General features: G+C 43.7%; 3 protein-coding genes across 6 annotated transcripts; all 3 read left to right on the forward strand.

Moving 5' to 3' along the window:
* The first annotated feature begins 256 nt into the window (after positions 1-256).
* On the forward strand, positions 257-63655 carry DENND5A (DENN domain containing 5A). 2 transcript variants are annotated; one of them, XM_056492876.1, is made up of 24 exons: positions 257-493; positions 18600-18665; positions 19261-19370; positions 19830-20490; positions 27030-27217; positions 35414-35731; positions 37027-37242; positions 38134-38368; positions 38814-38964; positions 39493-39586; positions 42582-42713; positions 44215-44367; positions 45183-45287; positions 47340-47424; positions 48711-48795; positions 49735-49863; positions 52095-52216; positions 54006-54151; positions 54684-54802; positions 55963-56144; positions 56951-57033; positions 58237-58360; positions 59171-59339; positions 59552-63655. In XM_056492876.1, exons 1-24 carry the CDS (start codon positions 388-390, stop codon positions 59733-59735), a joined length of 3963 nt encoding a protein of 1320 aa, XP_056348851.1. In that variant the 5' UTR covers positions 257-387; the 3' UTR covers positions 59736-63655. The 2 variants fall into 2 exon arrangements, with proteins under 2 accessions (XP_056348851.1, XP_056348852.1); XM_056492877.1 differs by lacking the exon at positions 45183-45287 and having other exon boundaries at positions 258-493.
* Positions 63656-67477: 3822 nt separating this feature from the next.
* Positions 67478-108036, forward strand: SCUBE2 (signal peptide, CUB domain and EGF like domain containing 2). Of its 2 annotated transcripts, XM_056493729.1 has the most exons (22): positions 67478-67634; positions 70041-70163; positions 70589-70714; positions 73455-73589; positions 78484-78609; positions 79561-79677; positions 80504-80593; positions 83141-83257; positions 84189-84311; positions 85840-85956; positions 88967-89089; positions 89571-89687; positions 90263-90349; positions 91023-91127; positions 92042-92197; positions 92480-92668; positions 99790-99957; positions 101141-101302; positions 101943-102140; positions 102711-102863; positions 103826-103905; positions 104552-108036. In XM_056493729.1, the coding sequence occupies exons 1-22, from the start codon at positions 67514-67516 to the stop codon at positions 104702-104704; spliced, it is 2886 nt and encodes a 961-aa protein (XP_056349704.1). In that variant the 5' UTR covers positions 67478-67513; the 3' UTR covers positions 104705-108036. The 2 variants fall into 2 exon arrangements, with proteins under 2 accessions (XP_056349704.1, XP_056349703.1); XM_056493728.1 differs by lacking the exons at positions 89571-89687; positions 90263-90349; positions 91023-91127; positions 92042-92197.
* A 13459-nt stretch (positions 108037-121495) lies between these two features.
* On the forward strand, positions 121496-136528 carry NRIP3 (nuclear receptor interacting protein 3). 2 transcript variants are annotated; one of them, XM_056492871.1, is made up of 7 exons: positions 121496-121808; positions 128001-128180; positions 128745-128827; positions 133038-133177; positions 133541-133593; positions 133694-133791; positions 134879-136528. In XM_056492871.1, the coding sequence occupies exons 1-7, from the start codon at positions 121635-121637 to the stop codon at positions 134892-134894; spliced, it is 744 nt and encodes a 247-aa protein (XP_056348846.1). In that variant the 5' UTR covers positions 121496-121634; the 3' UTR covers positions 134895-136528. The 2 variants fall into 2 exon arrangements, with proteins under 2 accessions (XP_056348846.1, XP_056348847.1); XM_056492872.1 differs by having other exon boundaries at positions 121528-121808; positions 134882-136528.
* The last annotated feature ends 5381 nt before the right edge of the window (positions 136529-141909 follow it).

The raw sequence follows: 141909 nt of genomic DNA on the forward strand, positions 1-141909 counted from the left end.
CAATGACGCTGTTTGAGCAGGGAGCTCGGCCCAAACGGCCCGCTGTGGGCTGTTCCAGCCTGCCCCGCTGGCTGACCCTGTGCCTGCGGCGGGAGCGGGGCACTCCCGGGTCACGGCCGTGCCCGCCCGCCACGGCCGCCCCCTCCCTCAGGCAGCCCTCGCCACAGCAGCATGACGTCACCCCGCGCGCAGGGCGCAGGCGCGGCGTTGCGGCGCGCGGCCGGGCAGCCCCCCCGAGAGCGGCGGGGGCCGTTCCCAGAATGCCGCGCGGCGCCGCCCGCCCCGCGCCGCCATGGAGGCGGCGGGCGCAGCCGGAGCTCCCGGCCCCGCTGCCGGCGCCGCCCGGCCCCGCTCCCGCTGAGCCCCGCGCGCCCCTCGCCCTGCAGCATGAGCGGCGGCGGCGGCGGCTCCTCGGCACCCGGCCGCTTCGCCGACTACTTCGTCATCTGCGGGCTAGACACCGAGACCGGGCTGGAGCCGGACGAGCTCTCCGGTGAGTGGCCGGCGGCGCTGGGCGCGGGGGCGGCGGGTCCGGCCGCGCTGCCGTGCCCCGGGCGCTGCCCGCCCGCTCCGCCGGGACCCCGGGCGCTGCCGTGCCCCGAGCGCTGCCGTGCCCCGCCGGGAGCCCCGGGCGCTGCGGGAGTGCCCGGCCGGGCTCGGAGCGGGTCGGTGCAGGTGCCCGAACTCGCCGAAAGGCCGGGCAGGCTGGCACAGCGCCGTGACACCGGCTGGGCACCGCGCTCCGGCCGGGCTGGGCCCCAGCGCGATGTCCTGCGCTCGCTCCGGAGCCGCCGTGCGTGTGTCAACTTCAGCCCGGCGTTCGAGACACACAGGCGCTCTTAAGGGAGCGGGTTTGGGAGAGACAGCGAGGACCATTTGCGTGTTCAGTGCTCCCTTTTCCCTGTAGGATAAGAATTCTGTTGCTGCAGTATCCGAAAAGAAATCGGATTAGGAAGTGATTGTTCTGCTGTTAGAATGTTCACACCAAATACTCAACTAAACCATATCAATCTAGACCACACCACTGTGTCAGACCAGTGTTTTTAAGGTTAAAAATCAGTTCTGTGTTTTATCAGCACTTCGTTTCAGCTTTAGTCTCATTGTACTGGCCTCAGTTAAATCAGAGAGTTGCTTAGCATCTTTAACTGTTCAGAAAGATGAAGGAATGTGATGGTGGTGAAAACCTGACCTAACATCAGTACTGATTTTGTGTATTTGAGCTCTGAACTTGACCAGTAATACATTCTCTCGTCGCCAACCTCCGTTTTTTTAAGTAGTTTGTTTTTATAAGGTGTCATGGCTTTTTTTACATCATTGCATTCAAGCTATCTCTCACTAAATAAACGCTTGTTCCTCATAGAGTGGAATTCATGTTATTAGAACTGACTTCTTGCATTTAGCTCTTCTAAACTTTGGCTTTTATGGAAACTCTTTTTTCATTTAGTGGCTTCAGACAAAATTTCTCATCTGTCCCTCATGCTGAGCATATCTTACCCTAAGAGAATTCATGTTTGTTTAATGTTTAAGTGACTGTAGGCTACAGTTTGAGACTACAGCATAACAGTCTGCTCTGTAATAGCACTGCAAATTACAGTATCAATTTAATTTAAGAAATCTAGGAGAACAAAATGAAATGCAATTTCATTGAGAGATATGTGAGGGTTTTTTTAAATAAAAGACAAATGAACAAAGTTTATAGATCAAAAGCAATTAACAAGATGTTCATTTTATTATTAATTTACTGTAAACCTATTTGTGTAATGTGTGAGGCACACTCAGGAATACTCCCTGTTCTTCATAGGCACATGAATAATTCTCCTTACATAATTCAGTTTAAAACCAGCAGTGGTTTTACTTTGGGCTAGCTATCTAATAGTAAACTGGAAGGCATCAGTGCCTTTAAAAAATGTTCTGTCAAGAGTGTGCAGGTCTGAAAGCTGGAGCATGATGTTCTGTCTGCATTTGCTTTCCTGGTCAAGGACTGCATCTGTAGTATGTAACTGTAGTGTGTGATGTGTCCTGGTCTCTGCTGTTCCACCACCGTTCTGGAATGGTGTTACTTGGGACAAGGTGTGGGGCTGGGGGGAGAAGAGGTTTTGGTATTTGTGGGGGACACAGATTTTTACGTGGGAGACAGATTTGAGAAAAGATTTTGAGAGAAGGTGGGGGGAAATTTCCGATAATGTCACAGCATAAGGGCTAGGTGGGATTCGTGTGCGTTTTCTTGAGTTTGTTGTGTTATTAATAATGCATGACAGTGTGGCTGATAATGCTTTCAAACTGTGTCTTGGGTTAGAGCCTCCTCCAGTGCCCACTGCTAAAAATGGAGAGCGCCTCTGTTGATTCCAATGGCTTTTGGATAAAGCTTGGAAACACTTTGTACTTCCTGCAAGCCTTTCTTGTTTGAATGAAAGGGTCATTGTGCGCTGTTTTTTCCCCCCCTCCTGCCTCTGGTTCTGAATCCTCGCCCCGTGGAGACAATCGGCTGAGCAGTGCGCATTGTGGGGAGCGGGGTGCGCTCCCGGCTCGGTCCCGCTCGGTCCCGCTCGGTGCCTGCGGGCTGTGCTGCGCCAGGATCAGCCCGGCATGATGTCATCGCCGCCCCTCCGCCGCAGCGTGGGGCTGCTGCCGCTCACTTTGTTCTCGCTGCCGCTCCGAGCCCTGCTTCGGCTGCTCGCCGCTCGCACCGCGCTCCGCACGGCGTGTTCTGCGCGCTGGGCAGCTCGGGGCTTGATGCTCGGTCTGGTTACTTTGTTTGAAACCTCTGATGGCGTTTTCTCTTTGTATGTAGGAAGCTTACGGAATGGCACAGCTGTAAAGCTTTTTGCTGAAAAAGTTGGCTGATTGATTGAAGAGGCACAGAATATGTATATATGTTTATTTTCTCTTAATGCACTGAGAAATCCTGTATTTAGGACTCCTAATTGCTAGGGCTTTTTTATCCCCAAATTCAATTCTGGACATAATTTCTTACTCTTATTCCCACCGGGTGACCTGTTAAAGGACATGGAAAATATTTGCTAGGTGGAAGTGAAACAAAACAAAAACCCCAACACTGGATGAAGCTTAAGCTCCAGTGTCAGCTGCTAAGCTGGGTGAGAGAGGAGCTGTGGTGTGTTTCCATGTGCCCAGATGGTGTTGATATGCCAGAAGTGATGACAGAAATTTTTCATTGCACTGCTGAGGTTGGTCACAGGTAGATTTCCTTCTCAGAATAAACCACAGAAGGGTTGAGGTTGGAAGGGACTTTTGGCAGTTGTCGGGTCCAACCCTGCTGCTGAAGCAGGGCCAGTCTAGGACACAGGACAATCCAGGTGATTTTGGGTGTCACCAAAAATGGGGACTGCACAACATCCCTGTGCAGCCTGTGCCAGTGCTCAGTTACCCTCACAGTGAAGAGGTGTGTTCAGATGGAACCTCTTGCACTTTGATTTGTGCCTGTTACCTCTGGTCCTGGCATGGGATACAGCCCATCTCCATCATCTTTGCACTTTGTTAGATATTTATATTCATTGGTAAGATTCTCCCCTGAGCTTTTCTGTTCTGCAGGCTAAACAGTCCCAGCTCTCTCAGCCTTTCCTCCTGTCCCTTACTCACGTTTGTGGCTCCTTGCTGCACTCTGCCATGTCCATGGACATGCTGAAGAGTACAGAACTGGGCTCAGCTCCAGCTGTGGCCCCTCCAGGGCAGGATCACCTCCTTCAGCCTTCTGGTAATGTTTTTGACTAGTGCACCCCAGGATACCATTGGCCTTCTTTGGAGCAAGGGCACATTGCTGACGATTTGGAAGTGATGAAATACATCACCAAAAATCTACTGTGTGTAATGTAACATATTGTAATGCTGTAACATTGGTAGGATTTCTTAATTTAGACTGTATGACTGTGCCCTGGAAATGTAATGAGAATGAAGTTGAGGCTCATCTCTCAGCTGGAGTCTTTTATCTGTTGAGTTGATCAGATGTGGTCTGAATGATGGTTGTAAACCTTGCACTATATGGAACTGTTGGGATTTTAGTGGAAAAGAGCATGGAACAAAAGGATTTTGTTTTCCTCTTCTTGTGATGTGTTAAGTTTTTAGCAATCACTTGTCAACAGAGTTTGTTTATTATGGAGTGGCAAAGCAAAGCTTCAACTTGCCATGCCTTACACTCATGTGAAATTGTGGTCTTGGGGCTGCTTTTACAAAATACACAACTCAGATCCAAATATCTGGAGCTCGTGTTCTAATTAATATCTTCTGTTAAACGTACCTTGGTGTTGGATGTTATATCAAAAAGATGATAATAGTTATTTCAGAAATAGCACTGTTACAAAGGAGAAATAGCGTAGAGAAAAAAAAAAGGCCTATGATATGTGAAGAAAAGATTGATGATTTAATAATAGATAGGATTGTTTTTAAAAAAAGAAGAGTAAAACCAATGACTAGTCTGTCACCCATACTTTTTTCCCTTCCTTTCTTCCCAGTTTGAGCTGTTTTTTTAAGGTTTGGTCCAAAAATTACTTTATTGAGTAGGTGGACCTGTGTTCCTTTGCTCAAGTCCTCATCATGGTGCTTTGAATTCTCTGATCATGAGCTTTGTTCTTAGAGGAGAATGAGGACAGTGTTGGATGAGGCCCATTGATCCAGGAACTATCTTTCCTGTGGAGACCCTTCATGAGCCTTTTCAGAGTTCATATTAAATCTGCTTTCATTCTCTTATATGATGATGTGATGCAATTTTAATGATTCTTCCTCTGTCGTAACCCTTTTTTTTATATTTTCTTTTTAATGGTGTTGAGGCAACATTTCTGTGCATGTAGATGAAGTAGCATAACATGACTGGCTATGAGTAAGGCATCTCTGCTGCCACAGGAGCCACTTGATTACTGCTGGTGTGTGAAAAGAAGATACCTGGTGTATAGTATTCACCTAGCTCCACTTAAAATTATTCTGACAATCTCATATCAGAGAAAGTGTTTCTCCTCACCAGGAAAACAGAAACGTTGTCTCACCTCATTTCTCTGTCTGTAATTGAAGTGTCATTATTTTTCTATTTTGTTGGCCTCAAATTTAAAATGACAGCTTGTCTTCATAGTTGTTAGAGGTTGTTTTAATGGAATTCTGTGTGGATAGAAACTTAAAAAAAGATATGTGTATCATGACATGATTGAAGGCACTGGCACATATGTAAGCCAATAAATTGCTTAGTGTTTTGGAATTAGTGTAGTGGTTCCATTCTGGTAGTCCATGAAGTAAGGCTCTTATCAGTACCTGTGTCCATTTCCAAGTTCAACACACTTAAATACTTGCAGGCTTTTATTTTGCTGCAAAGGTATTTGTAAGGGATAGCTAAAGGGAAAGAGGAGAAAAAAGAAAAGCAAACTTAATTTAAATCAGCAGATAAAATTTTCTGATTGACTTTTGACCTGTTTTGTAGTTTCTTCTCTTAGGCATTTAGTCTCAGAATTAAGACATCTGGGGTTGGAGTCAGCTGTGATTTTTGCAGTGGATCCCTTCTGCAATACTGTTTTGTCCTTGGGTAAAGAGCAAGTGAGTAAATTACTCTCTCTTTGCTGTGGTAGTAGTACCAACACTTGCTGCAGAAGTGAATTGCATTGGTGGGAACTATTGCTTGATTTTATTAAAGGCTGAGTTGTTCTGTGATTATGGGGTTTTGTTTTTGTTTTTTTTTTCCCCCCTCTTCCTCCCTTTGTCCATGTGGATGGTATCCATGCAAGCTTCCCACAGTTCCCAAGGGTGTGCCTCTTCCCTTGGGGGTTCATTGTGGGGCTGAAAGGGAGCTTTTGCAGTTCTTTGCTTCTTTGGGGCTGCTGACAAGGTGTTCACTGTATGGGAGGCCCCTGCAGTGGCCCCAAGGCTCTCAGCACACCTTGTTCCACGCAGGTCGCTCTGGACAGGCAGCAGATAGCAACAACTTTTGGCTGGGCTTACAGAGGCACATGTGAAAGGTTTTAATCCAGATAATAGCTTATTCCACTCTTCCCTACCCCCTCGATCTTTTCCCAAGAAGCTGGAGCTGTTTGCCATGTTTGAGTGCCAAAAAGGTCTTTTGTCTCTTTGGGAACTGAGGCAGACGTGCTAGGGTAGCTGATATGTAGAATAAAGAATGGCAGAGCTGATGTAAGGGGGAAGCAGCTGTACTTTGCTGAACTACATTTGAAGCCACAGTTTATTGGTGGTGTTTCTGTAATGCCAGTCTTGTCATTATCATATTTGTATTTTAGGTCAATTGAGCTGTGTTCTTTACAGAATAATCCCCTCAAAACCCACAAAACTCTTCAGTCTTCCACCCTTCTGAATTCAGTCATAAATTTGGTTTACTTGGAAGGCTCTTTGGCAATGCCTGGGGGAGGAGAAAGGTTACCAGTTCTTGATTTGAGAATAAATTTAAGATGCTAAAACAGTGTCTACAGAGCTAAAGTTTACAACTCTGTTTTTTAAGCCTTTTAAAAAAGCCATAGGAATTTCAACTAACTAAGGCAGGACATACAAAGATGGGTTCATTTGGCTTTTTGTCCATTAGAGATTTTCTTGTTGTTAGTTTGTTTTTTTCCTGTTGTTTTTGGGAATTTTTGCAGTTTATTTTGCAAGAGAGAGGCTACACAAAAAGCTCTTGAGTGGATTGTATGGGAAACACTGCCATTTGCAAATAATAACATTTTTCTCTATTCTTCAAATTACCGATTCTGAGGTTGCAAAACACCACAACTATTTTTTTATTTGCCTTTTGACTTAGGAAAGTCCTACTTGAGTGTTCTTGGTAATGACTTCTCCTACTTATCTTTTGGATTCCCACTAACCTGCAGGGCTCATGTGGCAGAAATGATGCACATGAAGTGACAGTGTCAGAAGCAATTACTTACTGATGCACGCTGTGCAGTAATTACTCTCTCAATTTCTTGACAACCATTTCAGATTTGTGGTTTGTAGTCAAGCTTGCAGCGAGCTGGAATGCTGTCCCTGTGAGGCTTAAAACATTATTGCACAGAGAAATTATCAAGCATTCCAGCACAAACTGATGAATGATGTAGAATTTACTTGGAGTGTTTCTGCTCAAGGCATGTTTCGTAGCCTTTCTAGGAAAATGCTCCTTCACTTATGGTTTGATGGGCAGGAGCCCATTGGTTTTAAACTTTGCTGTAGAAGTGTAGACTACTGACTTGATTTAAATTTTTTTGGATTTTTTACTGGTTGTGCTATCAGCCACAATCATGTACACATGTACACAATCATGTGTACATCTGTACTGAGTCATTTACATATGGACACTGAAGCATTTTGAGAAAGAAACTTTTATTTTATGGGTAAGCCATGTAGAGACAAATAACAATGGCAGGCAAAAGGAACCTTTTCAGAGAAAGGAACACTTCAGTGTCTGAGTGAGGAAAAAAGTTTGGTTTTACAGAAACAGATACTCTTTCACATAGCTTTAGGTGAGTTTAGAAAAGTATATTTTTGCAGTACAAACATAAACTTCTAGGAGCTTTTCTACTATTTGTGTATATACTTATTATTCCTTCTTAACTTGCTACTTTCAGCAATCTCTCTTGCCAATTGTTGTTTCCTAATTTTGGCCTCCAAGCCCAGCAATGTCCTACTGAGCATTAGAGTTGCATTGGGGAAAAGATAAGTCCCTAAAGTCAACAAGGTTGATGCCAGCATAAGGCTGTCATGTCCCTTTCTGTCTCTTTTGTGTGTGGGTTCTGGGAAATGTCAAGTAAACTCCTTTTAAAATTGAAATGTGAAGTAACTCCTTCAAAAGTTTTGCTGAAGACTGGTAAAAATTTGTGTTTACCAGTATCTGAGTAATTTCTCAGAATTATTTTGGCAGCAATTTCATGGCAATGCTACCCAATCCAAGTGTTGTGGTCTCTCTTTCCTGTCCTTGCTGAGGTCTTTGTTATGACCTTGACCACAGTGGTGACACACAGTTATGAGTGATTAATTTGGACCTGAGGCTTCTGTTTTCAGGTCTTGGTTCTTTTTGTTCTAATCAGATTTTCATGTTGAAAGCATGAGGGGGTTTTTAACCAAACATGAATCTTGCCTTGTGGACAAGAAAGGTGAGCTAGATAGCTTGATAGGCTTATATGTAAAAGGGAGAGAGCTTAGCAGGCACGGGTGGTGAGATGCTAAGGAAAGATACAGCCAGGGCAGAGATTACTTTGGAGTTTGTCATATCCGTTGTCCAAACTGTCAGCACATCTGATTCATTTTCTGGCATTAGAAATCACTCCTATCAAGCAACTTGACTTTTTTACAGGACTTTTTTGTTTTACTCAGAAGGGGAGCAGTTCTTATTAAGTCAGGTTACTGCAAAGGTTTTCAAAGGTTAGATAGTAAAGTGAAGCATACTGGCCAGGACTGGTATACAGAAATGACTGATACACTGAATATACTATACAGAATATATATATATATAGGATTATAATATACAGAAATGTATTGCTGATCTTTCTGTATTTTTCTGACCTCTCTATGTTACTGAAACCTGCTGAAAGACTTCATGTGTTCTTTAAAATATTTTCTTTATCTTTTTCAATGCAAAACCTCAGTGATATCCTGAAAATACTTGGCTGAAAGACTGGAGAAGTGCTTCAGTAAGATTTGATCCTTATGCTGTTACACAAATGTGTTTCCATCAAACCTCAGAGCCAGGGGGCTGTGGGAGCACAAAAAGTAGGGACATTTAACTGGATGGGATGTGTCACTGTGAAAGGAGACCATGGTTGTTGGGAAGAGTTGTTTGGAATGCTTTCCTGAAGAGTCCCACTGGATCTGCCTGTCTTAGGGGGGGCATGAGGAGAACAGCTGATTTCTATATTAAATATGCTTAAAATATGCTTGTCTCCACTTCTGTTTTGTATTTCTAGTGCATGTACAAGAATTGTGTTCTATTCTGAAGGTAAACCACCCTTTTCCTTTCTTAGTGTCTTCTGTTGCACATATTCCAGAACTGTTGTGTAATGGAAATAGTGTGTCCCCTGACCCCCGTGGCTGAGAACACGCCTTTCATTGAAATTCTCAGGCCTGCTTCTGTTGTTTAGTTGGAAACAGACCTAAATATCTTTCTGTAAGGCTTTTTACTTGGGCTAGAACAGAAGAGTGGTTTAGTAAAACAGTTCTGGTTTTAAGACCATGTCATTGAAAATTTCTGCTAGACAGGACAGTCTTGATTAAAATACATCGTATTTTGTATTGTCCATCTGCCTTCCTGTACTACGAACAAAGGAGTACTAAAAGGAAAACTATAGGAAAGAAACATGTTTAGGATGCTTTTAAAGCAGCAAGCTGAGGACTTTTTCTTGTTTATTTTTTTAAAAGCTGGTTTAGATTTTTGATGGTTTCTTCTGCCACTGCCCTGTCCTGCCACTTCCTTGTCCCACCTCTTCCCGCCTTCCTTGAAACAGCACCAGAACAATAAAAACAAAAGCTTTTGGTTTCCTGACCTTACAATCACAGAATGCAGATGGCCTCAGCTGTTTTTCTGTGCTGCTTGAAATTCATTGTTGCAGTGTTTGAAACTATTCCCGAGTGTGTGTGGCAATATATTTTGTTATCAACTAGATGCATGCTGGAACTTAAATGATGAATGGGTATCTATTAACTCCTAGATTGTGTTTACCATGAAGGGCTTGGAAGAATTTACCTATCAAAGGAATAAATGATTATTTGCATCAGGCACAGTTTACACTGAATATCCAGTTAGCAAAATGTCTTCTTTTTAAAATTTATTTCACTTCACCGTGAGTTTCTTATTGTTACAATTTTTGAAACATTACTATTCTTGAATTTTGGAAAGCAAAGGAAAATGGATAAACAACAGGACCTTTTACACTCAACAGATGAGAGTTAACTCTCTTTTTTTGTCTCTCTCATTTTTAAAGTCTGCATTTTATCATCAGTTGAATGCTGAAAGGTATATGTTCTCCTTGGATTGGGATAAGGGATTGTTACAAGCAACTATGGGTTCCCTAGATGACAAACAGGGGGGAAAAAAATCAGAGTCTTTTATGACTGGTTATTTTCTCTTTTCCCTACTTCCTCTAACACAAGTCCTTCAGCTTTCCCAGAGGAAGGATGACACTCCATGCACACAGAGATCCATACCTGTTCGTTTGTGTCTCATATTCACACCTTTGTTTTAGAAAGGCAGGCAGTGAAGTCGCTTTGCCTTTGCTTTTCTGTCAGGAAAAGTGGAACAGTAACTTCTCTAAGGAAGGTTTTAGAGAAGTCCCAGCTGTGAGAATCAGATGTGGTAGATGTGTTACAAATCCAGTGGGATGATGGCTGCTACAGACAGGGGCTGAAACACCTGATTCCAGTTCTTCACCAGCAGTGCTGCAGTGAAGTGAAAGTGACCCTGAAGGTTTTTCTCATGGACAATTTAACCTGCTTTAAAAAGTGTTCAAGTCCCAATTCCAGGAGCAAATGAAGTGGTCTAACCACCACTCCAGCCTGTGCTTTGCCAGGTGGTCTTGCCAACAGGGGAAGGGGGATAAGGAGTGTGGGACAGAGGGTTTGTGTGTGTCAGGATAAAAGGGAAGAATTCTTCTTTGTGTATATCCGAGCAAGAGGTTTGCTGGAGAAGGGAGTCCTCTCTAATGAGAAATACGTGCAGCTCTGTTTAAGGAGGAGGAACTGGAAGGAAGGAAGCAAGTCATAATCTGAAAGCATTTGTCTATTGATGGAGCGGCTCTTTGCTTACAGATTTGGCAGCTGCAGCTTTTCTTGAATCGTGGTTTTTATTCCAAGAATTCTTGTATAATGAATTTCTTACCTTAGTCTGCCAGACTTTTAATGTTTATTTCCTGCATTGTAGAGAGGTCCTTTTTTCCCTCCAGTTATATATGCTTTAATATTTGTTAAAGAAGGAATCAGAGAATTTTTCTGTTTTAAAAGTAAACCATGGTTAATGCTTACTGTATTAATAGCTCTCTGTGTATGTATTGAAAGGATTTTTCTTTAATATTATAATAGGTTGTCCTGAAAAATCAGAATGGTGATATTCTCCAGAAGGCTTGGCTAGGGTTTTTTTGTTTTGTTTTTTGTTTCTTGTATGTTTTGGAAAGGCTAGATTGAATCCACAGATTGCTGTCTCATTTCACATCTATTATCATTCAGGCCGTATAATTAAATTACTTGTTTGATTATCCCAGTTTTCTCTTGAAAATATAACATTAGCATTTTTGTTGGCAAAAAAATACAAGACGACTTATTTTTAACCAAACTTTTTGCCTTTAATTTTAAGAAACTGTTTTTTGGCTTGACTGTCTTTCCATCCCTTCGTGCACCTGTACTTGCTTTCACAGTGTAACCAGGCCAGCTGCTGTCATCTGTCAGTCTGACTAATCAAGAAGTCCTCAAATCTCTCAGTGTACATAGCATCTCTTTCCCCCAGTGCCTCCCTCTCCCCAAATTGCCTTTATTTGCTCCATACTTTCATCTCTTCTAGAGTGTGGATTCCAGAAGTGTGTGCACACTATCTGTTTTGCCAGTCAACTATTTTTATTTAGACTTGGACCATGAATTTTGGAGCTGAAGTGATTTTATGTTTGATAAACATAATTATTTACTGTAGTATCTGTAGCCTTATTTTGTGTACTGAGGATGTTTGCTGGCTGAACTGGGAATCCTATTGCTGGTTATTACATTAGCTGCTGGTTTTGGATTAACCTCATTCTAAGTGTTAGGTGTACCTTTGGAACTAAGGCAAATTGTATCTTTGGAAACCTTTTTATTTTAATTTGTGTTAGGCACTTTGACAGGCATGATTTTGCACTGGAGTTCTCACCCAAAACCCAAGAATGAGAGAGGACATTTTGAAAATAATCTATGATAGGTGTTTTCACTGAAGTATGGCTTTGTGTTATGTAGCATTTTTTAATTTGAAGCAGGATAGAATTAGGCTGCTCTGTGAATGGTGATTGTAGTTTAGGGGCTGTTCAAATCCTCTTCTTGTCTGACTTTTGCCTGGCAGCCCTCAGTTGTGAAAACTCTTTGATTGTAGTGATCAGCTTTGTTTCCAGTGCCCCACCCTGCAGGATTTGGGAGGGTTCCCACCATTATCAGATTCTTTGAACTGTAGTGCAGAAAGTGCAGAGGTAGAGGGTATGCTTGTAGGGTTTCTAGGGTCTTCTCAATGCTAAGTCCATTTTCTCTGGGTTCTCTATGCTGAGTAATACAGGAAAGCTGTCCTAAGTATATGGCTCATAGTTTCTATTGCTGGTACAAATTCTCATTGTTCTTATTCATTTGTTAATTACAGCAATATGACTGTTTCATGTTGAAGCTGTTTTATATTTAGTTCAAGACATTCATTTTAGTGACAGCAGAAATTGATACAGAGCCTCTGTATGCTAAAAGATTCCAGAAAGTGTTTTTATGTGGAAAATATAAAGTTAATGTTTTAATTGCATGCTAAGAATTTTTTATTTGAAGATGTCATGTATACAATAAATGTACACCAAGACAGAATGAATTGAATTAATAGCAGGCTGTGTCACAGGAATTTAAAGGAAGAAGCAGCCTGGCAGAGTGGAAGCAGCAAACCACTTAATCAGAACCAGTCAAGCTTTCTGGATCTTTGTTCTGTAATTATTTTGAGCAGATGAGTGGACCTGATGAACAAATGAAGGTGGCAGTATTAATGATGCCTTAAAATTACTCTTGCACCACCATTTGGTTTGTTAATGGGGCACTTTTCCTGGTAACTAGGGTAACCTTTTCTGACTTGCTCTCATAGAGGGAAAATTGAGCTGGCTTACATCTTAAAAGCTGCTCAAAGACTTCTTTTCTAGCTGGGATGCAGGGAGAAGTTCCTGTACAGATCTTAGTCTTGCATAATTTTTAGAGTTGCAGCACTTCAGTTGGTTTCTAAATATTAGTGCCAAATAGTGAATGGACAGTGTGTTCAAAAGGCCGTGATTCAGTTTTAAAAAGGTTTTGTTTCAAAATATCCTTAACTTTTTTTAAACAAGTTTTCCCTTTCTCATTAAGGACAACTTAAGCCACTGTTCTATTATGTAAATGGAAACTTTTCGTGGCAGTGCGGGATTTACAGAGAAGAATGATTGAGATATTGAAGACAAAAAAATCCAGGGTTAAAAACATTTTTACAAAGAAGCAAGCTAGTCAGCAGGGAAATTTGAATTGTTAGAATCATGTACAAGTGTTCTTGGAAATTTGCATTGGAAATTTGTGAGCAATGCATGTGGAAACATGTTACATCTATGCAAGGTCATAAGTAGGTGAATTTTTCTTATTACTGCATTGGGAAGACCCTTTTTCCCCCCTTTTCTTCTCCTGAAGAGGAGTACAGAAGGCGGTGAATCATATTTTTCTCTGGGTAAATCAGGAAAGAGCTAAAATTAGACCTTCAGAATTCATGCTTTTTATTCCCACTCAAAGCTGAGGAAGGCTTGGTAGATGGCATTTGCAGGTTTGAATTGAATATTTTAATTTTAGTTTCTGTAACTTTTCTTTTCCTTGTTATAATCTTATAAAAAAAGTCATATCCATTGATATGGATAGCTTCATGCAGATACTTCCAAAGCAGTGCTGTCCTGCATAGGTTGGAAACTCCATGAGTTTGTAAGTCCTAATTCTCATCAAGACAGTCTCCCCTGTCCACTGCTCACAGGTGGAGCAGCAACACAGGTAAGAAGAGGGAGCAGCATAGAAATGAGAGCCAGGGAGGTTTCCAGCATACACTACAAATGCTCAGTGCTAGTGACTCAGGAAAGGACTGATAAAATTAGGTGTACTTGTTAGTTCAGCGTAGGATACTCACAGTGCATGCATTAGCTGTTCTGATGTGCTGGTAATTACAGAGTCCAAATCACAGATATGTAGGCCAGCATAATTTCAGATGGTGTAAATGAAGTTAGAACTGAAAGCCCGTCGTGGTTTCATACATTGCAAATAGTATTAGGTGGCTCTTCTCACACAGCTGTGAGAAGGGGCTGGTTTGAGCTAGATCTTCCAAATAAATGCAACGTGTTTCAACTCTCTGGTCATCCTGAGCAGGTTTGTAGTTTGCTTTATGCACACAGTTCAGTCCATCAGGTTCAGTTCACTGAAAAGATGTGAGAGGCAGGTGTTACCTGGTGTTACCAGGAGGATTACCTGCCTCTGATGTGAGGTTTAGTCTGGTTGGTGCCAGGTGTTCCCCACCACAGTCTGAGACTGCTCTCAGCTGAGCTCTGCCTGCCCAGGAAAAGCCAGGCCAGGTCTGCAGTCTTGGACATCCCTCAGCCAAGGAGACTTCTCAGAGGTTGTGTCTAGCTGGTGACTTCCCTTTTGATAAGCAGTCTGACTCTAATAACTTAAGTCTTTTATGCATGTCTTCTTAAATTACACAGTGGTGTGTTTTAACTCAGCCTCACACAGCCTCTCACTCCCCTCCTGTGCAATGGGCCAGAGAATCAGAAGTGTGGAAGTGGGAGAACTCACAGGTCAGGGTAAAAACAGCTAAAGAGGTAAAGCAAAGCATCTTTAATGGGGAGGGTTGATAAAGCCTGCAGAATGGGAGAGGATGCAAAGGGCATTACAGAGCCAGGTGATGGTTGCTGGTGTTGAACAGTCTATTACCTGGCATGGCAGGAGCCAGCAGGTGGTGAGCTGGGCCTCAGGAGGAGGGCTGGCTTCAGGAGTTAGCAGCTGTTAAAACTCTAGTCCGTGTTTTCTCCAGATCACCAGTTTCACAGCCTCTGTGTCTGCTGTTTGCTTTTTGCTTCCCTCCTGTTTTGGGGGATCACCATGTGCTAATTAAGCTGTTTGTGTGGCTGAACTGGATTAGTGAAATGTTAATCTGTGTTAACCCTTTCTTTATTCTCCATTTGTTTTTTTTAATCCTTATTGTTTCACTGATCCTATTTTGAGTGGGATGCTACAGGGGGTGGTTTTTTCCTATGACAAAGAAATTCTGAGATGCTCTGTTATACTGTCATTCCCCTGCTGGATGCAGTGCCAGGTCAGGGCTGCACTAAACTGGCTTAGTGTTTTGACTGGTGAAATACTATTTCTCTGTGCTTCCATGACATTATTTACATTGCCAAATGCGATGGGATCCTTGCTGTTTTGAAGGTTTGATGTTGGCCTGAAACTTCCTGAAATACTGCTGGGTGTTTTATGAAGTTTGTATGTCATTTGACGTTTCCTGAAAAATAATCTTAAGTTGTAGCTGTGTGATCATTGATTCTGATCTAAGTCCAAGGTAATTGCAACTTTGCAGTCTGTGGGACAGTTTGCATCTTGATTTTTGTGGAGCTTTTCCTCTGATATAATAAACACCTGAGTGGTTAATGTTTATGTGAGAAAAATTGAAAGACCTCTTTAGTCTTCAGCAGGCAATACCATGTTTCATTAAAAAACCCCAAAGTTTCCCTTTTGCATGGAATTTGTATAAAACAAAGAAATTATTTATAGATAAATAATTTCTAAAGACCTCTTTACTGTAACTTGGATAAGGAAAGTATTTTCTAGCCATTACTTCTGTTAAGGGAAAGAAACCATGTGAAAAGCATGATATGAGGATAGCAGTCCTTTGATAACTGTTAAGTGTGGGGACTTGCTCTCAATGTAAAGTTATGACATGCATCATATTTTTATCAGTTTATATCCTTTTATGCCTTCATTTTCTCATTGTAGAATACAACTGTCCATTTCTGCTGGTGGGTTGGTCTCTTGCATTTGCTATAATTGCTCTTCACTGTTTTGATAAAAAACCATTTCGGTTATTCCTGAATTAATCAACTAACTGAAGGAAACCAAGATTAGCTCACTTGGTTAGGGAGCGGTGCTAATAACATGAAGGTTGTGGTGTGATCCCTGTATGGCCATTTACTTAAGAGTTGGACTCAATGATCCTTGTGGGCCCTTTCCAACTCAGAATATCCTTTTAATTCTGTGTCTGTAATTCACAGAGACAGATCTCTGAGTTATTTTTGCTGCTGGAGATGTGCTGCAGTTGGTGTTTTCCTGTAGCAGGGTGTCTGTTTTTGAGGCTGATTGTAAATTTAGAAATTTAGAGCTGATTGCTTTTTGCCTCTGGATGTAAGTAAATATTATTTGTGCATTTTCCCCCTCCCCACTCCTGATAGCTGTCCAGTGACTATCACTAGAGAGGAGAGAAGGGAATGGAAATACTGGTGCTCAGGTTCCCATTGCTTGCAATGGCAAGAAAACAGGATATCCAGTGTCCTGGAGTTGCACAGATCACCTGGGCTGAACTTTCCAATGTTGGTGAGGTGTCCCTTGACATTTCCTGCTTTGTTTAAATCAGCATGGAAGCCAGCATGGCCCAGGCTGAAGGTCCAGTGGTTTGTGGCATTGAGGTGTGAAGGCTCTCCCAAAAGAGCTGCCTGGAAATGGGAGCCTGTGCTGCTGTGGAAGGGAAGGAGCATCCTGCTGAGCTGGCAGCCAGCATTCCGGCAGGGCAGTGTGGAGGGAGAGAAGGATGCTGCAGGGGCACTCTGGCAGTGGCTGTGCAGCAGCTGAGTGCTTGATGGATGGCAGCAAGGTATGTGAGGGTTGCCTTCTGTTTCTGTCTGAATCAGGACTCAGTGGTTTCCAGAAATCAATTTTAGTCCTTTCATTAAATTATAGAAAGACTCCAGCTCTAAAAGATTTAAGTGTGTGTTGGCAAGAATGCCTCTTGGGAGATGGTGCAGGGCTTCTTTAAATAGATAAACATCCATTCAGTGTTTTATAGTGTTTGGGGGTTTTTCATCATGAGGGAACAGCAGCATCATGTATTTTGCAGTGTTAATAATTTTAATGAAAAGGTCTTCAAGTCACAGATTTATCTTTTTCATTTCAAAGCATGTGCAGCCTTGCACATAGATGAGCTCTGTGTGTTGTCCAAGTTCAGGAAAAATTTTGCCCTTCATGTTTTTTCTCTCCTCTACATATGTGGAAGATAAAAAAAAAAAAGAGCAAAAAACCAGCCAGGGAACAAAACAGCTTAGTACATGTCTGAGGTTTTTCCTCAATTATCTAAAAGTTGACATTACATCATCTGCACAGATGTAAATATAGAAGATAGTAGGTGTGTTAAATCTCCTGACATACTTTTAGAAGCTTTTTACAGAGGACTGACTTCACTTGAGTGTATGTTTGTGTCAGTAGAGATGTGGCATTGTGTCCATTTTTCTTTCTGGGAGATTGGAAGTTTCTTTAAATGTTTGTTTTCATCTTTTATTGTTGTTTTAGCTATGGAAATGCTGTTACCTTTTCTGTCTTTGGCTCTACTCTTTCTCAAGATGGTTATATTTCAGTGGAGTTGTATCCTGGTCTTTCCTAACTATTCGTTTCTTTATGTGTGTCAGATTTTCCCAAATATGCATTTTTTCTTTCTGAACAATATTATTGAATTATATTGTTGAACTGATTAATAAATAACGTAGTTATGTGGTTTTGTATGAAAATTAGCTGAGCTGTTGATTTTTTCAGACAAATAATAAAAGCAATGCCTCCTTCAATTTGAGTGCTAAACCCTAGAGAATTAGCAAAAAGATGTATTTTGGGTATTGCAAGACCTGTCCTAGGTCCTGATTCAGGGTAAGTTCCCTGTCTGAGGTAATACCTAAGACTTAAAGAAAATCCACAGTTACCAGTCTGCTCAGCTGTCAAAGGACTTGTTAAGCATTCACTGGAAATTCTGTTTGGTTTGGTGTAATGTGTTTGTTAAGTTCTGTATTGTACAGAGACAGTGCTGTAACCATCTCTGTCTGTGGCTACTTAGTGGAAGTAAGTGTTGTGCCAAATAAAGATTCTATCTTGGCTTTGAAATTGAACTTCAAATATTGCTCTAGAAGTACAAAACAAACCCAACCAATTCTGAAATCAATTTCTATTGCCATGTAATTGCTGCATGTAAGAAAACAAGAGAGGAGTTGGAGTGTGTTTTCTCTTTTGCAGGTGTTGCTGAAATAGTTCTGTTTATTTAGAGCGTATGATTTCATGCAATTGTGCCTGATTGTTAGTGCAGCTGTCAACAGCTGCATGCTCATTTAGCTAATTTCATTCTAGCAATGTAGCTAAGCTTATTTTAAGATACGCAGTTGTACGTTTTTGTTTTTTTAAAGCAACTGCTCACACTCTGAATATTTACTGCAGAAAGTTCTGTGCTATCACAATGAGCTGCTCTAGAGGAAATTTAAGGGCTTCTACAGGAGGCTTTCAGTCAATCTAGTGTATGGATAGCATCTGTGGAAGGTGGGACCATGCCACTTAAATTCATACAGTTCTAAAGGCCTTGAAATGGTGTTGTCCTTGGGATCAGTCTCATCATCTGCTCTTTGGGAATATTTTGTAGTTAGCATGTGAAACTTTAATTTCACAAACAGCTTATTCCTATTGCATCAGTATTCTGGTTGTGTGTACAGGAACATTGAGCTTCTCTTGCATACTGATCATCTCCTTCTAGAAATATATAAGTAAAATGAGAAATTTGTGTAAGTTGTATATGTGCAAACAGCATATTAGGAGAGTAGACTGTCGTGCATGCTAATTCTGGATATTTGTGTGGTTTTTACTGTTGCAGCCAACAGTATGAAATGTATAATGCAGTGTTGTTTTTATTTGTTATATAGCTTTATGCCAGTATATACAGGCCTCTAAAACCCGAGATGGTGGCAGCCGTTTCATTTCAACAGAAGGTAAAGGGAAAAGTGTGGGGAAAAAACTAAACACTTTGTTCATCTGATGCTCTATCTTCACGGACTTTCATGTGGTTCTTGATCTTCTAACCTTCTAGACTCTTCCTTCACAGCTAACTTCTTGCAGTAGATGGTGATTATCTTTTTTCCTGAGTCTAAAAAATGAAATTAAGAAATCTCATGATGTCACTTGTATGTCTATCTAAAAGTTGCATCATCTTTGCGTTTTGTCTGTTTGTGCTTTTCTTCAGTAACATCTTTGCACTGAAACTGAAGCTTTAGCTATGATTTAACAAGAATCTGAAGTATCTGAGGAGTGGCTTAGAGAATTGCTGTCATGACCACAATCTCAAGATTGCCACACTTAAGGAAAAGCACAGATACTTAACGGCACAGAAATGTTGCAAAGCTAATCCTTGCTAATATCTGCAGTCTGACTATATGCTAACGAACTGTCTTGCATTTTCTGTTTCTCTTAGAAGGAGTGTGTCCTTAATTCACTTATCCTCGCATCTGCCTGCTGATGTCCTGCTTTTTTGTTTGTGCTTAAAAAGGGAATGAAATATTTACTTCTGTATTTTTCTTTCATCTGCAGGGGAAAACTTTGAGCAGACTCCGTTAAGACGCACATTTAAATCCAAAGTTCTTGCTCGCTATCCTGAGAATGTTGAATGGAACCCTTTTGATCAGGATGCAGTGGGAATGGTCAGTATCACTTCATGGCTTTTGGGGTTTTTTGGTTGCATTTTAGAGAATTAGTAGAGAAATAAATTAGCCTGCAATTAATGAATCTTTTTTTTTTGTGCATGATTTTCCCATGGAATAGAATATTTTCTCTGTCAGGTTTCTAGTCTTGGTGACCAGGAAAATATTTTCCTTTATGTGGGCTTGAATTTTATTATTTTATCCATGTCAAGGCTGGTAACAAAATATTTATGATTTTCAATAGAAGTTGCATGCAGCCCTTTTGATAGATTCCTTTTGTTTTTCTGATGTAGACCTATATCACTGTGTTGTGCAGAAATGTAACGCTTAATAGAATTTAAAGTGAAATGCGATGGCAGTCTGTGGATTCTAAATCCCATTTTCACCAATGCTTCTGCAGACAGGGGGAGAGAAAAGCGTTTTTTAATGGATGTTGTCTCCCCTCCCCCTTTTTTGTAGCTGTGTATGCCTAAAGGGCTTGCTTTCAAGACACAAGCAGATTCCAGAGAACCTCAGTTCCACTCTTTTATTATTACTCGTGAAGATGGCTCGCGGACATTTGGATTTTCTCTCACGTTTTTTGAGGAAGTCACTAGCAAACAGATCTGCAGTGCAATGCAGACATTGTATCATATGCACAATGCTGAATATGACATTCTCCATACTCCACCCAGCAATGACAAGGAGAGCTGCAGCAGCACTGGGGACTGCAATGGCACCTCTGTCTCAAAGCTACAGCGATTTAACTCCTATGACATCAGCAGAGACACGCTCTATGTCTCAAAGTGCATTTGTCTGATTACGCCAATGTCTTTCATGAAAGCTTGTAAGAAAGTTCTAGAACAACTTCACCAAGCAGTGACTTCACCTCAGCCACCACCACTACCTTTAGAAAGCTACATCTACAATATTCTCTATGAGGTTCCTCTTCCTCCAGCAGGAAGGTCGTTGAAATTTTCAGGTGTTTATGGACCAATTATCTGCCAGAGGCCAAGCACCAGTGAACTGCCATTGTTTGATTTTCCAGTTAAAGAAGTTTTTGAATTGCTTGGAGTAGAAAATGTGGTTCAGCTCTTTACCTGTGCCCTTTTGGAGTTTCAGATACTGCTTTATTCACAGCGTGAGTACTTGGATTTTGTTTTCTTATCTTGTAGTTGTACTGGCACAAGGTCTTATTGTGTCTTGAATTCTAAAAACACCACAAACAACAGAATAGCTGCATTAAAGTGGCATGAACGTGCTATTGCAGTCTGGCTGATCTGTGTACAGGTCTTAAGATAAAGAATAGTACTGCAGTTGTAAGGAGAGTGTTGCATTGGCTTCCTGCTGTTAGACACCTCAGTTTAAAACTGGATTTTCACATAATCTCCTCTCTTCATGCTTTGGCTGACCCCTTTGTTGTTGGCTCTGGAACTGTGCTACTGGACAGAGCAGTTTGCATTCTTCATGTTCCTGTCTAGCTGCTCAGCTGAATTCCCTGCCATCTCTGCAGAGCTAGCCAAGCATTTTGAACAGATGCACAGATCATTATATTATTATATTATTGTCTGGTTCTGAAGAAGAGTTAATAATGCAAATAAAAAATTCTCTTTGAGTACCCAAAGACACATTTCAGTTGTTACTTTGAAAGATAAGTACCTGAAAAAAGTTTTGACTGAATTCAAATCCTAAGTCTCTGTGAAGGCCTTGGAGCCACATAGCTAAAGCTTGCTTTGAAGAGATTAGGCAGCAACTGAGCTGAAATAGCATGTTTATCAATTAGTGAGTAGTGTGGGAGTGGTATCTATTTTCTGTGTTGAAATTTGTGGGTACTGGCCTTCTCTACTCCACAGTCTGTTGCTCTGACACAGAGTATGTGGAATTCTGCCAAAAAATTCTGTCTTTTTTTTTTTTTTTTTTTTGGTCCCAAGCTGACTAGTATTAGCCCAGACTCACCCATTCAGAATGGTGTGGTTTAAACAGACAGTCTGCATTTTGAACACTACTTTATAGTAATGGTTAGGAAACCTATAAGACCCCAAGACAAAACCAGGCTAGTCCATGGTGTTACTAAATTTGCTTTCAGTGTTTATTTCCCTTGAGCTGTCACTGAAATACATAAAACACAAATGGTAGGTATTTGCAAAATATAACCTACATTTATCAGCAGTCTTCTCCAAGCATGAAGTACAGATTTTGTTTAAGTATGTTGAGGTCTGTGCATAGACTGAAGCCAAGGATGGATTTGTGTGTACAGTCAGGGTGATTAAAAGTCTGTAATGCCAGCAGGGTGTTACATCATAGTTATGTCATCATATTGACACTGTGAACTGCAAGAGAAAAACTGCACAGTAATTCAGATGCAGTAGAAAAAACTTACTGAACTCTTTAGTGGTTACTCTTGGATTTAAAACCAGATTGCTCTGCTTATTGTTCATAGCAAATCTAGAAATGCTTGTCCAACAGACCAGCCTTTTTTGTGATTTCTCCTAAAATGGATTAGGTGTTTCTGTGTTTGAGATTTAGGGAGAGTTTCTGTGGATACCTGTGTCCCACCAGTGGAGGATTCAAACATCAGCACTTCCATCTGAAGAAGGGTGTGGTTGTTCTGGCCTGTAGAGGTGTCTGAGAGTCCTGTTCTGGATTGGGGTGGGTTGGAAGCTCCACAGAAAAGCCACATGTGTTACAATGTGGGGACAGTGCTCCTGGAGCTCTTCCCAAGCCATCACCTTGTGAGTGCTCCTTGTTCCAGGCTGAGATCAGCTCACTTCTTGGCTACTCTACTGTATTCTGGCTTCTCTTTCCAAGTCCTTTTAATTGGTTCAGCTTTCTGTCTTGGGCCCTTTCCAGGTGTCTTATCAGTGGCTAATTAAAGAAGCTTAAAATAGCCCTGGAACACTTGAGTTTCTCGTTTGGAGTTCAGAGAGATGAGGGATCACTTAGGACAGTTTCTGTCACTGTTTCCCTGCCTCACCCTAAGCTCTGGCTCAGTTGGGCTATGTTGCACTTTATGGAGATGTCTCTCTGTCAAGTTCTCACCTTAGTTTTTGGCTGAGAAATCTTATTTTAGTAGTAAAAGATTTTTAGTTATTGGTTTGCTGACTTCTGACCCTCAGGTTTGGTGAACTGGCTTTAGCAGAGCCTTCTCAGTAATAGCAGCCAATGTTTTTTTGAAATATAACTTCTCTTCCTGAGGGATTTAATCCCTGTAATTTTTTCTTGTTTTATTTTTGTTTACTTCTGTTGTTCTTTTCAGCTGGAATATGCTCTTAATATATTCTGCTCTTTCCTCAGTATGGCTGAGTAACTTCTTTTTTTTGCTGTTTGTAAAGCAAGAAATATTGAATGGAGATACAGGTGACTGTATCAGTTCTAAGTGGAATCAAAAATTGCTTTATTTCTGTAAAGGCTTTTTCATCTTCTTGCATGCACACCAGTGTGAGGTCTAGGTTGTCCTTCAAGTGTATAAACACTGTCCTTTCTCATGTCCTTTGAGTTTGTTAAATCTCTTGATGCTCAAACCCATGGCAGCTGAGGTGACTGATATAACTTCTTGTTCTCCTAGGTCAGATGAGATTATGATACTCGTTGGGTGGACTTAGATTTAGAACAGTACATGTCAGGATCAGTGGATTTGTAAGATGTACTTGAAAGAATACCCCAGCAACAAACACACACAAAATAATGAAAGACCACCAAATTAAAAACAATAAAAAGCAAACCCCAAACCTCTTGGAGGTCTGGTGGAACTAGATGATCTTGAGGTGCCTTCCAACCCAAACCTTTTCATTATTCATATGTCTTTATGAATTTGTTGCCAAGTGCAATCCTTTTTGAAACATTATTTTAGTGTTTTAAGTTTCACTCCGTCCTTGGAGTAGGAGTAACTTCACTTGGCAGTGAAAGTGTTTTGGTTTAAGATTCCTTTGACAGTATTTCTGACTTGCTGCTGCTGGAAATTCTTCTTTTGTCCCACTATGTTGGCACAGCCTTGTGTATTTTGGAGTGCTGTAAGCCAAGTATAGGGAATGAGTGTCTCAGTTTGATTGTCCTGTTGAGAGACCTGTCTACCATTTGGAAAAATGTCAGAGGCCTGTAAGAGAGAAGAATTTGAGGATGCTGCTAGTGCTGAGCCAGTGCTGAGGAACTCTGGAAAGAGTCAGTGGTGCTGGAGGCCTGTGGGAAGTGCCCTTGCCAGATACTCTATGGGAGCTAGTTTGCATTCCTGCAATTTATATTGCTCTTGTAGCTATGAAATAGACTTATTCCTTATCTCAGAGAGCACCTAGAGCTCTTCTGAAAAGTGTGTACTGAGTTAAGACAGCTGTGAAATCTGCTTGGAGGTGATTTTCTAAAAACAAAAAAAAAAAGGAGAAATGTAATGCACAGCTGCCACAGACTGTGATCTAGGACAGTTTTATTTTTTGGGTGGCAGCTGTCTGCTGCCATTTTACAGTACAAATAAGGGGTTTTCTCTGCTTTGCTTTTGAATCACTCTTCCCCATCTTTGTTTGACTTGTTTAAAATTATGTTCATTCTGGGTATTTAAAGTCTTAGTTTCATGTCTTTGCAGCATTACTCCTGTGCTGCCTAGCTCTGAGCTCTTGCATAGGGCACTTTCTCATTATCCCTGATTTAGGAGCCTTGCTGCTTGAATCCCACTGTCAGACAGGGAACAGGAGAAAATTCACCCCACTGCTTCTGCCAACCAGAGCTGGTTCTTGCTGCAGTTACAGGGTTTTTTAGGTGACTTGTGAGTCATTTGGTAAACACAACAATATTTCATTGTGATCCATGAAGTAGGAAGATTAAAAGGAAAGAACGTTCCAAAATGTGATTGTATAATTGTTTTAAATTTGGCTGAGTCAGAGGATTTCTGTAGGCACTTGACAGACTTCTCTCTGGTAGAATGTGAAAATGGGGAGGTGGAATTATGGTTCTTAGAGCTGCCAGCTTCTTCTCATCCTGTTCCTCTTTTTCCAGGCACAGGACCTCTCAATTTCTTTTTTTTTTTTTTTAAATCTTCTACAAATAAATACTACTGTGTAACTTCTCATAACCTCCTTAAGAGATAATGTATTTTATTTATAGCAATTGGTTAGAATAACAAATCATGCTTTTTCTGTGTTCTTAAGTGGCCATGTTAAAAAAAGTAGTGAATTTTCTTTTCCTTGCACAGTGATCAGTTAAGCATTTTCCCATCTTAACAGTGCCCTAGTCATATGTGATTATTTCCCTACCAGTGCTTGTGTACAATACAAGGCCAAAAGATCATGTCATTGACACCAGAGTAAGCACATTCAGATTTCAAGGACAAGAACAACAGCACTTCTGAAACACTTCTTCACTCTTCTAGTCTTTTTGTTGTTGTTATTTGTAAATCCTCTGTAATTCTTTGGTATGAGAGCTGTGCTGTTTGGTTCTTTAAACCCAAAAACCCCTCCATACCCTCTCAGGGTAGGTATAACTTAAAAAAACGTAGGAGTTATTTTGGTTTATATTTTCATGCTTCTTGCCTTTGTCCTTGCCTTTTGCCAATAGCAAAATGCAGTCACTGTTACTTGCAGGCTGCAACTGGGCAGGCCAAATATTTGGGAATGGCTTAAGCCATGTGGATATCCAGGATCAGAGAGCTGCTTTTGCAGATTGCTCTGTGGCAGGAGGTGGCTGCCCAGTGGATAGAAATTCTGAACTATTGATTGTACTTTGTCATTAATTTGGAAGGCTGATACTAAAGTTAGCTTAATGACAGAGGGAGAAGTTGTATTTAAATTATCCAGCAGGATCAGACAGGGGGTTTTGTGTTGTAGGAAAACACTGCTTCTATTTTAAGACTTGTTCTTCCAGATAAACAAGCTGAATACAAACCAGCTGGAATGTTTGTGTATCTATGGCTACATCTAAAGTTCCCTTTAAAACTGGAGAAAATAGGGTATGGAATAGAATCTTCTTCTTCTTCCCAAAGCTTATCATTAATTCATCACTTCTTTGCAGTCAGGCTGTGATTAAAGCTGCAAACCCATACATAGATGTGTAGGCAGAAGCTGGTGTCCAGGCAGAATAGGGGAGTGTTGCTGATGATGTTCACTGGTCTTTCAGTCCAAATAAGCTTTTGGCAGAAACTTTAACCTGTTTAAGCTGTTCTCATTTGTTTTGGTTGAAGGGTCCTTCATAGTGGGTGTGCTGTGAGGCAGTGACAGGTATGTCCATGCAATCACCTTTTCCACCAGCACAGCTTGATATGAATATTAAAAATCAAAAGCCTAAGCTGCAGAATTACAAGTGATGTTAGCAAAACCTGTGCTGAGTTCCTCTTGGGTTATGGGGCTCTTTGCAGACCCCAAACTCTGCTACTTTGTCCCCAAACAAAATTAATCATGAATGCTAGGAACTGAATTTCTTGGCCTTTTTTTTTTTCTGCTGTCAGAAGTCTTGACTGGAGGCTGGCTAAAATACAGAATTGAAGCCATCAACTTGGGAAGTGCACAGTTAATAAATTTTTCTCTGGAGTGTTTAGAAGAAATGTTATTCTTGCAGTTTGCATCTGCCCTCTGTGACAGTGTGCAGCAGCTTCAGAAGCCTCAGCCCCTGAGCCTGTCCTGAGCATTGAAATGCCTTTTTCAGTTTCACAGTGTCTGTAGTTCTGTGACAGGAGAAAGAAGACATGCACACCCCACATCTTTGTACAGACATATGAAGGTTACTGACTTTTTCTCTTCCTTGTGTTCCCTCCCTTTTCCTTGCTGAAATTGGATGTTGTTGCAGTACCATGAAAAGACACCCTATGTCTCCAGTTAGTGCTGTATTTATAGCCTGACAGAAGGCAGGAATTGCCCTAGTTGTGTGAGTGTTTGATACCCTTTCCAGCTTGGCAGCTGGAAAGCTGTTGGGATATTTCAGCAGCTGTATTGGAACACACATCTGGTGCTGCCTCCCCCTTTCTGGGGTTTCAGAAACCCTTAGGGATGACTCTGTAGTTACAGATGAGGAGGGTGCAGTGTTTGCCCAGCAGTGTGAACTGCTCTAGGCACCAGTGCTAAATAAAAACATCTCTTAATGTGTTGCACAGGTACATTTAACACTGCCCCTGAGTTCTAGGAGGACACGAGTTGTTTTTACATTGAACTGAGGCTTTGATTGTACATTGCAAAGGCTGATCAAAGCTGATCCTTTTCATTTGCTGCATAGTTATTTCAGTCACACTGTTGGGTTGGCTGCTATACAGCATGCTTTATAGACATTTAAACACTCTTTTAAAAAATGTTTATCTGAGAGATACCAGATGCCTTGGGTTTCATCCAAGGCTTCCATAGAAAGCCCTGAGCACAGAGAAATTATTTCTGAAGTGTTTCTTAGCTGATTACAATATTGCTTCTGTCTCCAGAACTGGTGCTCCTGGTGACCCTGGTATAGGTAGCAGAAAGTGACTTAGCATGCATTAAGGCTCAGTTTGCTCATTTCCATATGACTTGTAGAATGACCTACTTTGGGTTGAGCTCTCTTTGTTGTTTCAGCAAAATATGCTGGGTGTGCAGGTCTGGGTTTTCATTATGATGCCACTCAGCTAGTACTGGGTTTTGTGGTTTCTGTTTTCAAGCAACTTCTCATTTGTTTAACTTCAATTCATTTACTTAAAAGTATTTGTGGAAAAAAAAAAATAATTTTCTTGATCTTTTTCAGATTATCAGAGGCTGATGACAGTGGCAGAGACCATCACAGCACTAATGTTTCCATTTCAGTGGCAGCATGTGTATGTTCCTATCCTTCCAGCATCCCTCCTTCATTTTCTGGATGCTCCTGTCCCTTACCTCATGGGCTTGCACTCTAATGGACTGGATGATAGGTCTAAACTGGAACTTCCTCAAGAGGTGAGAGGAGCTTGTCTTGATTGATTAGATACTGTCCATGACTATGAGGGAAGTGAGAAATGACCAAAACACAAGTGCTAACTCTAACAGCCACTGTCAAGTTCTTGCTGGCTCTGATTTGGGAGAGGTCTTTGTTTCTTGGAGATGCTGATGAAAATCTGGTGAAATAAATAAAAAAAAATCTGCTTTTGAAATTGTATGCTCTGATAGAATTTAACTGTAATTTTACGGGAACTGATGTATTAGGGTTACAGAGAGAACATTTTTGTGCTGGAAAAATTAGCCTGGTAATGCTAGGAAGTGCAAGAAGTGCAGTGTGAATTCCCCAGCTGTGGCCAAAAGGTTGTGGTGAGTGAGCAGAGCTGACTGGCATCAGCACTGTGCTGGTTCCTGGCTCTGTGGGCTTAGCCTGGGTTTCCCTGCCCTGGGTCTCTCTCTTGGGGTTGGCTTGCATGGACCCAGCCTGCCAGGTGTCTGCACAAAACCATTTCAGATTTTCTTCTAGAATGCCTGCTTCAGTCAGTGTGTACTTGAGCAAACTTCTGCTTGTTGAGGGAGGGCTGAGGAGCCCTGGGAGCAGCAGCTCCTGTGTAGAGGAGAAGGAAATGGTCTGTAAAGGTTCTGCAACCCATCCATGGGGCTGAAACTACCTTATACTGCTTAGAGGTTGTCCTTATTTATTTATCCCCCTGCTCACTTCACAAGCACTCCTTGTAGGGATATCCCAAAAGAGTTTAAGGGCTGGTTGTGAGGATCAAGGCACTACCCAAGGCAACAGAGGAAATACCTGGCCCCTGCTTACTTGTGGGAGTAACTTTTCAGGGGAGGAACTGTGTAAATCATGGGAAACACCATGCTTACAGACCCTGGTAGGATTCTCTGCCTTTTTCTCTGACTGGGGGTTTTCTTCTATTACCATTTGCATTTCTGGGAAAGCAGAAGCGTGGCAGGCACAGGGTTTTGTGGTGGTGGTTTTTGTTTTCTTTATCAGGCAGTGCTGCAGCACAGCTTGACACAAAAAAACCTTCCTTTTTCAAAAAGCTGTGTGAAATTAAAGACAAGATATTTTTGTGAACCTCCAGTCTGGTCTCCATGCCAACATTGCTCTTTTTCTCAAATCCATATGCTGGTAGTTTTCATTTGTTTTTCCTGGCAAGTTCGAAGTAAAACTTTTTTTTTCAAACTGTATTTTTTTTCTATTAAAACTAAAGTGTTTAATCTCTTGATTTCTTTATTGTCTTGCTCTCTTTTTTCTAAATTTTCCACTGGCATAATTAATAACAGAGTATTGCATGTTCTTGCCATGAAAACAACAGTCTGTTGCTTTGGTTTACTATTCTTTCAGAATTTTGGCTGTACTGACAGCCCTAATTAATATGGTTAGTACACTTTTTAGAGAGAATAGCTGATGAAATAAAATGCATGTGTGGAAATGAATGTTAATAATGCACCAGGGATGTTTTCACTGTTACCACAAGCTTCTAAAAGATTGTCCCTCTTTTGTAAAGAACTTCCTCATTTTAAAATCACTGTAATGCTTCCAACCAAATAAACATATTTTAATTTCAAATAGATATTTCAATTATTTAAAAGGTAAATAGTTTTTTGAAGATATTTATCAGGTTATTTTTGGGATTTAAATAAGGCAGTTGATCTATTTTTAGATGTTTGAAATGAAATCCAGGTACTATTAAAAAGTAATCTGACACCTCATTTTACATTTTTTTTTTTACTGGTAACCTTTTATGTGGAAGTGGAGGAGTAGACTTTTGATAGTATCTTACAGAGATGAGAATTGTATGGGAGGGGAGGACAGACAAGGCAGAAAGCAGCAGCAACATGCCCATGTGGTGGAATTTGCTGCAAGACTTCCTTGTCCTTTTGAAGTTTCAGGTTTTCTCTTATTTGAAGAGTGAGCTCTTAAAACTTTGCACACGATGAGTTTGACCTGGTCTGAGAAATCCCCTTGGTAGTCACTGCTGGGTAAGGTTTCTTGTGAGCTGCGGAAATAATTTCCACTGCAGGCTGGAGATGTAGCTGTGGCATAGAAATGGACTGGAGACTCCATTCTCTTAGTAATTAATAAAAAGTTATCCTGTACCGATAGATTTGTTTATTCAAGGGATTAAGTAGACTGGGAAGAAGAAGAGCAGGAGCTCACTATTATTGAGGTTTTAATTGTAGGGAATGCTTAAAAAAACCCCCAGCTAACCATAAAAGAAGCCCAAACAAACCCCCATAGAACAGCAAACAAAAACTGCCAAGGAGCGTGAACAATGTGTTGTTGGAGAACAGTAGAAGAAGGTGTATGGATTTCATTATTTGTACTTCAGTAAAGACAAATTTATCATCAGTATCAGAGAGGCTATTAGTATTTAACATTGCTTATCTCTGAAGTTTAGAATGCACCTCTGTTTCCTGAGGAGCATGGCCTTTTCAGAAGTGTGTATGCAGTTCTTGAGGATGAACTCATCAGGGTTATATGAGGAACTCCTCTAGGCTCCTGATGGCAGAGATTTCTTCACTTATCACCAAGGGTGTGCAAAAAGCTGTTCTGTGTTGTAATTTATTCTGAGTTCTGCAAAAATTTTTTTTCCTTTGTCTTGAAACTGCCTAAGCTGCATCTCTGTTCCTAATCTATTTATGTGGATGTGTGGGACAGCTGCTGTTAAAGAAAGCAATATCTGATTTAGGCAGGGGCCAGAGAGGTGAGCTTGGAGAGAAAATCTAGTTACCCTTCTCAGTTGAAGGGCATTGTGGAAGAAAATAATCTTGCTGTCTAGCACAGCATGGATGCCTCAGTGTCACTGTAGACTTCTTCATTGTGGTTTTATAATGAAATTTTGAAAGGACTAACTTGTCTTGCTCAAAGTGTTTTAGTCTAATAATGTGTGAATACTATCTGTCCCAGCTCAGTTAGGTTTGGTTAGGTGTATGTCTTGTACACATATGCCATTAGGCAAGTTTTGGTGGCAGCTTCCCATATTTGGGTCACATCTGATGTTTCCAGGGGATGCTTTATCATATGAGCGTGGAAATCCAGCTGTATCCTAGAAGTTAATGCTTGCAGCAGATAATGATTAAAATCTTCAACAAAAAAGTTGTATTAGTTCAAAATTCAGTTTTAGGTTCTCCGTTGGGCACATTCCCTGATGGAGAATTCATTGAAGACCACCAGTGACCTGCAGACCTTACTCTCTGTAGCCCAGTAAAACCAGGAGATGCTGAGGTTTGGTGTGGAGTTGAGTTTCATGTGCATGTCAGCAGCAGAGTGCTGGTTCTCAGAGTGCTGCTGCTTTTCTGAGAGCTCTGTGTGTGCATGAGCATCTTTGTGGTTTCCTTGGCAGCTGCATCAGGGCCTTGTGAGGAGCCCAGAAGAGAAGGGCAGGGCATGGGAGAAACTGTGCCAGAATAAGGTGCTGCAGATGTCAAAGGGGAAAGGAAGAACATGTAGCTGTTCATGGTGTTGCTGGCAAAAATGTGCTTTGTTTATCAGTACAACTGATCAGTAAAAGTGGTTTTAGCAGCTCACTTGCAGATCACAAACCTAGCAAGTACTAAAGTAAGACTGGGTTTTTTGATGTGTCTTTGCATTTGCTTCTAAAGAAACTTCTGCAGTGCTATAGAAATGCATTTTTAACAAGCAAGTTAATCCAGACCATTTCATGCAGCAAGATTTGCATGTATATCTCCCCACTCTAATTGAGGAAAATGGTAGAAATTGAAATTATTTTCACTGGAAATAAGCAATGCTGAGTTTCCAGCACTGGTGAAATCAAGGAGTACCTCATTAAAAAGTCTGTTTTTAAATGAAGTGATCCTAAGGGTCTTGGGCAATAGCTTTTCCTGTTAGGAAAGTTGAAAGACTTTAAAGCCTAAAATGCATTTTCTCTGCTAGTATAAGACAGATCATATGTATTCTCAGTGTTTTTATTCCAGCCATTAAAAGGATGTGATTCAGTTCTAAACCTGAAGAAGTTCTGTGGGCTTTTATTTTTGTACGTTTTTTCAGAAGATAAGAAAGATCTTCTGAAAAGCCTTTTTTCCTTCTGATGCTAACACATTTAGACCAAGATAATTATTTAAAGATAATCACTGCTTTGGATACATTCTCAGGCTATCTGCTGGTGGCTTGATCCTTGATAATACTGCAAATCTATTGGCAAACCTCAGTTTTATATTTTCTTGTACCTCAGTGTGAACAGCCACCTGGGGAGTTTCTGGGGACTGCAGTGGCTTTGTGCTGTAAGCTGTTCTCAGCCACAAACTCTGGGTTGGCATGAAGGACAGCAGTGCTGGGAATAAGAGCAGAAGGTCCCATTTGCTTCCAGGAGTGGCCCAGGAGCATCTTTCAGGATGCAGGAGCAGTGTAGACACTGCCCCAAGTCAGCCCTGTGTGTATCAAGCTGCACATCCCTGTTCTCTGTGTGTTGTGTGAAATGAGTGGTTATTTGCAAGCTTGGGGCCAAATGCACGAAGGTGAGACAGGCTGCAGATAAATGGGACTTAGGCAGAACCTAAATAATTTCCTTCTGTGCTTTTGAACAGAGCTGAAAGGAAGGATGTGAGCTTGATGCAGGCTGGATCTGTGTGGGGCTTTGGCCCTTACTGTACTTGAGGCTAAACTAAAGAATTGCAATTGTCTTGTGGTTTTGGAATGGATGGGTGTGCCCCAGGCCCCACTAAGCCCTTGGAGAGTTGTGCTATTGGCTTCAGGGAACCAGGCACTGGCACCACAGACACAGTGATTTGCTTAGGTTCACATTTCTAAGGTTTGTAAGACTTTCACCTGGACACCCTGTTACTTGGAATGATAAAAGTTTATGGGAAGGACAAGTTTTTAAATTAGGATGTGACATCTTTGTTCTTAGTGTAGTGTCTCTTTTTATTGTAGATGATGTAATGTGTCCTCTCTTGTGACAGTCTGCTATGGAGGTGAAGTGGTGTGTAACTGTTGTGGAGTTTTCTTTTGATCAGAAAACTGATATGTGACCAAAAAATACAAGAATATGACTGTTCTAGAGACCTGAAATATCAAGTAACTAACTTAAAGATGCTCTTTTAATTTTATCTCTACTTACACATGTTGCCAAGTATCTTGTCTTTTATATAATTTTAGGTTTTTGTGCATAAAATAATGAACAGTGTATCCACATAGAGAGCTGTCCGCTATTCACAGCCCACTCAACTGTGCTGCCTCCAGAGACAAAATAACTAAACCCTTGTGGCCAAAGAACTCCTTTCTTTTTCTGCTTTGTGTACTTGCCCAGCTCCTAGCATGTGAAATGCTTTGGATGACCATGATTTCATAAATAATAAGTGCCTTAGTTTTTAAGGCACTTGCCTTAGTTTTTAAGGAGGGGACTCCTCTATTCTGTTGGATCTATAATGGAGCAGCATAGTGAGATTTACTGCTGTGGTGTCTGTCTCTGATTTACTTCAGATTACATTTTTACAGAGAAATACTGGTTGGGTACCCCTTGAAGAGCTTGTGCATTGAGGTGTTTTTGCCATTTCTGTTCCCTGAGGAGCATGGCCTTTCCAGAAATGTGTATGGAGTTCTTGAGGATGACCTCAGCTTCCCTGAGTTCAGAGAGGCTGAAGGCACCTGTGGAATCTTTGCATATGGTATACTGGGTAGTCCTATGTCTTATGTGTTATTAACCAGGCACTGGATAACTACAGAGTGTCCCTGAAAATATTCTTTACACTCTTCCTTAAAGTATTCCTGCACACTGACTTTTTAAAAAATGCTTCCATATGGGTCAGTTTCTGGAAAAATGTGATTACAAGTTGCATGATAAGCAATCATTATTAGGAGCTCAGAGTGTTTAAATTGTATATATTGCTCTTAGAGAGAAATTCTGCAGAAGGGAAAATCACATATTGGAAGAATTAGCCCAGATATTTATAAGCAGTTTAACAAGCATTGAATTTGGCTTTTTCTTCCATTGGCAAGGAGTTTAATTTCAGTGTGAAGATTAGAATTTCTAAATTGATAAGGTTAATGTTTGATTTCTTTTTGGCCAAGTGCTTTGTGGGTACAACCAAGCTTATTGACCAAGAGTGATGTTTTCTGCAGAATCAGACCCAAAAAGGAAGGGAAGTTGAATGACATCAATTAAAGAAAGCTGTAAAAGAAAGCAATGCAATTAAACTGTTTGAAGAGTTTCTTATTGAGTCTGTCTTGCCATTTTGCAGACTGCTTGAGGCAAATTCAATGCTTTTTGTTTTTCCCTCAGCACTGATTGATAGGCTTTGTGCCTGGTTTCAAAGCTTTATTTCTTTCCTGTCTTGAAGTGCTTACAGTGTTTCTGACAAGCACCAGCTGACTTGACTTCTGATCCTCACAGAACCATGGGTGTAGTGAGAGCCTTGAAGCTCCTGAATTCAGGTGCTTGATTCATATGCTGCCTTGGAGCAGTGCTGATGTTAGGGAAATTTCAGCTATCACACCTGTCCTTGCATGAAAAGAAAAACTTTTTCTAAGGTGCACTAGAGACTGTTTGAGAATCAATGTGTTAGTTCTCTTTATTGACCTTGGATTCTTTTGCAACACCTAATTCAATTTGTGATTTAATTTCCAGTAAAGGATCTATACAAGAGATATTAAACTGTTCTGTATGCATTCCTTTGAGCATAAGAAATCAATCTCCATATTAAGATATTAGAGCATTAGGAAATAGAGAGCTGGAATTATGTTTACCTCTGTAACTATGGGCAATATTGTAGCAGGGCATAGATTGGACTAGTTCTCTGCAAGCTAGGGCAATATGGCCAGTGGAATTCTGCTTTAAGAATTCTTTTTTTCAGTTTAAATGTTGAAGCTCAGTAAGTTGTGTTTTATGGAGAGTTACACCCTCTGTTCTGCAGAAATCTGTCACAAGTAGTAAATGTATATTTTCATAACAATTTACTTAAAGGAACAGGTCTTGACAGGCACAGCTTATTCTGGTCTACCTATGGTCAGTCCCACAGCAGATTCCTACCAGAACTCCTTGTGGCTCTGATTTCTGGGATCAGTCACCATTCACTCCATGTGAGGTTCATTTCAATTAAATTGTGATGCTTCTTCCATCCTCCTGCACTTAATCATAGAAACTGGAGATCTGTCAGTTCTCATAGACCTGAGAAATACTTTTTTGTTTCCAAGCTGTAGTGAGGCCTGAGTTCAGGTGTGGCTCTTAGAATAATGCAGTGCAGTTAGGTTATTACCCCATAATCTGATTGAAAAGATTTTGTATAGTGAAGGTTAAACAGAACAGTGACAGCCCATGTTAGTTCTGCAGTGAAGAGAAACTGAAATGCTTCTACAGAAGAACAAAGCTACTTCTCTGTTCTTAACTTTCCAGGCAGATTTCACACATGACTGGGGTTCTTGCTGTGATGTGTGTAGTTATGTAATGTCTTGAAACCATTTGATTTTGTAATGCAGAAGCCAAAAGGGGAACCTTCCTCCTTGCCAAATAAAGAGTGAGGTGAACCTTGAAAGATGCAGAGCTTCTTTTGATCTTGCTGTGGAAGCCACATAGGTGGTTTTTTTCTTTTCTTTTTTTTTTTTCCCCCACCTTGGTCTTTTTTGTTGGTAAATGAGTTGGAGATTGGAACAGAAAAACAGGATGGAAACTAGTTCATTTCATTTTTCCCCTTGGAAACAAACTTCTTGCTCATTGAAAGAACTGCCTTAGTTGTCAGGCAATTGCCTTTTGTTGCTTACAAAAAAAAAGAAAACTTCATTCCACTTCTGCAGTATCAGCACATCTTTTAGATTGAAATTTGCTAAATCTTTTAGAGAAATGCACTGATAATCTGAACAACAGGCAGTCACCTGCTTGCATATAAACATGTATAAAATAGAATTTCATATATCTGTAGTTAAAATTTAGCTGTACATGTATGAAAAAAATCGCACATCTGTACCTGATTTATGTTATAATCTATTTTGTCCATAGTAAGTGTCTATAAAATTAGTCTTCTTTCTCAGTTATCTCTGGTAAAGACCTGGAAATGTAAGTCTAGTCTTGTGTTACATTCTTCAAAGCCAGCACCAGTGCAATTATGTTTGGGGCAACTCTGTTCCACAAAATAACCAAACAAATGCAAATGTATTTGAATCTTTAAATAAGCACAAATCCCAGAGATTAATGATGTGCTTAGTGATGTTGTAATGGTGTCCTGTTCTGAATTAAATCCCAGGCTAACCTGTGCTTTGTGGATGTAGACAACCATTTCATCGAGCTGCCAGAAGACCTACCCCAGTTTCCAAATAAACTTGAGTTCATTCAGGAAATTTCAGAGATACTGATGGCTTTTGGAATTCCACCTGAGGGAAACCTGCACTGCAGTGAAAGTGCCTCCAAGATGAAGAGCCTCAGAGCATGTGACCTGGTTTCTGATAAAAGAAATGGGAACATAGCAGGATCACCTCTGAATTCCTATGAGCTGCTAAAGGAAAATGAGACTATTGCAAGACTCCAAGCACTTGTCAAAAGAACAGGTGTGAGTCTAGAAAAGGTAAGATATGGAATGAGCTGCACTCTCTCTGGTCCTGCAGTGGCAAATGGTCTGAAGTCATGGTCCAAAGATGCTTCATTAGAAGGAATTTTCTGTCAACATGTTCTCAAATCTTGTGAGCACCTGTAGAGACAAGGACAAGCTTAGGGGAGAGAGAGAAAACCTTTGCTATCTGCCAAGTGTTTCTTTACCAAGAAAATGTGTTTAAAAATAGCACTTTGCCTTGTTTATTCTTGGTTTTAAGATTTATTCTAAATTGGCACCACTTCTTTAATGAATTAAGTGGCTAAAATTGACATCTAGATAGTCCTGAAGTTTGCATCCAATCTTGGTTTCTGTAGATATCTTTTTCATTCTGTATAGAATATGTATAATTTTGCTTATATGTAATATATTTGCCATAAGATTACTTTAATGTTTTTTCTGGTTAGTGTTGTAGAGTTCATGAGTGTTTGATTCCCAGCAAGTGGACATGTACAGCTCATGTTGATCCTGATTGGATTTTTTTGAGTGATTAGTATTGTGAAACGAAAAATAAATTGTGGCACTTTGTGCATAAAATATACTACCTGAAGGACCACTGAGAGTTTTTTGAGCTTTTGTGGAATGAAGAATGTCACTGTTGGTGATTTTTTTTCCCTGCTATGAATTTAATATCTCGATTTTATTGGTTTTTTTCATGAATTATAGACCCCATCTTAACTGAAAATGCATTTTTTTTTCCTTAAAGATTACTCTGAGGTGTGTAGTGGAGAATTGTGATTCTCCACTGCTAAGGGCTCAGGGTTCAGGGAATTGGCTACTAGACATGCACAACTTCTTGTTACTGTGTATTTCTGTCTTCATTTGAAAGCTGGTATGTGTTCAACAGTTCTAAACCTGGAGTTGTTTGACACCAGATATAGACTTGCCTAATATACAAATTTTTAGTGGTAGTAGGAACCTCTAAAATGTCTATGCAGGTAATTGAAGGGTAAGAGAAAGTAAATTAAGTCTGTGTCATACCTGGGCATATATACGGTTGTTATTTACCCTTATTAAATTTAAAACATAGCCAGTGCAACCAGTACTGAAGTAAGTTTTGGTTTACTATGAGGAATTTTCTAGGCAAAGGTTTCTGTCTAGGTGTTTTTGATTTTGCTATTTTATTGCAGTGGTTGAAACACTATGTTCTTTTCTTTATTGCAATGTTGACTTGAAGAGTAGCAACTGAATGGCAGATGAAAATCTTGTATGCCTGGAATGCCTGACAAAGCATCAATACAAATTATTTGTATTTTCCCTTACTTTTTCAGCTGGAGGTGCGAGAGGAGACCAGTAGCAAAAAGGATCTTAAAATTCAGTGTGATGAAGAAGAATTCAAGATTTACCAGCTGAACATTCAGATTCGGGAAGTTTTTGCCAACCGCTTCACACAAATGTTTGCAGATTATGAAGTGTTTGTCATTCAGCCCAGTCAGGACAAGGAATCCTGGTTTACAAACAGAGAACAGATGCAAAACTTTGATAAAGTAAGTTGTAATCAAAAGGTACATCAATGTAAGAGGTAAAAGAGTATTTAAACCTAAGGGTTTGGGTCTTGGGCCATCAAATGGAAAGCTGTACTGTCAAAATGGTGATTTCTTTCTTAAATTTCAATGTTCCCAAAAATGTAATCTCTCAGATATGTGGAAAAACAATTACAGACTTGGGGAGCTAAAGATACTCTTTTAAGGATACTGTAGAAAAATGCAGCTTGCTTTAGAAAAATAGCTTAGCCTAATTTTAGGACTAACCTCCATATTGAGGTTAAATGTTACTAGTGGAAACTGTTTGATTTTGAACCAGTGGAATTGCCAGATATGTTAATGAATTAAGTCATGACCCCAAATAATGCTTGTGTACATGTGTACCAAATGTATTCCCAACTCTTTTGTAGATAAACAAAAGACCCTTTAAACATAAGACATTTTTGCACTGTCTTCTTTGCTGGAGATACTTGTTGGCAGGAGAGTTCATGTGGGTGAAGATGATGTCTGCTAAAACACTCATCTGATTGCCACCAAGTTGTATGAAAAGATTCCCATCAATTTCACAAGCTGTAAGCCCAGACAGAAGTACCAAATTTGCACACCTGCAGTAGTGATGGCTGCTGGGGTCTTGATGAAATTTTTAGAAGATGAAGGAAATGCTAAAATCCAAGTGTACCAATTATTGTGCTGTACAGTAGGTGATTGTCCTGATGCTGAAAATTTCATACAGACGGCCTGTTTTGGGGATAGAATTGATGTGTGTAATAAAACCAGGCTTTTAAGTGGCACCAAAGCACTCTCATACACCCTTGATCAGAAAAATTGGTGCTTCTGGTGGATGTCTTTCTATTTCCAGATTCCTAAAGACTCTTACCTTTTCTTGTCTCTTAGGCTTCTTTCTTGTCTGACCAGCCTGAACCTTACTTGCCTTTCCTCTCAAGATTCCTGGAGACCCAAATGTTTGCATCCTTTATTGACAATAAGATTATGTGCCACGATGAAGATGACAAAGACCCTGTTTTGAGAGTTTTTGATTCTAGGGTGGATAAAATCAGGCTGCTGAACGTCAGGACACCGACTCTGCGCACATCTATGTACCAAAAGTGCACAACCATTGATGAGGCTGGTAAGGGCCATGAGGCACTTGCTTGGCAATTTGTGCAACTGATCAGTGCTGTTTGCTGTAGACATTAGATTAAATAATTATTCATGCTTTGAAACCTCAGGAAAAAAAAAAACCAACAAAACCAAGGCAGTAGAGATGTAAAGCTTAAACGGGAGACTAAACGTTTCCTGTGATGCTGAGATGTGAGATGAAATTAATGTAAAGTAGCACTCAGATGTTTTCCTGCATGCTTTGTGTGTGAAAGATGTCTGAGCTTAAGAAGATAAACATTTTTCTCCTTTTGGTGGCATTCTTTGATGTCAGAAACACTCTTGTGCTAATGTCCCTGTTGAAATCAGTAAGCAACTTCCACCTCTCTCTTCATCTTGTTTTAGTTGAAGATATGTGATTATAGATACATGCCTGATTAAAATATCTTTAAAAATTAACTTTCTTGCTGTTTCAGAGAAATCTATAGAATTAAGGCTGGCAAAAATAGATCACACTGCAGTTCACCCACACTTGCTGGACATGAAAATTGGACAAGGGAAATACGAGCTTGGATTTTTTCCTAAGCTTCAGTCTGATGTTTTATCCACTGGCCCAGCAAGCAACAAGTGAGTAGTAAAGGCAGCAGGTGCTGAATCTTGGCAAGATCTATAGAATGGCACTAAAGCAGAGATCTTAAACCCAAAACTGACTTTGCTTTCTGTTTTTTTCAGGTGGGAGCAGATCAGATGATATGGAGTGGGTTTTTTGCGATTTTTTTTTTCTTTTTTAAATCTGAATTTTTTGAAGCAAGTTTACTAAAGAAAGCCCTCTTATGTTTGAGATGATAGTTTGTGTACTTTGAGTTACTTACAAGTGTTGTCAATATAATGCCCTTATTTGATCTCAAGGCTTCAATTGACCCTGGAATTGTGGGAAAAAAAAAAAAAAAAAAGAGGAAAAATCCAAAGCAACATATGTGATTGAAAATATTTTGGTTGCCCAATATTCCAGAGATTCTTTGTGTGTATTTGCAGCTGCTGTTTGGCTGATGTAATTGATGCCAGCATGTTCAATATAGAATAAGCTGGAAACCTGTGATTGTCTCTGCCCTTGCCCTGTGCTGACATTTGGCTGATGTTATTCCCCCACTGTAGGTGGACAAAGAGGAATGCTCCTGCTCAGTGGAGGCGGAAGGACAGGCAGAAGCAGCACACGGAGCACCTGCGTCTGGACAATGACCAGAGAGAGGTGAAAATTGCTCAGCTCTAGAAATCTGACTTTTTTTTCTTTCCTGATGGTCTGAAAAACACTTTGCAACCTTTATGAAATGTCTAGACAGTTATTTGCAGTTCATGTCTGCTCTCCCTGAAGTGTATTTAATACAAATGAAGTAGCAGACCAGAAATACTTGATTTTCTTATTATAAAAGTTATGTCATTTTTTGCCCCCTCTCAGGACAAAATTATTTCATCCCACATGTAGGAGAGTTCTCTGAAAATATAATCACATGATTTCAAGTTGTTGTGGGTTTTTTTTTCTTTTTAAAGGGGATGAGTGGGAAGAGGGGAATTAAGAGTTTTCAGCCATCTATTTCCTATCTCTAAATAACTTAGTTATGCTGTGCTTCTCCTGTGTATTTGATGGAGTAAAGATAACCACCTCTAGAGAGGGATGAATTTCATCCTAAAATCAAGAGCATTGCCTTTTGGAGTTGCCTAAGTGCTTCTGCAGGCCATAATTAAAGTCTTAAGGTGACAAAGTGAGATACAAGCTCATTGCTGAAGTGAGAATGTGAAGCCCACCCATACTGTCACGTTTGTGTCTGTTTGTACACAGCAGTCTGATGCTGATTTGCCCTCCTTCTGAACTGATAAACATCTCTCACCACTGCTCCTACAGCTGACACCGTTTTTCTTTGTGGTGAAGTGGTTTTGAGAGATCTGGGTGAAGTGAACTTATTACAGTACAGTTTCTGATTCATATGGTACAGACTGCAAACTGTTACACCAGGTGTTGATTTATGAGTGGTTCCAAGAATAGTCTGGCTCAAAGTATTAGAGGTTTTTTGTTTGTTTACCAACCCCAGAGTTTTGCTTTTGTTTGTGTGTTCTTTGAAAACAATATTCTCTTGCCTTGTTAAATATCCTTAGAAAAGCTTAATTTTGAATTTTAAAGGAGTAGTAGTCTTGTGTGTTGTTAGGATAGTGTTGTGAAACTCTCAAGTGTGTTTGTTCAGTTCGTCCTTTTAAGGTAGTGATGGATTTAATTACCTTCCTACTGTACTCATTCCCAGAATTTACTTACTGGTTTGTTAAAATTCTGTTGAATTATAGTGTCATCTCTGTCATCCATAACCATGTAACAGAAAGATGTCTGCATAATAAAAAACCTCTACAAGTAGTTTCTGGCTTTGACATGTTCCATATGCTCAGATAACTCTAAAGTGCTTTTTACTTAGATGTAACAGGAATGAATAGTAGTTGATTTCTGACCTCCTTACTGTGTTAAACAGCACAATTGTTAAAACATGTAAACTTTGAGCTAATTACAAAGGCAAAAATCTACCTCTGGTCTCTGGGATGTTTTGTTTGTTTTGTTTTTGAACTGATTCCTCACAAGTTCATTTCCTATAGGAATTACTCTGTCACAAAAAGCAAATAATATCTGAAGAATAAATATTTTGAAGTACATGCTCAACTGAGGGCACCAAATTCCAGTGGCAATGGTACTGTTATTTTAGGGGTTTATGCTGTACCTCTGGTAACATAATGGTGATTGAACATTCACCTCACCTCTGGGTGAACCTCAGATTCCACAGTAAATTTGAGAGTGGGGAGGGAGCTCTGCTGGGATGAACACTGGGGGTCAGGCTGAGCAGGAGGTGTCAGACTGCAGCGCTGGGAGTTTTAAACAAACTGAAGCTTTGCAGCAGCCAACAAAAATCTGTGCAATTGAGACTTTTTACTTGCAACCATTTGTGCCAGTGGAGGGCAGAGTTTACACCAATCCACTGATTTAACACCATCTTTTCTTTTTTCCTTTCAGATTCATTACTTACGAACTTATTTTTATGTTGAATGCTTGGGAGTTCTGCATTGTATTATGCCTTCACTCTTTTCCTTTTCTGTTTTGCATGCTTGCTTTTATTACTTCATATGTGCTTACCACTTTCACTTTACATCTGCTTGGCTTTTTGCTACCAACTTATCCTGCCAGCACCTGGACTTTTCCATGTCAGAGCTTCAGTTGCAGTTATGTTTAGACTGGGACCAGCATGATTGGCCCTTCATGCCCTCTCTAAAATCTGTGTCAGAGCATTATCTGGTATGTCCAATGCACAATATGACTGTAATCATAGTTCTGGATAAAGATGCATAATTGAATGTATAAATCATAGCTCTTTAGTGGAAGGCCAGTGAAGAAGGTGGGGTTTTTCCTCTTTGTTGTGTTTAACAGATCTATTCACTGACATTTCAGTTGGTCATTATTGCAAAGTAAGCTAGAGATTTCCTCTTAATTTGATATATGTACTAATCCTGAGTATTCCATCAATGCCTATACAGTACTTTCTATTACTAATTCTCAGTTAGCTGTGCCCCAACCAACTTGTGATCACCTGGCTTCCATAATATCTCTCATATCACTCTTGTCTCTGGGGTGAAAATAATGGCAACTCCTTGATGGCAGTAATAGAAGAAGAGCTTTTTTGAGTAGAGTGGGTTCAGGAAATGATTTTTCTCAAAACTACAGCTGGGTCACAGCTGAGAGATGTTGCTGTCATTTGCATTTTGCAGCTGCTTCCTGAAAGAGCAAAGTTTTCTTGCAGTCCCCCGTGTAGACCAGTCTGCCACTTGAATAGTCTTGGTCTGGGAGTTTTTGCAAATTTTCATTTAAATGAAAAAAAAAAAAAAAAGACAATTGGCAGTAGTGCAGGGAATAATTGAATCTCTATGCATCTGAATATCCTTGTCAGTTTGTATTGTGTTTTTGTAATTGAGCAATGTGTATTCTAATACTGTATAGACAATATAAATGGGGATTTGACCTCTGGTGAAATAGCAGTTTAGGTGTCTCAGCCCTAAATAATGCTGATATAAAAAGGGGCCTTTTCTGAAAGAGGATGTGATACTTTCCTCCTCACTGCAGAGGTGTGGGTTATAAAGATAACTTTACCTTTTTCTCTCAGCCTAGTAGTCTCACTTGCACTTCTGTCTGTGTTTGTCCATTTTGTCTCCCAATCCAGAAGTACATCCAAGAAGCCAGGAACCTGGGCAGCACCATTCGGCAGCCCAAACTCTCTAACCTCTCTCCATCAGTAATTGCACAGACAAACTGGAAGTTTGTGGAAGGCTTGTTGAAGGAATGCCGAAATAAGGTAATACAGAGAAGAATTCTGCTCTCCTGCACCTCAAGTCCATTCTTTCTGGACCATTTTGTATCCATTATGCTTGAATCTCCCCACTTTTCTGCCATCTGCTTTATCCCTGTAAGGATTTTTTCATGCTGGTGAGAAATTAATGAAGAGATAATGTATTCAGAAATACTTCAACGAGCAGTGACTTTATCAAGCAGATTTATGATAGAGATTGAATATTCTGAAGGGTCTTTACCATTCTGCTGCCCAAGTCTATTACAGAACATTTCAGTTATAACTAATGAGACAGTACTATTTCAACAAGAGAGAATAGTCCAAAAGAGAGACTTGTGGTGAGAATACAGCAGCTTTTCTCATAACTACATTTCTGAGATGTAAGTTTTTAAGCACATAACAAGTAAATTTAGCATTAATTTGTAGATATGCTTCACCAGTATATATTTGACAACATATTAATCTGAAGTGAATGTTAATGTTTCTAAAAATACAGCAAAGATAATAAATTATGAAATAGACACATTCTTGCCTGAAGTCAGTGGAGGTACTATAGTAATTATATACAACTTTTCATAAAACTCTATTTAATATGTGCATCTACTTCTGATTTCACTTTATGGAGCTGTCCAAATGATCCCCATCCCTTAATAGATGGTGAAAATTTTTGGAGATAGCCTTGGCTCTGTGACAGTGAGAAATTGCCAGAGGGAATGAGGGGGAGAAGCAGCTAGAGCCTAACTTGGACTTCTTAATCTCCACCAAGGCTGTGCAGAGTTGCTTAAGGGAGTATTCCTCATCTGAAAGTGAGTCTAGAATAGGAACAAAGATGAAAAAATGTGTAAGAGATGAGTGGAACTGATTCCCTCACCATTTTTTCCTCCAGTTGGCTGTGTGATGAATATATTGTGACTGGAAGGCTGTACTTCAAGAGCTGGTGAAAGCTTTGTTGGCCAGTATGAAATTGTGCAGTTTAGGAGGAAGGGGAAGCTCAAGAGGTGCATTCCAGAATGGGTTTGGTTAAATCCAAATGCTCTTCTGGGAGAAGAGCATCTCCCAGGATTGACATAGCTGTGCTACTTGACTTTGGCACATTCACCTCCCCTGGAGGAGGTGGACAAAGTGTCCTGCTCTTGGGGAGTGCATCCAGTACTCACCAGGCTTCAAAACTACCCAAGGTTTGTGTGTTTTGTGGCCTTGCTGCTGAGCATCCAGCTTGTTAATGTGTGACCTGCTGTTCTCTTTGTTGGGGTTACTCTGTGGAGGATGATGTGCTTGTTTGCAAACTCTTTTTTAGGAAAGCAGAAGATCAGTACTGGTGCTGTCCTGGCTTGATAACCAGTGATAAAAGACCAGTTCTGCACTAATGCCAGAAATATATATATACACAGCCAGTTATTCTGCCAAAATTTTATCATATGCTTCCTTATTGGTCATTTAAAAAGTGTAAGTGATCTTGGGAATTCCTGGGAGAGATTTACCTCTCTTTTGCCTTGTCCTTTTTGAGACTAAGAGGATGTTGGTTGAGAAAATGGGTCGAGAAGCTGTGGAGCTTGGTCATGGTGAAGTGAATATCACAGGAGTGGAAGAGAACACCCTGATAGCCAGTCTGTGTGACCTTTTGGAAAGAATATGGAGCCATGGTCTGCAAGTCAAACAGGTGAGGAATAAATATTCCTGTACATTGCAGAGCACACTTCTCCTAATGTTCTGTTATGCTTTTCCTCTCTCTGCTTTCAGAGGACACCTTTAGTGTGTATGTAGAGGTGTTAAAATACTCATTTGTCCCCCAGTCTTTTTTATGTCACTTCCTACCCCCCTGTCTGTCTCCATGTTGTGGGATATGCACAAGTGTACCTGTAGATGTGTTCCACAGATGGCTTCTTGGAAGACTCTCCACTTAACCCAGGGTTTTTATTTGGTTTGGTGGGTTTTGGTAGTTTTTTGTTTTTTTTTAATAGGATGGTAAAAAAAAATATTGCTGTGTTCTCAGTATTTTGTTAATGAAGTTGCATAGGCTACAAGGCAGCATATCCTAAAGGTACTCTCAGTGGGATGGGGGAATTGTTTTCCTGAAGGATAATTTTGTATTTCAAAGTAACAATCTTGTTATTTTGGTTCTTCCTGAGTGATGTACTTAAATTATGGTTACAAGATCACTAGCTAGAGGTATTGGGGTTTTGTATGAAATTAATAATTGTTTTGCTCTTCTGTTTGGAGTCACTTGTGGGACAAGATGGAGTTTGGAGGGCCTTTACCAACTTTACTCCTCCCTTGTACAAAGGATTAGCAATTATAACTTCTTTTTTTTTTTAAAGATTATATGTTCATAATCCAGACAACTGTAATCCAGTATCTCTGTTCCCAGCACCCAAACACCAGTGTTTAACTGTGCTCTCCTTCAAACTATACAGCAGTTTTCTGTGTGAAGATTTATCATGTGATTCTCTCCCTTCCCTCTTGTATATCACTTAGGATAGAAGCTGTACTGCTTTCGTCTTAGAAGACAGAGCATCAGCATACTGTGCTTCAACCCAGATTTGGGCCTTTCAGACCACCAGACGGCCAACCCTCCATAAGGTTAATGCTTTGGATTGATTGCAGATGTTGGCAAACGGTGCTGAATGGTGGAATAGATAGAGTGGTGGAATAGAATAGAGGCCTGATGGAGGAAGTGCAGTGTATCTCATAGTATGATCCAGAGTTAAAAAAAATAAAAAAACACCACCAGTTCTCTGTGTGCTCTGGCCTTTATGAAATATGCAAAAGCCTGCTGTTTCATACATCGATTTTATTTTACTTTTCAATAATGAGCCAAGGAAGACTCTTCTTTCTCAGCTGACTATAGTAATGAGGATGGCTTTCCTTCCACCAACCCCTGCTTTTACCTCTTCCCTGCTGATGAACCCCAGTAGTCCTACATTAGCTACCTCCTGATTTTTCCATCTGCAAAGGGAATCCATGCCTTCCGTTGTCCCGAGCAATGCAGGGGAGTTGTGATTTAGGATCTAATGGCTGAAGTAGTCTGGACTTTCAGAAGGCCTTGGTTATTCCCTTGCCTGTTCTCTGTCCCACTGCTTTCCTTAGGCTTTCCTTCCCCTTCTAGATCCAGCTTGCATCATCATTGCTATTTGGTGAAGTTAAAGGAGAGGTCCACGGTGCTGAAGGAGCAGGCAGACACTGCATGAGTTCTCACATTCATCGTGGTTGTTGACATCAATTTGCTGCAGGATCCTTTGTTGCTGCTTTCTGTGATCTGTTGCAGTTCTCCTTGCCATGGCAGCTGGTTGCTGAACACTAGACTGTGTGTGCACGTGTGTGTTTATTGGGAGAAAACACAGTTTTGGATGTAACTCACTGCTGGGTGATATTTTCATGCTCTTTTTTATCTGTTTATAATAAGACTTGCAGTTTTGGCTTTCCATGTTGGATCTGTCAGGTACACACAAGACACAATGGATTTTTTATATCCTCACCAGTGAATGCATATTTTTAATAGATTTCTGTCAGCACAGATGTTACAGACACTCTAGGATTTATTCTTCTGGAGGCATGCCACTTCTGGAATAATCCCTCATGATCAATAGTTCTTTATGTCAACTGTTGGGAGCTATAGGATGGAAATGGTTAGAGATTTTTAAATATAGTTTTAAAAAGAATTGAAGATGAACCATCATTATTGCACTTCTGGGAAGGCACTTAGATAATTTTAAACGAAATTGATAGTGCAGAATTGACAGCTATTACTTTACAGTCATGGTTTCTTTCTGCACTAAGCTGTAAATAAAAATATGGCCTTATATCAGCTTTTCTGAAATTCAGAATTGCTAGATCTTTATAGGGATTTCAGGTTCATACAGTAATTTAGGAAGATAAGTAATACTAATTATATCTAGGTAATTCCAGTTGATATGCTGGAGAGTCTCTGTTTGCTTGCTGCTGCCTTTCTGCAGGTTTGCAAGCTTTTGATGGATTTATCTTGGCCCTAAATATTACATCCCATATTCTAACTTCAAAATTGGTTTTACAGTGTGTAGAACTGGGGTATTTTTGCTGATAAGCTTTCACTGTCCTGCTTATATTTTAGGATATCTTACTGTGTTTGTGATTATCAGGTGCTTTGCCTGATGAAATTGAGGGGAATCCTTTGAGATTCTAGAAATGGGCAGCATTTATCCATGGCCCTGAATTACCCTGAGGGGAGCAGGACTTGGTCTGGGTGTGTCTTGCTCAGGCTAGCTCTGTGTCTTTTCTCATTTCACTGAGAGAGGCAGGCAGGGAGAGACCCACAGAGCAGGTCACAAAACTCCACATGCACAGAGCATTTTACAGGCCTTTGAAGGTTTTCATGTCATGATAATGAACTGAGGGAAGAAGTAACATTGACTTTTCCCTGTTGCTACAACCATTAGATCCCAGCAGTCTGTCTCTTGCTTTTCCTTCTCAGCCTCTTTACAGCTCCCAAGCATCTCCAACTTGTCTTATTTTTGCTTTTTACCAGTGAGTTTATAGGGAGAAACATCTCTAAAGCAAGTTTTTGTCATGGCTGATACTTTCAATGATGTTTTAAACCTTTTTTTTTTTTAAATTCAGCTGGTAGTGATTTCTTTAACTAATATTTTTTAATTTTAGGGGAAGTCTGCTTTGTGGTCTCATCTGTTACATTACCTAGAAAATAGACAAAGAAGAACCACATCAGGCAGCTTCAGTACCTCAGGTAAGATTGGCATCTGCTGGAAGAGATAATTAAAAGCTTTGAGTAAGAGCTTTTTTTCCCTTTGGAAATACCCTTCACTCAACACAACTGAATCAAGTGTTATGGCTCCTGCAGGTTCAATATGGGCTTGGTGTGTTGTCTCAATATATTTTATGAAAAATAAACTAGTTTGTAGAGCCCACTTGTTTGGGTCTGGGATCTGAGTGCCATGGTAATCAGAAACCAGAAACAGCTGATGCTTCAGAGTAGGCAATGGATTGCTCTGGTACATCATCCTCCATGTGACACACAGGCCCTGCAGGACTGGCAGAGAAAAATGACCTTGTGGGTGGGGGTGGAAAACAAGTAAAACAAAAATTTAAACTGAAGAAACATATTTTCATTTTTGTTGCATCAAGTGTTGCAGTAGAAGCAATATTGCACATAAGATCCACTGATGATGTTTCTAGGATTATTAATGTAATTTTTAAACATTGCTTCTTGTGTCAGGTGAGGGGGCATAGGATATAAATTTGGAGAGAACAATAGGTTTGGGGGAGGCAGTGGATGCCTTTTATTTTTTATTTAAAGCTGCTGTAAGCAAAGATTTGTGCATTAGTTACATGTACAAGATCCTGTAAGCAACCACAACCATAGATTTGGATATTTTAAGGTCTCCTGAATGTCCCTTAGTTCATAGTGGTTTTGTATATCAGAATAACTCACAGTCAGTTCTGTGCTTTCTAACTTGGGATTGAGGGCAGAGATTGTATTCAACATAGAACTTCATTCTGGAGGGGAATTTGAAAGATAAGGGTAATAATATTGCTTGAAAATCCCAAAATGTGGTATTTAACAAGTAGTGGTGCTACAGGAGTGTGTACAGCAATAGGTCAGTAAGCACAGGATGTGTGGTGTACTGAGTACAGCATATTTAACATATTTAACACTGTTCCCTGGTGGCAGCAGTGCCACTCAGGGTTACTATACAGCAAGAAAACAGGGTAGTCTTTAGAAAATAATACTTGATTACTAAATGTCTTAAGCTATTTGATGTCATACCAATTTCAGCTGAATCTAAGCTCAGTAATGTGTTGGTGCTCAGTGTGTGCTGATGTGTAGAACCATCTGTGTAGCAGGTTAGATTTTCTTGTCATTGGGAGTGGAAATACACCACAGTACCTTCACAGGGTCACCAGTAAAACAAGAGTGCAAACTGGCCTTAATTCACCTTCTTTTTTATATTGATTTTAGAATCTTGAGATGGATTTCTGCTAACAAGAACCTGTTTTTTTTTCTGAATCTAGGAATACTTCTTGATTCAGAAAGACGAAAGTCTGATACAAGTCCAGCCATGTCACCTCTCAGAATCTCTCTTGTCCAGGATATGAGGTGAGTTTGAAGTGTTAAACAACCCAGGAACCCCCTGAGATTTGCACATTGGTTTCTGTGTCTACTGTGCACTATACAGACAGGAGGGGGCTGTGGGGAAGGAACTATTTAAGGTAGATAGTTCAGCATTTTCATTGACCTTTACAGAAACAAATTTCTTACTGAGGAGGTTTTATATTGTCAGAGCTATTAACTTATGGAAATACTATGACAGAGTTCTCATATTTTTAATGTTTTGTGTGTTAGTTTATTTCCACAGAGGTGTGGGTGTAGTGTTTGTGTTTTCTCAGTCATTGCTGAGTTCGTTGCATAGTTCTGAGACCACTTTTGCTTTTCAGAGAAGAATGCAATTTGAAGAACTTGTTTGATCTAAAGAATGGGTTTATCTAACATTCAGTACTGTGGTGTGAATAAAACTGCAGCTTCTGCCCAATGCCTTCTTTTCAGTAGTGAAAAAACATAACTTCTGGAACAACGGCAATTTTCTTTTCCTTCTTTTTCCTTACAGCATCTATTTTTTTTCAGTAGGGAGGAGTGAATTGAGGGTTTGCCTGCCTTATTAAAATATAGCATTTGTGTCTTGTGTGCAAGAAGAGCTTCTACTGAGCATGCAAAGACAGGATTTAATTTTCCAAAGCATTCAGCCATAAATATTGCAGTGATTAGGTCCAGAATGAGTCCTAAATCATGTGAGACAATGAGCCTGGTTTAAAATTTTGTAAATAGGGCACTGCATTGCAGATATTTCCTTTTCAGGCTCTTACTCTCTTTGAGCTAGATTGCAGGGATTTTTTTACTGTGCTGAATATTGAGGTGATTATGTTTCTTTTTCCTATAACTTATGTGATGTTTTGTTCTTTGGAAAACTTCAGCCAGGCTTGGTTCAAAAGAACTGTCATGCTTTGACAATACCAGGCATGTCTTTTTCTTTTTTTCCAGGCATATCCAGAACATAAGTGAGATCAAAACAGATGTTGGCAAGGCCAGAGCCTGGGTTCGCCTCTCCATGGAAAAGAAGTTGCTTTCTAGGCACCTGAAACAGTTGCTTTCAGATCATGAACTCACCAAGTAAGATGGTTTATCTTGGGCAAAGCTTTTAAAACTATTAAAATCTATATAGTTGCTTGGTTTCAAAAATCTAGGTTGTGCCTATTTTTGCATTTGCTTAGCTGTGTGCAGAAGGCTTGGAACAAATTGGCCTTCCAAGTGTGTGAGCTGTTTGGGAATTAGGATTCAGTGCTGGGGCTCTTCACATGCATTTTTACCTTTATAGCCTGCTGGACAGCATCAGGTGAATTACTTTCATGATAGTCACATGCAGTGTTTACTGTGTGGAAATTAAAGCCATAGTAATTGTCATTAACTTTGATTGAAGACTTCTTTCTGGAGACAGCTTAACCTATGCTGTCTGCTCTTCCTTTCCACTCACCATCTTCCAAAGAATTTTTTCCCCAATCCCCCTGAACCCCAACAGCTAATTATTTGAGATTTGCCTTGTTTTGTATTATGTTGGGCTTTATGATGAAGCTGTGGCCTTGAGTGAATAAGGAAAAGCTGAAGGGCAGAGTGAGGACAGCTAATAAATCTACCTGCATCTCCAAATTAAGGGTAAACCTCTCCAGTCAAGTCAACAGTTTGGATCAGGTTAAATTTAGCAGTGCTTGTCCCAAGCAGAGCAAATGATGTGAGAGGACTTTCCACACACCACCACACTCCATATATAACCCCACAAAAGAGAAGGGAGAAACCTCTTTTAACACTGGCCAGTGTACTCTTCATCTATCAGGCAGATTCTGATTCTCTGGAACAGAGGGAGACTGTAGCAGAAGTATGTTTAAAATGAAAATGAAAAACAAAAAAAGCAGCATGTACAGAATGACATAAATTCTCTGTAATCTTGTGTGCTTTGTGCTGCATATTTAGATAGCCTACTTAGAGAGCTGTTCTAGGCAGTGTGGTTTCAAAGTGTGCCCCACTTGTTTTTAGAGGGAGCAGTGCTGAGTTCAGTGAGGTAAAATAAAGTAATGGTGCAACTTCTGCCATTTGACAGTTAACTAGATTGTGTTGTTCTTTTTTGAAGCAGCTGTTAGGTATTTTAATTATCCCATTCTCTTTACTTGACATTTGTTAACAAATGTAAGGAAAATGTAACATCTGATTTCTTTCTAGTCTGCAAAGGGAACAGGGAGAAATTACTTGGCTTCACTGTCCTGAGACCTTTATGTGTCCAGAGAAACAGAAACTTTACCCTGTGAAGAGACAGGACAGTACATACCCTGACAGACTGTCAAACATGTGATTCAGCTTGTGCAAATGAAACACAGACATGGGCACCTGTGAGACTTTTGTGGCTTTGCCACTCTTGTGGCTACAGGCAGGTTAGGTTAATTTAAGGCTCAGTCTCTCTATTTTCATTAAACATTTCCTGTCAGTCTCTAGTGTTAGGTTTGTTATGTGAGAACTTGCCAATATGTTGATTATCATTGATTTGTTCTACAAGTTTCTGTATTGTGGCTTGCTGACTTTTTTGTAAATTGATACCTGAAATTGAGGGGAGTTGTTGGGATGCCCTCCTGGCAGGAGCAACCTGTCTATGGCTGTGTCAGCATTTCTAATACCTGATACCTGCATTCTTAAGGGTTTAGATACTCCTGCAGCACCAGTTGGATTTTGATACTCTTCTTCTATGATTATTCCCAACACTTGTGTTACTTATTGGTTGCCACCTTTGCATGCCTGTAATTTTGATTATGTCAGGAGCTGTGTACTATCAACCCTGAAACCCTTCCCTGGATTAATGTGCAGGTTGCTGTTGGCCCTGGGTGATCACCTATAGCCAAATACAAGCAGATAGTCCCAGTTTTTGCCTTATGTCCTTTGAGAACAGTCTCCTGTAGTACATCATGTGCTGGAGAACTCTCCCAGGCATCCTCTGCTCAGAATTAACTTAGGAGAACTGTCTTTACTTCATGGTCAAAAGAAGTGAGAATTTTTTGAGAAAGTGCAAAATTCCTTTTTCCATCTTGGGGTGGTTTTGGGTGGGAGGAGACCCTTAGACCAAATGTTCCATTCCAGGGGTGGAAGATAATGGGAATTGCACTGATTGGCTGTGGAGATGTCAGCCTTGCAGGGAGTCAGCGTATCCTGGCGCCTTGAAAACTCTTGACTCTCCCAGTATCACTTCTCAGTTGAAATTGCTCGCCCATTATTCACAGTGTAGCTAATAAATTTGCACAGTAGAGAACATTTCACTGAAAGCATCTTGTTGCTGTGACAGATTATGTGTTTTGCTTTGTCAGAAAACTCTACAAGCGTTACGCGTTCCTCCGCTGCGATGATGAGAAAGAACAATTCTTGTATCATCTCCTGTCATTCAATGCTGTTGATTACTTTTGCTTTACCAATGTTTTCACAACAATCTGTAAGTATTTGCTTTCCCTTCAACTCTGATTTCCAGATTTGGTTGAGTCCTTGTCCAAAATTCTAAACAGCTCTGAGCAACATGTCCTAATGTAATTGTTCTGATTTTTTTTTCTTGGGATCAATCTGTGTGTGCTGTATTGCTGTTTCCATGATCTTCTCTGGTGGGCAGGGGCTTCTCTGTCTCTTATTTTTGTTTCTAACTTGGTAAAATACAGAGCTCTAATAATTTTAGTTGGGGGTGAGTTATCAGCTGAAATTTTTGTAGTGAGCTTGTTTGCATGATACTAAATAAGCACAGTATGGGTTGTTCACCATCAAGGTAAGAATGCATGCTGAAAACTAAAAGAAAAGAAGCCTTTCCTATTTTGTGCTCAGGCTACTTTGCTGCATGCCTGTCTCTGGGTTTGGGATAACAAAGAAATGCCCATTGAGGGCTGCATCAGAGCTCCTCAACGTATTTTTTTTTTTTCTTCTAGTTGTTAAAAAGATACTCTAGAGAAACTTCAAAGCTATTGTTGATGCTTAATTGTGTTAGAGAATTCTCAAGATCCTGCTGCCACAGGACCTCACTGGGAAGGCAAAATAAAGAAAGACCTTAGCAAGGCTTATAAAATTGGGGGTGGGATATGTGGAAGGACTACCCTTGGTGGGTGTTTTGATTCATACTTGTGTGTATGAAATACAAAGCAAACAGACATCCAAGCAAAATAGCTTTTGGTCTTGCAGGCAAGTTCTGGATAATATGTAAGTCTGGTCTGGTGGATGCAGTTAAATTGTCACTTACTTTAGGACTATCAGCACAGAAAATAAAAAGGGAAATATTTTAATTCATTCTTAAGTGCCACAAGCATTGGGCTTTTAAGCAAATCCAACCACCAAATGCTTTCTCGAGGGCACTGACAGCTGAGGAGATGCTGAGGGGGAAATGCATTAAACACCTCAGCTGAAAAGCCCTGACTGTCATCTGCTTATGCACTATGAGAGAAGGGCAGAAAGCCAAGAAGCACAGTGACCATTCAGGGAGTTGGATTTTATTGTAAAAGGTTGGATATCAGAGGGATGTGCAGGAGATGCTGAGTGGTGGAAGAGCATATACCCCTAGAGTGAGAGGAGAGACTGCAGCTCAGGTGATACTGCATGGAATTACAGATAAACCAGGGGACCAGAAAGCATTTGAGCATATGTATGGTGCTGTTTAGAAGGGGAAAAATTGCTCATTCTTTTAAGAAATTGGTAAGTCCTAAAGTTAGCATAACTAAGAGTGGTACAGAGAAATTTGGAGCATTGTGCTGTATTTTTACTGGATTTGTTCAGCCATGGTAGTGAGTGCTGCCATGCCTGTGAAGAAAGACTGCAATTAGTACCTGAGTTGTGCAGTGTGCTGAGCTACAGTGCAGTGCTGGGTGCAGGAATATCATGTCTTTACTTCCCTGACACTAATCTGGGGATAAGTAACCATCTTTGTGCCATGTTGTGAGGTTGGTAAATAAAAAGGGATTACACTCATAAGAAGGTATTATTCCATCCAAATTTCTGTCTTCACTTGACACTGTTCTGCTTTCAACTCTGCTTCTTAGTGGCTGCTGTGTATGTATACACTTCCCCATTGTCAGTCAGTGCTTAGTGTGCAAATGTCAGCTTGATTAAATAGGATCTCTGATGTTCTTTTAGCATTTCATGGTACTGCAGTGCTGTTTTATGACTTGTCTTTTGCCCCTCTCTTGACTAAAGAGGTTACATAATTACCTTTTTTCCTTTTTGAAGTGTTCTTTCTTTTGTGTTTGCAGTGATCCCATACCATATATTGATTGTTCCCAGCAAGAAACTGGGTGGCTCAATGTTCACAGCCAATCCTTGGATCTGTATTTCGGGAGAACTGGGTGAAACAGGAGTCCTGCAGATTCCCAGGAATATATTGGAGATGACTTTTGAGGTTTGTGTTACTTGATACAAAACCCAATTTGCATGTTCTGTTTGTTCAGTTTTAAATTTTCCCCTTGCTGTACCACTTTGCCATACATTTCCTGTCTTGGTGGTTAGTCACAGATAGTTTGTGCCTGTGCATAGCACATTTAACATTTAATAACATGCAGGACAAAATGAGTGACAGTTCCTTAGTGCAAGGGATAGACAAGACTGTCTTTATGTTACAACTGTGGGAGGTGTCATATCCTCTTCTATTGGGAAACAAAGAAGTGATTCTGCTCTGGGTTTTGCATGTGTGTTGTGTGCATTGGGTAAAATTGAATTGAAAAATCCAGTTCAGCTGATGTGCTCTGTGTAGATCAAAATAGTGTTTAACAAAACAAGCAAACAAAACCAAGTAAAGCAGCCTACCACTAAAAAGCCCAGAATCAGGAACCACATTTCTGAGTTTCTGTCTGAGCATGTTCCCTAATGGTTTACTCTCCCAACATGCTGTTTTCTTTCAGTTTCCTCTGACAAACTCTTTGTTTAATTTGCAGTGCCAGAACCTGGGAAAACTGACCACAGTGCAAATAGGACATGATAATTCAGGGCTGTATGCCAAGTGGCTTGTGGAATATGTTATGGTCAGAAATGAAATAACAGGGCATACTTACAAGTAAGTATCATCCTGACATTTCATGTGGGGTAAGTAGAATTTCTGCAGGGAGCTGGCACAGTAGGGCTTGTTTGATTAGAAAGGTCTGATCTGCTGGGACTCTGTGTCTACAGTTGCCTCAACCTGAAGGCACAAAAACATAGTCTGGCTCCTGGCATTAAACAAATTGTGATTCTTATGAATTCAAACAGGGTTTGCAGTTTGCAGATGTTCATGTCTCCTATCAGGCTGTTGGTGGAGAGGATGAGTTGACTGTTGTGCAGCTTAGAAATAATCTGCCTTGAGCCCAAGGAAGAAACAGCGAGTCAGAGCTTGCTGCTTACCAAATATAGGTGGTATTTTATATTAGAACTGGGTACTCCAGGTGTTATGGAGACACCTTTGGACACAAGCTGGAACACAAGGCCTTATGAGTGTTAGAAACCTGTGTTTACATGGGGAAAGTAAAGGAAGGAAATTTACAGTGAGAAATAAATTTATTTGTGTTAGATTCAGCATTGTTTGTGCCCTGTCCTTTGTTTAGAGAAACTGTCAGGCTCATGTTGATGTCAAATTGGTGGGTAAGTCCACTCAGCTCTCCATGCCAGTTCATTTGTAATTAAATGAAGAGGAAAGATTCTATTTTTGGATGCTGTTCAGTTTTCCAATTAGGCTGATTAAACTGCCATCAACATTGGTTCAGAGAAAGTGATAATGAGCAAATGAGCATCTGTGCTTTCTAGTGTCTGATTTAATACCCCAATTCAGTAGAAGTACTGGTGTTCTGGCATTTAAGCATGTGTTTGGGCCCTGGGGTTGTTTTGCTGCTGGTCTGCTACATAGCATATTCAGTGTATTTCTTCCCCTTATGGGGTATAGTAGGATTTCCCCTTTTACCCATTTTTCCTCAAATCATATGCTACATATGGGACTCAAGCAAAATCTTTGCTTTGTGGCTGGATCACCTACTGCAACACTCAGCACAAACTTGGAACTGGAAAGCTGTTTCACTTTTGCTGGCAAAAGCCAAAGCCAAGACTTTGTTATTTGTTCCTGGATGAATGAAGTCTTTCTAATAACTCTGCTAGCAGGATTTGGGCTTTAGGCAACTGCAGTTGAAAGTCTTTGGCATGGAATTGAATCTGGATTGATCCATGTATTTATCTCCTTGATGTTCTTAGGTTTCCCTGTGGCAGGTGGCTTGGGAAGGGAATGGATGATGGCAGCTTGGAGAGGATCCTGGTGGGAGAGTTGCTGACCTCCCACACCGAGGCTGACGAGCGGCAGTGCCGAACCCCTCCCCTGCAGCAGTCTCCCAGCATGATCAGGAGATTTGTCACTATCTCACCTAACAATAAGCCAAGTGAGTGCTGGGGGTTGTCTTGTCTTGTCCTGCTCTGCATCTTCACCTGAGGGCTTGCAAACACAACTGGAGTTTGGAGAGGACCTGTGAAACTCAGCCCAGTGTCGTGCTTGAGCTCTAGCCGACTTCCAAATTACAGTCCTGGGCATCCTGTTCTGTCTGCTTAAGTTTTGAAATCTGAAAGGATGGCAGATGTGTCTGTGCTCCTGGTCCAGTGGTGTTTTTTGTATTGTCCTTCACCTGTGGAATGAGTACTGTGGAGGAAGGTGGAAATTTGCTGCCTTTTCTCTGTCTGTCCTTCATGGATGAAGAATCTTGCTAGTGGTTTCTATTCACGGACTTCTCTTTGTTTGCTGTTGAGATCAGTGTTCTGTGGTTGTCTTATTCCTGATAAATCAGGTGGTTACTTTGTTCCCAGCTTTACTTGCAGCTGAACTACCTGAACTACCACAGGCAGTATTTCCAGGGTGCCCAGATTTGTTACTCCTAAGCAAAGCACAGGCCATTTTCTTAGCTTTGGGTCCTGGTCTGAAAATTCACATAATATATAAAAACCTTTTCCACTGTTGGTGTTTTGAAACACCAGAGTATTAACTTCACTATAAAACCAAACCATCTGCATTCCAGCCTCCTCAACTACAAATAAAAGTAGAGTTGGCTTTCCATTGCCCACAGCCCAGCACTGTTTTCCTAACAGAATGGGTTCTATTGGTTCATGTTCCTCTCCTGTGCTTTGTGCTGTGCCATAACCCTCACACAGGTACAATTTCTGAAGCTGTAACTGGATATATTTTTGTGTTTTGCAGAGTTAAATACTGGACAGATACAAGAAGCTATTGGTGAAGCTGTTAATGGTATTGTCAAGCATTTCCACAAGCCAGAGAAGGAGGTAAGGGGTTTGTTGTCTGTTTAATGGCACTCCTGTCCTAGAACCCTGGTTAGTAAACATGAGAGAATATATAGCAGGAGTAACTAAACTGAGTGAACAGCCATGTGCTTGAGAATTCCTGAAGTGAAGCAAAAATAAGACATTGAGACTGCAGCACAGAGATAGTACAGCCTCAAATACCTCTGTTTTGCTGCTAACTGGAGCATTCTGCTAAATGTGAACACTGGTATTGGAAATTTTATTATTAGTCAAATTCTGCCAAGGATTTCACCCATAGACTGTAAGAACACTGCCTCCTGTTTAGTTTGTTCTGAATTAACTGACATTTTACATGTGCATTGAGTTCTAAGTAGATTTCTAGTGTCTGTTTTGCATTATCTTTGCTACTTGAAAAAAAAAAGGAAAGAAAAAAAGACCAGTCTGAAAACTCCCACATTCCTCAAGCAAGTAAAGCAGAAGTGTTCTTAAAGACTCTTTTGCATTATACATGTAATCATCTGACACAGCAGTGATTTTCTGAAACAAACCTAGGTATCATGCCCCTGTCTAGCCCTTGTGAGCCAGGGAGGTGTAGAGCAGTGCTGGCTCTGTATCCATGGCTCTTGACAGTCAGGAGTTTTTTACAGATGGGTCCTTTCACTCCTATAGCACCTCTCTTCTAAATTCCCTATGGCATGAGTGACTGTGCTGATTTTGCTGTCTAGGACAGATTCATATCCAGTGTAATTCTAGTCAATGACCACATTGATAATAATCTCAAGTGTTCATGCACTGGTTTTGCAAAATAGAGTTTACCATCATGTACTGAAGAAGGACTTCATTTTTTATTGACCATTAAATGTTTTTGTTGATAAACATATGCACCTGCTACACTGGATCTGTGATCTCTATTACTTAAAAAAGAGGAAAATATTTGTCTAATTTTCTGTAGGGATCATTATTATTGGTAAAAAACCTGCTCGTTGTCTTGACCTGTTTTAGACTTTGTTTGTTGATGATGACAAGGCCCTGACAATGCTTTCCTCAGCCTCATTCTCAGAGAAGTCAATCCACTTTTGAATGCTCAGGACTTGTGAGAAGGGCCATCCTGTCTGGGGTCACTGTTTGACAGCAGGCATGTGTTTATTTAAAAACTTAGTGGGACAGTTGTGTCCCAGAGCTCCCAGGTGAGGTGATGAGTGTGTTTTTTCTGTGTGCTGGCAGAGAGGCAGCCTGACCCTGCTGCTGTGTGGAGAAAGTGGGCTTGTTTCAGCTCTCGAGCAAGTGTTCCAGCACGGGTTTAAATCACCAAGACTCTTCAAGAACGTCTTCATTTGGGATTTTTTAGGTAAGTGGGAGGATGCCATCCCAGAGCCTCTTTGTATCTTTGAAATACATCCAGCTGTGTTCCTTGTCACTGCTGTTGTGTCTCAGCTGGTGTGAAGAGCAGACTTCTTGGAGGCATCTCAGCAGCTGAATTGCCTTGAGAGCTCCTGCCTGCTTGTCCTGCCAGGAGAGCCTCTGTCTGCTGCCAAAGCTGATTCTGTACTTAATGCAGTAACTGGGCTTTGTCCTTCTAGCAGTAATAGTGTAAAACAAACTTTCTTACTGAGGAGGAAGTACATAAACAGGGTGGTAAATAGACCTAGGGTAACTTTGTTCTTAACTGAGCACAGTGAAAGCAAGAAATCACACTTGTAAGAGGTTGTCTTTCAGAGCACAACAGGTGGATCTAGGGCTGTTGGTATGTACTAGACATTGTAATAAAGGAGTTATAAGCATGCATTTTTCTGACAGTGGTCTATATCCCTTGCCACAAAGCTAAATAATCAACTGAGTTAACAAACACGTTTTAAAAAATGAATTAGTTTTAATAATGTTTCTGGTTTTTGAGTAGGTACTTTAACATCTCTCTTCCCCTTATATAATCGTTTTACTGCACTCAGATTCAGTAGATAGGTGAACCTCTTCAGAGGGTAGGAAGTGGAATCCCAGTTTTATACAGGGGGAGCACAGAACTGAATCAAACAGAAAAAAACAGTGCCTGGAAGTAATGGTTGAGGAAATTCATGGATGAGTTTTGATGCTAAGCTTTTCAGTTTTAATTCTCTCCTTAATGCACTAATGAAACCTCATTATCTCCCACCATTCTTTTAAGAAAAAGCACAAACTTACTATGAGACCCTTGAGCAGAACGAGATGGTCCCAGAAGAGAACTGGCAGACAAGGGCCAGGAATTTCTGTCGCTTTATCACTGCTATCAACAACACCCCTAGAAACATTGGGAAGGATGGCAAGTTTCAGATGCTGGTGTGTCTTGGAGCCAGGTATAAACTTCTTTATTGTTGTTGTTGTTATTGATATTTTAATGCAATGAAGATGATGTTGCACATGAGACAGTTACTCCCCATTCCCTGTCTCATTAGTGGAGAACACGGTAGGTCTGCTTAAAACCAAAGAACAAAAATCATGTCTGTGCAGATGTGAAATTAACTTGGCTTTATTTTTATTCCCAAACTGCCCACTGGCACCTTGTCAGAGACCACCTTTTGCACCACTGGATTGCCCTGCTGGCAGACTGCCCCATTACAGCCCAGATGTATGAGGACATAGCCCTGATTAAGGATCACACGCTGGTGAATTCTTTGATTCGGGTGCTGCAGACCTTGCAGGAGTTCAACATCACCCTGGAGGCATCTCTTGTCAAAGGAATCGACATCTGACCTCCTGTCCCACAGGAAAAACTGTCTTTACAAACACAAAAAAAGCAACAAGGAGTGAAACTCGTTAGTATGCAAAAGTTCTGTCTTGCCAGTACATTGTATCGTGAACTTGTTCATGGCCCAAAAATGCAACTTTGACTTTTCTTGAAGGAAACTCCAGAAATAGTACAGGCAAATGGATAGAAGCTGTAAACTCAATGTAAAAAAGAGGATTTTGGTATAAATCTATTTTAGAGTTTATTTGCTGATTTGCTTTTTACACACTTTCATGTGAAAGAGATAGAGATGAGTATTGTGCAGCTTATTTTAAAGCTGCAGTATTTCCTTGCCATAGAAAATGTGCAGTGAGCCTTTCAGCATTCTGTGAACTTGCCTTCAGATATGCTGTATGTCATAGACCCCAGTGTATACACTCCATTTCTGCTGAGAAGGTCATTCTATAGTTTTTAAACTAATATTTTATATATTAACATTATTACCAATGTTTGATTTTTAAGGTGTTGGGTCATGTTCTGCTGCAAGGGAACTACAGATCTGATCTGTGCTTTTTTTAATAGCTCCAAAGCACTGATATGTCAACAATTATTTTTTTCCTTTATTTTTGTTGTCAGTATTATTTTTAGTGAAATCCAGGAGACTGAACCGTGAAATGTCCAGAGAGCAAAGTAATATTTTTCATATTGGTACGTAATTGCACAGAAGAAGAAATTAAGGCTGTTTTTTAACTGATGTTTTTTATTTATTTAACCTATCATTGTGTTTTGTAAGTTTGTCTTTAAAAAAAAAATCTTCTATTATACAACTGGCTATATTATGTTGCAATTCAGAATTTACAGTGTAGCCCACTTAAATGAAAAACCTGGAATAATTATTCATAACAAAAGAACATTTCCACTGAAAGCAGCCTTTTGAAGCTTGGTATATGGTTGCTGCTGGTAATTCTCTTAACTCCTAATAAAGAGGAACACAAGTTCCCCAGATGCCAGAGGACTAAATAAAGATCTTTATGCCCCATCTGAAATAATAACAGTATACCTTACTAACAACCATAAGGATAATTAATGTTTCTGAAAAGACAGTGGTATTAAGGTTTTTTCTTTTCCTTTTGAGTGCATTTGTCTTGGATCCTGTTGTCACAGTCTGCTTCATTTGGGATACTTTTGTTTTTAGCAACAAAAGTTTAGTCCATTTCTACTATGAAACACAAACATTTTGAAAGCTTAATTTATTGGAGATCTGGAACTTGGCAAATGCCTAAAGGCATCTCTGTTCATTTGAATCCTCTGATAAAAATCTCTTTGAAATGAGTATGTGACTTAAGAACAGGCTGGTTTATCAGCATCACAAATTACTGCACAGAAGTTCAGGGCTGTGTATTTAAGAGGTCTCCACTGTATAAACTTCTCTCAGTATTGTCTCTCTTTGGAGAAGCAGAGTCCAAGGTTTTTGGTTCATACAATGTTGTAGCACTTTTACTTTACCTACAGCTTAGTCACATCTTGTGATAGTTTTATTTCCATAATTTATGAATATAGAACATGTATTAAATTTTTGACTATTTTTACGTTTGTCCTATTTATTTCATTATTAAACTGAGAAGTTCCTTTGTCACTACTTATCAGAGCAAGATTCTTCTTTGATTTCACAGTAGCATTAGGGAGATGTGAAGGCAATGTCTGAGCCACTCCTCACATGGGGTGGGTGTGAATTCTGTCACAGTTTACAGGAGTATTCCTGTGCAGGTTTGGTTTTGCTGGTTTTCTTTTTGTTTTTTGTTCCAGCTCTGGAAGAGCAAAAATAAAAAAACAAACAGTTGTACTGCATTCTAAGAATTTCATGTATTCAACTTAATATGTTGGGATAGTCTTTTTACACCTGCCCTAAAATGTTTATGCATTAATAATAGCAAAAAAAATTGTTTTGTTTTGGGTTTTTTTGTTTGTTTTCTTTTGTTGTTGCTGTTTTTATTTCAGCTTATCTTGAAAATGACTTTACTAAGCCTGTATATTTCACAGGGAATATTAAGTAAGAAAGGAAGGTTCCTTATTTTGACCTTAACAGATGAGTTGATATCCTGTTAAAACTGTATATCTCATAGTATTAAGGATGGATTAATTTTATCTTGCATGAGGTAATTACCCTGAACTAAGGTTCTTTTTTTATCTTTTTTTTTTTTCTTCCTTACACGAATTTACCTAGAGAGGCATGATACCATTGGCTTAGTGGCTGTTTTGGTGTGGATTGTTTTTCCCTCACTGGGGCAGTTTGGGATACCTGGGATGGGCAGAGGCTGGGATTTGATGATGGCCAGGGCTGGCTCCTTGGCTGGCTCATGGGGATGATGCTGTCCATCAGTGAGAAACCCTGAGTGCTGGCTGTCCAGTGCAAAAGGAAGACACAGAGATCATCAGCATCTCCTAGGTTACTCTGTTCTCACAGGAAAAACCAGTTTGAGACAGACTTTCCTCCTCTTCCTCTCACAGGGGCACTGTGTTTAATCCTGTTAGTGTTCAAAGCCCTTTCTGCCATGGACTTCCAGTCTGGAGGGATTTACTCTGCTGATGGAGCAGTAGAAGGTTCTGAGATGCAGCAGAAAATAAAGCTGGTTTTGTTAGCTCCAGGGGCAGCCAAGGAAGAGCAAGATATCAAATACAGCCTGTGGCAGGATTTTGGGAAGAGGTTTGGCTGGCATGTGTAAGAACAGCCCAGTCTGTAGGAGCAGCCACAAGCCCAATTCACCACCCACTTCTCTCCTGGCTGTTCCTAGCACCAGTCCCACAGGAGAAGCTTAGGATCCAGCATTTGCTCTTGCCATGCCATTCTGCTGAACTTTATAGGTGTAGTCAGCACCTTTTTATCCAGAGCTTTGTAAAACCCTTCTCCCTTTGTTCAGAGTAAAGCAGTTTTGACTTTTTTCCTGTTACTTTTCCAAACTAAGGGGGTGGGTTTGGTAGGTACAGATAGTGTGGCTGTGCTGTTCTGTTGTTCAGAGGGGATTTTTTGGTAACAGTTAATGAGAAAAGATAATCTTTATAACATCACATATTGGTTCTGGAGAGAGAAGTGCAGTGATTAAAAAATAAACAGTTCATAATGCAGTACATACATAGTGCTAAACTGGCCAAACATGTTTACAGGCTCATACCTGATTTGAGGGGAAAAAATAGGCCATCACCTATCAATTATTTAGGCTTCTTTGGTTAATGCTACAGTGATACTTTATACAAAAACAAAATGCAAATTAATAAAGACTCGGTTTAAATGTGATTAAATACTATGATGATAAGTTTATACAAAAGGAAAAAGGAAAAAAAAAAAAAAAAAACCTTTACCTGCCATAAACTTTAACCACCTGATATTCTGTAGCTGAAAACATATTCGTGAACTGGAGACTATTCTACAACTTTTTCCATTACAAAGAGTATTTTTCAAACTGTTCAAATGGAACTTACTAGCTGAATGGTCCATACTTTTTATGTGTTTTAAATTCATGAATATGTTAAGATTTCTGCAGTGAAACTATTCAGAGTTAACTTTTTCTGTATATTGTCAAATGAATTTTGTCCGTAGTGAAGAGACTATAGGATACTTGAAAATACTTGAAGAAATTGTACACGTACTTCACATCTTTGTAGCTCTTTATTTTATACTAGAGATTGGCTGTTAAACTAAGATAAAGCATCAATACCTTATAAACTATATATTTTACTACATGGGGAAATCACTGGCTTGTTTTTTTAAGGGCCGTGTTGAGGTTTACATTATAATGACAAAACCAGGTACTGTTTTCCTTTTTTTATTTTTCCTGTAACATTTCAATCCATTGGACATTAAATGTGAATTGGATATACAAAGCAGTTTTACAGGTGTAGCTCATTTGCTGAATTGCAATAAAATTTGTCTTCTATCAGAAAAAAAAATAGCATTAATGTGCTATTTTCAAAAAGCCTGTTCTAATTTGGCTGATCATCTGCTCGTTGCCTGGCTGCAGGTCTGTGGGATATTTTACTGGTTTTGGGAGACCTTTGTTGTACAGTTTTGTGTCTGTTCTGTTCCCTCCCAGCTCCAAGGTGGCCTTTCCCCAGGCCATCCTTGTCACTCAGAGTGCCACCAGGGGAAGAGGTGCCTGCTCAGGATCAGGGAATGGGGAGAAGGGGAAGGCAAAGGGACCAGTGCAGACCTTGGAAGGAATCTGTGAGCACACACACACATGTGCTGCTGTTCCCTCTGCTTCAAGCTGTGTGAAGCTGGTCATCACTGAATATCCTACACCACCAGGGAAGACAGAAGGGAAGGAGTTGGATCAGTTGGGGGAATCTCTGTTGCTTCAGCTCTCACACCCCCCTGGTTGGTGGTGGAGGCTTTTTTTTAGTGTCAGTGTCCCTCTCTGGGGAACCACGTGGGTCTTCCTGAGCTGAGGTGATCCTGCACTGCCAACAGCTGGTGGTGTCACCCTGTGGCTCCCTGGGCACATGCCAGAGAGTGAACTCTGTCCTGTGTCAGCTTTGGGGGTCAGTCATGGCTTGGTGCCTGCTGTGGGTGTGCTGAGCCTGTGAGAGACACCAGACCTCCTCAGGAGCTGGGCTTGGCTCCCATCTCTGCTCCTGGCTTTGGATGGACCTGCTGCTCCTGATTCCCCTGCAGGGCACTGGGATGGATGTGGGCCAGCCCTGGGTGGAGCTGAGGTAAGTGCAGCTTCAGAAGCACATTCACCCCATCACAGGGGCTCAGGTTTTTCAGATTTCCTCGAAGGAGCACAGAGAGCAGGGCCTTGGTGGGCAGCATGTTGTGCAGCTGCTGGGTGCACAGCAGGGACTGTTCAGACTGCTCCAGTCTGTTTGTTGTAGCCATGACTTGGGAAGTTCTCACAAGGAAATACAAATGTCTACAAGTTATTTCACATGATAAAATGTCTCGTTTTTTCCCCCCTATTCAGTCAGAAATGTGTGTGTGTTACCAGGCCATACTGTATTCAGTTCTGCAATAAACAGGAGCTGTTCTTTGTTTCAGTGACAGTGGCATGTTAAGATGCAGATCCTACAACATTTAAAATGCCACTGGTGGATCTGATGTTTGTTTTGGGAAAGTTTTTCTACAAGTGGTATAAAAAGACTTGGACAAGGTATGTAAATTACATGAGAGGATTTTTAATGCCCCTTGTGATCAGAGAATCCACAAATTTCCTCTGTGCCAGATGAGTCCTGCTGATTATTGAAGATGTGTTATTTTTACACAGAATTCAACAACCTATTTGGTAGCTTGGAAGACCCTGGGACACTAAGATGGGAAGTGCAAAAATTTGAGTGATATATTTAAAAAAAAACAACAATTACTCAAAACTCACTGTACATTTGGAGATTAGCAAGGCTTGACACTACACGTCTGGGACATTTTGTGTGTGCTTTGGAACAATTAAATGTTTGAAAGTATTTCCTCACTTGTCAGCATCCTACTTTCCTTTTATCATTCTGGCATCTCCCAGCCCTCCCATCCCAGTTGTTTTCAGCTGCTGTCACAAGCACTCATTATGCTCACTCATAATGCTAAATTTTGGGTCAATATGGTGCAGTGTTGCTCAGGCCAGCAGAGCTGCTACTTCTCATTAAAGTGCAGATGAAATGGCAACCCATATGTCTTCAAATAATGTTTGGTCACCATTAAATAATGAAATTTAACAAGGATTAAGAAGCATAAAGCAGTTTTAAAACCAATTTTTCAGACAAAAGTATACATCTCTACTCAAGGCATCAGGTGTAGAATTTCTGAAGCAGATTTTAATCCAGCTGCTCTGAGGCAGCTTAGTCTTGATCTCTCAATGTGAGGCAACTCCACATGATAGTGAAAATGGAGAGCAGAGGGGAATTGGGGGTCTTATCTATGTGGAAGTAGTTATTTTCCTCCCTGAAACTTTGCTACTTGATTTGATTTTAAATTGCTGAGAAAATCCCCAGCAGTCCTATTTGGAGTGTCTTCCTGTCCAACTGCCCTGGTGTGTGTGTGTGTTTTCCTTTCCTCATACTTAACTTAGTGCTGAAGTTGAATTTTAAGAATTTTTCTAGCTTCTCCCTCCCAGTAAAGGTCTTCATGCCCAGAGCAGTCATCTGTCAGTGTGGCTCTGTAGTTGAATACAAATAGTTAACAAGGCTGCAGGAAGGCATCTGAGTTGAGGTCTGAGCTAGTCTGCTTTGTGTCTTTAAAGAGATATTTTAATGGCAATTCTTCATCATAAACAAATGTGTGTTATATGTGAAATAATAGCCAGGATCCTTCACAAAACACTTAGAGATTTATGTGTAAGAAATGGTTTCATTAGCTAAGATAAATTTGATATTATTCTGTTTGTTTTCCAAGCTGCAGTGAGATCTTTTGATCTAACTCAGCCATTCCCAAATATTTATGTCTCGCTTTATGTTTGAGTTTACAGAAGTAAGAAAGATGCTTTGCTTTTACAGTGCCTCAGCAAGCTTTAGATATTTTGGTTATATGACTCTTCAGTGTCTCTTACTGGTTTTTCTGCTACACTCTTCATATGTGTTTTTACTTTATGTGCTTTGCAAATCTTGTGATGTAAGTTAATTACGTTAATATTGGTCAAGTTAATTGAGGGCACTTGTCTGGACAGTGCCTGAAATGTGTGCCAGCTTTTCTGTGAGGTGGCTTTAAGTCGTGTGCCTGGATGGGAGATGGTTTCTCTGTCCGTTTGGGAGAGTTGTTAGTGGAGACACCGTGAGTGATATCTCCGGATGAGAGACGTGCAGGTGTGCCAGTTCCCACCCTGCACGATGGTTTATTCGTGGCATCATGGAAATTGTCGAGAAACCCTTCATCCATTTATTGCTCTCTGTCGGTGAGGGGAGGGTTGGGGTATGGTGCAGGGCTGGAGAATCCTTGGAGTGTTTAATGAGCAGCTTTATGTATTTATAGATGAGATTGACTAAGACTGAAAACGCCCAGCAGACACAAAAGGTTGCTTCTCATTGGATTTAAAAAGAGAATAACTTTGATCATTTCAAAAGCAATGAAGCCTGATGCTCCAGTGAGAAAGGAGAGTGGTAATTTATAGCTGCCATTAAGGAAACAAAGACAAAGACTGAGGGAAAGTTTCATTCTGAAGATTTACTAATGTGTATAAACCGCCCTTGTAACTAGAAACAGCTCGGTATTTCTCACAGAACAAAACAAAAGAGAAAGGGCAGTGAAATGGGGATGGGAGGGAGGGGTGGAAGAGAATACTGCCTGCTTTTACTCGCAGCCTGAAAGGTCAGACATTATTTAGGAAATTATAATTTCAGTGAATAATGTATGAGCCAATTTTACCTGCCAAAGGAGTGACAGCTGTGAGAAATCCCTGGCTGGGACTGGAGGTGGGACGGGGCTGGCTGGGGGGTGGCATGGCGTTCAGCCGGGGACTCACGCTCTGCAATTACACGGTAAAAATGTCGATATTGTATATTTGAACAAACGCAGGCCGGAGCGCCCCGCGGGTGCCACGGGCTCCTCGCTGGGGAGCGTGTCCGGGCGGGGGAGCCTCGGTCCGTGTGTGCTCGGCACACCTGTGCTGGGGAGCGCAGGAACGCGGCGGCTCCGGGCGGCAGCGCCCGGGGCACGGCAGGGCAGGGCAGGGCAGGGGCGGCCCGCCCAGCCTCACCGCGCCCGCTGTCAGTGCGAGGCGGGCGGGCTCCCCAGACACTCCCTCCTCCTCCTCCTGCTCCTCCTGCTGCTGCTGCTGCTGCTGCTCGGCCGCTCCTCCCGCCCGGCGGCAGCAGCGCCATCCATCCATGGGGTCCGGCGGCCGCCGCGCCGCCACCGGGGCCGGGGCGCTGCCGCTGCTGCCGCCGCTGCTGCTGCTGCTGCTGCTGCTGCCTGCGCCGGGCGGCGCCGCCGCGCTAACCCTGCCCGGTGAGTGTCCCCCTGCCTGCCCGGTGAGTGTCCCCCTGTGCCTGCCCGGTGAGTGGTCCATGTGCTTGTCCGTGCCCGGTGAGTGTCCCTTGTGCCTGCCCGGTGAGTGCTCCATGTGCTTGTCCGTGCCCGGTGAGTGCCCCCCGTGCCTGCTCGGTGAGTGTCCCTTGTGCCTGCCCGGTGAGTGCTCCATGTGCTTGTCTGTGCCCGGTGAGTGTCCCCTGTGCCTGCCCGGTGAGTGCTCCATGTGCTTGTCCGTGCCCGGTGAGTGCCCCCCTGCCTGCCCGGTGAGTGCTCCATGTGCTTGTCCGTGCCCGGTGAGTGCTCCATGTGCTTGTCCGTGCCCGGTGAGTGCCCCCTGTGCCTGCCCTTGCCCGGTGATTGTCCCTTGTCCCTGCCCGGTGAGTGTCCCCCGTGCCTGCCCCGCTCGCCCCAGCCCCGGACAGCGGCTCCCCCCGCTCTCCCCCGCTCCCGGCTCTCCTCTCCAGGCCGGTGCCGGTGCGAGGCCCGGGGTGCTGCCGGTGCCGCTTTCCCGGCGGTGCCCCGGGCTGTGAGCGGGCTGTGCTGCGGGGGGAGCTGCCTTCGCTCCCTGCGGAACGAGCCCAGGGATTCTCCCGCCGCCAACTCCTGCCAAGTTGAAGGCTGCGATGTTTGCTCACAGTCTCCTTGCTGCAGGGTCTCTCTTCTGCTCAGGATGCTGTCAGTGCAAGGGGAAATCTGGCTCTCTGTGCCTATGGATTTTTCCTAGCCCTGTTTTCCACGCCTTTGCACGCATTAGTGATGCGGCTCCTTGGTGCGGTTCTTCACGCACGCTGCGGATCTCAGTGTGAAAATAACCCAGCTGAGCTGCTGTCCTGCCGCTGGCTGAGATCTGGCTGCTGTCTCTGTTCCCTTAGAGGGAAGCTCTCCCCTCGCTGTGTGTTTTGTGGGACCCTTCTTGCCAGGGCAGGGGGGAGCTGGCGGTGCCGAGAGCAGCACGCCTGGCTGATGCTTTGTGCCCGCTGTTCTTCCCTGCCCATCCTTTCCTTCTGCCCCACCTGCCTGAGTCCCACCAGCTGGAGACCCCTCAGCCATTGCCCACACCCTTCCTTGCACGACTTGCTCCTTCAATTCTCTGCCTCTTGTATTTTTTAATGGCTTGACTTCTCTGCTTTGGCAGGAAGCAGATTCTGCTGCTATTCCCATCTGCTTTCCAGTGTTTGCCACTTTCTCCTTTCTTTCTGGTGGCAGCATCTGGGGATGGCTGCTGCTGGAGCTGTGTGCACCTGAGAGCCAGGAAGGCACTGCTGCTCTAACACTGGCTCTTTGCCTTGTTTCCCACTGCCAAAGCCCATTAGGAGTTAAAACCAAGTGAACACTTTCTGCAGTTGGCAGCTGCTGCAGTACCTACAGGCATATTTTGTGATTGGGGGAAAGGAAAAAAAAAAGAGCAGGATGAATGCTATAATTGTAAATGGGAGAAGTGCTGGCTGAAATTTCCATTTGGAAAGTGATCCCCACCATAAAAAGTGGCTGACTATTGAAGTAGTTGCTTTCTGCTGATACTCATGCACTACTTCTTGCTTTAGGAGGTGCTACTTGTACCTGTGTGGGGTGTTGCTTCTACAATTCCTCCTTTTAGCCAGTTCCTGGAAATCTTCCTGTTTCTGTGTTTCTGTTTTCTTCTACTGTGTGAAGAACTTGTGCTGATGTCTTCTGCTGCCTGTAACTTTTCTTCCTCTTCTGTCTGCTCTTCTTCATCTCCAGGACTTCTTCCTGTTGGTGTTTCCCTTTCTCTTCATTTCCTCTTCTCTGAAGTTTCCACCTGGATATTTTGCTTCAGTTTGCTGTTCTTTGAGATGACTGGCAAGATGATTTGTCAATGCTGCTCCCCAGATACTATTCTTGTATTAAAAAAAATTATTTTAAGATTATACATCTGTTTAATGGTAAGTCAGTCTTTTAACTTGTTGGTGGTGACTATGAAAGTACATTTCAATCAACTTCCCTTGTTATTTTAAAAATCTTTTGGCTTCTTGCAGATGATGCATGGATGTGATCAAGAACTCTTTTGATGATTGTTTTTTGTTAATCAGAAAGATTACCAGTCTCTGATGAGTCTTTCTGAAACTATCAGCTGAATTTCACAGAACATCTAGCCCTTAGGAGATTGTGTTGGATGCATTCATAAATGTGCACAAAAGCTTACCATGGGATTTTCTGAACTGCATACAAGTATCTATATGCAGGTAGAATATTGCATGAATTGAAGTGCAAATGCTGCCTCTGTGTGTTTCTGTCCTGACACACAAAACCACACAATATTCCTGTGGGTACCACAGAGAGTGCTCAGCCTTGAGGTGTTCAGGGGACATGCCCTGTTCTCCTCCTGCTGACATCCCTCCTGAGCCTGCTGTCTTTCCACAGATGTGGACGAGTGTGCCCTGGGGCTGGACGACTGCCACCCAGATGCTATTTGCCAAAACACCCCCAAGCTGTACAAGTGCATGTGCAAAGTGGGCTACACTGGAGAAGGGAGGAAATGTGAAGGTAAAGGGACCAGAGCACTGTGTTCTCTATCAGCATGGAGCATGTCTAAGAAAACAGAGCCACTGAAAATAACGAAGGGTGATTTTTAAATCAAAGTAGTGATGGTTTCGTCACCCGATTTACTTCTTGTTCACAAAATCAAAGGCAAACCTTGCATGGATTTTTACCTGTTCATTTCACTCAGTCTGATAATGAGTTTGTTGTTTAGCCAGTGGCCTTGAAAAGTATAAGGTAAAGCTGCAAGGGTATTTCAGGGTGTTTTCTCAGTCATCAGAAACATTCAGCAAGAAATGCACTAAATATGGTGTGTTTGCAGGACAATGACGACTTTGGACAGCAGCTGCTGCTCACATTTAGGCAGTCACATCCCTGTCTATAACACTCAGGCAAGCATCCATCATACTGACTTTAGCTTTATTCCTTAGACATTGATGAATGTGACAACGACTTCAACGGGGGCTGTGTCCACGAGTGTTTCAACATTCCCGGGAATTACCGCTGCGCTTGCTACGATGGCTTTATGCTGGCTCACGATGGCCACAACTGCCTGGGTAAGGAGCTGAGCAGTGGGAGTGGTGCTGGGAGCACAGCCCTGCAGCTGCATCCACGGAAAACACGTGCCAGTCTCCTGGGCTGGGTCGGTTCAGAGGGAGAATGCTGCTTGTGACACTTCTCGGTGTCACAGGGATCCAGTTTCAAGGATTTTCAGGTGCTGAGGTACCATCCCAGAGTGGCTCTTTCCCCCTCTGTGAATGAGGATAACTGTGCTATATTTCTGTGGAGTGCTTTGGGTTTAAGTGTGCCAAATGTCATCTATTATTATGCTGAATGAGTTTATATAAAGGAACATGTGTTATCATTGTTCTCTCTGTTCCACAGTTAGCTTAGGACCAGTTGTCAGGTGTGTTTCCAGGCTTAGGGATATTCTCTCTCAAGGATATCTGTGATGTGGGGGCTTCTCTGAGTATTCCTAACAGGAGAGGATGGTTTGGAGTGTGCAGTAGCTGTGTGATGATGGAGGCCATTGAAGAGCAGAGGGACTAAGGTGGTGAAGCTCTCCTGCTTCCTGGAGCCCAGCTGGGCACCTGTGTGGCTCAGCTCTGTGCTACCTGTGCCAGTTCTTTTTCAGAGATGCCTCAGGTTTTCTCTGCTGCTGTACTCCACATCTCCATGTCCACATCAGGGAGAACCTTGCTCTCACTGCTAATTGGAGTTGGTTTGGCTGGGTGTTTCCCACTAGTGTGTGGACCATCCCCAGGCTGTATCTTCTGCTGGGACAAATCAGAAAACTCTGGATTGTGGAATTTGTTGGGTTTTACCTGCTGGGAACCTGTTTCATGCCCAGCTTCCCACAGCATAAGTGGAGGAGAGGGTGAACTCACCAGGTTCCAAATATTTAAATAAAGTAGAGAGGGAAACAAAATATCTGTGGATGCTTTAAAATAACAGAACATCCATCTTATTTTTGCCTTTGTGTAAACACAGAGTGGAGTTCAGATGAGGTTACCACGAGGGGCTGGATGTGGAGGAGCACACTGCCTCTGACAGTGTGTGCTCTCTCTGTGCCCAGGGCACACCTCAGCTGACTTGCTTTGTGACCTGTGACAAAATCTACCACCTGCAATGTCACTGGCAAGCTGCTCAGTATTGCATGGCAGACCTATAGAATAAAATAAAACAAAATGTCATTGATGTACAAGGAGGTTTTCACCACTGATGTGCCAGTTTGGAGTTGTGATGTAAACGTTAAATAAATATTTTGGCATGCAGCAAATTGGATCACATCTTCTCTTAATCTGTTTATTTACTTTGTTCACGCCAGGGTTGCCCTCCTCTCACCCTTATTTTTGAAGATCTCGGCTGTGTGCCTGGGTTTAAGCCAAATAGACAATTACTTGTTGGAAAGAGATGATTTTTTTGAAAGCTTTCCAAGGTCTGTAAGACAGAAACATCTGCTGGAGTTCAAATCTGTAGCACTAAAGGCTCGTGGTGGCTGTTTATTCATGATTGTTTGCACATTCACATCACTGTAGAACTCTAAAATGCTCAGCTTCTTTGTGATGGAGATATGTCAGCCGCTCTTTTTCTCCAGCAGGTCACATTCTTTTGCATCCAATTGGCTTACTCACTGCCTTCAGTGGACATTAAATCTGTTGTAATACTATGTTATGCTTCTTACTAAAAGCCTCTCTTTCTCCTTTTTTTTTAAAAGGACAGCTGTTTTCTGCCAGAAATGCTACAATGTTAAATTAAAAACATTGTACTATTAGCCAGGAACAATGGACAGAACAGGGAGCAAACATGATGTTACAGATGAATTTGCAAATGAGACCAGTGCTTTGCCTCAGCAAGGTTTTGTCCTGTTTTTAAGGGACTGAGTGTTTTTTAGTTCCTGTTAAAATTTCTGAAAATTAGGTTAGGAAAAGTGTTTGGCAGTCATGGTTACAAAAAACCTGTGTTTATTAAGGGGTAAAATTCCAAAGAATTGGATGTTGGGAAGCCGTCCTGCTTGTTCAGAGGCTTAACTAAAGTTATTCTGCTCTTTGGTTCTCTTGCAAGCAGAGCCCTTCTGTGTTCTCTGGTGTTGTTGAGACTCTGAATGTTGCAAAATCAAGATTAAAACTGCTTCCAGAACTTCTGCTCTTGTGCTTGGCTGCAGTCAGTCAACACAGCAGCAGCCCTGATGATGAGTGATGATGTCCTAGACTTGAGGGAGGAGGATGATAAATCAAACCAAGCACCAGAACAGATGTGGTGTGTGAATTCTAGCTAGGGTGTAAGGCAGGAGCAGGGGATAGGTTTTTTAGCTGGATTTATCTTGAGGTTTGTATTTTTCTTGTTCTACCTTTGCTTCAGGATGTGGAGCTTTCTGGGAAAACACCTTTTATAGCTTGGATGGGTTTGGAACCAAAGGGTTGTTGTGCCATGGAGCCAGCCAGACCCATATGTGATTACTGAGCTGGATGTGCCTGAGCTGTGGGGCTGGGGCAGGGAATGTTCCCATGGGTGGGGGGTCCTGATCTGGCCCTGCCAAAACTGCTCTGCCTCAGCTGGAACCATCAGCTCTGCTGGGCTGGGTTGGCCAGAACTTCTTGGGAGCCCTGTGGCTGCTCAGGCAGGGAAAATGGGAAAGATGAGAGGAAAATGGGAAGAGCAGAGATGCACTTTGCCAAGGGTGACAGCACGACAGCAGCCACAGGGTGCCTGGGGTGTCTTGGCTGCCTGGCTGGTTCCAGTCTGAGCACTGGTGTGAGCACAGAGCTGATCTCTGTCCTTTCCCCTCTCTCTCAGACACAGATGAGTGCATGTTCAACAATGGTGGCTGCCAGCACGTTTGTGTCAACACCGTGGGGAGCTATGAGTGCCTGTGCAAGGAGGGGTTCTTCCTCAGTGACAACCAGCACACCTGCATCCACCGCTCCGAAGGTACCGCCCGCCCCGGACGCAGCCTGGCGGGGAGGAGAGGCTCTCAAACACCTGCAGGAGGGGTTTGCCTTGGTGTTCTCACAGCTGAGAAGGGTCTTGGAGTCCTCACTGCTTTTGAAAGAAGCAGTGTGTCAGGATTTTCTGAGGGGCGTTGAAGGTGCTGCATCCCTTCCTCCCCTCTGGTGCCAGCGCTGCTGTGCTTGCTGGAGGCTGTGCTGCTCCATCCCCAGAGCCTTGGAGCTCTGCTGTGCAGCTAAGCTGTGTCCTAAGCCAAGGAAAGGCAGCAAATGGAGGTTCTGGGCATTTTCACCAGCCTTGGTTATACCTGCACAGCCTTCAGATACCTTTCAGATTCCCTGTACAGTGTTTGGGTTTCAGCTAGGAGATTTATTGTTTGTCAGCCCTAAAGGTATTCTAATCTCATGCTTTGTTTTGAGTGAAACCTTTGTGAAGGGACCTCTGAGAGATCAGAGTCTTGGATATCTAATTAGACATCAGATGGAACAAAATTATTTTGGATGCCCTTAGGGAATGCTTTAAAGTGGTTGCTCAGATCAGGGAGTTGCCCATTGAACTGTACAGCAAAAATCTTACTAAGAAGCACTTAAAGCTGCAAGGCTTTCTTTAATCTATGGCTTATTGTTGGCATAACTGTGAGAGGAATCTGAGCATGAATAAACAAATCTCACTTTAAAAATCCCCAAAGTGAAGAGATCAACATTTGCAGACATATATGGCCATCCACAGATGAGGGTGCTGAGGTGGCTCTCGTCTGACAGGGCTGGATGGATCTTTTGTTTGGATGAAGAATTTGTGTTCTCAGCCCCTCTGGCCCTGGGCTTGGTCTCAGGGTGGCACTGCAGGGGCTGGGCCAGGGCACAGCAGGGCTGTGGGTTTGTGAGCATCCATGGAGGGGGCTCCAAGGACAGAAACTGATTACTTGAACTCCTTGTCTTGTCTGATACCAGCAGAGGAAAAACTTCCAACTCTTTTTTTTCATACTTGCTGCTACTTAAGTACCTTCTGCTCTCTTGAACTGACAGCAGCAGCATTCCCTGTCATTAATATTTGCTCCCTTATTTTGCCTTTGGAGTTCTGTCTCTTTTCTTAAAGGCACATTTAATCTCTCAACTTTTTCTCCCAAAATAATAAAAAAATTATATTTTTTCAGAATACCAAACATCCACTAAACATAAGTATTTTTCTTTGAAAAGGAAAACAAAAAGGACAAAAATTATGGATTTTTTTCTGTAAAAACTGTCTTAATAAAATACAAAATAAAAAACTAGTCTTAAGGCAAAACCTCAGCACAATGTTTTGCCTGATACATTTTTTTTTCTTCTTGGTAAAACACTGAACTGTTTGTTTTGCTTTCTTTAAAAGCCATTTTTTCAGGTTTTCATGCTGTGACTGTTTCCTTCTGCACCCCCTTCATTACTGTAAAGTGCTGCTTGGGATTCCCCACAATTTTTTTAACCTTTTTTTTTTTTTTTTGCCTTGGGTGGGCATGTCAGTTGTAAGCCAAATCTCACTTCTTTATCTTTCCTCTCACTTTGTTCTCTGCTTTTCTGCTCATTTCTGGGACTTGTGTTCTCTGCCTTGTGTGTGCATTGCTATGTTTGTACTTTATTGGTTCTGAGACCTCACAGTGTTGATCAAAGCAGATTTTGGCTCCTTCTGCCTAGACCATCTATTCAGATTTGCTTCTTGTCTGTAAAATGAGGGAATATTTCCTTCCTTGTCTCCCAGCCCCATTAGAATCCTTCATATATTAGTGCCTGAGAGACCTTCCCTGTGGTCTGCAATATTGGCCTTAAATACACAGAAGCAGAGTGAACTGGAGTTTAAACCACAGCAGCTGAAAGTGTCCTGGGAAATTGTGTACAATCCTATTTTTTTTTTCCTTGTTTGGCTGCTGAAATGAGCTGCTCTTCATCTGTGTGGGAGAATAAATTACCTTGGGAGGCTGTTAGAGTATCTGGCAGGGCAGCCATGCATGTGCACCTTGTTTCTGGGCTCAGCTTGCTCCATATCAGGAATACAAAAACCTGAAGGAAAACAGAGGTTTTTTGTCAGTAAATACGTGGTGCATCTTTGTGGCTGCTGTTGCTCTGGATGGCAAATCTTGCTGCTCTCCCTTGTGGTATTTCACAGTCATAGCTCTGTGCTTGTTGGGCTGATCTGATGGGAAGGAAGAGGATCTGTGGGGTGAAAGCCACATTTTGAATTGCTGTGTGGATCAGACACAGGCACCATCTCAGCTGTCACTCCTGGAGCCTTGGCTGAGGAGAACAGGGATGACTAGAGAGCTTTTGGGGAAAAGTAGCCTTAACACAAGGGTGTAGAAAGCATGATGAAAGACTAAAGCAGTCCTGGCATGTCCTGTTCTGCTGGCTGTGCTGATGCTCCTCACCATTTTTCTGTTCTCTCACAATGTCTGGCAGCTCTTTGTCCCATTGCATCCTCTCTCTCTGCCCTACAGAATGACTGCTTGAACGTGCCCTGAATGGAGCCTTAACGCTCTCAGCAGAGCTGTGCAAAAAAAAAAAAAAAAAAAAAATTTCTTGGGGTTTGTTTCTGGACCACAGAGTACCCTTGCAACAACTGGAGCAATGTGGTCTGGGAGCTTTGTGTCCAGCAAGGAGTGTGCAGCCACACAGCATTTATGGCCTTACAGCCAAATCTTTAATCCAGCATTGGAAAATGGGGTTGAGAGGGATCTAGCAGCTTTGGAAACAAGCAGCAGTCCCAAAGTAAATGCTGGTGTGTGTGGATGTGGGTGTCTTCTATGGGTTGGCTAGATTTTGGTGGAGTGCCTTGTTACACAATGGGAACTTTGTTATTAAAATGCATCTGGAAAGCGAAGTTTCAGCTTTCTGTGGAGACCTGATTGAATTCTGCTCCCTCAGAAGGGAGCAGTCCCAAATGGAGCATATAAACCATTTGCTTAGTGTCAGTGAACTCTACCAAAGTACCTGCTTGAGCAGTTTCCTCTTTGGTAGCTCAACAGAGACAAAAGAATAACTTTGTTAACAGAAACTAAGCTGCTAATTCTCTTAATGCTCTCTAACCCCTCTGAGCTAACAGACCAAACCATCCTGCATGCTTGAGAGCAGAACTTTCACAAAAACAGCAGCACTAATGAGGATAATTTGTGGCCTCATAGGTTGTCTCCTTCCTTGACTGACTCAGTAATGGGTGACAGCTTTCCTATGGGCTCCTCAGGCTGTGTCTGTGTGCTGCAGGATTTGAGGATTTGTCCTGTTGGACTTCTGGAGAGTCCCCACTGTGGGAAAGGAATCAAAAAGCCACTAGAGCAGAATAATCTGGGCTCTGCAGCATCCATTCTTTTGTTGCTTAAAGCTGTCTTAATACAGAAAGAGTCCTGTGGCTGGTGCTGCAGGGGGCAGGAATAGCAGTGGGGAACAAGGACCTAATTGAAGTGGAGAGAGCCAACCTCTGCCTAATGCAGTGGGTTTGTTTCCCTTATTACCGAGGCTGAAAAAAAGAGCTGTCTAAAATAAAAAATATATAGGGTGTGGAATTGATCACTTTTGATTGAATCCCTTTTCAGCAGCAGGGTCACCCTTTTTCTTCTCCTGGTTGTGTGTCTGCTCAGCTCCAGAGAAGTTCACTGGGGTTCTGTGGGATAAGCCCTTGCAGCCAAAGTATGCTCCACTTGGTCCTCACAAATGGAGTGTTCTCACTGAGAAGAAAGAGCATTGTGGTGTGGCTTGTCCTTTTAAAGCTAAATGTGCCAAGGCAGAGAATTTGATGATGGTAAAGGTGTGTTCTCTGTGCACCCAAGGAGAGCTTTCAGATGTCTTCTCTTTCCTGGGTTTGTAGCACTGTGGAGAACTTAATCAAAAACCTGTGGGGTTCTGTTAAAAAATCCCTATTTGTTTAATTTGGTCTAATCTGTTGGGGGTTTTTGTGTTGTGTGTGTGCAGACTGCACCCCCTTCATGCCAGTGGCAAAGACACCAATTGCACTGAACCATGGAGCAAGGGGAAAGAAGCCTTTACAAAAATTTTAGGAACTATTCCTCTCAGTTTAATTGAATTTATATTTATGCAAAGGCCAGGAAAGACACTCTGGCAATCAAGTGCTGTGCATGAACTGGCAGATATAAAAATGGCAGGATGTTTTAGGAGGTGTAGCAAAAGAAATCCAGTCATTAGTGTCACACTGGTTCTTCATTTGGTTAAAGCAGGCACTGGCACTAAATTCTGTCTAGCTGAGAAGGTGTGTGGAAATACAGAGCACTGTAATAACACCCAGTGAGGTTATCTTGGTTGGTATGTACTGAAATCAGAAAAAAAATTTGAAAATAAAATGGTTAACAACAAAGAGAATTGATGATCATGTGTGTAATCTGCATGTTGGCCTGGTCTCTGCTTGGTCACTGCTGAGATAGGTTATGGCTCTGGGAATCTGCTTTGTAAGCCAGGAATTGAAAGTGAGATGATTTCTGTGACTGCTGCTCTAAACATTCCTGTGTCTGCTGGCTGCTCTTATAAGCACAGAAATAAGAACTTCACTTCAGGCTTTGACCTGCCAGGACACTGCCACTTCTTTATAAAAGAAATGAGGAGGTTTTATGAACACCTAAAAGTATAAAGTGAGAGCACTGGATGAGAATTCAGGTGTTGGACAGTTCTATGGGTGTTGATCTTTGACCCTGCACAGAAAAGATCCCAGAAGGAGAAACTTTGGGGCCATTGACTTTGCAGGACTGGACTTGCTGCCTTTCCTGCCTGCATACTGAAATTTCTTGTCTCAACCCTGTAGTCTTGCCAGAGTTAGGGGCTTAGTCTGTGTCTATTGAACTGACTTTGCCTGCACACAGAGCTGCTGAGGATGCTGATGCTCTTGCCCCTTTCCTGTTTTGCAGAAGGCATGAGCTGCATGAACAAAGATCATGGCTGTGCCCACATCTGCAGAGAAACACCCAAAGGAGGAGTTGCCTGTGAATGCAGACCAGGATTTGAGCTGTCCAAGAACCAGAGGAGCTGCATCTGTAGGCAACATTCTGCTTGTGCTTTTGGTTTCCCAAAGGGAACAAACAGTGTTCTGTTTGCCCTGCAGTGGGACTTGGTTGTAGCTGACATGGGATGGCACACCTGAGCTGTGTGCATTTGAATTAAACCAGAATTTGATGTCTTTCCTGGACACTGTCACACAGGTGTATTGATGCAGCAGTTTGGGAGTTGTGCCATCATTCCTGACAGTGGGAAGCTCAGCTCCAGCAGAGAGCTGTGCAGTGTTTCAGGCTCAGGAAGGGGTGTTGGATGCTCAGATGGAATTGCACACTGTCCTTCAAAGGTGCTGCAAGTACTTGTGAGGGTTTCTTCAGGGAGGTCCTGACTCTTGACAGGTTTCCTCACATGAGAGGCACCACTGTATCACTTGTTTTTTGTCAGGGTTGGGATTAAATCTTGAGAGATAGTATTTCTTGTTCGGGCTTAGATTTTTATTAATTTTTATCTATGTTACAGTGAGTTCTGCAGCACTTCTAGCTAACAAACTAAAAATAGAGCCATATCTTTTTCTTTACAAGGCCTTCTAAAGCAAATGGTCCAATTAAGAAATGCTACCTAAATTATTTTTATTTTTAATATAATAACTAATCATCTGTGACCTGCAATGCGGGTTTTTTACGTAATTTCAAAAAATTACCCAAACTCTTGAAGAAGAAGGTAAAGAAGAAGGACAAAACCTCCACCCTAAAACCTCCATCTTGCCCTTTACATATTACTATATTCTAAGACTTGAAACTCTAGATTTTTCACCATGAGATTACACACTTCTATTCAAACTGCACTCCCCTGATTCTCGTTTTATCCCTTAATCTTGGAAGCCTTTTCCACGGCCTCAGGTCAGCAGCAGTGTTTTCCTGGGGGGTCAGTGTGAGCACAGAAGGTTCAGAACTCCCAGTTTCCAGGTTGGGTGATGTCTGTTCTCCTCCTAGTGACGTGCAACCACGGCAATGGGGGCTGCCAGCACACGTGTGACGATGCTGACCACGGGCCTGTCTGTGGATGCCACCCCAAGTACGTCATGCACGTGGATGGGAAAACCTGCCTGGGTCAGTATGCAGTGCAGGGAGCTGGGCATGGCCAGCTCTCAGGGGTGGGGTGGTGCTGCTGTGTGTGCATGATTAAAGCCCCTCGTAATGGTGTGGCTAGAGAATGACAGGGAGTTCAAAATTAAGGGACCTGACAGTGCGTGGGTGAGTTGATTTGGTCCAGGCTTCCCTGTTTAAGTAGATACCTAATACTATTGCAACCTGTAATTATCACTGGTCCCCCTGAAACACGAGGCCTGCCACTAACCAAGGAAGGCTTCCTTCCCTCTAGGATATTTTAGGTTCAGTTTCTTCAGTAGCACGAGCCTGAGAGTGTAAGCAAGGAGTTGGTCTGTAAAAACTCTGAAATCAATTAATGTGTAATTTGGGCATGGCAGCTATCCAGTAAAGAAAGCACTTCAGATTTATAAACTCTTCCAGTCTCTGGAAGAGTTTGCTGTCTGTTGATTGAAATCAAATGCTCAGGCATAGCTGGCTGGTTGTTGTAATTAGCCCATGATAGATGATGACAGTGCACTCCTAGCACAGCAGTTCAGTTAGTTCTTTCATCTTGCTGCTGTTTACTTCATCTGTAGCACATCTTTTGTTTTGGTAAGGACACTGAAGCAAACATGACTTGTAAGGAAGCCACAAAAGCAAAATATTCTCATGGTTTTGATTGAAGGATCTTAGTGATTTTTATTACTACTTGCTCTTTAAAAGTAATTTATTTCTGCCTGGTCAGTTCTGACTGTCTTTGATTCAGTGTGTCATGCATCTGTGTGTGTTTGTGTGTGTGTTGCTCTGGTCAGGGCACCTTTACTCACTTTTTTCATGTTCCTTGCAGAGAGGGAAGAAGCTGCTGTTGAAGTTTCTGAGGGAAACACCACAGCAGCAGCTGATGTGGACAAGAGAGTGAAGCGACGGCTGCTTATGGGTAAAAGTGCAGATCCAAAATAATTCTGCTGCTGCTTGAAACCTTTTAGATCCAAGAATTAGTGTGAGGCTTTTTGTTTGTTTCTTTTTTTTTTTTAAATGGTGGTATTCAGCTTTGGGCTGACTTCTGCCTCAGAAATAATATAATAATTAAGGAAATAATATTATTCCCTAATGTTCAGACATCTAAGTGAATAGCCTTGCTTCCAAAAAGAATGACAGAGGAAGAAAGATGCACTCTGTCTTCCCTTGGAGTTGGGCACAGCCTGCCAATACTGCAAGTGAGATGAGAGACTGGGAGGGAATAAACCAGTAAAGCTCTCAAAACCTGGCAATAAGTAGCATATGCTTGATGCTGCAGAAAACGAGGATACAGAGATAGAAAATAGATTTATAAAAGCAGACATTAAAAAATGTTCTTTGCAGCTCTGTCTATCAACACATGCTATGTAAAATTGTAATTGTCCAGCCAGTGGAAAGGCTGTTAGACTGACTGAGGTGGTTAGACTGATGGCAAGAGGATGAATGCCTCAGAGTGAGTTTTTTCTGTTTGGTTGGGTGTGAAGAACTGTGTTTTAGGAGTGTTCACTAGAAAGATTTGGTGAGATTTAGACACAGTTTGCACAGGGGGGAGTTAGAGGAACAAACTTTGGTTGAGATGGCACCTGGGTTACCAGGTGTAGGAATGCTCAGTGAGGGTGTTAACCACATGGCTGGAGCACAGATAGGATGGAAGATGGTCAGTGAGGGTGTTATCCACCATGGCTGGGCACAGGGAGGATGGAAGATGGTCAGTGAGGGTGTTATCCACCATGGCTGGAGCACAGATAGGATGGAAGATGGTCAGTGAGGGTGTTATCCACCATGGCTGGAGCACAGGCAGGATGGGAAGATGCTCAGTGAGGGTGTTATCCACCATGGCTGGAACACAGGCAGGATGGGAAGATGGTCAGTGAGGGTGTTATCCACCATGGCTGGAGCACAGGCAGGATGGAAGATGCTCAGTGAGGGTGTTATCCACCATGGCTGGAGCACAGATAGGATGGAAGATGGTCAGTGAGGGTGTTATCCACCATGGCTGGAGCACAGGCAGGATGGAAGATGCTCAGTGAGGGTGTTATCCACCATGGCTGGAGCACAGGCAGGATGGGAAGATGCTCAGTGAGGGTGTTATCCACATGGCTGGAGCACAGGCAGGATGGGAAGATGCTCAGTGAGGGTGTTATCCACATGGCTGGGCACAGGCAGGATGGGAAGATGCTCAGTGAGGGTGTTATCCACCATGGCTGGAGCACAGGCAGGATGGAAGATGCTCAGTGAGGGTGTTATCCACCATGGCTGGAGCACAGATAGGATGGAAGATGGTCAGTGAGGGTGTTATCCACCATGGCTGGAGCACAGGCAGGATGGAAGATGCTCAGTGAGGGTGTTATCCACCATGGCTGGAACACAGGCAGGATGGGAAGATGCTCAGTGAGGGTGTTATCCACCATGGCTGGGCACAGGCAGGATGGGAAGATGGTCAGTGAGGGTGTTATCCACATGGCTGGAGCACAGATAGGATGGAAGATGGTCAGTGAGGGTGTTATCCACCATGGCTGGAGCACAGGCAGGATGGAAGATGCTCAGTGAGGGTGTTATCCACCATGGCTGGAGCACAGGCAGGATGGAAGATGCTCAGTGAGGGTGTTATCCACCATGGCTGGAGCACAGATAGGATGGAAGATGCTCAGTGAGGGTGTTATCCACCATGGCTGGAGCACAGGCAGGGTGGGAAGATGGTCAGTGAGGGTGTTATCCACCATGGCTGGAGCACAGGCAGGATGGACGATGGTCAGTGAGGGTGTTATCCACCATGGCTGGGCACAGACAGGATGGGAAGATGCTCAGTGAGGGTGTTATCCACCATGGCTGGAGCACAGGCAGGATGGAAGATGCTCAGTGAAGGTGTTATCCACCATGGCTGGGCACAGACAGGATGGGAAGATGGTCAGTGAGGGTGTTATCCACCATGGCTGGAGCACAGATAGGATGGGAAGATGGTCAGTGAGGGTGTTATCCACATGGCTGGAGCACAGACAGGATGGGAAGATGCTCAGTGAAGGTGTTATCCACATGGCTGGAGCACAGGCAGGGTGGGAAGATGTGTTGGGAGGGATTGAAGAAAACCTGTTTAGCAGTGCTGAGTGTAACCAGGTGTCTCACTGGTGAGAAGTGCCAGAGGATCAGCCAGGATTCAGTGTGGGCATGAGGAAACTGACTGACAGTAACAGATCCATCATCAAGAAGCTGGGATTTGTGTTTAAGACACAGTGGAATACCCAGAAGAGAGTACTTTGGTTTGTAGAGTTTCTGCAGAGAATCTGAAAATCGCTGAGGCGATTTTGCCAAGGCGTGTATTGAGCAGTTGCTCATGTGTTCTAGGCTAAATGTTTGCACAGCAGTGTGCTTGGGCCCATGCCTTGTGTGCCATGATGTTGGCTGGCACCATGATGGTTTCCCTGACAGTTTCCCTGCTGGTTTCCCCGAGCTGTTTCTCCTTGTCCAGAAACGTGCGCGGTGAACAACGGCGGCTGCGACCGTACCTGCAAGGACACGTCCACTGGAGTCCACTGCAGCTGCCCCGTGGGATTCACGCTCCAGTTTGATGGCAAGACCTGCAAAGGTGGGGTCTGTGCTCCTGGGCACCTGTGCCAACCCCTGGGAGGGGTTACCAGGTCCTGGGAGATGCTGATCTCCAAATGGAGGCTGATTCCCTTCAAATCAGGTGTATCGTGCAGAGAATCTCTTCTCTGCCCTCCTGCTCTCCACTTCCACCTCCTGTGCCTCACTTTTCAGAGGTCAGGTTTGGGAGAGCTAAACCAGCTCTGTGGTCAAGCAGAGGCCAGCAGGTGTGTGTGCTCACAGGTCCAATAGCTGTACTACCCACAGCCAGCTGGGCATTGGTAAGAAAACATCAGTGTGTAAACAGGGATGTGTTTTATAAATATATTCTGCTCCAAGCTGCTCTAATGAGAGCTCTGGCGAGGAGCAAAGGCACAGTTAGGCTGTAGATTATATTGCTTTTCCAGTAATTAGATGTTAACACTGTTCTGCTCAGCAAAAATGATGAAATCCACAAGCCTGAGTTAATTAACATTAGATAAAGGCCTCATTCTAATATTGCCATGAAAAGGACAAGGTAGTTCAGGAAGTCTCTCTCTGAGATTTCTGCAGGGCTTGCTGAAAGGAAATGGAGAGAATGTTTAAAATACTAAAATCTCTTAGAGAGCCTTGGAGTCAAAGAGTTTCCAAACACAACTTAGGGAATGGTTTTTCATGAATGCCTTACCCAAATGCAACTGACAGTAGTGTATGAAATGAGAGCAAATAACACTGTCCTGGGGCTGAAGGGGCTGGATCATTCTGGAGAGTTGGATCTGATCTTCCTCACAATTTGTGGTAGTCTCACTAGATTTTGTTTCTGGGCTCCTCCAACTGACTGGACGTGACTTTTTTCTGAATCTGGCAGTGAGAGGATGTTGAGTGCTAAAGCTCTGTGTTTATTTGCTGAAGGCTTTTTTTTTTTTTTTTTTTTTTTGTTGTTGTTATTACAGATATTGATGAATGCCAGTCCAATAATGGAGGCTGTGATCATTTCTGTAAAAACACTGTTGGCAGTTTTGATTGCAGCTGCAGAAAAGGATTTAAATTATTAACAGATGAGAAGTCCTGTCAAGGTATGTGCACTGGAGAGACAATGGTACAACAAAAGTAGGACAAATCAGCGTGGCTTGGACATCTACTACAATGATGAAGTGATAATGGACTCCAGAATAATTTCCGTTCCTCAGTTTGGATTTTTTTCTTCTGAAACAGCTGTTGAGTTAATGCAGTTGGCTTGATGCTATTGTAGGAGATAAATTTAATGGCACAGTGAGCTATTATCTGGGAGGGACAGAGACAGCATCATAATAAAAAAACTCTATAAGGTTAATGCTTCCCCCACCCTAATGATCTTAAAATAATTTAGAGGGAAAATTAGGCAATGTCTTTCTCTCCATCTTTCTGACTGATTCACCATTGCAGTGAAACTATTTTTTTAATAGAATATTAATTGCTGTGAGCTCATTATTAAAGGAAAAAGACATAACATGATCTATGAAATTCTAGGTCTGTAGACAGACTGGAATCTCTGTTCCCTAAAACACCACAAAGCATTTGCTTTTGAGGATGACATGGATTTCTCCTGTGGGACCTACAAAGCATATTGGCTTTGCTGTACAGTGGTTTGTACATATAGATTTAGCAATCCTATTCAAGCTGTTTAAATGCACAAAAAATGTGAAGGTCGAAATGGTCTGTGGTTGTGGAAAAGCAACAGGATGAAACAATGTCAATTCAGTCAGCCAAATGGTGAATTCTGTGATTTCCTGGGCAACCAGCTGACATTAAAGGTGAATTTCAGAAAACTGAACTGACCAAGATAATTTTCACCTGGGTTTTTTGGTGCATTTTTTTTTCCCCTTTATAAATAGGCAAAGAAAGACAACCATTTATATGGAAAAAACTTACTGTATAAGCATCTGATTTTTAAGATAGTGTGGGGTTTTATTTTAATTAAATCAGTTGAATGTATCTTGAAGACTTGCATCTCCCTTTTGCCCCTGTCACTTCTGTTGCTTTCCCTAGACTGTTTCAAAAGTGGTATCATGCTGCATGCCAAAGCCCAAGGAAAAAGACTGATGAAAAGTGCTAGAGAAGTTGATGTGAACTTTTTTTGTGCCTTGCAGCATCCTTACCTGGCATGCAAAATGTGCTAGCACAGAAATTTTAGGTACTTTTGATGGTATTCATACTCAGAGCACACTGATTTTCAGCAGCTTAAATCAGGCACTGTATATTCACATAGAGCTTCATTTAGGGAGGAAACAACAAAGGCAGTACTTTCCTTCACAGATTTCATTTCTGTGTAGAGTAATCCTAATGAAATGAGAGTTTTGTCTGCAGTTTTCTTCTCCCATAGAAGAGGAATAATTTGATTTAAACATCATTGTAAAAACATAACAGCAGTTTTTGCGCTTGCCAAGGAAAAGCTTGTTTGGCAAAGTAAGCGCTCCTTCTAAAAACTGTCATTTCACTGTGTTCCATGATGTGCTTTGAAAGAACTGCTCAGCTCACATAAATCTGCACATCCCTGCAGTTGCTGGGCTCTGTTGGCTCCTCGGGGCTCCCTGAGAGGCTCTGATGCTCCTTTGCCCCTTGCAGACATCGACGAGTGCTCCTTCGAGCGGGCGTGCGACCACGCGTGCATCAACCACCCCGGCTCCTTCGAGTGCACCTGCAGCAAGGGCTATGCCCTCTATGGCTTCACACACTGTGGAGGTGAGTGCACACACCCCACAGCCCCTGTGCCACTGGGATCTCCCACTGGCCCTGCAGGGCACAGTCTGATTGTCCTGGTTTGAGGACAGGTGTCTGCCGATAATGGCAGGAGCTTCTCTTTGAAATGGAGAATGTAACCCCTCTCCCTGCAAATTATTATAATTATAATCTCAGGCAAAGATATGGGAATTAGGAATAACAGTTCTTTACGAAATGCTGTATTACAAAGAACAATCCCAACCCTGACAGAGTCAGAATACAAGCTGACACCCTGTCAGTCAGGGTGTTGGTAGCAGTCCCATTAAATGGTGGCTGCATCCTCCTGCAGTGGCAGATGTGGTTCAGCTGGAGCAGTGCTCCTGTAGAAGGTGCAGTTTTCCTCTGAAGGTCCAGGGATGATGTGGAAAGGTCCGGTTTTCCTCTGGAATCCAGTGGAAACACAGATAACTTGCTGTCCAAAATCTCAGTTTTTATCTAGGTAGGAAAGGCTTGGCTCCTCCCTCTGGCTGGAGCATCTCCCATGGGATGATGTAATTTTATCAGTCATACAGTGGGACTGAATGGGCCAGCAGCAGATGATATCTTCCTGGAGGGAGGATGGGCTGTGGAAAAGATAAAGATGATTGCCCCACCTTGTCTTAAAGATGGCCCATTAGCAGATGGTATGTGCCATGGAGATAAGGAAATCACTGCCCCACCCGGCTTCAACAGATGGGGATAGAACACACATTTCAGCCACATCCTGTATTGCAGCCCAAGACACTGATGCACACGCAGGCACCCTACAGAATAAATTTTACCCCTTGCTGTGATAATGAGACACAGGAAAAGTAGAAGCTGATCCTGCTTATTTCTGTCTCTGCTCAAGTGATTTTTGCCTCCACACTGTGCGTGCAAAAGGGACCTGTAACTATTGGGACAAGCTGATGGGTTTTGTGCTTGGATGTGAAGTCCATAATTTAATACAATTTTCACATGCAGAAGAGTCATTGACTTCAATGAAAAGTCAGTGGAGTAGGACTTGAAGAACAGGAAGCTCTGAATGACTGAAAATTCTGCAGGTTGCTGTTGTGCACATGTCAGATCCTCCTGTGATGTAGGCTGGAATTTAGCTGATGTAGTACCACTTTACACTGGCCAAGATTAACACTCTTAAATTTTTATGTCTTTCCTACAAGAGCAGTTCAAGGAAAGAGAAAGTTGTTCACAGAAGCTTGATATGTGACAAATTCCCAGAATTAACATGAGGAAACATGAATAACTGGAACACTAAATGGAATCAAACTCATTTTATATAAGCTTTAGGCAAGACTTTACTGACTTCAAAATGTACTTAATTCTGGGTAAGACTTGTTTATTTCTGAGGCAGAATGAGCACAGCTGGAGATAACAATTCAGAAATCTCTGTGTGCCTGTCTATTTTACCCTCTGCCTCTAGAAATTCTGCAAATAAGATTACAGGGCTCCAACATCACTGTGTTTTATCCTGATGAAGATGGGAACTTACCTGGATAAGGAATAACACTGTCATGTGCTCTACTTAGTAAAAGACGACTTCTGATTAATTCCTCTGCCTTAATTCAATTTCTTTTGGCTACCAGTGAGTGAAAGGAGCTGTAATTTTGCTGTTGGCTGCTAATTGGCCTTTTCTTCTCATACTCCCATGCAGATGTTAATCATCAGAGCACAGTAGGTCCCTCATTGGCTGGCAATCACAGGCTGGTTAGAGCTGATGGAACACTGAGAATACACCTTCTGACCTCTGTGGAAGAAGTCAGTAAGTGTTGGAGATTGGCATCCTAAGGAAAGGCCAATGAAAACCAAAGATTTGGGCTGATTTTGTGGTATTTTAGGCAGCAGTACCAGTTTAAGGTGTTGTTTTCTTTCTCCATTATTCCTCTGCTGCTCATTCCTAGCCCTGCTGTCTGGGTTCTGTTGAAAACATGTTTTCCCCCCATATCACACTGGTTTTGTAATGTGTTTCACAGTGTTTTCTAACAAATTGTTACTTAGAGGGTGTCTAGTCTGGGGACAGCAGTGACAAGATTACTAGCATTGAGGTAAGTATGTGTGGAAGGAGGTGCCCTCAGATGCACAAACTTTATGGGATTTTCAACAGGTTTCTTGATGGCAGCTCTCTGAGTTTATGTACAATTGCCTTAGAGCTATGGGAGAGAAGTGAAGCCCTCCTCTGGGTGGATCTGAGCAGCAAAGACAGAGACCTTTGCATTTCCCTTTGTTGAAATTCATAGGATTCCTATTGACCCATTTCTCCAGGCAGTCAAGGTCCCCCTGAATAGTGGCACAACCATCTGGTGCATCAGCCACTCCTCCCAGTTTTGTCTCTCCTGTGACCTTGCTGTGGGTGAGCTCTTGTCCCACCATCCAGGTTTAATGGAGAGGATAAATTGTGCTGGCCCCAGTGCTGACCCCTGGGATGCAGCTCTGCTGAATGCTGCATTCTGCATCAGCATGCAAGTTTGCACCAGAGGCAGCATGGTTGTGTTGTCAGTAATTTCTCCTCCTGTTGGCATTTACTGGGTGGGACAAGGCTCCAAAATTGGATGATTGGCCAAAACAGACAAGGGGGACACAATGCTTGCCCACAGAGCCAAAGTGTTCCACTGTAGTTGCATCTATCAGAGCTCATTGGAGGAGTATGAATCCTGCCCATATTCCTCTGTCTTTATTGAAAATCAGAAATATTAGTTAACCAGACACAGTGCAGTACAGATTTGACTTGACCTGCTTTTCTTGGAGTTGATTTGTTATCATATTGCTGAGGCTGGATATTGTTTAATTATGAGCCACCAGTATTTGATCTGCTTTGACATTTATCAAAGGATTTCCATGAAGAAAAACTATTTCAAGGTGGGTGTCCAGATAGCATTCCTGAAGTCTTTTCAAAACCCTATTGAGCAGTATTTGTGTCCACATTTACTTAGTGAAGTTGGAGTGCATTATTTGGGAAGAGCAACTTTTAGAAAGTATCTTTACCTTTCCCCTGTAGATATTAATGAATGTAGCATCAACAACGGTGGCTGCCAGCAGCTGTGTGTGAACACACTGGGAGATTACGAATGCCTGTGCCACTCCAACTACAAGCTACACTGGAATAAAAAGGACTGTGTTGGTAAGGTGTCTAATAAGTACATTTCTACTCCTGATGTGTCTGATGGGCCATGTGGTTACAGTCAAATTTGATGGTTTGTCCAGTTAAGTGGTATGAGTCATTGTTCCCAGTATTCTGTTTCAATTTTTAGCAAGGAGTGATGGTAGTGATGTTGAAACTCATCAAAACAAACAGAAAACCAACCCCAAAAAACAGGAGATACTTTGAGGGATTTTGATGCTTTCTTTCCTTTGCTTTTATCTAGCTCATTCTTCTATTTCCTTTTGTTCCTCTGCATGAGAAGGTTTGCTCATGGTTAAGGAAATTACTTTTGTGGTGTGATCTTCCAGTGATTTTATTTGGCTTTAATTTTCTGTCTAAGCAGCATATTAATTGCATGGGTGCTCTCAGGCACCAGCTACAAAAGCAGCTGCATGCTGACTTGTTGGTAGGGTGAAGGTAGATGTTTTAATTCTGTGAGTGTTTGTTTTATCCTATTTAGAGACAAAAGATCCCTTGTCTGATAATGTGTCACCCAAGGTACTGCTGCACTGCATTAAGAGTGGTGGGAGTGATAGATGCTTTTTGAGCTGCTCTCCAGATGTCCAGGTATTCTCTGGTAAGTCAGAACTAACAAAACTGAGCTCGTGATTCTGTACAGGGTGTAGGGGTGGCCAGCCTCCCAACTCTCAGGAAAGCACCAAGCTGCAGTCAATGAGCAGAGACCTTTCCTCTTTCACTGCAGATAATAAAGGGCTGTATCCCTGACAGTGTCCAGGAAAGCCCCTCTTTCCTTGTCTTTTATAACCACTCCACCCTCAGATTCCCTTCTCACAAGTCTCTTTTTGAAGCTGGGGAGGACAGGGAGGAATTCCCCATGCTCCCTGGGCCATTCCTTAATTGGCCTGAGAGGCTCTGGTGAATGGGCCAAGGCATTCCAGCCCTGTGTGGGGTCTGGGGTTGTGCCCACACAGCCCCTCCATCCCACAGGACATGCCTGCTGCTTGTGGCACTGATGCTCTTTCCCTCCCTGAGTCCTTTGAGTGGCTTAGGAAGAGACAAGCTCCGACGTGGAGTATTTTATCAACAGCCCTGTGTGCTGATGCCAGTCAGCAAATTTAAAATGTGTTTTATGCCACAGGAGTTCTCAGTGTGTGCACTGTGCCTGTGTCTTTACTGTCTGTCTGTCTGTAGGAACACAAGATGCCTACACCCTCACCTGTGGCAGGTCCTCTCAGCTTAAGAAAAAGCAGCAAAATGCAAATGCTTCCAGCTGGCTGGGTAATCACCACATTTACTGTTACATAGTTTGACTGATTTGTTTTCATTGATAACTGTGAAACAAAGGCATTTCTGTTGACTTTCCTCCCCTTCTTATAATCTCTCTCTTTATTTCCTCTTCCTCATGACTGTTTTTTGTGAGAATTCCCCTTGTGCTGTTTCATCTACATCATTCAAACTGAGACTTAAAAATATAAAAAAAAAAGATCAGTAGTGAGATAAAAACTTAGACCAGGAGTTATGTCTCCTTTTAGTCATCCAAACCTGGACAGTGTTGACAACATACAATGTGTTTAAGTTGAGCTGTTGGACAGGAAAGTTTAGAAAGCATTTACAGCCATAGACATAAACTACTTTCTGAAATGATTTGGAGTATCTCCTTTGATTTCAGCTCACCCTTATTTGATTCACCCAATAGTAGATCTGGTCTTGATCTCCTCCCTTCTCCCTCTCTCTTTTTTATTTTTTTGCTAATAAAATGTACTACACTTCATCCTAATTCCAGTTGTGAACCAGCTTCACAGCAGGAGGCTTCTGGCATCTCATTAGGTTTTCTGTGATGATCACTTCATATCAGCACAATTTTTGTTGTCATCATTATGATGTGATATTAGGGCTATCTCAATTTTCTACTCCTTTTTTAAAAATAACGTGTCATTGTTTCTTCCTGAAGATGCTTCAGCCATCAAGATAAGCGTAACCTTTAAATTAAATGAAGGAAAATGTAGTTTGAAAAAGACTGAGATGTTTCAAGAAGGTCTGGAGCAGATGACACCAGGTATGAATATAAAAATGCAGGTAAGCAGGTGAGAGCCATAGCTCAGGGTGAAGTGCTTTCCAGATGTGAAGTGCACCACAAGCAAAGCATAGAGAACTGAAGGCTTTCTGTTCTTCACTGGCATCTGTTCTTCCCTTCTTCTGGCTGGCCATGACTCTTGCAACAGTTATTTCAAATCCTAGCATTTCCTTGTGGCATCCTCACAGTCTTGCTAGGAAAGCCCTTATTCTTTTTTCTTTGTTTGTACTTATGCTAATAAATTCTCAGTAAAATCAACCATTCTTTTGGTTAATTTGATTCCTTCCTTTTCCACCTCTTTTTATCTTTCTCTTCTTTCCTTTCTCACCTGATCCTTACTGTCTGATGCCTTGTTGAAGAATCTCCTGACCTTTTATGCTGACTCTATTGTCAAAGGGTTATTCCTCTTTTCTCTTGTCTTCCTTTCATACTTCAGCAGCCCCAGATGGACGCAGTGAGGTCAGCTCTTCCATCTGTTCCAAAGCAGAAAGAATAGCCTGTGAATTTACAAAGTCAGCAGAAAATGAGGGGGAGTTATTTAAAAAAAGAAAAAGAAAATGGGGAAAAGATTCATTAAACAATATGATGAATCAGTGTGTCTGATTGTCCTTAGCAGAGTAACAGTGAGAAACTGCTCTGGATGCTCAGTGACGAGTTATGTACTCCAGAATGAGAGTTTATTCTGGGTTTTCCTTTATCTAAGCCTTATTTCTTCGTTGAGGATGGTCATGACTCTGTGTGAGGGTGCACCAGGTGAGAGATTGGCCAAACCCTTATTTTACTGGCGATGGTTTGCTCCTCTTTCACTCTTCATGGTGACAGGCGTGCTGAGCACTGGTGAACGTTCAATAACAGAGCCGGCCAAGATTTTGCTTCCTTTGATTTTGTTCATACAGAGAGGCAAAACTCAGTCATGGAGAGCTTCCACTATGTAAACCTAACGTGCAGCTCTGGCAGGAAAGTCCATGGAGCCCTCAGTAGACTGACAGCGACTAGAGAGATTTTTATCACTGCGGACTTTGAGCTTGAGACGAGCCGGAAGGAGGTGACAGGTTGGTTGGAAAATAATTCCAGGTGCGGTTTGAAGCTTCTTGCCGCTTGCTCCTTAATTCCTGTATTTTTTCACTTCTGCCTGTATGCAAAATGATGATCAAAAAGTATCTCCTGTTTTGAAAATTAATTTTCCGAAAGCGTGAGAGATGGGGATGGCTTATCAGAGAGCTGCCCGGTGTGTTTCCCCTGAGGATGCCAGGCTAGTTTCTCCGTGGTTTGAGGTGGCTGGTGTGTGGAGCTGGCTGCTGTGTGCCCACAGCAGCTCCCCCCGTGCTTTGCAGACACGTGCGACGCGCGCTGCGCCCGCAGGAAGACGGAGAAGCGATTCCGCAAAACCATCCGCACCCTGCGCAGGACGGTCGGCAGGGACCAGCTCCGCCTGCGCCTCCCCGGCTCCGAGCACCAGCTGGCCAGGAAGGCTCCCAGCACACAGCAGTCCTGTGCCCTGGGACAGCTGCACCCCAGATGTGGTGAGCCTGGAGGGGATGGGGATGGAGCGCTGTGTCCCGCTGCTCTGCTCCCGGAGAGAGGAGGGCTGCTGGTGCTGCTGAAATTCTCTTGCTGTCAGCACTGATGTGTTACAGGGCACAAGGGCTGCACTGCAGTGATGTACAATAAGCTCAAAGGCAAAAATCCTGGGAATAACAGGCACCAACAGCCGTGACACCACCAATGTTACTTTTAAGACTGCATTCAGTATTCAGTGTAATCCTGAGCTTGTGCACATCTCACCTCTCCCTCATCCCCAGGAAAAGACTGCTCAGAATTTGATACAGTCACCTTCACTTTGCTGACTAAGCTCAGAGAATCTTCATGACAGGGTTATAAATTCATGGAGAGTTTATAGGCCATCACTGAGAAAACTCTTAATTATCATGGCACTGGAGGGCACCACCATAATGCAGTCCCTAGTAAATGCTACCAAAGCACAAAAGTTAAGGAGAGGGGTCAGATGTTACATCTTAACAGAGACCTAACAACCATGACAGCTAATTCAGCTGCATGGGGTAGGCAGTGTGTAGGTGGATTGTGAATCAGCAAGCCTTTAAAATGCTTGTCACATTGAATTAGTATGTCTTCCAGCAGCAGCATTTGGCCTAAGAATAGATTCTCCAATCCAGTTTTGCTAACTCTAGAAAAACTTGGATTCGTAGAACAGACAAATGGTTTAAAACATCTGTGCAAGCAAGTAGGGAATTACTCAGGAAATCTCAGAAAAAGCAGTAAGAGTTCTATTTTTTTTTTTTTTCTTGGAACACTGCAATAAATCTGAAAAATTTTGGAATGTTCACCAAGATGAGTTTACAATGATATTTTCAAGCTATTTTGTTGGATGCTAGCAGAAGGCTTTGAAAAAATCTCAGTCCAATTGTACAGTATGACTGAAGATATTTGTGAGTTCATCTGGAAAAAACAGCAATGAGCAAGCTAAAAATGTTGCAGGTGGAGAAGGCAATGTGAATTACAATTAGAAATAGGAACAGAAAAGAAACACAATTTTTTTTAGGTAGCTGCAGAATCAGTTTAATGTCACAGCACAAACAAGAAGCATAGGTGGCATTTCTGTGCTAGTTCAGAGAGGATGGGGAATTTTTTGGGCAATACCTGCCTGGGAAGCTCTTTGGTGTGGTGAGCACCAATAGCCCATGGTTAGAACAGAGTCACTGAGCATATGAAGACAAAAGTTTTGAAGAACAATTTGTAGAAGTCAGACCTCTTCTGTTGCTGAATTGGTGCCACGGTTTGTTCTGGACACCCCAACAGGTGCTGCTGTGAGCAGTGGAATGACCCTGTGTGTCTCATGCCTGGTGGTTTGACTTCTCTTGCCTAACAAGGTGCAATCACTAAATGAACCTTCCTTCCTTCAGCTGGGTTATTCAGACCACATCCCTGTGTAGATTTGCTGCCACCAGACAGGAGGTGGAACTCGCACTGCAGTGCTTCACTCACACGATGTTAAGGTCTCTCTCCTTGCACTTGTTCCCTGCTTATTTTCATCAAATATATAGAAAATTAGTGTCTTTGAAACCTCCCTACATCAGTTGTCAGGCTGCTGGGAGCTGGGCAGACACAGCTCACTGTTGCTGAGAGGATATAAAAGTACACACAAGGAGCGTTGTTACGAACGCCTCATTTCCTTAGAAAAGCTGATTGTCCCAGGGTGAATGGGTAAGGTAGGGCTGGGGGCTGCTGCTTGCTCTGCCAGTCAGGAGCTAAGAAACAGGCTGGGGAGAGGAGAATAGAGTGGGAATAATGTGAAGAAAGGCAAGAAGCTGGTTCAGGGATCTGTGTGGGAGAGGGTGTTTTGGTTTTTGTTCCTTTGTTCTGATCTGATTGTTTTGTAGAGCTGCTTGGGAACTTCTGGATGGGATTGGGAGTCTGCTTACCTAGACATGCTAGTGGTTCTGGGGAGAAAGTGCCTCCACAGCAAGAGATACTGGTCAGCAGATGGATTCAGTGCAGCTGGTGGATGCGGCCTCTGGACAGAAAAGGACTTTGGCAAAAGGATTTGGCTCAGTCTGGCTGGAGGGGTAGGGAGCAGTGAGGGAACAAAGCAAGTCAGAGGGACTTACAAGTCTTCCTTGATGCAGTTACTGAGTGAAATGCAGGGTTTAGTTCATTGTTTTCAAATACTTGGAGTGTGGCTTGGTTAGGTTCAGTTTTGTTTATTCAGAGAGTTTTGTGCTGGTCCTCTTCTTGTGGCACATCACTTTTAGAAACATTATTTATATTTGAGCAGTGTCAGAGGGAAAGTCCAGCTCCTGCTCTGACAACTTTTGTGCTGCAATTGCAGCAGCAAGATAAGTTTCATTTGGTTCCACACTTCTGGTGAGGTAGTTCTATCTCTGATTTTCCTGTCTTAACTCCTGTGGGACACATATCCCCCTTGAGTGGGGCACAGAACAGAAGAAAACTTTAGAAAGGCACCAGAACAAATTACATGTGGTTTCCAGGGTATTCTGTCATTGGTTTTATTTTTGTGGGTTTTTTTGGTTTTGTTTTTGTTTTTTGTTTTGGTTCCCTTTTGGGATTCCCCCAAAGAGCTGTCATGTCAGAACAGCAGGCATGAGCAGCACTGGCACAGGCACTGCTCTGATGTAAGTGATGAGCAGCAGCATCTTGTGTGGGAGGTGTCAGTGCATTTCATTGCTCAGCATTCAGCAGCTTTGCCCCCTCAGCTGAGAGGATGCAAATAGGATAACAACATTTCATCCAAAATGGTGAACCACATCTCAAAGGTTTGGATGTGGTATGATAGTGGCATTATAAAATATGTCTAAAAGGAAAATCAAAGTGCTGCCTCCCTTTGCAGTTGTTATAATTGATAGTTGTGTCACACAACTGTTCCTGTTTTGTTTGTTTGGGTTTTTTTGCAATTTTATTAATATCCAAGAAGAAGAAATGAATTATCAAATGGGGAAAAAGGGTGCTATTTTTCCTTCTAACCTGCTTGCCCTGAAAATCATAGATTCAAGACATAAATCCTTAGAATGTGAGAGCATCTCATGTGACCTAAATGTGTGACCCACTACAGCACAATAACTTAAAGGATGCCGCTCCAGAATCAATTTGCATCACTTGTTGCTGATTTTCCTTATAAAGTCAAGGCATCATTCTTAAGAAAATGTTGAATTGGTGGATCATGACCTCCTTTATGAGGTTCACCTTCTCAGCCCCTGAGATACTGCAGCATTTGTCTAAAGGAGCAAATGCTCAAAGGCTGATGTGCTCAAAAGAGGGGAAGAGCCTTTAAATGTCTTTGTAACTGTTAATCCTGCTTCCCTCTGGGCCCCTCTCTTCCTCCCCACCCCCTTTGCTTCTTGTTTTTTGCATCAGAAAAGCTTTCACTTTTTTTCCCTCCCTTTAAAACAGCTGCATGAGGTTTTTAATGGGTATTGAAGATAAACAAAGACAGTGGCTGCAGAAATGAAGTCTACTAGAGGCAATTGGTCCTTTTGTTCAATTGGAGAAAAGCAATCAAGGTTCTGAAAAAAAAGAGCAAAGCCAGCCAGTGGAATTGTGATTTAATGTCATTATTTGCAAATCTTCAGATCTGGTTTTGGCTGGGTATTTCCCACATGTCAGGTGGGAACGTGCAGCTTCTAGTTTTGAAAAATGAAGCCCATAAACTTCTGTGCTTGTTCTCTTTAAGCAAATACCTAGTGAACTTTAACTTCATAGAGGTGTTCCTTGTGGATTTTTGGTTTTTGTTAATTTTGGCCTTTTTTTTTTTCTTTTTAAGAGAAGGTTCATCCTAATTTTGTGCACAGTCCTATGGAGTTCTGTGTGATGATTTCTATGTTGAGATAATGCCCCTATTATTAATGTTACTATAATTAAATCTAACATTATTTGTTATGCTAAACTGGGTCCCTGTGAATGCTGTGAGCTTCTGAACAGGCTTTCCTCAGCTCTCTGCTCCAGTGGGGCTGGATGAGTGGCCTGTTTGAAACATTTCTAGGTGGAAGATGAAGAGGAACTGGGAGCAGTTCACAGGGAAAGTGTTTATGGCCAGAACTGTCTGGACACTTGTACCACTATGAAAAGCTTTATTTGAGGTAGTCATGTGAAAAAACTGATATATTCCTGAGTTTGAGGCAATAAAACTTAGACATGGCATGGAGTAATTCTAATATTTGCATTGAATATTGAGTACTTGCTAGACTGTAAATAGCAAAATCAGTATGTGGGTGTACTGACCTCTTTTCTCAAATGCACATAGGACCAATCAAAGCCTGAAGTGTTTGGTGTGTCTCAGAAGTCAGAGCTTTTTTCAGCTGCTTTTGAACACCCTGTTACAGTGCTGCAGTGGTGGTAGCATGATAACCTTTTTTCTTTCTGTTGTTGCCACCTCTTAGGAAAATCAGAAGGAAATACTTGATTCAAATACTTTGGATTTAATGGAAAAGTTTTCCTTTGGCCCAGTGATGTCTGAGGAGTTTTTTTAAGTTTGCTTCCTCAATGCAAGTTTTCAAAAATTAGGCACTTTGCTAAATAACCCAAGAAGATTTAGATTAACTCAGTTGTATTCCACAGGGAGCTCCAGAATTTTCACAACATGTGGTTTCAAGGCAAGTAACATGCAGATGGTAAAGCTGCCAAGGGAGATCTGATGGGATAAGTTCTCAAAAGCAACATTTCCACATAAATTTTGGGTTTGATTCCTGCCTGGGGCAGGTTTCCTTTGAGCTCTGATAGATTTCCTACTGTTCTGCTGGACTCTGAGCAAGTTTAGGAAACCTCAAGAACAGTTTTAAGACTGAATTTGTTGGGTCGGTGTTTCTGCTCAAAACACAGAATAGAGGCACCCCTTCTCCAAAATGCAAAAAAACCCAAACAAAACAAACAAAAACCCCAAACCACCCCAAACTTGACATGTGATGAACATAAATGGAAAAAGACAAGCTAAGGGGAGAGGGCAGAGAGCAGGTATTTTCTAGCCAGGCCACTCAGAGCGTTGATTTCCCATAGAGCCATGGAGTTGTATGAGGAAAAGAGATTTTCTCAGGTCTTTCCATTGCTTTTAGGTTTCTGAAGTCAGTAGGAACTTCTCAGAATCACCTTTCCTAACCCTGAATTGTCTTTCCTTGTGGAATTGTAAATAGTGCTCTTTCCTTTCCTTATTAGGAGTGCTGCAATGAAAGCCTGAATTCATTCATGTTTGTGGAAGTGCACAAATTGTACAGAGATGAGTGTTCTCCAGGAATGTTTATAAAATGGAGAAAGGCTTGAAAAGTGAGGGAGCAAATGAATGTGTGTCCTTATGAGGGCAGAAGTGATGTGTGGTGGAAAAAGTTAGAACCAGGAGCTGAGACTTCCTCACAAGCTTTCATTGATAAGCTACAGAGCACTGCTTAACCTGCTGCATTTTATTTTTAAGCTAAGGAGGAGCACTCAACTGTTCCTCTTGGTGTATCAGCCATAAACAAAACTCTTCATCATTGATCATGACCGGTAGTTAATGCCCTGCTTGTTGTCAGTCATATATCCTGAAATGAAGCCAAGGCCAATTTAACTTCCTAACAAAACAGCTATTCACTGGGTGATTTATTGGAGCCATAAACTAAAACTAACAGTTTATTATCCTAACAGGTCTTAAAAGGACAGATTTTTTTTCAGCACAGCTGAACAACTGCAACAGTGTTTTGTGCCTTTCCAGAGCAGGGTAATTATTAAATACTGGCACTGAAGCCAGTTCTTTTGTGAAAAGTTTGCAAACCAGAACTTTTCAAAGATACTCATGAGTATTGCTGGGCTTGCTGGATCATACTGAGGTGTGTGATGAAGTAAAATCAGTCAGATTGGGTTAGTGCTGTCTGTGCACCATGCAGAATGCAGCAGTCCCAGCGCACAGATAATCATTACCCAGGATCCAGTATCAGAGGAATGGCAAGGATGTTTCTGCTTTATTATAAAAAGTCATTGAGGCACGATGTTTTATGCCTCTTTTTAAAAATGTTTTTATGCCTATTTTTATTAAGTCTTTGAGGCATAATGTTTAGTTCACTGAATTTGCACAATGAGTTGTTGGCCTCGAGGTTTTCATACAATCCAGCAATGCTAATGGTCATGAAATATGAATATTCAGTAATATTAAGAATAAAGCACTTACAGAAATCTGGAAGTACTTTTCTGGCATTTTAGGTTCAATACTAAATTATTTGATTTGGGAGGAGTTCAAGAGCTCTCTAGCTAGAATGAGGAGATAATCACTGGCTAATTGCACTGTTCTGATGAGCAGAGAGCACTGGACAGGCTGAGTGTCCTTACACCAAAATGTGAAATCCATCCCAGCTCCCAGCAGAGCTCACTAGCACTGAAGGCTGTAAATGGCTTAGCTGCCCCACCTAATTAGTGGCTTGTCTTCCTTTTCTTCTGTCTTCACTCAGAGTCAGGATTAAAAACATGGAGGAGACAAATTTTCTTGTGTTTGAATTTGGTTGTTTATTAAATCTTATCTAAAGTGCCGAGAGTTCTGCAACACTTCTAAATACCAGCTAAAAGTGAGCAAAATGGAGGTGAATCTAGCTAGTTACAAGGTCTCTTAAAGCTAAACAGTCCAATAGAGAATTGACACCTATATTATTTATACTTTTGATGCAATGACCAAACCTCTGTGACCTGCAGTGCAGCACATTCTATCCTAACCAAAAACAACAACCTGAAATCATGAAGAAGAAGGAAGAAGGCAGAAAGAGACAATGCCCAAAAACCTCCATTCTAAAACCCCAAATTCCAAACCCTTCACCATGTGAAATTACACACTTCCATTCTAACTACACACCCGTGATTTTAATTCCATCACTCAAATTTGGGAGCCTTCTCCAAAGCCTCAAGTCAAAAGCAGTGTTCTCCTGGGGGTCAGTGTCAGAAAGCACAGAAAGTTCCAAACTCCCAGGGCTCCAACAGAAGGCTATCAGTGCCTGCTTTACAGGGCACATTGGAGGTGTCAAGCTCTAGCTGTTGCCAGCATTAATTTCTGGAGCCCTGGTTCATTTCTGGTTCCAGCTCCCAGTACAGGAGAGCAGTTTTCTGTGCTGCAGGCTCACTAACACACCTTCATCTATAACATGTGCTCTTCCTCTCCTAGATCAGTGCTCCCCTGGTGAATATTCCCCTGATGGCTTCAAGCCCTGTGTGCCCTGTCCCCCTGGCACATACCAGCCTGAGGCTGGGAGGGTGTCCTGCTTTCCCTGTGGAGGAGCCCTGACAACGAGGCACAGTGGGGCATCCTTGTTCCAGGACTGTGAGACCAAAGGTGAGCCAGGATTGAGCTGGTGAGCTGCACCCATCCCAGGCAAGAGGAAATGCTCAAGGGGGACATTCAGAGAAGGTTTTTTCTCTTTCTAAGGGTCAATCCTTCTGAATCTCATATGGGTTGGGCTGGCCTGGCTTGAGGAAATTCAGTAAAACCTCAACTCTTTCTAAGACTGATTACCAAAAGCATGGGTAAAAGAAAATTACTTATATAAATCACTCGAGGATAAAATCTTTAACAGAAAATCTACTGCTGCAGAGCAGAAATAAGGCAGAGAAATAAGGTCCTGATGCAAACATTTGGTAATGGTTTGGAATAAGAGATCTCTCTTGTTTCAGTTATGTTGATTAAAAATTACAACATACTTTAAGAATTTAGCAATATCATTGAAGAATTAATATTACTGGTAGTAGTGTGATATATCTCATGGTTTCCTTCAGTGTAGAATCACTGAACTCACAAATACTGTTTATTCATACTTAATTTAGTGAAATTGAAGTACTAAAAAACTATGTTAAAACTCTGGATCAAGATAAGAGGAGCTGATTTCAGTTTTATTTAACATAAACAAAAACAAGTCTATAAATGAGGTTCAGTTTTCAAATTGGAGTGGAGATTAAAGGAATTCTTTCTATTAACTGGAATGAAAGCTCAGGAATTTGCATGTGGAAGAGGCCACATGAGACGTGGAATCACAGATGCAAGAATTATTTGGAGCTTATCTGAAGCATTTGGATTGGGGCAGCATTCAGGGAAGGACTGCTGGCTGAGCCAGCTTCCAAAACTCAGCAAGAATTATTTGGGAGTAAGCAGAGCTTAAAAGGAATAGAAAAAAGGGACTGTGCAGCATAGAAAACTACATTTGATAATAGATCTTTTCAACTTGCACAAAATAACCTGATAAACTGAAATAGTTTTGTTACCCTCATAGTTTACTGATATGGTTTTATTCTGCTTTCACACAGAACCACTCTGTAGTGTTGCATTTGGGAATTTTGAACTTGCACACAATGACCTGATGAACTAAAATTTGCTTTATCGCTTCTTTTTTTGTTATCCCCAGAGATTACTAATCTGGCATTTCAGTTTCTGAAATTACACTAGGTCTTACACAAATGCATGAAAGCATATTCCAGTGTGCTACTGGCACTTTTTAACCCAAGATTCTTTAATTCCTGTCCAGTTCAGTGTTCTCCTGGCCATTTTTACAACACCACAACTCACCGATGCATTCGCTGTGCAATTGGGACATACCAGCCTGAGTTTGGGCAAAACTACTGCATTGCTTGCCCTGGAAACACCACTACTGATTTTGATGGGTCAACAAACATCACACAGTGCAAAAGTAAGTACAGCAAGGTGCCTTTGATGCTCTCTTATAAATAAAAAGACTGGGACATTAATGTTCAGAGTGGCCCTAAGGGCAAAACTTAGCTTTGCTCCAGGGAGCTGGAGAGAAGGCAGAGCTTGCTCCTCTTTTTCTGCCTGCATCTCAGCCCATGTGGCTCAGTGAGAGACCATTTCTGCAGGCTGGTTCTATCCAGGTAAGTGATGACTCTGTTTTGCCAGCTGGTGCTGGGTTGCTCAGGGTCTTGCTATTAAATCTTTTCTGTCTTGATATAGCACTCTGATTTGTTCCCTGCAGTTAAGAGGAATGGAAGCTGGCTCACAAAGCTTAATAGCTCTAGTTATTCCTGATAACAACCTTTGGAGGAGTCTGTTACAAAGGGAGCCACTATTCTGGATTCATGGTAGCTGGGGGTGAATTAAAGAGGGAGAATGCAGGGCAGAGAGGTGACTGCTCAGAACCACCTCTGGAGTGCCTGTATTCACACAGCTGTGTGCAAACACACCCACACAGAGATGTGAGAGGCTGGCAGAGAGAGCTGCACCTGCAGCAGCTGCAGGAAGGAGAATGTGTGTCTGTCACCCGTGCAGCTGGGGCTGACCTCTGTGCCCTGCCCTGCATGCTGTGCTTCCTGCAGACAGGCAGTGTGGAGGGGAGCTGGGAGACTACACTGGATATATTGAGTCACCCAACTATCCTGGGGACTACCCTGCCAACAGCGAGTGCACCTGGAGCATCAACCCCCCGCCCAAGCGCCGCATCCTGATCGTGGTTCCAGAGATATTCCTGCCCATAGAGGACGAGTGTGGAGACTACCTGGTGATGAGGAAAAGCTGTGAGTGAAACACCGACGGAGGCATAGCTCAGTGGGAAACACAGGGCTCTCACAGGCACTGCTGTGTGCAGAAACTGGGTGTAGCCTCTGCTTAAGAGCAGGAATTTCTTTAAATGGGAAGGGGAGAATATTCAGCAATGCTGCCCCATGGTTCTCAGGGAAACAAGGGAGCAAGGGTATGATGTGCCAGTGAGCTGAGAGAAATATTGTTAAGAAGGAGTTGGTGGTTCAAGCTAACCAGTCATGCATTATGCTAAGCAGTTCTAGCCTGGGTTAGGAAAGAGGAAATGCTTGCTAATCCTTACAGGTGCCTGATGTGTGGATAAACAACCTCAGTTTCTAGTATAGGCACGTCCTTCAAGCAGTAGACTGTTTTCTTAGGAAAAGGGAAAATATTCCCTCGCCAAGAAGCCCCTCATTGATGGCCTGCCATCCACTGATGGCCTGCCACATTTTGAGGAGCTTTCTTAGCACCAGCAAGCATTTTTCTCGTGGCAGTTCAGCCTGTGTTGTGGCAGCCCTTTGGTTGAAGCACTGTCACCCAGTGCCTGTTGTGTGCTTGCTTTGAAGCTTCTTCCAACTCGGTGACCACGTACGAGACCTGCCAGACCTACGAGCGCCCCATCGCCTTCACCTCCAGGTCCAAGAAACTGTGGATCCAGTTCAAGTCCAACGAAGGGAACAGTGCCAAGGGCTTCCAAGTTCCTTATGTGACCTATGATGGTGAGTGGGTGTGAGCAGCTGGGCTGCTGTGCAGCTGCAGAGTGCAGAGCTGCCCTCCCCAGGCAGCCCAGCAGCGTCGCCAGGAGCTGCTTCCAGCAGCTGCTTTGTGTAAGACCTGGCTTAAGGAATTCTGCAGTCTTTTGAGTGCCACCATGCCTTCCAAACAAAAAGCTGGGCTCTGGCCTGCAAATTACAAAGCTCAGAGATAGAATCTAAATTTTGTGCACTTCTGTGCCTTTCCATTTGCTTTGGGTGGCCCCAGGTAGGAGTTAGGTAGAGCCCAAGTAGCTGGGTTTTATCATGTTCCTGCTGCCATTTGTGACCTAGAATCAGACAGCAGAATGTCTGTACTGAAAAGAAGCTTGAGGGGAAAGATTTTCACCTCACCCTTGTCAGAATCAAGAGGTGTGAAACTGGAGCTGAGGATTTGCACCTCAGCATAAGTGAAGTGATATTTTATGTTCTGTTCACACTGGATTAATTGTGAGGGAGTCATCCCTGCTGTGGTCTGCAGAGTTTCACTAGTGGTGGGTAAGTAATTTTTCAGGGGAGACCTCTCCTTTTGAAGAATTTCAGGTTATGATTGACCAGGGGGGTTACTTTTAAGAAAGCATCCTCTTACATAAATTTTTTATTCCTTCTTCCTGTAGACAGAAGCCAGTAAGAGGTTGTGGGTGTGTACAGCTGGGTTCCTGCAGCTCAGCTGGTGTGAAGCAGGTTCCTTGGTTACTGTGTGCACTCCAACCTTGGATGCTTTATGATTTCCTCTGCTTTTGACAGATTGATGCTGAGCAGCTCAGCAGAGCACACTGTTCTCATCATAAAAAGTGTTTGGAATATTTTCTGACTGCTAATATGAGGGCCAAGTACTACTGGCTCTTCTGAGGGCAGGGCTTCCTTGTGTAACCACAGGATGTAAATTAAGTGAACCTGCAAATTCCTCTCTTGTGCATTCCCCACAGAGGATTACCAAGAGCTAATAGAAGACATTGTTCGGGATGGCAGACTCTATGCATCTGAAAATCATCAGGAAATACTTAAGGTACATTCCTTCCACTAGACATGTTGGTTTTTGATTGGAGATTATATTATTTGGTGTGAGTGAGTTTGTGTCCTGCTCTGCATCAGGTCTGTTCCTTGGTGCACCAGGCATGTGCTGCTTCAGGGGAATGGGGAAAATCAGCAAATCCTGATTGTGCAGAGCAGTGGATAGGGCACCCTTTGCTCAGGGGGACTGAAGGTGGATCAAGGAAATTAATTTTTTGGGAAAGCACTTGGTGCTGCTCCTTGTAGCCTGTAGATTAGCAAGGGCTTTTCCTCCCTGGGTGAAGGAAATCTCCTTGTGGGTTTCTCTGACCTTGTTTAGGGGACTTCCACAGGCAAGTTGAGTGCTTGCCTTTGTTTTGCTGGGTATCAGCTCAAGTGTGTGTTTGTTTGTGGTTGGTTTGCTGGTTTGCTACTCTTGGGTGTGTGAGGAGAGAAGAAATTCTGGAGTGCTAATGTGGAACACCAGTGACTTCCAGAAGCCTGAAAGTCAGCCTTGCTCTGCTACATTTCCAAGCCCCTGAAACACTTGAAAAGCAAAATGCCCATCATCTTTTTTTTGAGTTAGACAGGCATTAAACCTTGGTAACACTGACCATAACTCCTCTGTGGAACTACTAGCAAACCTCCTTCCCTTTTCCCAGGACAAGAAGCTGATAAAAGCATTGTTTGACGTGTTGGCACACCCACAGAACTACTTCAAGTACACAGCCCAGGAGTCGAGAGAGATGTTCCCGAGATCCTTCATCCGGCTGCTGCGCTCCAAAGTCTCCAGATTTCTGAGGCCTTACAAATAATTGGCACTGTAATTCCAAGCTGAAGCAGCCCTGGCCATGCACAGGGGGCTGTGGGAGGTGGGGCTGCTTTCTGTGTTTTACACACTGGCAGAGACACTCCAGGGAAGCTCGCCAGCTCCGTTCTTGGCAGAGTTTGGCTTTCTCAGCTCATATAAATATTTTGGTGAACAGAATTTTGATTCCTCTCCAGGTGATACCTTTTGGGTACCAAAGGATACTTCACAGTGCCAGAATTGGAGACTGCCCATGATTTCTGTAACTGAATGGTGCCAAGCAGAAGTTTGTAGAGCTCTGCCCCATTGCTTCATCAGCACCTCTAAAAGCTAATGAGGACAGACAGGCTAAGTAGTGTGGTTTGGGATGAGCCCTGGGCTGCCATTAATGCATGTTACCTCCACAAAGCTGGGGTCATGTTTGGTCTCGCTGAAAGTGAGAACAGGATTGATGTCTCTCTTAACATTTGCTGTGCAGGAAATTCAGAGCTAAGGTTGACATAGTTTTAATTCAAACCAGTGAGGCCAAGAACTGCACAAGGTGCAGTTTTTGCCCTAAACTACATGTGGCATGGAGCAGAGGGTTGAAAATCAGCTTGACTGTTCAGGTGTCCATGCTGGTGACCTATTGGCTTACATGGTGTGATACCTGACTAGACTGTGGGCACCACAGCAGTGGAAAACAGGCCCTGACACACTGGACATTTCCATTTTGGCTGTCTGCCTGTTGGAACAGATCAGATTCCTTCCTAAATCCCAGTGTTTTCCCTGTGCATAGACCTGGGACAGCCAAAGGCATCTTCCAAGCTGTGTAACATTCTGTCCTCTGAGCACCTGCAGGTGAACACAGAAGCCCCATTTTACATGCAGCCTTTGCATAGATGATGCTCTTGGTACAACACTGTTTAAAGCTGAATAAGGTTCTTGTATGAGCCTCAGCTGTTCCATTCTCTGCCCTTGCTGAGTACCTTGCAATGGTTGGGCAGAGAAGAGCTGCTTTCCCTGTCTGGCTGGAGACAAGGAGGGGTACAACGATTCAGCCAGACCGTGGCCACAAAAGTTGTCTATGGCAAATTGTTCCTCAGGATTCCCAGGCTCTGTGTCCTCCTCCTCAGGCTGTTTCCTGTTTGAGACAAGGCTGTTCTGAGAGGGCCTGTAAGGAAATCTGAGCTGATCAAAATGTTGCCTCAGTGCTATTCTCAGTCCACACCTACATCTCCTCTGGCCACACAATCCATTCTCTCAGAGTAATGTACTTTGGGGACCTTCTGCTTGGAAGGGAGATAGCCACAGTCCCATCCATTTAGGAATGGACTTCAGACTTCTGTCTTTTGGTCACTGGCCATGCCAAGGGGTGCAGTGGGCACCAAGCTCCCTCTCTGTGCCATCTTTGGAATGGTACTTACATTTCACAGGGTAGCCAGGAGGAATTCTCCCTTTCCCAGGGTGTGGAGCCAGACCTGCTTGTTTCATTGCATTGGCATGTGGTATTTAACTGCTGTATGTGAAACCCTCCCCTAGAGCTGGGCTCTGAAGCTCCTCCCTGCACTGTTGGGAGCAGATGTGTGCTCCTGCCTCAGCCTTGCTGAGCTGCTGTGCCACCGTGTGTGTGGGGCAAGGACACATCTGGCCATGGTGTGATGGGGAGGGATGGTGGCTGGGGAGCAGAGCCTCTCAGGATGGGGCTGTGTGGTGTTCCTGCTGCTGGGGAATGGTTTGTGCAGCTGCCAGGAGAGAGAGCTGTGTCTCCCAGCTGCCCTGGGCTCCAGCAGAGCTGGGGGATGGCTGTGGCAGGGCGGTGAGTGCCCACTCCAGGAGCAGCCTGCAGCAAGAGCAGGAGGCACAGGGAGCTGGCAGAGCAGAGGGGAGGGCACACAGGTCCCTGTGTGTCCCTGGCAGCTGTGCTCATCAGGAAGGGTGCTGAGAGGCTTTGCTGCATCTGGAAAGAGCCCAGGGAGGTGTTTCCAGCCCCTAGCCCCATTCCAGATGCAGTGTGCCAGTGAGCCCAGCAAGCCACCAGCCCCCTCTGTGTGCCCTGGGCACTCTGGAGCTGCTGCAGCCCTGCTCTGGTAGTGGCACAGTGGGGACAGGAGCTTTGCTGCAGGCTCAGTGCCAGGGGAGAACAGGGCAGCTGTGGCTGTGCTCCTGCCAGGGAGGCTGAGGAGTGAGCAGCTCTGCTTCGTGGTGCTCAGGGACACACCAGTGACTGGCTTCAGCCAGGGCTGGAGGAGGGCAAAGCTGTGGAACATCCAGGTGTTCCTGGTGGGTGAAACATCCAGATGTTCCTGATGGGTGAACCTGGGCTGTGAGACATCCAGATGTTCCTGATGGGTGAAACATCCAGATGTTCCTGATGGGTGAAGCTGGGCTGTGAGACATCCAGGTGTTCCTGATGGGTGAAGCTGGGCTGTGAAACACCCAGATGTTCCTGATGGGTGAAGTTGGGCTGTGAAACATCCAGATGTTCCTGATGGGTGAAACTGGGCTGTGAAACATCCAGATGTTCCTGATGGGTGAACCTGGGCTGTGAAGCATCCAGATGTTCCTGATGGGTGAAACTGGGCTGTGAAACACCCAGATGTTCCTGATGGGTGAAACATCCAGATGTTCCTGATGGGTGAAACTGGCTGTGAAACATCCAGATGTTCCTGATGGGTAAACCTGGGCTGTGTTGCTCTGTGCATGAGTTACTGGCCCGTGCTCTGGGTTTGTCACTCTGCCTCCTGTCCCAGCCCTGCTGTGCCAGCCCTGCACAGCTGTTTTTGGGAGCCACAGTGATCCCAGCTGTGCTCCTGCTGCCCCACAGTGAGCACAGGCCATTCCCATTGCTGGGAGGGCTGGGGCTGAGGAGAGAACCTGCCCCTTCTCAGAGAATTCCTCATTGTTCCACTGCCCTGCTCCTTTCCCACCCAAACAGCAAACAGCTCTGTTACCCTTGATCTGACATTATGGATCAAAATTTCCCCTCTTGCTGTAATTCCTGTGTGTACAGTAAAAAGTGAAGAGGGAATTTTTGCTACCTTGAATGCTGGGAGGATTGATAACTTACAGAAGGTTGTGAACACTTGGCATTGTGTCTTCATAGTGATGGTAGTGGCTCTGTGGAAATTTCAGTTTCTACTTTCTGTGTGGTTGTAGACTGATGATGTGTTTTGGCAACAAGTGATTCAAAAAATGTTTAACCTTATAAAACAAATTTAATTTTAGCCCTAACTGGATGACTCAATGTCACCTATGTGAGATAAGCAAAAGGAACGTTTTGATGATTGTAAATTAATGTATAATGTTTCAGACTGTTACTCTTGATAAGAGAAATAAACCAGTGAACTTTTAGCTGCATGAAGTTCTTGGGTAATATTTTTAGTTCTCTTTCTGTGCTAGATAATATTTTTGACAAATTTAATGGTTGTTTCACAAATTATTGCACATCAGATACACTTTATCCTGGGAACATCTGCTTATCACAGCATCCTGTTTCATGTAATATATTACTAGCCTGCATCTATATGCATGAAGATACAATTTTCACATATTTCTGCATGCAATTTGCACATAATTCTGGCAAGTAAAATACCAGAATTATCCTGGTATTAATTCTAAAACTTATTCTAAAAATATATCCTGTATGATGAGCTAGAGTCAATTGGTCTGTTGTACCAAGCTGCATAAAGACAGGATAAACAACTAAAAGTAACTCCAAAGTGTTTTATTACTTTGTAGATTCATCTGATTATTTTTCCTAAAAGCAAAACAAAACAAAAAAACCCACACAAACAAAAAAACCCCAAACCACACTGTTTAAAAAGAAAAATAATTTTAAAAAACCCCAAACCAAGGAAAACAAGGTGAAAGCCTGTGTTAAGACACAAGTTCCCAGAATACTTTTAAGATTATACCACAGTGTCATTAAATTCACTGGCTTAATTTCTTAGAATTAAAAAGTAGACTTAGGTCATATTGAAATTGAAAATAAGTCAGTCTATAATAATTTTTAATTTCTGGATATTTTTTTAATATTATGTGGAGATTATTAGATTTAGTCAGTCTATCCAACTTTTGTCAAAGTTATCCCAATATCTTCTCCCTAATTTATTCAATTGCCTGTTTGACCCTTGGCTTCCTTTGGTCACAGTGACAAGAACTGATTTGTATTTCAGTGGGTGTGTCCACCCAGCTCGTTTGGTGTGGTTTGGGAAGACATCTGTGTCCTTCAGCTGTTTGCTGTGGAAAGGTGACTTTGCTGGTTTATGTGGCAAAGAGTAAATGACACACAGGATGAAGAGGTCCTGGTGGCTACAGGCTGATCACAGCACTAAACTGTGCTATTCAAATCTTCTCCCTGATTCTGTGAGTGCTGCCAGTGCTGGATTGCAGTGATGGACACGAGTGCTCAGACACCCTCTGGGACTGGGAATGTCAGTGTGGACTATCCTGGAACCCCCACAGCAGGGGGAGCTGGAATTCTGACTGGCTCCTTAGGGTGTAAATCCAAGGAATCAGAGGAGGTCTGGTGTGGGTAAGCAGCAAAGAATGGCATTATGATAATCCTTTCTAACAGAATGCAAGGACAGTGCTCCACAAATATTCCTGAATTAAGCTTAAATGCAAATGCTTTTTCTCTCATATAGATGGCATCCTGTGAATGCAATAGATGTGGACAGCAAAAATGTAAACACTCTTCCACTGTTCCTTTGCATGCTGCTCCACTCACACTGTGCTTGTGCAAGCTGCTGCTGGAGGAGACAGACAAGCACTTCTTGAAGAACTTGAGCCAAACTCAGGTTTGTTTCTGGGGATCAAACCCAACCCACAACACCTCTTGCTGCTGCCCATTTAGTTTGAACAAATCTTTTGCTCAGAGGCAGATTTTCACTCTCTCTTGTGGAAGTCTGCTTTCCATAACAAATATTCTGCTGGGGATGGAGGGAACAGCCAGGAGCAGTGATGCAGAGAGAGCACCTGTGGGGAAAACAGGAGTCAGAGAACTCAGGGGACACATTCCACTCAGTAGGTAAGTTCATCTAGTTTTTCTCCAAGTCAGAGCAAATTATGTATGACATTCTCATGCTGTTCTTTAAACTACCTTATTAATTCACTTTAGATGTTAAAAAATAAAAAAAGTACCTTTCTCTGTTTAAATATGTTAGTACAGCTTTTTCTCTGATTAAACACATTTTGAAGAGTTTTTTGAATTCCATGGAGCAAAGCCTTTTTAGTACACAGTGAGAAAAAACAGGTCAGAAAAGAAGACATTGAAATCTTTTTTTTGTTATTGGAGATATCTATAAATACAAAATTCAGAAAGGAAACTCCCTCACACTATCTAGCTGATAAACTTGATCTGATGCAACCTCTTTTTTTCTTTTTTTTTTTTTCTTTTTTTTTTCCTACTGGGAAGTTTATTCAATAGGCAATGCAGACTTACAAATCATGTGCCACGAAATCTCTGTTTTGTGACAATCCCAGGGGTCAGGAAATCAAGGGATTGTAATTTTAGGGAGAGAAAAAGTTACTTCCAGAAGCTGAAATATTCTGAAGTAGTCACTTGAGATGCAATTTGTTGTTTAGTAATTTTCAGCTCAAGTGTTATGCACACTACAATAAGCCATGAAACACTTGTTCTGCCCAAGTTTTGCCTGACCAGAGGCAGCCTCACCCTCTGTGCTCCAGTCAAAAAGAAGAGTGGCAGCTGTCACCAGTGCCAGCTCCCCTGGCTCCTGGAGGGGCTGCCCAGAGTAAAAACCAGCCACAGAAACCAGCCAAGGGCAAGGGAGGGGATCATGATTTGTGTGAGCTTTAAAGTGGAAATTGAGGAAGCATTCCAGGAAAGTGGGAGTTCAGGATCTGTGTGTCCCGTGGACAAGCCTGTGTGTGACACAACACTGGATTTTGGGTGGCCCCAGCTTGCTGTTAGTGTAGTGCTGGTGTGAGGGGCTGAGTGGAAAAGCTGAGACCAGTTATTAAAAACAGGATGGCTAAAAAGTGCTCAGGGGGCCTGTCTGGCTTACATAGCACAACTCTTTTGCCCTGGCTCCCGTAGGTGCTAATTCTCTCAGCAAACTTGCAAAAATAAAACCCTGAAAAGGCTCATCCATGCTGAGAACAGCAACTTCATTCAGTGGGAGAAGGAAGCCTAGCTCTAGGAACTGAATGTTCAACACTGCAGGCATTGCTGTCTTCCCCAGGGCTGTCCAGAAAGCCCTGCAGCCAGTGCCTGTGGTGTGAGAGGGATGCAGCAGTGCTGGAATAAACACATCACAAATGCCTGTCCCAGCTCTGTGCAGGACACAAGTCCAATGGGACCATTTGCTCCTGCAGTGGATAAAAAAGGCCTGTCTGTGCCAGCAGGATATGTTTCCTCATGCAGGACTGGAGGAGTAAAATCCAATGACGAGGACAGTCTGGCTTAGGGATGCTCTGGAATAAACTTCATGTGAGATGCTAGAGTCTCATCCCTTCCTGAGACACCTCTCAAGGTCCCTCCTTGCCTGAAATATTGTGAAAGTGCTCAAATAAGGAGATTTTTGAGGGTTTGGGGAGCTGAGCTAGTGAGGCTGTGCTGGTCTGTGGGAAGCTGCTGTGCAGGGCTGTGCCCAGGCAGCAGGGCACCATCCCAAGGAGTAGGATACCATCCACATCAGGGCACCATCCTCAGGGGCAGGGAACCATCCCCAGGAACAGGGCAGCATCTCTAGGAGCAGGGCACCATCCCTAGGAGCAGGGTACATCCCTAGGAGCAGGGCTCCATCCCCAGGGGCAGGGCAGCATCTCTAGGGGCAGGGCACCATTCCCAGGAGCAGGGCAGCATCTCTAGGGGTAGGGCAGCATCCCTAGGAGCAGGGTACATCCCTAGGAGCAGGGCTCCATCCCCAGGAGCAGGGTACATCCCCAGGAGCAGGGCTCCATCCCCAGGGGCAGGGCAGCATCTCTAGGGGCAGGGCAGCATCTCTAGGGGCAGGGCACCATTCCCAGGGGCAGGGCAGCATCCCATGGGGCAGAGCACCATTCCCAGGAGCAGGGCACCATCCCTAGGGGCAGGGCACCATTCCCAGGAGCAGGGCAGCATCTCTAGGAGCAGGGCAGCATCCCCAGGGGCAGAGCTCCATCCCCAGAGGCAGGGCACCACCCACAGCAGGGCTCCATCCCATGGAGAAGGATACCATCCCTAGGAGCAGGGCACCATCCCCAGGAGCAGGTCAGCATCCCCAGGGGCAGTGCACCACCCACAGCAGGGCTCCATCCCCAGGAGCAGGGTACATCCCCAGGAGCAGGGTACATCCCCAGGAGCAGGGTACATCCCCAGGAGCAGGGTACATCCGCAGTGCTTCCCACGAGAGGGCAGCACGTGGCCCCAGCAGCCACAGATCCCTCTGAAATCCCTGCTGGCAAACAGCAGGGGGGTTTGGATCGGGCTCCTGCTTCAGGCAGGACCCCTAAACCAGACACTGGGCTGGAACTTTGGTACCTCGGCAGCTCTGGAGCCTCACCACTGCCTCTGAGCAATCGTTTTGGAGTGATCTGTAAATTATTTTGTAGTTTGAGTTTTTTATTTTGTATTTGTATTGTATTTTATCTGCTTTTATAAAAGTAAATGTGGGACCTAGAAGGGCCCTTGCTGCTGAGCCAGGGATTGCTGCCACTTCAGGTTGTAGTGGGAGGAAACCTGAGCTGAGTTCTGAGCATTGGTCAAGGCTGTTCCCCTGTTCCTTCCAAATTACTGGTGAGGAAATGTGTGGGTTCCAAGTTGTTGATTTCCAGGCAGAATAAACCTCAGAGGAAGCTGGAGGAAATGGGCCGTGAATGTGTAACTTCAGTTGCTGTTATTTACTTTGAGAACAGTGAGCAATTCTGGCACTCTGCCTGGCCCCATCACTCTGGTGACTCAGGTCTTACAGATGTCAATAATGGACTTTGAACCTTTGTCTTTGGAAATGAAATTGTGTGTGTAGCAGTCAGCTACTGATTTCCTGCATCGTTTGGTTGCTCTGCTTGATCCCAGCTTGACTCCTATCAGTGGCTGGACAGATGATCCTGCAGAAAATGACACCCAGGGCAGGGCAGAAACAGCTCAGAGTGCTGTGTGCCTCTCACTGCTGCCCACAGTGCTCTGCTCCTGCTCTCCTGGGGCAGCTGCCTTCCTTTTGGGGCACAGTGTGAGCTCCAGTGTCCTTCAGCAGCCTAGGCTCGAAGGTGGAGGCATTCAAGCAAATCACAACATGGCAAACACAACCTCTGTGTTAGGAGAGCCACATTGAAGCCCTGTTGATGATTTTGTACGTGAGCAAATATTAGCCCTGAGTATCCAGTAACATTTCTGACTAAATCTGACCCGGCAGGAGCTGCTGCAGCTCTGCATGGGCTGTGGCAGAGGCTACAAGGGGAGCTCACTTGTACTTGGGGCACCTGAGAGCCCTGGAGTCCTGACTTCAGAAAATAAACATAAGGGCTCCACAGAGGTGAGAGATCCTGTGTTTGACTAACACTGTGGTGACCCTCTCTCTAATGCTGATGTAAATTTTTTTTTTTTTTTCCTTAAATGGGTACTGTAAATGTCTTGGGTTCAGATTTGGATTTATCTCAGAATTCCAAAATAAAGATATTTTGATGCATTCGATGAACTTAGGATTTGAATGTTTTAAATTCCAAAATTTATGTATCTTTAACTTATAGCATTCAAACCCTGAGTTCATGAATATTATTCTGTTGTGAAACCAGATCAATTTCAGACTTGATATACAAAACAACCCCTTTCTCTCCTCCTCTGAAGGAAAGGTGCAAAGCTGTCCTAGATCCAAGCTCCATAAGAAGGTGGGAATATTTGTCAAATGCAATCCTTCTATGAATACTCCTTTAACTGGTAGTGGCAGAAAAAGTTCACAGTCAGTCTTTTAAAGAGCATAGTAAGAATGTTGTTCCTTGGTGAATCCCACATTGGCATGAGTTGAAATAAGCACCTGTTCCTGGGGCTTTTGCAAAAGAGCTGGGAAATTCCAGTTTTGTTCAGTTCTCTTGCTTCCTGTATCACTGGATTTTGTTATTTTTGTCACAGCCACCTGGTAAACTGGGTAAGCCACAGAGAAACCCTTCAAAAGGCAGTTCTGTTTCAGGGCTGACCTGAATTCATCCTGTTCCAGTGACTGATTTTTTTTTTTTTTTTTTTTTTTTTTTTTTGGCAAGGTTTTAAATTATGTTCTGGGATTTGTCTTCTCCAAGAGGTAAATTAGAGTTTGTTTGAGAAGTCCCCTCTCCCTCTCCCCAAGTACTGCTTTTTAGGAATCATACCACTCCAAAGCATCTGGAATGAGAAATGCCTCTGCAGCAGATTTATACTTGGCCAGAGGGCAGTTCTTTGGCTAGAAAGGCAGAAAAAGCAGGAGGTTTTTAGTGTGTAACTCCTTCCAGGACTGAGAGTTCCCCCCTGAGGCAGGGAGCTTTCAGGTACCTGTGCCAGCCCTAAGCTTGTCACCAAAGACAGGAGGTGTAGAAGACCCTTTCTGCTCACACTGCCTTGGTTTGCTCCCATTGCCAGCTCAGGTTTCAGCAGCTCCTTCAGTGCTGTCCATGTGTGGAGAGGGCAGAGCACTGAGTCTGTGGCCTCACACACTCCACAGCTTCCATCTTTTATCCTGGAGCCAGTGTGCATTTCACACTGGTGAAGTCATGGGGTTATGGAAAAGAAAACCTTGGATATAAGCACCTTGGCTACCAGGATCCCAGTGGGAAAGGATTGTGGTATGTTCTTCTCCTGGTCCATCTCAGGCATCTGCTCATGGCACCAGCTGTTTCTGAGAATAATTCATTGGTTTGAGAAGAAAGTAAAAGGGAGAAAATGACAACCAGTGTTCCATGCTTGGAACAATCAAGGGGTAATTATTCAAAATTCCGGCTGCCAAGTTAGGACTGGGTTAGGGAACTGCAGCCAGGCATGGATGTCATTGTGGGCACCATGTATCCTCACTGCATCTCCACTAATGCTCAAGGTGTTGACTCAAAGAGAGATTTGGTCTGCTGCCTTATGATTAATTAGCCACACAGATGTAAAAGCAAACACAGATGTCCCAAGTATCCAAGGGAAATGCATACCTATTGCACATGATTTTGTGTGCATACTGATATTTTCTGTACTAAGGAGTGACTTTTCACCATGCTGGGAAGAAGAAATTTTGTAATTTGTAGTCACAAAAACATTTAAACAGGTGATTAAGCGAGTTGGTGAATAGAAATGGATTATTGTATTGGAATATTTAGACCAAGACTGGAGTCCTTTGAACCCAGACATCACTGGCTGCTAGCATGGCTGGGCTTTGTCCTGAGTGCTTTGCACAGCCTTTGTCCCTTAGGCAGAAGAAAGGGCAAAATTTCTAATGGGACAAGGAAAACACGGGTGAAAACAATGGCAGGTGTCTGTTGGAGAAAGCTGGGTGCTGTTCTTGCTCCTGCAATGGCTGTTTCCCCATGTCCCTTGCTAGGTGGCATTAGTGACAGTGAAAGCATCTTGATGTGGGGAGTCCCTTTGTTAGGGACAGCTGGGAACTGTTTCAAGAGGAAAACAGGAGCAGGCTCAGCAAGATTCTGCCTGTGGGGTGGCTGCTGTTCAGATGGTTGGGTACCACCTCTGGATTTACAGCTTGCAGTCAAGCTCTGCTTTGTCCAGGTGCTCTGAGCTGGGTCTGGGGAGAGACACTGAATGCAGCAATTCCACAGCAGAGTCCTTGGCTCTAGGGTGAGCCAGGAAATCCCAGCCCATCACTTGATCCTGCCTGTGATCTTTTTCACTGCAGAACCTAGGGGTGAGCCTGTGTCTCCTGAGCCTCTCCTGCCCCTCAGAGCCAGCATCCCAGCCCACCAGCCCCTGTTTTTCCAGAGCAACAGGATCCAGGTTATTCCTTAGCAGCTCCTGCTGGAGTGACATAGGACCTGATGGGAAGAAGAGCAGCGCCCTCTTCCTCCTGCCCTTCAGAGCTCAGAAATCCCGAGCAGCAGAGGCATTCCTGCGTGTCCTGCCTTGCTCCTCCTTGGTCTCCACATGTCAGGCTGCTGGAAAGTTAGAAAGGAGTGAGAAAACCGTGTTTGTGTAGTGTGAAGTGACTCGCCCTGGTTTAGCCTTAACAAGATCCCTCCTATATATTTAATGACCTGAATGTAAAATTTATGGCTTGGAATGCCCCAGCAGCAGAGGAAGCCTTCAGCACACAGGCTGCCTTTTACAGGACAGGAGAAGTGAAATCCCCTGTGGTTTGGGAAGTCTGAGTGATGTAGTTATGGTTGGCACTTTGAATATATGTGTAGACTACTTCAAAATAAATATTTGCAGTTCAACTCTAACATACATCTGGGAGGGTGAGAACTAGCATGTATTAGTGTTTCTTCAAATCAATCATTTTGAAAATTTTACACTGAAATAATTTTGCTGTTGCACATAATAAACAGAGGTTGGTGTGGGTACATACTGGAGAGAAACATCACCTGCCCTCTGTGCACTCCATTTCCTCCTATTTTGAAGAAAATCAGCCCTTCTCATGTTTCAGCCTCTTTAGAGAAGGGAAAATAAAGGTAAGGGAGCTCTTGCAAGACTTGCCATTTTAATCTCTTGTTTTGACACGTGCAGATTTTGTGTTGCTGAAACTCTCATTCACCTGTTGCCTCTGTGTATGAAGAGAACCAGGCAGATAAATTCTGTTCAGTCTCCTGGGGGAAACTGTGCAATGTCTGATTCCTCTCCCAGTGTCATCCGTGCCTCTGCTTTGTGCTTGATGCCACCAGCTCAGGCACTGCACAGAACACACACAGGAGAAGGAGGTGGAGTTACACCCAGGATAAACACAGAGATGCCCTGGGAATAGCTGTCTCCATGAAATACCTATGATAAGGACAAAATCCCAGCCCAGGAGATCCTTTCCCTTGGTCAGCACTGCAAACACAGAAGGTGAGCGTGGACTTTGTATGTTAGAGGATTTCTCCAGCTCAATCCATAACCTTTGTATTGTCACAAATGATAATTAAGTAGCTCAGTAAGTCCTTCTGGATTTTTGTGTCCAACATTTTTAGAAAAGTCTGGTTTGTAGTCTACAAATTATTCCAGTTATTTTCTTGCTTTTGCTAGAACTGACCCTTATTAATGCACTGATGGACAGAAAACTTATTTTAATACATCAATTATTGTGATTTCATTTTCTTAAGCTCTTCATAGTCTTTTCCCTGCAAGTGGATTCTCTAAAAATTTCTCTTTGTGCTGAGTATATTATTCCTTTCGCACCTACTGCCTGCTTCTGTTCCTGCTAAATTATACCACTCTGTCCTTTCTTCAGAGTTTTCTGGGGCATCTCTGCTTTTCTTCAGGATATGCTAACCACTAACAAATCACTTCTTTTTAGGGAAAGATGAGAAATCAAAGAAAAGGAGGGGAAAAAAAAAAGGACTGACCCACTTCCTGTGTTGCCAGCTTTCCTCTTCACCAGGAGAGGAGATGAGATGGGGTGTGAACCAAATGGAGCTGCAGGCGTGGCTGGAGACTGAGCCAGCACCAGCTGGTGTAAATAGGGGTAAAACCATCATGGACTGGGTTTGAAAGGCAGGGCTGCTGTGGCACTGTGTGCCTTGCAGAGTGGCTGATAAGCTTTATCAAAATGCTCATCCTCTCCCTCCAAGGGCACTGGTGCTGCCCTATGGGGCTGCCTTATCTATCCCAGCTGTGGTGGCAAAGGGATCTTTGGAAAGGCCAGTCAAGCACTGTGTGCCTCTGCTCTTTGCAGTGGGTTTGGACATTGAGGACTTTGCTGGGCCAGCAGAAAAGCTCTGGGGAAGATGCTCCAGGCACAGGACAGAGCCATTCCAAACCTGCAGCAGCCAGAGCCAGCAGCCCCCAGTGTCCTGCAGCCTGTGATGCTGGCATGTTGGTTTCCAGGACTGTTTGGAGGACAGGCATCTGACAATAAAGGCAGGAGCTTCTCTTTGAAATGGAGAATGTAACCCCTCTCCCTCCAAATTATTATAATTTTGTAATTAAGAGGCTCTCAGGCAAAGATATGGGAATTAGGAATAACTGTTCTTTACTAGGAAAATTGAAATAGAAATGCAGTATTACAAAGAACAATCCCAACCCTGACAGAGTCAGAATACAAGCTGACACCCTGTCAGTCAGGGTGTTGGCAGCAGTCCCATTAAATGGTGGCTGCATCCTCCTGCAGTGGCAGATGTGGTTCAGCTGGAGCAGTGCTCCTGTAGAAGGTGCAGATTTCCTCTGAAGGTCCAGGGATGATGTGGAAAGGTCTGGCTTTCCTCTGGAATCCAGTGGAAAGAAGTTATCTTGTTGTCCAAAATCTCAGTTTTTATCTAGGCAGGAAAGGCTTGGCTGCTCCCCTGGCTGGAGCATCTCCCAGTGGGATGATGTAATTTTATCAGTCATGCAGTGGGACTGAATGGGCCAGCAGCAGATGATATCTTCCTGGAGGGAGGATGGGTTGTGGAAAAGATAAAGATGATTGCCTCACCTGGTTTTAAAGATGGCCCATTAGCAGATGGTATGTGCCACAGAGATAAGGAAATCACTGCCCCACCTGGCTTCAACAGATGGTGATAGAATACACATTTCTGGCCACATCCTGTATTGCAGCCCAAGACAAGGTTATATTTTTCTCTTATATTTTATTTACATATATCTATGTACACAAACAAGGGGATGGGGCTGCTGGAGGAGCTGTCTCAAAGCCTTTGTTCCATCACAATCATCAATCTCATTTTAAAGAACCAAGCACAGGAGACGGAAACAGCTTCAGCCACTAACAACAGCAAAGTTCTTTTTGTTACAAAGTCTTTTATCAACTTTCTAGCATAGAAATAGAATACATAGAAATACAATAGCATAGAAAATAACAACTTTCTAGCCAAAGCATAATATTAAAAGCTGACATGTGTTTGCTTAGGCCAATTAATAAAGCTGCACGTACATCTTGCTTTAAACAAGGCTTGCTTGTAATAGCTTAAAACAATGGATAAAGCTTCATTATTAAGCTTTCTACTATCTTGTTTAAAATCATATTTCTACTATCTTGCTTTACATCTTTTCCTGAGGCCTACCTCCACAGCTCATAGAGTTATTGTTTCTTGTCCTTGCATCTTCAGTGTTCGTGCATTTCTCCATCCTGAGATTTGCTTTCACACAGCTTTCTGAGAGTTTTATACCTTTTCTGTTTCCCACATGGCACCTTGGCTTTCTGGCACAGCCAGGCTGTCCTGGAGGGCAGGGCCAGACCCAGCTGGAGGGGTTTTCTCCATCACAGCCCTGTGAAGCCTCCTTTTGACACTGGAATTGATTTTATGCAGAGATAAGGAGGAACATTCCCTGCTCTGGAGGCAGGAAAGAGAAGAAAAGTGGTTTTGTCCCTCGGAGCTTTTCTTGAGTAAGGGGCAGTGATCATGCTCAGGCTTGTCAGGCTTGGATGGGAATTTTTCTGAAATCTGCCCCTATTTAGATATATGGGATGGGAAGGGGGAGAAATACCACCAGCTAATCTGTTGCAAATAAATTATTTAACCACTTAACCAGCTTAACCCCTGGGTTTGAGCTGCCCAAACTGAGCCCCTCCTTCATTGTGGATCCTGCATAATTTAAGCAGATGTCTTACTGCTTCTTCCCCTTTCCTCTTTCTCAGGATTAAAAATCAAGAGAGGAATTAGGCTTTTATCTCATTTGTTACTCTTGAGCATTGAGCAGATTTTCCTCAGAGCTGTTGGCACAGAGTGCATTTATAACACACAGCAGAAGTGAAATTGCAGGGCTCAGACAAAATGCTTGTGTGCTGAATGGAAACAAGGGCTGCAGCCTCAGAGCTGCTTTCTGAGGGGGCTTTTCCTGCTCCACCTGTGCTTGCAGCTTTACCCTTCTTGAAATAAGCCAGATCGACTGGGCATTTATTAATACATTGGGCAGAGTGCTGCTCCTTTATGAAGCTTTATACTAAAAATTGCCTCCTGGTTCCAGTGGCAGCCCTTTTGCTTTCTCCTTGCCTTCAGGAGAGCATGGATGCTGTCGTATATCTTTATTTAATCAGCTGGAAAAGTGCCAAATAGCTCCCAAGGTGAAAAATAAGGTGCTTTTATCCTCCTGGCTGTGTGTGCCAGAGTGGAACAATGGTCCTGTCTTGTAATGAGCTGAGTCAGCATAGGGGAATAAAAATTATATCTCCCTTCAGACTGTCAGCACTGTTTTCCTTCTGCAGGCTGACACATTCACTGAGCTGAGCTGGCTCATGTGTCGTGGCCTTTATGTGAGGCTCTGAAATAATGTGCTTGGGTTTTATGGATTCTGACTCATCATCTGATTTTTTTCCCTCTCTCTCCCAGGTCACATGAGAAGGGGCTGAACACACAGAGAGCAGAGCTCAGATGTGTAAGTTTACCCACAGAGTGCTGCTGTTCTGGCATCAGCCCTGCTCTGTGCCAGCCCCACTGCCCAGCCAGGAGCAGGAGCTGCAGGGTGCCCGTGGTGTCTTGGTGAGCAGAAAGTGGGAGCCCAGGCTCTGTTGGTGGGGGAGAGGAAAGGAGAATCAGTGTCCCAGCTCTGGAAGGCAGGAAGTGTCCTGGAGGTCTGGCGTGGCATAAATCCTGGGCTAAGCTCTGCTCTTCTTGGGCTTTGCCTAGCACATCAAAGGTCTCCCTCAATTTAACAAGAACAAACCCATTTTGAGTGTTTCTAGATCTGTACTGTCTCTCTGAGCCAGAGCTGCATTTTTTCTGCATCTAGTCCATGCAACAAATTACTTGGAAAGCAGAAAGTTCAGGGAAGCACTTGCTGCCCTAGCTTGCTGTTAGTGAAAGAAACACAAGTGTGCCATGAGTCCTGCTAAGAAAATGACCTTCTGTAACTATTACATTCATCAGTCTTTGTAGTATGAAACTCTACTGAGCTTGTTAATGTGTATTGGTTGATGTTGTACACTGTAATGGAAAGAGGTACAGGAATTTTACTGGAGGCTTTGTTCATGCTTAAATAAAACAAGATAAAGGACAGCCCAGACCCAGAAAAAAGGACTTTGCTTCTTGGAAGCCTAGAGCTGCCCACGAAGAATAAAGGATACCTCTAATGCCAGCATCCTCTAACAAATCTCCCAGCTTTGTCTGGGATCAGAGGTAAGTGACTGCAGCCAGAATGAGTCCAGCAACATCTGGGCCACCAGGCAAGCAGCACAAAAGCTGCAAAACCACAGCTGCTTTGCCAAATTTTGCTCTGATTAACAATTACTTGCGTGGGTATTGGTGATTAGTCAAATTATGCTGCACTTGCACATTCGATGGGTATAGAAACCCTGTGTAAAACCACATTTAAGGTGCCCCAGTTTGGTTGGGACGACTTTTGTGTTGTTTTTTGTGGACTTTTGTGGTCCAGGTTGGAGATCAGAGGCAACACGACCCTGCCCGGGGGTATGAGGTACCGAGCCAGCCCGGGTATGAGGTACCGAGCCTGCCCGGGTGTGATGCACCGAGCCAGCCCGGGTATGAGGTACCGAGCCTGCCCGGGTGTGATGTACCGAGCCTGCCCGGGTATGAGGTACCGAGCCCGCCCGGGTGTGATGTACCGAGCCCCCCGGGTATAAGTGCCGATCTCCCCCGGCCAGTGGCACAGCCCGGGTCCGGGGCAGTGTCGCCTGTCGCGACACTGCAGTTCCCCGCCCCGGGCAGCCCCGCTGTGCCTGCGGGCAGCTCTCCGAGCGCCGAGCGGTGCTTTCCTCGCAGGGCTCTGGGAGAACGCCGTGCTGCAGGAGGGGCAGGGGTGCCATCCCCTGGGAGCTGCCCCAGTGTCGCGATGTGCCCAGCCCCTCCGGCCGGGCTGCCTGCACGTCACCGGGCTCCGGCTATAAAGCGCAGGCGGCCGAGCATCCCTCCCTCCCGCAGCTCCCCGAGACGCGCATCTCCCAGCACAGAGCCGGGCGGGCGCAGGGATGTTCTATTCGGGGATCCTGACGGAGCCGAGCCGCAAGGAAGTGGAGATCAGGGAAGCGGCGTCTCTGCGCCAGCAGAGGAGGATGAAGCAGGCGGTGCAGTTCATCCACAAGGATTCTGCGGATCTCCTCCCTCTGGACGGGCTGAAGAAGCTGGGCACTTCCAAAGATACTGTAAGGCTCTGTTGTGTCTATTGCAAGGAGGTTGAAGAAGCTGGTAGGGCAGTGCCTATTCTTCCTTCTCTCTATTTCTATTCCTTTTCTGTTAGAAGTTTGTTGTGTATGGAAACTAAAAAAATGGGACTTTTGCATGTAAAAGGAAGGGAGTAGAAACACGATGCTAGTTATAACCACAGTTGTTTTCTTCTAGGAAGTACTTTTAGATTCCTAGCACTCAGAATTAATAGCATTTAATTTTTAAATTTTTTTTTTTTTTTTCTTTTGCATGAAAATGGCAATCTGTTTGCGGTATAGAATTCCTCTCTGGGTCAGAGTAAGTCAAAATGGCTTCATACAATTCATACATACACACACATGTTGGCCTGTGATCTGTTTATACACACAACATGTATTTATAAAGATTCAGTAGAGTATAATCACTAGTATTTCAAAATATGAAACTGTCAAGATCACACTTGAATAAAGGCTAATGCATATATGGGTTTTTTTTTAAACTGAAGAGACATAATTTTAGGTTTAAAGTATTTACTTATACAGTGATCTATGTGATCCTGAACTTGGTGTTATTCACCATGTCTGGGGGCTGGAGAGCATTTCTAAATACTGTACAAATGTTTCAGATTTCTCTACTGGGAAGGGATTCCTCACTGTAACTCAGAAGTTCTGACATGAGGAGGAAAATTTTGAAAACATATATACCAGTGAAAGCTCCTTTAGTTTTTTTTTGCCCAAGTGTTGAAAATCTTGCACCTTGTAAAACAATATTTGCTTTTTTTCCAGCGCTGGATATGGGTTTTATTGAAATCCAAAAATCAGTGTTTTCATTTTTAGTGTTTTATTCTGTCAGAGCCTTCCTGCTCAGCCGGGTCAGGCTTGGCTCTGCCTGCCTGAGACAAGTGGAGTGAGTTGGCTGCTCTCTGCAGAGCACATAGACGTGATTTTCTTTGATATCCCAAGTGTTTTGCCATTGTAGAAAGTGAAGCTCCTGCCCAAGGAAAGGCTCAGAAGGAGCTTTCCTGGTCACCACTGAATTGCAGCTCTCCAGCAGAGAGTTGAAGTGCTTTTCAGGGAGGAAAATTAAAAATTTTCAAATGGCATTATTACTATTATAAGCAGAGTTTAAATGACATTTTGTGGCTCTGAGACCCCCAGTGAGCAGATCTGAGTCCCTGAAGCGGGTTCTGCTCTGCCCAGATAAGAATCAACAGGTAGCAGGAGCCAGGGGCACTGAGCACTGCAGTCCTTTGCCCTGCAGAGTGAGGATTAGGTTTGGTACCAGCACCAGGGGCAGAGCATGGACTACCCTGGACACAGAAATGTCCCTTGAGGTGTCCCCTGCTCCTGTGTCACAGCTGCAGCATCACCCCTGCTGCAGCCACAGCCCCTGCAAGGAGGATCTGCAGGGGGCTCTCTCCAGGGATGTGCCAAAGCCACAGCTCCCACCCCCTCCAAGAACAAAAGGAAGGTGCAATGGGGCAGAGGTGAGATGCCCATCTGGCTACTGTGGGTCTCTGGCTGGGGCTGGGGTGAGAACCCAGCTGGTGTGGGGCAATCCCTCATCCCCATGCCACAGTGGGGGCTGATGGCACAGTGGGCACATATGGCCAGGGCTGCTTGGCACAGCCTCCTGCCCCATGGGGTGTGCAGGGAGTCCCAAAGGGAGAGCACTGGGACGTGCTCAGGCCATTCCCACAGCCCTGGAGAAGATTCTGTGAGTTTCAGGGATGTGTCCGTGGGTTGTGTTGCAGTGAAGGGATGCTGCCACACTCACCCCTCACACAGGACACACTGTGTGTCCCCACTGCTGTGGCTGCCTGGGTGTCACAAGGGCTGTCCCCAGGAGGAGCAGGAGATTGTGCATCTCTGAGACTGAACACCCTCTAAAATACAGGACTTCACTTTGGTGTGGCCCCAAATTGAGACCCCATGCCCAGAAGGACTGATGATCAGGAGGCTCAGGGCATCAGAGGTCTTGGCCCAAGGCATTTGCATGTCTCCCTTGATGATAATTGTGCATGTCCTCTCCAAGCAGCACGTTTTTGTGCCTAGAGCTGTGTGGCAGCTGTGGTGACGTGTGTGGAGGGGTTTCTGACGTGCCCAGCCTTATTAATGCAGGGTTTCCTGCGGGGGTTTTCCAACAGCCTTGGCAGGAGCAGGGAGGAGGGAGCAGCTCCTCAGAGATGGTGACAGGTGCTGAGAACAGATCCTGTCTGTCACCCTGGCAGTGGCAGCAAGCAGCCCAGTTTTGGGGAGAAATCCTCTCCCTTTTGGCCGGGGTTCTGTGCCCAGAGAAGCAGCAGCAGGTCACCAGGGTGGGTGTGCTGGCACCCCTCTGTCCATGTGCCATTACTCAGCTCCTGGGCAGGTTTGATAAATCCTTGTAGTAATCATCCATTGCTCTCATCATTTCCAGTGAATTACTCTGGCTCAGACTGAACTCCAGCTCCTCGCTCCCTTTATGTACTCCACTCTGTCCAGTAGGACACCAGGCTGTAGCAAAGCATGCACTGGATTTGGCAGGCTGATGTAGAGGAGAGAAATGGCTTTGTTTTGATGCCTCTTCCCTCTATCAGCCTCTTTCCTGAAGCCTCCCCAAAAGAAAAATAAGAAAAAAAAAGAAAAAAAAATATTGCAGCTCCTCCTGGTGCTCTGACACTTGTCCCTGGCCCCCAGAGCCGCCAGACCAGTTTGGAGCAGCTTTGTCTGGAACAGTCCCACATCATTTGACAACCCGGGAAACAGAGATATAAATAGTAACAAAAGCAGCAACAAAAGCATTTCCCATTTCCGTCATGCCCTCAGACCTGCCCTGTGGTCCCTGTCCCAGCCCCCCGTGGCTGCTGCAGCACTGGATGAATTGCAGGGTGCTCAGGTGTCCCCATTTCCCACTGTGCACACCCCAGGGTTTGGTGTGTCCTGCCTGAAATGCAGAAAGCTCTGATGCTGTGTGCACTGCCTTGCCCAGAGAGCTGGCTGCTGCCTGGGCACACAGCTCTGTCCCCTGTCACCCTAAGAGAGGGCTGACAGCACAGGATGCTGGCAGGACTTGTGAATTTGGATGAAGGATGGGAAGAAGAGAGAGAAATTGATTATCTCTTGGGATTAGCTCTGTCAATGCACTAAAACTCCTTTTTTCCCCCCCTACAGTCTAGGTACAGAAGAGAGGGCAAACCTCCTGAGATGGGTTTGAGGAGGGGAGCTGGTGTCTTCCCTGAGTCTCATGTCTACCTGAGTGAAATTGTTGATGGGTCCTGCTATCTCCACATCTAGAAGCCAAATAGAGGGAAACCTGCCAGAGAAATGAATACTGCAAGCTGCAGCAATGCACTTGCTTATAAATCAGAGAGGAACACAGCTGGGCAGAATTATTTGTGCTTTTGACAGGCAGTGGTAAATAAGGTCAGCAATAGATGGTGTCTTTGCTCTCTTCTTTAAGTTTTCACTGACATTTTTAGGGGCTCATAGGTTTCTGCAAATCACAGGGTTGGACACATGAAAAAAATCCTGATTTCTATTTATATAGTGATGAATGATACTAGAAAAACTTATTTTTTCACATTTTTTCAGAATGAAATGTAACATTCTATATTTTTATAAAACTTTCAACAGTTTTTTTGCAATGTGAAGGAATATTGTGCCAGGTAATCTGGGGCTCCTTCAAACACTGCCAGGCCCACACTGGGGGGAGAACACAGCTGCCTTCCCCACTGCTGTCAGGAGGATGTTTTTCTCCTCTCCCTCCTCCCAGACATGGTCTGCTTGCAGTTTGCCATCAAAATGTGCATTTGCAAATGTCCCCTGGCACATTATCGTTTACCAAGTATGTATCCATCACTTGAGTCATCTCTGTGACTAACATCCCTCACTCTGTGGCACACAAGAGTCAAGGGAAATCCAGGTTAAAGCAAACTAATTAATAGCCTGAGACAGGATGGTGCTGCAGGGAACCTTTTCAGCCCCCTCTTGCCAGATTATTTCTGCATTGGAGCACAGCATAAGGAATATTTGTCCCCCCAGAGGCAAGATTTGCTGTGGTTTTCAGAAGGGCAAATGTCAGCAAAAGACAATCCCATTTGTGCTGGTAACTTGTGTCTGCTGAATGATGGATTTTTTCCTTTTGGTGATGGATCCCATATAAGATTAATAAAAACCAGGGCTTGAAAAAACCCATGTATGCTACTGATTAACAGTCCACAGGAGAACTTGTAGTTAGAGAAAATTAGGTTGAATTCAATGGTAGATGACAGTTAAAATATCAATGAGGAGTGTGTTGGAGATTGAGGCCAGGCAGAGCAGAAGAGCACCCAGACTGTCCTGGCTGATGCCATTCAGAAATTTCTTTTGGTCCTGCCTCACTGGGGCTGGGCACAAGGAGGTGACACTGTGTGACAGGCTGTCCTCTGGCCAGCTGGGTGAACTTCATCCATTTACTTCTACACCCCCTTTCCTTTCTTTTGTGGTTTCTAAATGATGTGAAGAATTAGTGTTCTGGCTGTGTTCCTGAGCTGCAATCAAACATAAAGGGTGTAAAGGACATCTCATTTACTGTCAGAAAACCCTGGCTTGCATTTTGCTCTGGTGAGGAGCACTGGAGGTGATCACAGTGCTGACTGTGCACCTACAGCTTCTGCCTCACTCCCAAAGTGATCTGCTTGTCCCTCCACTCAGGGGCCAGTACCAGTGCAGCCAGCCTGCCTGCCTCTCATCCAGCTAAATAACACTGGTTTCTGCTGTTTGGGAAGGCAGCACAATGTCAGATCTGATTCTTTCCCATCAGGAGTTTCTGCTTACACACAGGATGTGATTGTAGCAGGTCTGTCAGACACATCACCTGCATCCCAAAGTGGCCACGGGATTTTATTTCAAGTAGCAGAAATCAGAAGGGTGGAAGGTGGGGGCACAAGGAGCTGATGTGTCCCAGTGACCACTGGTGCTGGCTGCAGCTCCCCCCTCCCATCCCATCCCATCCCATCCCATCCCATCCCATCCCATCCCATCCCATCCCATCCCATCCCATCCCATCCCATCCCATCCCATCCCATCCCATCCCATCAGTCAGATCCAGCTCTGCATTGTGCCCACAGCGGGATCTGAAGCACCAGAGTGGCTGCAGCTATTTTAGGATGATGCCAGGTTGCATTAGACTTCTGCAAGTGGTGTTATTTAACATGCTGTGCACAAGGGTGGGCACTGGCCAACCTGAGGAGCCTGAGGTTTTCAAACTTACCCTGACTCTGATATTCCCTTGGGATGAGGAGGTTTGCTGGTTCTGATGTCTCTGCAGACACACAAACGTGTTTAACCTGAATGCAAAAATTCAGGAATAAGCCAGTAAAAATGCCTCACCATGGAAAAATTAAAATCAGAAGTAAAGGCATTAATGGGGAGGGCAGATTAGCCAGGCAGAGAAATGAGCAGATAATCAGGCAGAGTCATTTCACCTCCAGCAGTGTGTGCATCCATCTGCGATGAACATTAAGCAGAAAAAGGCTTTTGGGAAAGAGGTTGGAGGAGATCTTGAGAGGCAACATGCTTCTCCTAGAGCAAATAGAAATGACAGAGTGTTGGGGGTTGAGTAGAAAAAGAGAAGTGTTGGGAATTTGGGAGAGTACCTACCTGCCTCAGACCAGCTTACCTCTTTCCCTCCTCTCCCTTTCCTTTTGTGGTATGGCACTCAGAATTGGTCCCATTTAGCCACCCTTAGCAGCTAAGTGAAAGTACAGGGGAAAGAGGCAAGAGGGCAATTTTAGGCATTCCTCATACTTAGGTGGTGAATATCATTGGAAAGGTGATTTGTTACATCCTAATTTTTCACATCACTACAGAATTCCCTTCATCCAGAGATGAAGGCAGTTATGGATAAAACACCAGCTTGAAAAAGCCATTCCTATATGCAATCAAACCTTGGATTAGAGTTTGGTAAAAGAAAAGCATCCCTCCAAGGTCTCAAAGGTTAATAGTTTGAAAGTATTATTCCCTTTGCAAAACAAAGTTCTTTTTATCAAAACCAGGTGAGCCAGAACTAGTTAGGAAGAGCACTGGTAATCTGGGAATTAGGGAGAGTAAGAGTTTTGGGCAGCCCTCCTGTGAGAACAGCACTGGCCCACAGGCAACCTGGTGACACAGGCCACTGTGTGGCTTTCCTCTGACTTCACCCTGCTCTTCTGTGTGTGTTCTTTCTTAAAGCAACCACACAACATCCTGCAGAAGCGCCTGATGGAGACAAACCTGTCCAAGTTCCGAGGCAGCCGAGGCAGCTGGGCTCCAAAGGGTGATCTCTCATCACAGACCAACAGGCTGAACCACACCAGGCTGGGCAGCTCAGGGAAAACACAGGATGAAGAGCTCATAGTGGTGAGCTGCCAGGTAATTGTCCCTCCACAGCCCTTTGTGTTTTGTTGTTTTTTTTTTCTGCAGATTTTATTTCTGACGGTCTCAGGCTGTGCTCTTGTTGTCCATGTTTCCCAGTCAGGTTTGTCACAGCTGTGGGGATACACTCCCTGTGCAGCTCCAGGCTGCTGTGGCAGAGATGCCCACCTGGGAATGAAAGAGAAAACTGCTTTGATGGGCATCTTCCCTTACACATCAGGGTGGAGGGACAGCTAAGCTGGGGCAGCATGCTGAAATGCTGGGGTGTAATTACCCATGGCAAATCCCTGTGCTCACAGCCTGCTTGGTTTCTTCAAGTGCCAGCCCTATTTTCTATTCCAAGGATAATTTCACATTTCTATTCTTTAGCCCCATTCTCATTTGTTTTTCTCACTCTCCATAGTACTCCCTCCTGCCTGGGACTTCCTCATCTGCTCTCTGCAGGGGCAAATGAGCCAGGAAGGCTCAGGAGTGTGCAGGGGAGCAGGGATGAGCTGCTGGACAGCCTGGTGCCCATCCTGCATCCCACACATCATTTCCCATCTCTTCTTGCTCTTGCAGTGTGCGGGGAAGGAGCTGAAGGCCGTGGTGGACACTGGCTCACAGCACAACCTCATGTCATCTGCCTGCCTGGACAGGCTGGGGTAAATATCCAAGCAGATCTCTGCTCTGCAGTGTCCTGGGGTGGGCTTTGCCCATCTCAGTGATGGTCATTCTGGAAGGGAGCACTTTGGGCTGTGGCTGGGCAAGCCCCTGACCCTCCTGGTACAGCCAAATCCTGCCCCAATCTTAAACGGCAGGAGATGGAACAGAAAGCCATTGGTACCACCCTGTTCACCTCTGAGGGAATCCCTTCAGAGGGCTGGATGCATTTGTATTTTTTCACTGTCTTCTCATCACTCATTACTTTATGAAACAGCTGAACCTTCCCCAGCCCTCTGTGCCCCAGGGCAGGTGTGGGGCTGCAGCCCAGCCCAGCTCTGCAGCCCAGCCCAGCCCAGCCCAGCTCTGCAGCCCAGCCCAGCCCTGCAGCCCAGCCCAGCTCTGCAGCCCAACCCTGCAGCCCAGCCCAGCCCAGCCCTGCAGCCCAGCCCAGCCCAGCCCTGCAGCCCAGCCCAGCCCTGCAGCCCAGCCCAGCTCTGCAGCCCAACCCTGCAGCCCAGCCCAGCCCAGCCCTGCAGCCCAGCCCAGCTCTGCAGCCCAGCCCAGCTCTGCAGCCCAACCCTGCAGCCCAGCCCAGCCCAGCCCTGCAGCCCAGCCCAGCTCTGCAGCCCAGCCCAGCCCTGCAGCCCAGCCCAGCCCTGCAGCCCAGCCCAGCTCTGCAGCCCAACCCTGCAGCCCAGCCCAGCCCAGCCCAGCCCTGCAGCCCAGCCCAGCCCTGCAGCCCAGCCCAGCTCTGCAGCCCAGCTCTGCAGCCCAGCCCTGCAGCCCAGCCCAGCTCTACAGCCCAGCCCAGCCCAGCCCAGCCCTGCAGCCCAGCCCAGCTCTGCAGCCCAGCTCTGCAGCCCAGCCCTGCAGCCCAGCCCAGCTCTACAGCCCAGCCCAGCCCAGCCCAGCCCTGCAGCCCAGCCCAGCCCAGCCCAGCCCAGCCCTGCAGCCCAGCCCAGCTCTGCAGCCCAGCCCAGCCCAGCCCTGCAGCCCAGCCCTGCAGCCCAGCCCTGCAGCCCAGCCCAGCCCAGCCCAGCCCAGCCCTGCAGCCCAGCCCAGCCCTGCAGCCCAGCCCAGCCCTGCAGCCCAGCCCAGCCCAGCCCAGCCCAGCTCTGCAGCCCAGCCCTGCAGCCCAGCCCTGCAGCCCAGCCCAGCCCAGCCCAGCCCAGCCCTGCAGCCCAGCCCAGCCCTGCAGCCCAGCCCAGCCCTGCAGCCCAGCCCAGCCCAGCCCAGCCCAGCTCTGCAGCCCAGCCCAGCCCTGCAGCCCAGCCCAGCCCAGCTCTGCAGCCCAGCCCAGCCCTGCAGCCCAGCCCAGCCCTGCAGCCCAGCCCAGCCCAGCCCAGCTCTGCAGGCTCCCAGGTCAGGCACCAGGCTGCTGGACATATCCCCAGCCAGTGGCTGCAGCACTGCAGGCCCAGCACCCAGTGTAAAGAAGCTGCATGTCCTCAGAACTGGATGTCTGATGCTGCTCCCAGTTGCAAATTTCTCCTGGTTAAAGGAAAAGGAAATGTATTTATGGATTATTAGAGAGGTGACTGACAGCCATTTGCTGCAAAACTCTCTCTCATCTCTGAGGAACAGGAGCTCTCATCAGCTCACAGGATATCAAAGAGGTTCTGGCTCTTTACTCCCATGGAGTCATTGCTTGTGCAGCTAACCTGCAGTAATTATGAAAAAAAAACAAATTACACCTTCTCGCTGAGCACTGCTGCACAGCCCAGAATGAACGGTGCCTGTTCCTGTCCCAACACTAATTACTTATTTGCACAACAGTGTTGAGTGACTGGAAGGTGGTTGTGCTTACTACAACCTTGTCACAGTCAGAGGAGCAGCTCAGCCAAGCTTAGGACAGCCACACGATGGCATTTGGAGGGATTTCATCCTCTGGGACAGTTCCTCTGCTCCCTGTGTTTCCTTCATGTGCCTGGTGCAGTTCTTGCAGCACTGCTCTGCTGCAGCATCCCTGTCCTCCACAGAGCACTGAAGAAAGAGGTCAGAGCCTGTTTCTGCTGCCCAGGTCTCAGAGTACTCAGTGCCTCAAAGCAGCACTTGTGTGTCTGATGCTCAGGCTCAGTTCCTCCCTTCTTTCCCAAAATTTTTTTGTGTCTTATCATGATGCCAGTCATTCTCTTCCCTCACACTGAGGAATAGGCTCACAGGTTGCCAGGATGAGAAATCCCCTGTGGAGCTCTAGGAGGTGGCTAAGGAACTCATAAACTTCTGATTAATATGTTCCCACTGAGTTTTAAGGCCAGACTCCAAGAAAGCAGCAGAGGGGATCCACATCCTTTTCCCTGCTACCCTTCACTGTCCTTGCACCTGTGCTAAATGGTGTGGGCAATGCCCACCTCAGTCCTGGAGCCTCTGAGAGGGCTGGTCCCCCAGGAGAGATGGACAGACAGACAGACACACACGTGTGCTGCTGCAATGCGGCTCAGCAGAAACCTCAAATAGCTGAAAATTGATCTGGCTTTTATCTGAGGGAGAGATCAGTGCCTCAAATGGCCTTTCCATTAGATTCTTGCTCAGTTTAAAAGAGAAACTGAAGCTAAATAATTAATTAGTATTGTCAGACTGCTTCAAAGGGTGTAGATAGAAGCTGTACCTGAGGGTATCTCTGACATCCTTTTTTCTTTTCCTTGGGCTGAGTGTGATTGATCTGTCTTCATTTCCTTTGAACAAACCCAGCAGCAGCAGCACCAAACAAACCAACAAACACGATTGGGCCACCTGGATGTGAGCCATGTTTAGCAGGGAGAAAAGGGGACTCAGGGGGTGCCTTAGTGCTCCCTACAGGTACCTGAAAGGAGGCTCCAGTGAGGTGATGAGTGACAGGACCAGAGGAAATGGTCTCAGGCTGTGCCACGTGAGGTTTAGTTTGGGTATCAGGAAAAATTTCATCACTGAAAGGGTGGTCAGGCCTTGGAACAAGCTGCTTAGTGAAGTGGTGGCATCACCATGCCTGCAAGTGTTCAAAATATGTGTGGGTGTGGCACTGGGGACACGGTGGAGTGGTGACCTTGGCAGTGCTGGGTTAACAGCTGCATCAATCTCAGAGGTCTGTTCCAACCTCAGCATTTCTGTCGTTCCATGGGGACACAGTGTCTGCTCCACCTGTGGAAGCTGCAGTGAACCAGCCTTTCCCTACACCCACACTGCATTAGGAACAATTCAGTATTCCCCAAGTCTTGAGAAAATGTAGGATTCCTTGGGTTAAACCCCAAATCCAGCACAGAACAGTGCTTGGGCAGCCCCAGGGCTGCACTGTGGGTCTGATGGGATCTGATGTGGGTGTGGGCTGCTGGCTGCCTGCAGAGCACCCACAGAGAACCTGCCAGGGGAGAGCTTTCCAACAGCAGCCTGGTAATTGAACAAGCTCAGAGCACTTCAGGTGTAAGCACCTTCCAAACACCACTTGCTCCTTGCTGGATGCCCTGGTTTGGAGGACAGGCATCTGACAATAAAGGCAGAAGCTTCTCTTTGAAATGAAGAATGTAAACCCCCTCCCTCCAAATTATTATAATTTTGAAATTAAGAGGCTCTCAGGCAAAGATGTGGGAATAGGAATAACAGTTCTTTACTAGGAAAATTAAAATAGAAATGCAGTATTACAAAGAACAATCCCAACCCTGACAGAGTCAGAATACAAGGTGACACCCTGTCAGTCAGGGTGTTGGTAGCAGTCCCATTAAATGGTGGCTGCATCCTCCTGCAGTGGCAGATGTGGTTCAGCTGAAGCAGTGCTCCTGTAGAAGGTGCAGTTTTCCTCTGAAAGTCCAAGGATGATGTGGAAAGGTCCAGTTTTCCTCTGGAATCCAGTGGAAACACAGATAACTTGCTGTCCAAAATCTCAGTTTTTATCTAGGTAGGAAAGGCTTGGCTCCTCCCCCTGGCTGGAGCATCTCCCCATGGGATGATGTAATTTTATCAGTCATGCAGTGGGACTGAATGGGCCAGCAGCAGATGATATCTTCCTGGAGGGAGGATGGGTTGTGGAAAAGATAAAGATAATTGCCTCACCTGGTTTTAAAGATGGCCCATTAGCAGATAATATCTCCCACGTAGATAAGGAAATCACTGCCCCACCCGGCTTCAACAGATGGGGATGGAATACACATTTCTGGCCACATCCTGTATTGCAACCCAGCACATTGGAACAGCCAAGCCATGGCCATGTGATGTTAGGAGTGTTTTCAATGCCCACAGGTTAAAGGAGCATCTCAAAGCACTCCCTGAGGAAGAGGGGATGGTTTTGTTGCCAAACAAGGTGAAAGCCATTGGGCAGATCGAGTGTCTGTCGCTCACGGTGGGAGCGGTCCCTGTGGAGTGCGCTGCCCTCGTCGTGGGTGAGTGTCTAACCCCCTGGTCCTCCACTGGCCTGGGCCCTACTGCCTTTCTTGCCAGCAGGAAAAACAAAGCTTTAGGAAGACGTTAAAATTAAAATAGAGAAGTTCTTGTTTGGGCCCCCAGAGGGAAGGGGAGGATGTGTTCAGCAAGCTTGGCTTTGCTGTGCTGACAGAGCGACCACTGCATCTCCCTGCAGGCACATCTGCCTGCCCTCCTGTGCCCTCCTGCTTTCCTCTGGAGTCAGGCCCTTTAAAACAAGGTTTTGTTTAGCAGAGCAGTCATAAAAGAAGGATAGAGTCACTGACAAAAAGCCCAGGAGGGCATTTTGAATGTATAAATCTGAATTGTCCTGTTTTTTTCAGAAGACAATGACCAACCCTTTTCCTTTGGTCTGCAGACACTGAAGTCTCTGAAGGTAGGAGTTAATGCAGGATGCTTACCCATGCTGATGGGGGAGCTGGGACCACCCTAATTTGCAGTTTTCCCTCTTACCTAAGGACATTTATTCTCTGCAGTGTGTCATAAACATGGAGAAGCACCACCTCGTTCTGGGGCAGACGGACAGGGAAGAAATCCCGTTTGTGGGCACTGACAGTGCTGAGGCAGAAGAGCAGTAAGTAACTGGGGAGGTGAGCTTCATGTACATCCCTCAGCCTGCCAGGGCCACACAGGAGCTGCCAGACCCTTTGCTGGAGGAGCATGAGAGGTCAATGGCCCCGGCAGAAATTGTTTTCATCAGCTCATCAAATTTTGAAATGGAGTCCCTGGATTTTTCAGCAGCTTTTTTCAGCTTTTACTGCTTTTTTTCTAGTAAGCATTGTACATCAAAGCGGGTATCTGACAAGACATGCACAGGGGAATGCCTTAGGAAATGTACTTTTTGGAGGTCACTGAGAAGACTCCTTGAGGCTTGCTCTGACAGTGTTCACAAACAAATCTTTGTCTGGAAAACATTTATGAAGCAAGGCTGACAAACCCACATGAACGCTTGAGAGAGACATCCTGTCTGGAGATAATGGTGTTGGCACTTCTCCCCACATTACCCCAGCAGCCCTCCTGCCAGCTCTTCCTGGTGTCCCAGATTTTTCCAGCCTTATCTCCCTAAAGAAAGACAAATATGTGCTGTACCTCTTAAATGTGTGTAGCTGTGGTGGCTGGCTCTGCAGGTGAGCAGGCAGGGCAAATTCCTCCTCCCAAGCACTGCATAGGGCTGTTTCTTGCTGAGTGCTGTGAATAGGAGCTGTATATAAGAAATGTATATAAGAACTGTATATAAGAGATGTATATAAGAAATTAAATAAGAGATGTATCACTGATTCCTGCCTCTGACCCATGAAACTGGCGGGCACCAAGTGCCTGACTGTGCACTTTTGGGACGAGCAACTTAAAAAACCTTTGCTCACTGCTCATGAAATGTGCCCAGGTCACCCAGCTGCCATGTGCCCAGCCAGCTGGTGGCCCTGGGTGCAGTCTGTGAGCCCAGGGAGTGCCAGGTACAAGGCTGTGGGGGACCCATGCAAGACCACAGGCTGGTGTCCCTGTCTCCTTTGAAACAGAGATGTGAGAGATGCAGCATGTTTCTGTTGCCACTGCAGTGATAAATCATTTCTTAGTGCTGCTTTTATTTTTTTTTCCCCTTTTTGTTTCTTCCCCCATTAAAAGCTCCTGTTTTACTAAATGTATTTTCCTTCTTGTTTCAGCAGTTTGGAGGCATAAAGGGAAAAATTGAAACACCATCCCCACACAAGAGCTTGATATCAAAGAAATCCTGTGCAGCTGTTCCAGATGAAACAGCAACGTGCTGCTTTGAAAACATTTGTACAAGGCTACAGCTTGAGTAGAGCTAAATGAAATCCTGTTTGTAGCCAGTAATTTAGAGATATTGTCATGTTTATCTATGAGTTTTGAGAAACAAACGTGTGCTTATTTTCTGGACTTTTCTATATAGTGTCCTCTTTATTACAAACAGTTGGGAAAACCTGATGAATTTCTTCTGACGAGAAAAATAATTTTTATAGTGGCCTCATATGAGTAATTGTACTTAGCTGTGATTAGAGGCTATCAGAATGAGATTTTTATTAATGATTTTTCCAGGGGCTAAGCATTTATATTCACTTAATTGATATTGCCAGATTCAAATGGCCATTACCAGGAAGTTACTCAGAGTAAAATAATAATGTTAATACCACCTAGGAATTATAGCTCATCCTGTTAGCATAGTATTGTTGCCATGTAATTAGGGATGCAACTGCTGGCTTGATGAGGAAGAGCAATTGCAGAATTATTAATGGGTTACAGGCTTCTCTTCCTATGGGGGTAGTCAAGTAAATGAATCATTACACCAGGCCAAAAAGCAACAAACAGGCACAGAAGTGTGCTGTCTGGAAAGCAGCAATGCAGTGCCCTGCCACCAGGAGCTGTGCCTATCCCTGCCCACCTTGCAGCCCTGGCCACAGCTGGTGCAGGTTGCTGGCTCCAGCTGCACTTCAGTGCTGCTGCCAGGAATGCCATATTTTTTACACCTCTCTACAAATCTTGTGTTCTTAAGTACCACCCTTGATGACCCTCAGGGGAGGTGGGAGTTTTTGCCAGGACAAGTATTTCATTTGGTGCCACCATCCTGGAGCTGCTCCCTGTGCCACAGGATATTGCCTGGGGGAGCCTGGCCTCGCACAAGAACAGCTTTTATCTTTTCAAAACCTAATGGGAATGAATCGCTGTCATCTGCTTGAAGAGGCATCTTTAAAATTCAGAATAATATCCTTGTGATGTGGTGCATCTGCTGACAGCCAGTCCTGCTGCAGGTGGATCCTTTAGGGATCCAGTTGTGCTGCAGGAGCTGCTCCAGTGGGAGCACCGAGGGCATTCCCACTCGGAAGCCTCCTGATGGTTCTGGCTGAGAATCAGAAAGTTTTGTCATCTCATGGCCATGGGCAGCCAGGCTCCTGCCAGCTGATCCAGTGTGTGTCCACCCCTGCCATCCCATGCCTGCTGGAGTTTTATCTCCTGCAGTGGGTGTCAATCTCTTTTCCATTTGGGTATATCCAGCAAACCTGAACTATCTGTATTTTGAGCGATTTTCTATTTTGGTGATAAGTTTCAGTGCTTTCTCTACATACAGTATTTTATATAACACAGCTATAAATATAAATATATATATATATTTACAGGGTGGGGCAGCCAAGGGTAGCCCCACTAATGTGTTGTAGAAATATTTCACTAAATATGAAATATATTTGATTATTTTATATGCTATGAGTTTGGTATTTTGGTACTTTTTTCTTTCTGTGCATATTACTGTGCTAAATGTCAAATTAAATCTAAATAAAGTTACACCATTATTGCTGTTTACTTGTTTGTATGCTAGATATGCTGGGTTTTTTGTTGTTGTTTTCAGTGCATGTCTCTGTTAAGAAAAGGGGTTTGGTTCACTCTTAAGTCTGCTGGGGCTCTCCTTTCTTTTGGAAATGCTGTTGGGAATTGCCATTAACTGAGGGATGAATTAACCAGGGCAGGCTAAAGGCACACTGCACTTGGGCTAAAAGGTGAGCACCTGAATTCCCAACCTCTGGCCATGGCTCTCCCTCCCAAGGGAGGTATGAGATCTATGAGGTCATGCTGTCTACAGATTTACCCTCTGGAAAGCTGTTTTGGTGTTCATGCTGTGTTTGGTCAGCTTGCTGGGGAATTGTAAACTCTGAAAAGTTGGGAAAAGAAAGTGGCCAGGACATGAGAGGTGGGGCATGAGTGTAATAGCTCTGTGACCACAGGCAGAGGTCAGGGTCTTCCCCAAAGCCTTGAATCTGGATTTAGAGACTTCCTGTCTCTGCTTGGATGTGCTTTAGGATGCTTCAGCAGTAGCTGAGCTCTCTCTTACTGAAGAGAAATTCTCCTTTCACCCACTCCAAGTCCCACAGCAACAAGCTTTGGTGGAGCAGCAGTACTCCACAGCCAGTGAAATTGGCTCTCTTCAATGCTGGGCTGGCATTTTCTCTGAGTGTGGAAAAAAAAACAGGCACCAGCAAAAAAATGGAGAAAAAAAGAGAAGAATCAATGTCCAGGCAAAAATAACATCTCATGCTTCCTGGAGCTGCTGCAGGTTTCTAGGTTTATTCATGATGCTAGAGAGCAGAGTCCCAGCACAAGCCAATAGAAAATCAACAGGGAAAATTCCATCCCCTCTGCACACTGGGGCTAACCCTGGAGCTGGTGGCCCTTCAGAGGTGGCTCCAGTGAGCAGGATAAGACAGGACAGCTGCTACAGGAGACAGGCATTCACCTCAATCTAGAGGGATTATAGGATAGGGGAAGTAGTATCAGATCTCTGTGCCAAGCACTTGCATGGTCACAGGGGTGAAAGGTGCAGCAGCTGAGTGTTGCACACCAGCTCTGCCAGCCCTGGGTGCTTGTTCCTGCTCCTCTCCAGCACAGGTGTGTGCTCCTCTCCCTGGCATGGGCTTGCCTTGTAACCCAGGGACCTGCTGCCTCTTGGCTGGTGGTGGGGGCAGAGAAGAGGGCAGTGCCTGCAGCCATGAGGAGGACTCAGGAGACAAAAATCAGCTGTGAGAGGATAAGAAGCCTCTGGGGTGGGAGAGGGTTTTGTTGAATGTTTTATTCAGCTGGCTAATGCTCATGCTGCACACAAACAGGTGAGGGCAAGCACAACCCCCTTCCCAAGCAGCCTCAGTGAGCCAGCTGCTCCTTGGCCAAAGCACTGTCCCTTGTGCTCATGTGTTCAGCAGAGTGTGGTGGCACAAAATGCCTTTTCTCCCTCCAGTACCATGTCTTGTCCTCATGTTGGTCATGCCTAAAACCAAGACAAGGCACTCAAAGAAGAAGAAGACATTAAACAGAACCCTGGTGTGCCCATAGCAGAGCTTCAAAAGCTGGTGGAACATGGAGGATCTTGATGCTTGGGCCTTTGCAATTAGGATGGCCCATGGGAGTAAGGCATTAGCACTCACTGAAAATTTTAGAAACCTGGAGATCTAGTAGAGAATGGCTGTCAGGCTCCCAGCTCATGTCTGTACTTCATTGCAAGTGAAGCACATGTGGGCAGGCAGCATCAGAGGAGGAGCACTCTGGGGCTGCAGAGTGGGGCTCACCCCACAACCCCACCGCCTTCCACCACGTTTGCTGCTTAATTCCTTCTTGGCTGGCCACTCTGCAGTGAAAAGTCAGAGGCATTGCCAGGAGTAGCCCTACAGCCATCACTCACATGCACTTTGGGTCCTGCTGAGATCCACCAACATTTGCTCATCACCTCTACCAGCAGAGCAGCTGATTAGATGAGACCTGCTGGGGTGTTTCTTCACAGTCATCTCCAGGGCAATCTGTTATCTAATAGCTCTCCAGGGAGGTCTTTTTTGGCTTTTCTATTACTGATGATGAAGTGATGCTCAACATGTTGTGGAAACAAATCTAATTCTTATGTCTCAGAAGCAAATAAGTTGATGACTTATTTCTATATAAACATATGTCTTGGGGCTCTATATTGCTGGGTTTATTTTATGGGACAAACATCAGCTGAGGTCTGTATTGATTTATCACCTGCTGCTTAATAGATGGAGGTGAAGTATCAGGTTTCCATTAACTAAAAGTCTGCTCCTTTTCCTAAGCTGAGATTCCTTTTTTCTCTTTTCCAAGGTCTCTGCACTGCTGGCAGCAGCTCAGCCATGTGCTGGTGTCCTCCTCCTCCTCCTCCTCTGTGAGCAACCACATGGCTGATGAGAGGCTGCAGGCTCTGGAGATGACACTGCAGGTTCAGTGACATTTCACCAGAGATGGCTTTGCTGCAAAGGCAATTGATTTAACGATTTTGTTACAAGAGTGGTGCTGCAACACTTCCCCTGGATGAGATTTCATCACTCCCAAAGTGGGTATGAAGACAGTCGACAAACTAAAAATATCGGGAGTTTAGGAATAACAGGAAGCTACGGCAGCAGAACTAGCTGGGGGGAAAGCTGCAGGGGCTTTGTCTCCCTTTTTGGATGCGGTGGGATCCATGCCCGGGGCTCGTGGCTGCCCCCGCAGGGAGGGAGACGCGGTTGGATTCTCCAGGAAAGCGCTCGGCTCGCACAAGAAGTGGTGTAAAGTTATGTGCTCTTTAAACCTAAACCCACCCAGTATCCAGAAACAGGGGGGATCTGCAGAAGGTGGGGAGCTCTCAGTGCTGCAGGTTGTCCTGCCTTGGTGCCAGATGCTCCTACCAAGGGATGAAGCACCAAGAGGACTGACAGGAAGGTTGGGGAGGGACACCAGGACCCAGCCACCTAGAAAGTCTCCCTGCTTTGAGGAGAAGGTAGGCAGGGGCACAAGTGCCTCTGTCACCTGCAAGCCAGGGATGCACAGCTGGCCATGGAATTCTTGCCAGCTGGGAACCATCTCAATGGCAATGCTGGCAAAGGCAGCATAGAAAAATACTGCATAAGGGAAGGAGCAATATTGAGATCTGTGACCTCAGTGAGAAAAGAAATATATTTTAAAGTGTTGCTGTAAATCTCAGTGCTCTGTTCCCCCTCAAACAAGATCACATGGAGTGATCAGGAGAGTGATCAGGCACTTGACAGATACAAAGCATACTGAGTCATGGAGTGCAGGGGCAAAGAGAAACTGTGCAATACCAGACAGCACTGGCTATTCATTTGGAGATAAAAATGTAATTGGGAGTTAATCATTGGTCTTTCCTAGACTACAAATCAAAACCACATTTCAGAATCCCTGGGTGGAAGACAAAGCCCAGGATGAATGAGTTGCAGCCCAGTGACATGGTTTTATCTAGGCCAGTAGAGATCAGGATACGTGAAAAATGATCAGGACTTTGCTACTAGCTTTTTTGATTGCTGGTGGAGAAGTAGCAAACCCATGATTGGGCAAAAAGTGGCTTGGAGCTGGTGTAACAAAGAAACTGGGCCTCAACAGTGCAGTCATATGAGATTCCATGAAGTGGGTCTGCTGTGAGAGGTGCCCTGGGAAGGCTGTTCAGCCTTCTGGTTTGGCAGGCTTAGAGAGGAAATCTGGATTTTAAGCTCCTACTCACAGAAAGCTTCTCTACTGAAAGCATCGTGATGCTTCTTGCTTTAGACTTCAATGGCATTTTTTTCAGATTGACTTTTAAGGCTAACAGAAGGGGAAATGGGCTCTTGTTCCTTCAGGAGATGACAGTATATTTTCAAAAATAAGTTATGCATGAAGACTAATTAACTTGGCATTTACAGCTTAGCATTCTCCTGGTTATATTTGCTCCAACTGACACCACGTTTTGTCTCAAGGAAACTTCTGCCTGGCATTTCCTTCCTTCCTCCTGCTGCTTCCTCCTCCTCCTGCTGCTGTGATATTAAGGTCACAAGCCACTTTCCAGTGTCCTGCTCAGTGACTTCCAATGAATTAGTGAGTAGAGTGAAGATCTCAGGTTTAGCTGTGAGGGCTGAGACATATCTCAGTGGGGACATCTCTCTTAGGATCATGATCAATGTTCTAACAGCTTGGAAGTGCCTATTGCATCCACCTGTACTTATCCAGAGAGCATCTGAGCACAGAGAGAGCTGCAAAACAGCTCCTTGGAGAAAGCCCTAGCACAGTGAATCACTGTACTCTGCACACAGGGAGTTAATAGGATGGTCTCATTCAAAAATTGTATTAGAAGACACTGAAGACAATGAGCCCACATCAGCTGCTCTCCCTGCACTTCCGCTCTCTGCCATCCCAAATCAAGTTAAGGTGATCTAGATGCACCTCTTATTGCTTTAGGAGGAAAAAATGCCTTGTTTGCTTCTGGGGTAACTAATGCAGCAGAGGCCAGGCACAGCAAAGGCACAGCCCCATCCCTGGCCCTGGGGACTGCCACATTTGCAGGGAGGTCAGTGGGTCAATGGTAACATGCACCAGCCTTGAGACTGGTTTGTGAGAGGGCTGCAGGTCTGCATCACTATGTGCTCACGTGCCAACACAAATCTTGAGTTTGTTTCATTCTTTTAGATTCTTTTCTCTTGATTTTTAAGCCTGGACTGACACATCTTTGACCAGCAAGGTCAGTTATTCATCTTCCCCATAATTCCCACAATACAAAACTATAAACATAAGTGGTGGTGGTAGGTAAACAACCAGATCCAAAAGACACAAACACAAATCCCAAACAAAACACTTAGCTGTTGTAAAGCTCAGAAGCTCTAACCAGGGATCCAGTGTGTTAAACACAATACAAATGGAATGGACTCATAGTGTCCAGCCTTTGAGGCTGATAAGTTAAAATTCAGACAACTTGGACAATCAAAAAGAGAGGCAGGATGGCAAAAGGAAGGATATGAGGTTTTAGTAGAATTAACTCTGTGCTAAAATAATCATTAGGAGATTGGTATTAGTAACCAACTCTCCTGGCAACTCTTTTGCATGGAATATGCTGCTTACCCATCACAGCTGCATTTAGGTGTAGAAGCACCTCCAGGGAGCACTGCTCAGAATGGAGAGTCTCCAGATAAGTCCCACTCTATGTGAGGAAAAGCAAGGCTGTGTATTTAGTAGAATCACCTGCATGCATTTATTGATCTCCCCAGAGATCCTGGCTGCTCAACACCTCTAAGCCACAGGCTGGCCCAAATGGCTTTCAAAGAAATCCACCCAACTCTCTCTGAAAAAGGCCCCAAATTTTAATCTTTTAATTGATGCAGCAAATCTCTTTTCTGCCCTTGAGCTGAGAGAAGTGGGTGCTCTTGTCAGGCAGAGAACAACCAGA

This window comes from Oenanthe melanoleuca, chromosome 5 (assembly GCF_029582105.1).
Source record: "Oenanthe melanoleuca isolate GR-GAL-2019-014 chromosome 5, OMel1.0, whole genome shotgun sequence".
Taxonomy (NCBI): Eukaryota; Metazoa; Chordata; class Aves; order Passeriformes; family Muscicapidae; genus Oenanthe; species Oenanthe melanoleuca.

Excerpts from the sequence above, each read along its gene's own strand:
- DENND5A (XM_056492876.1), top strand. The coding sequence starts at position 388 with ATGAGCGGCGGCGGCGGCGGCTCCTCGGCACCCGGCCGCTTCGCCGAC. Across the intron at positions 38,965-39,492 it reads ACTGGCCCAGCAAGCAACAA|GTGGACAAAGAGGAATGCTC; the intron begins GTGAGTAGTAAA and ends CCCCCACTGTAG. Across the intron at positions 52,217-54,005 it reads CAATGTTTTCACAACAATCT|TGATCCCATACCATATATTG; the intron begins GTAAGTATTTGC and ends TTGTGTTTGCAG.
- SCUBE2 (XM_056493729.1), top strand. The coding sequence starts at position 67,514 with ATGGGGTCCGGCGGCCGCCGCGCCGCCACCGGGGCCGGGGCGCTGCCG. Across the intron at positions 83,258-84,188 it reads TGATGGCAAGACCTGCAAAG|ATATTGATGAATGCCAGTCC; the intron begins GTGGGGTCTGTG and ends TTGTTATTACAG. Across the intron at positions 85,957-88,966 it reads TGGCTTCACACACTGTGGAG|ATATTAATGAATGTAGCATC; the intron begins GTGAGTGCACAC and ends TTTCCCCTGTAG.
- NRIP3 (XM_056492871.1), top strand. The coding sequence starts at position 121,635 with ATGTTCTATTCGGGGATCCTGACGGAGCCGAGCCGCAAGGAAGTGGAG. Across the intron at positions 128,181-128,744 it reads TCATAGTGGTGAGCTGCCAG|TGTGCGGGGAAGGAGCTGAA; the intron begins GTAATTGTCCCT and ends TTGCTCTTGCAG. Across the intron at positions 133,594-133,693 it reads AGACACTGAAGTCTCTGAAG|TGTGTCATAAACATGGAGAA; the intron begins GTAGGAGTTAAT and ends TATTCTCTGCAG.